The sequence below is a fragment of the Mustela nivalis genome (assembly GCF_964662115.1).
Source record: "Mustela nivalis genome assembly, chromosome: 8".
Lineage (NCBI taxonomy): Eukaryota > Metazoa > Chordata > Mammalia > Carnivora > Mustelidae > Mustela > Mustela nivalis.
Genome location: NC_139027.1, coordinates 116,144,919 through 116,250,641, shown reverse-complemented (window position 1 = coordinate 116,250,641; position 105,723 = coordinate 116,144,919). Strand labels below are relative to the sequence as shown.

The 105,723-nt window shown below is 48.3% G+C and overlaps 3 protein-coding genes, 1 long non-coding RNA gene and 1 pseudogene across 12 annotated transcripts; 2 read left to right on the top strand and 3 right to left on the bottom strand.

Annotated features, from left to right (window-relative positions):
- The first annotated feature begins 9,635 nt into the window (after window positions 1–9,635).
- On the top strand, window positions 9,636–15,292 carry NOP56 (NOP56 ribonucleoprotein). Of its 2 annotated transcripts, XR_014315676.1 has the most exons (13): window positions 9,636–9,729; window positions 9,891–9,984; window positions 10,350–10,460; window positions 11,366–11,527; window positions 11,693–11,891; window positions 12,251–12,438; window positions 12,517–12,668; window positions 12,843–12,943; window positions 13,302–13,450; window positions 13,683–13,804; window positions 13,999–14,136; window positions 14,297–14,412; window positions 14,828–15,292. XR_014315676.1 is itself a non-coding variant. In XM_082745777.1 (12 exons), exons 1-12 carry the CDS (start codon window positions 9,727–9,729, stop codon window positions 15,200–15,202), a joined length of 1,794 nt encoding a protein of 597 aa, XP_082601903.1. In that variant the 5' UTR covers window positions 9,636–9,726; the 3' UTR covers window positions 15,203–15,292. The 2 variants fall into 2 exon arrangements, 1 of the variants encoding a protein (XP_082601903.1); XM_082745777.1 differs by lacking the exon at window positions 14,297–14,412.
- IDH3B (isocitrate dehydrogenase (NAD(+)) 3 non-catalytic subunit beta) lies at window positions 15,283–20,516 on the bottom strand. 2 transcript variants are annotated; one of them, XM_082745779.1, is made up of 12 exons: window positions 20,413–20,516; window positions 20,200–20,280; window positions 19,992–20,090; window positions 19,769–19,889; window positions 17,797–17,857; window positions 17,588–17,720; window positions 17,352–17,485; window positions 17,158–17,260; window positions 16,915–17,061; window positions 16,594–16,688; window positions 16,407–16,467; window positions 15,283–15,734 (listed from the first exon to the last, which is right to left on the bottom strand). In XM_082745779.1, the coding sequence occupies exons 1-12, from the start codon at window positions 20,446–20,448 to the stop codon at window positions 15,648–15,650; spliced, it is 1,158 nt and encodes a 385-aa protein (XP_082601905.1). In that variant the 5' UTR covers window positions 20,449–20,516; the 3' UTR covers window positions 15,283–15,647. The 2 variants fall into 2 exon arrangements, with proteins under 2 accessions (XP_082601905.1, XP_082601904.1); XM_082745778.1 differs by having other exon boundaries at window positions 15,283–15,416.
- Window positions 20,517–26,604: 6,088 nt separating this feature from the next.
- Window positions 26,605–33,941, bottom strand: LOC309870647 (isoleucine--tRNA ligase, cytoplasmic pseudogene; annotated as a pseudogene). The gene is made up of 2 exons: window positions 33,838–33,941; window positions 26,605–29,432 (listed from the first exon to the last, which is right to left on the bottom strand). The product of its transcript is annotated as an isoleucine--tRNA ligase, cytoplasmic pseudogene (transcript).
- Window positions 33,942–42,633: 8,692 nt separating this feature from the next.
- On the top strand, window positions 42,634–100,451 carry EBF4 (EBF family member 4). 6 transcript variants are annotated; one of them, XM_082744566.1, is made up of 18 exons: window positions 42,643–43,025; window positions 43,537–43,658; window positions 53,764–53,920; window positions 54,144–54,207; window positions 54,312–54,367; window positions 55,940–56,013; window positions 56,986–57,054; window positions 91,189–91,270; window positions 92,082–92,199; window positions 92,287–92,420; window positions 92,516–92,642; window positions 94,241–94,329; window positions 94,486–94,551; window positions 94,653–94,830; window positions 94,909–95,097; window positions 97,648–97,845; window positions 99,325–99,400; window positions 99,661–100,451. In XM_082744566.1, exons 1-17 carry the CDS (start codon window positions 42,717–42,719, stop codon window positions 99,393–99,395), a joined length of 2,103 nt encoding a protein of 700 aa, XP_082600692.1. In that variant the 5' UTR covers window positions 42,643–42,716; the 3' UTR covers window positions 99,396–99,400; window positions 99,661–100,451. The 6 variants fall into 6 exon arrangements, 5 of the variants coding, with proteins under 5 accessions (XP_082600691.1, XP_082600688.1, XP_082600690.1 ...); XR_014315311.1 differs by having other exon boundaries at window positions 42,635–43,025; window positions 92,082–92,420; window positions 97,764–97,845; XM_082744564.1 differs by having other exon boundaries at window positions 42,640–43,025; window positions 92,082–92,420.
- LOC309871504 lies at window positions 84,500–88,546 on the bottom strand. Its single transcript, XR_014315312.1, has 3 exons — window positions 88,413–88,546; window positions 86,006–86,220; window positions 84,500–85,236 (listed from the first exon to the last, which is right to left on the bottom strand). It is a non-coding gene; the product is annotated as an uncharacterized lncRNA (long non-coding RNA).
- Window positions 100,452–105,723: the final 5,272 nt, after the last annotated feature.

The following is a 105,723-nucleotide window of genomic DNA, read 5'->3' as shown; positions in this document are numbered from 1 at the left end:
TTGAAAAAAAAATGCATGGGAGCCTTCTAGCAATAAGGCAAGGAGCAAGTGTTTCTTCCAACTAGAGACGACGTAGATTGCTCAGGGCAGAAAAGTCCTTCTCAAGCACCAAATCTGAAAAGGAATTTGATAGTCTGCTTACTGTGTAAGGAATGTTGAAGATGGTTTCTCTGAGGAGTTTGGCAAATGGTGCAATGCAGAGCCTTGTCTCCGGGGATTCTCTGTTGAATTAGTGTCATGGTGTGGTTCTAGGCAGAATGTCTCCTTGGGGGCACAAGCCAGGGAGATCAGACCATTGAGAGGGCCTTGGCAACAAGGACAAAGGCTCAGCAGCATGCGAGTCACAGTGTAAGACTCTGAAGTTGCGGGAGTCCTGTGGGTGGTTTCCTCTTCTCCTCGGCCCCATGTTCCCATACCCCACGGATGCCATATAACTTCAAGATCGTCTCATGCCATGTCTCTGAGTGTTCTTTTTTTTTTTTTTAAAGATTTTATTTATTTATTTGACAGACAGAGATCACAAGTAGGCAGAGAGGCAGGCAGAGAGAGGAGGGGAAGCAGGCTCCCCGCCGAGCAGAGAGCCTGATGTGGGGCTCGATCCCAGGACCCTGGGATCATGACCTGAGCTGAAGGCAGAGGCTTTAACCCACTGAGCCACCCAGGCGCCCCGTCTCTGAGTGTTCTAAAGGGAGTCCTCTCCCCTGCCCACTTCACAACCATGGCCCCAGGGGTTCTCAGGAGAATCTCCCACACCCTGGAAGTCAGCCAAAGTCCTGGTGGGGAGATAGATATTTTACAGAGACTTCATAAGCTATGAATTAAAGTATTTCCCAGGTTCCCTCCCAATTCCTTCCCCTTCCCAACCCAGCACCACCACTTCACACATGACCTAGAATGGAATGGGAATGGGGACGCATGACCAAGAGAAAGAGATCAGTCCTTTTGCCCCCATGCATCTCCAGGTTAAGATGTTTCATGGGCCTCCTATCCGTGAAATTCAGGTCCAACCTCCAATCCCAAATTATGCTGTGTCTTATGCCTCTTCTGAGAGGACACACGTTGGCCTTGAGCTTATATGCCTGACACTCTGACATCAGGATCCAGGCAATCTAACCCAACCAAGCAGGACTGGGAGGCCCCAAAATGGCCACCACATGACCCCTGGCCTTCAAGACTACCTGCCTGGGTAACGCCAGCCCCCATGGAGGGACAGTGATTATATGCCTGACACTCTGACATCAGGATCCAGGCAATCTAACCCAACCAAGCAGGACTGGGAGGCCCCAAAATGGCCACCACATGACCCCATGGAGGGACAGTGATTACTGTCAGGCTTCCGATGGCTACCAACATGCCTGAATACCCACCATAAACACAAAACATGATCCTGTCCTGTTGATGCACAATTTTATGTGAGGGAATGTCTTCATTGTCTATTTCTGCACATCAGATTATCCCCCAAACTTAATGGCTTAAAGAAAGAAACACTGATCATCTCACACAGTTTCTGTGGGTCAACAATTTGGGAGTGGCTTTGCCGAGCAGTTCTGGTTCTGGGTACAGCTCAAGATCTCAGGTGGGGCTACCAGCCCTGTAAGAGTTGACTGGGACTGGAAGATCTGTTCTCAAGCTGGTTCATACACATGGCTGTGGACAGGAGGAGTCCCTCCTTGCTGGCTGTTAACAGGAGACTTTGATTACTGCCCACGTGGACCTCTCTGCAGGGCTGCTGGGGTGTCCTCGCAACTCAGCAGCTGGTGTCCCCCAGAGCTAGTGACAAGAGAAAGAACCAAGAGGAAGCCATGTGCCTTTTATAACCAGTCTCAGAAGTTACACCATCAATCCTACCACTTTCTATCCATTAGAACTCAGTCACTGAGTATAGCTTCCACTCAAGGAAAGGAGATTAGGCTCCATCTCTTGAAGGGGCTTATCCAAGAATTTATGAAAATAGTTTAACAGGAGTTTTCCTAATTCAAATAGTTGCAAGACCACTCTCAAGACAACTCAAAGATTTTTTCAAGAGATGTCCTTCAGAGAATTGGCTCATGGTGGCTCCCAGGACCCTCAAGCAGCAGGAAACTTCCAGTGAGCTGGGAAACAGGCAGAAGAAGAAGGCATAGGTAAGAGAGGAACAGTGCTGCTCTGGCTTTAGAGCAGGGACGTGTTATTAGAAAGCAGTCCCATCATCTCTGCATTCTTGGGTTTGACCTGCCAGCTCATTCTATCTTAACACTTAGCTTCAGCCTATCTAGGAGCCATCAGGCATGAACATCACTCTTTCTTCTTTCCTCCCTCCCTCCTTCCTTCTCTTCTCCCCCAACCTCTCTTTCTTTCCTCCGCTCTCCTAAGAATGATTTAACAATAAATTGAACGATTTATCCAGAGAACTTCAACCGTTGTCTTACTGATATCACCGGAGTTTATACATTTTGTATTGGGGGGAAAATGAAAGAGACCCTGGGTTTTCTCTGTCAGAATGCCCATAAAGAACAACAATTCCACTCTACACAGACTCACATAGGTAGAAACACACCTTGGGTGAAGGTCAAAGGAGACACCTGACTGTCATACTCACAGAAACTGGAGAGTGAGACACCAGCCAGCAGGGGGAGCTGGGCCAGGTACCAGCACGGCCGGCTAGGCTGGTGACCCTCCGTTTAGTAAACTCCCTTCAGATATGCTTCAGATATGCTCTATAGAGCTCCACCCAATAATATATATATTATTATATGTTATATTATATATAATAATGTAATTCCTGTAAGGGATTATAAGAAACAAACGTGCATTGCAGAAAGGGACACTTGTCTCCTTTGACCTTGGCAGCAAGTGGGGAGAAAAAGTCTCCCTTGAGAATTTATAGCCACAAGGCAACCCTCACACAGAGGATCTAAATTCCCACACCACCTGTGTGCTTCAAAAACCTCAAATGGAAGATTTTAATTTAAAGTACTCTTAGAGGGGCACCTGGGTGGCTCAGTGGGTTAAAGCCTCTGCCTTCGGCTCAGATCATGATCCCAGAGTCCTGGGATTGAGCCCGCATCGCATCGGGCTCTCTGCTCAGCAGGGAGCCTGCTTCCTCCTCTCTCTCTCTCTGCCTGCCTCTCTGCCTACTTGTGATCTCTGTCCGTCAAATAAATAAATAAAACCTTAAAAAAAAAAATAAAGTACTCTTAGATTAACAGTCCCTCCCAGAAGGAGGGGGAGAAAAGCAAAGCAACAAAAAAAAACAACACAGCAAAGAGAAAGTGTGTAAAACGATAGAAAAAGAATATATCAGGAATCAAAATAAATGGAAACAGACTAAGTTCGGCAGATTGAAGACCGAGAGGATCAGATGAATATTTTATAATCCCATGCACTGTTTTCAAGAGATACGATTAAAACCTACAGACAGAGTCACTAGGGATTTTATCCCTTTTTGTTCCTAGGGAACAAAGCTAAAACACAATCTTCAAGGGCAAAATCCCCAGGTGTGTGAGTGCTGTCCAATTTTGTAAGTTAGGCTCCTTTTTGAGTGTTGAGGATTGCTAATTAAAGACAGCTCTCTGCAGCATTGTGCCAGATAATTCTTTGATGCAATATTAGTTTGGAAAATGCAAAGAAAGGCCCAAGATCGTGGTTGGGGTTGGTGAGGGATACAGAGCATACAGACATCTTTATCACTGAACCACGTCTGGTTACATGGTGATCAGCCATGTAAACCTCACCCCTCAAATCCTCCTGTGAAGATTCTACGAGTGGACACAGGTAAGACTGTGTCAAGCCCCACGCTCTGTGCTCATAAGTAAAAGATATGATCACAGGCATGGGTAAGATCAAACATTCCTCAGGCTCAGATTCTGAATGCCAACAGCACTGGCTGAATGAAACGTTTACCCTACAATCCTGATAACACTGGACTTCACAAGCTCTACCCAAAAAGACAAGGAATACTGAGCTCGTGGACCGTCCTTGGATGCTTTTCATTCTTCTGTGTCTATGGGAATAATTATTGTATATATGTGTAACTCATTACTGTTGCAGAGGGTTTTTCCATGATTGAGAAATGGGCCAAGGAATTCCTAGAAGTCTTTCAAATTCTATGGGAGGATTTTCCATTCTAGAAATGAGTGTAGAGAGTCGCCATCTTGTGGTTCTTTCACACAATTTCCTTTCCTGAAGCTCTCTTTACAGCCTGGAATTTAAACAGCCCATTCCATTTCCATAGGTGCCCATTAGTGTTGCCACGAGTAAAAACTCTGGGTTAATTTACACCAGGATGACACAGTGAGCCACAGTCTGATCTAAATGAAAGAGGACTAGATGCTATAGAGTATGATCCTTCCCTGTGAGTGGACAGTTCCACCTACACAGAGAAAGAAAAGGCCCCAGGTGCCACATGACTTTCAAGCTTGAAGCCGGAACACGCCTGGGAAACCCTCAAGCCTTCAGACCTTCTGCCCATGCAGGACACTTTTTCAGCTGGAACTTTCTGGGAAATCTGTCTTGCATCTCACCTCCAAACTAGTCTCCAATCAAACTTTGTGCGATGGAAAATAGGAGTCTCATCTGATCCAAGCCACCCATCCTGGCTTTCCTTCAAGTCTTCTTAGGTTCTGGGTCTTACATACTAGATCCTCCAGTCTTTTGTCCAACTATTAACCAGGATGAATCTTACATTTCTAGCAATTCCTTCTTCACTGCTGGCTTTTGCTTCCACTCTCATTCCATCCTAGATCTCTAGATGACCTACACATTCTTCCATGACTACCTAGAACTACCCTTACAGCTGTGAAGTCTTCCCCAGGAACACTGTCCCAAGTGGTCTTCCGGTCAGCCTCTCACACTACTGCACCTCAGTACTTGCTCATGTCCAGTGTCCCAGGATCAGAAAGTCCCTGGAGTCAGAAGTCACAGGTTAGTATTATCATTGTGTATATTACTCTCCCAGAGCTCTGCATTGCTGACTCCCTTGCTTAAGATCTTGGCTCAGTGTTGCCTCTTTGCTGAGCACCTGGGTAACACCACACCACCTTCCGGAACACATCAGTGCCTGATGCACTATATATTTACTTGATGGTTTTATCTTCAAGAATGTGAACTCCGTGATGGCAGTGACTTACTTGGTGTTTGACTACTGTATCCCCAGCACCTAGCTTTCTAGATGGCATGCATATGTACCTGGATGTTACAGGCTCGCAAAAAACCTTTTTTTTTTTTTAAGATTTTATTTATTTATTTGACACAGAGACAGAGAGAGAGAGACAGCACGGGCGGGAGCGTGTGTGCACAAGGAGAAGGACTGGTAGGCAGAAAGAGAGGGAAAGCAGGAAGCTGAATGCAGGACTTGATCCCAGGACCCCGGGATCATGACCTGAGCCAAAGGCGGATGCTCAGCAACTGAACCACCCAGGTACCCCAAAAACTTTTTTTTTAACAAATGGTAGAATTAACCGATTTTGTAGCTTCATGAATACCCAGATCCCTTAACCTGACTCCTGAACATCCTGATTCCTCACCTGTAAAGGATCACACAATGTCCAAGGTGCTCACTAATTCAAAACTTACCTATGTTCCCAGAGGACCAAAAAAAGACTAGCTGGATTCAGTTGATTAGTTTGGATCTGAGATGAGTGGAGGCAGCTCTGGGCTCATTTCTCTGCTCCCTCCTCCCAGCCGCTGTCACCATTCCATCTTCATGTCTGTGAGGTGTCTGCAGACTGAAAGGAGGGCCCTGGGCCTCAGGCACATATAATGATGCCAGTTGTTGGGACTACACAGGAACCTGTAAGACTGAGCTGGAACGATACAATCTGGGTAGTAAATCTGAGGTTAGGAAGCTCACCAGCTTAGGGCACCCCAAACATTTTCATCAACAGCATCTTGATTCCTTACCCAAAAGGTAAGCAATGTCCTTCACAAGGAAAAATCAGATGCTACCAAGCAATGATGGGTGGCCGAGGTTTTTCAAAGAGAAGGAGAAGGAAATAATGCTTAGAAAGCAGCAACGAGAAGCAAGGAGGACAACAGCCTTTATCACCAGCCCAAACAACATGTGGGTCATAACAGCATGCATAGCAGATACCAGAATTCCTGTGGAAGCGAATTAGAAGGAAAATATTGCACAGGAAAATTTTCAGACTATCACTACAGCAGTATTTTGAGGTCAATGTATATGTAAGAAGAAAAGTTTAAATTAATGAGCCAAAGGAGGTACAAATAATCGGCAAGCTTACGTATTTTCCAGGTTCCAGCAACGTTTCATCAGGGGGACAGATGATGAACTGTCCATCTACTACCACTGGCAGTAGAAAAATGGTATGCATCCCTGTTGTATCATGTAAAACTAAACCGTGCTACAGGTGATCTGTCTACATGGGTGAGTTAGTGGCTGAAGTGGTAGGATTAAATTATGGCAGTGGAATGTATTAAAAAATTCAGTTACAGTAGATTCTATGGGAGGCAATGGGAGAAGTGGGGCTCACCTGAGAACAGAGACAAGGAAATGTCATCAGGCTATTTATCACGAAGGTACAAAAGAAGAAGATGAAAGACCACTAACTTTTGTTATCTGCCCATTACCACCCCTGTGTCATACCCGGCTCCTAGGAGATGGCCAGTAAAATGTTTGTTGAAGGGATAAATGAATCCTCAGTGTTCATTCTGCATAAGAAATGAAAGCTCAGGAAAGTGATTCACTTAGGTCACATCACAAGTAGTAGGACTGGGGTCTGAACCCAGGTTTATGGTCAGATTCATATTTATTACAGCTTAACCAATCATCCCAAAATTTAGTGGCTGAAAACCACAATGTATTATTTCTCACAATTCTGTGCATAGGTGGAGCTCAACTAGGTGGTTCTTCTGCTGGTTCTGTTTCTGGTTGCTCACATGGCTGCAGTCAGATGTTGGCAAGGGCTGGGAACACACAAAATGGCTTTATACATGTCTCCTTTCTTGGGACAGCTGCAAGGCTGGGCTTAGTTGAGCTGCTGGGAAAGCTGGACCTGTCCGTGAAACATCAGGGCCTTTCCTCCTCTATGTGGTCTTTCCAGCAGAGTAGCCGAATTTCTCATAAGGTAACTCAAGGCCCCCAGGAATGCAAAAGGCTGAGGCTTGGAAAGGGCACAGAATCACTCCTGCCACGTTCTATTGCCAAGAATGAATCACAGACCCAGCCCATGAGTTCACTGGATCACTTGGGGTTATTTTTGGACACTAGCTCCCACAGGTGATTCTGAGATACCAAGCCCTTAATCTTCCCATGACTTCATTCCATGATGAGCACCTGCAAACGAACATGATTGGGTTTAAGAAGAGCATCCCGGCAATGAAGATGAAGGTGGCTTGGAGAAGGGGAAACCAAAAGTTTTGCAAAAGTCTGCTTTGGGGCGCCTGGGTGGCTCAGTGGGTTAAGCCGCTGCCTTCAGCTCAGGTCATGATCTCAGGGTCCTGGGATCGAGTCCCGCATCGGGCTCTCTGCTCAGCAGGGAGCCTGCTTCCCTCTCTCTCTCTCTGCCTGCCTCTCCATCTACTTGTGATTTCTCTCTGTCAAATAAATAAATAAAATCTTAAGGGGCGCCTGGGTGGCTCAGTGGATTAAGCCGTTGCCTTCGGCTCAGGTCATGATCTCAGAGTCCTGGGATCGAGTCCCGCATTGGGCTCTCTGCTCAGCAGAGAGCCTGCTTTCCTCTCTCTCTCTGCCTGCCTCTCCATCTACTTGTGATTTCTCTCTGTCAAATAAATAAATAAAATCTTTAAAAAAAAAAATCTTAAAAAAAAAAAAAGTCTGCTTTGGTGCTGAAGAACAGAACCTCGGTAGTTATGAACCCAGCCCAAAGGGAAGGAAGGTATGGTTTCTAATATCGCACGCTGTAGAAATGCCCATTGCAGATAGATCATGAAGTATTGGGGAGATAGCTTAGTACAAGAGGTGGAAGTGAGGAACCCAAAAGAATATTTTGTGTTTACCCCACAACCCATCTAATAATCATGCGTTTGTATCTCACCAGTGGAAGTGCAGTTTTCTTCCATCATTACTGAGTTAGCATCTGTCCCAGTACAACTCCTATGTAACCAGAGGACTCAACTCTTTCCCAAGCATGACTGTGGCTAACTTCCAGCTCCATGACTCTCCTTGTATTGAATCCACAGAACTGAATGTTTATGTAACATATATATACTATTAAATTTGTATGCGTACACACGTGTTTTACATACATGTGTTTAGCTAAAGCAAAAAGTTTTACAGATCAATATGGTATGTAACATACTCTTATTTCTATTCTCTTTCATCCTATTTTTCTTAATGCTGGCAAAGAATGTCTAAATTAATTCTGCAATCCATTAATGGATTCTGACTTGTTCTTTGAAAACTTCTACTTTAGTAGATAAGCACCTAAAACCCCAGGAATATTTAGCATTAAATATAGAAATAATGAAAAAAAATCAGTCATAGAATTAATATTTCCCATTACATTTTGGGATCATCTGCTTAATTTGGTTTATAATTTAAGAGAATTTAACATACTGATTATGTAACAGATTAATTTTGCAATTCTACTTTTAAGTGTGAGAGAATAATTGATTCATACCCGTAACTGTATTTAAATATATGTAACAGAATTCCATCACGTTTTAAGCGATATTGAGATTATGAGACTTTAAGATTCACTGTACTGTTTTAAGACTGAGCTTGCTACTTGGATTTTGTTTACCAAGTAACGGAATGTTAAATGTATAAATGCACTTCAGTTATAAGACTATACAGAATAAAAATCCTCTTAATGATTTTATAAGGGGCTCCTGGATGGCTCAGTCATTTAAGTGGTTGCCTTCAGCTCATTGACGACCCTAGGGTCCTGGGATAGTGACCTGCCTTGGGCTTCCCGTTCAGCAGGGAGTCTGCTTCTCCCTGTTACTTTCCCTCTGGCTTGTGCTCTTTACCAGTACGTACACCACTTTAGGATAAACAAGTTTGGGGTTTATCATTCTAGTATTAATTATTAAAGCAAAGGTAATTTCAAAATAATCGCCAAAATGCACAGAACCCGCCCTCGAGGACATGAAAGGAGCTCCAGTTCATTTGGAGCTAACTGAGGGTTCTACAGGGCGAGCAACACGTGGTCCTTCAAAAGGAGCTGGTTCTTCTTATAGAGGAACCAGAAACCGACTTGGGAAGCGGTGAGATCATTATTCTTTACTACTTTGTCGCCTGTGATAAAAATATAAAAAATAAAATACAACCGAAAAGCTCGAAGCCGGACACAAGAAGCGGCTTCTCCCGGTCTGCGCCAACGCGCCCCAGGCCCCGCTTCGGTCGGCGGGAGCAGGGTGGGTCCCGAGTGGGAATCGGGAATGCAGGCGTCCCGGGGCCTGTCGCCCGGCGACTGCCGAGCTTCGCCATCCAGAATTTCTACGATTGAACACCCGAGGGGTTGTAATATCTGGGAAAGCACTCCCCAAGCCCCCCATGAGGCCTGCAGGGCCAGGCACCAGCCCGCCCGTCCCCGGCAACCACGCCGGCCGGCGCCGCAGCAGAAGCCGGAAGGCCACCCGCGCGCCCGCGCTCCCCCTCCCGCGCTCCGGACGATACCACCGCGGCGGACCCCTCCGAAGGCCCGCAAAGGTATCGTCCCCAGCCTGTGATTGGCCGGCGGCTCGGGGGCGTGGCCTCCGGAGCCCCTTTCCGCGCGCCAGAGCCCGCTCGCCGCATTGCGAGCCGGGTCGGGAGCGGGCGCCATGGTGAGGAGTGGTTGTGCGTGCGGTTGTGATGAAGGCCGAGCTTTGGGCCTGGGTGCGGGCGGGAGCCCGGCCCGGAGTCGGGGCCGGGGCCGGAGCCTGCCTTGGGAAACGACGGGCGAACATGGGACCGCGCTGATGCTCGCGCCGCGGCTCTCTTGCAGGTGCTGCTGCACGTGCTGTTCGAGCACGCGGTCGGCTACGCGCTGCTGGCGCTGAAGGAGGTGGAGGAGATCAGCTTGCTGCTGCCGCAGGTGGGTAAAGCGGCGGGTTCACCGACCTCGTCGCAGCCCCTCGGGCCCCCGTGCCCCAGCATGCACCGCGCCCTCCCACGTGGCAGGCGCACATCAAGGGTTGCACTGGGCCAGAAAGCCCCAGAGCCGGGGGTCCATACCCGCTTTCGCGACTAGGGTCACGTTAGGAGTATTTAGAAGTAAGCCCCCCGGACTCCACCCCGTACGGTGAAGCGGACCGGGATTTAGGGCCTGCCTGTAATCGGCTCATTTACGAAGCGTGCGGTTGCTTGGTACCTGTGACCGGGGCTGGAAACCGCTGCTTTACTGCGCCCTAGAGGCAAGAGCGAGGGAAGAAAACCGCTTATGCTCTCTTCTCCCCCAAGGTAGAGGAGTGCGTGCTCAACCTGGGCAAGTTCCATAACATCGTTCGTCTCGTGGCCTTTTGTCCCTTTGCCTCGTCCCAGGTTGCCTTGGAAAATGCCAACGCTGTGTCCGAAGGTGAGTCGGCCACAACCAAGTGTTTTAGGAAGATGAGCGGAGGTTCAGTTGCTGCTGCTTTTATCCTCATGGGAGTTTGTGATAGCATTTTCATCTCCTTGGCTCATTTGTTCTAAATCTGATGCATGTTGGGCAGTATTTGGCGGGTACAGGATGTGGCTTAAAACAGCCCAAGGTGGGCACCTGGGTGGCTCAGTTGTAAAGCATCTGCCTTCCCGGGGGTTCTGGAATTGAGCCCCACATCCGGATCCCTGCTGGGGGGAAGCCTGCTTCTCCCTCTCCCACTCCTGCTTGTGTTCCCTGTCTCGTGTCTCTTTCTGTCAAATAAATAAATAAAATCTTTAAAAACAAACAAAAAACAGAGCCCAAGGTCTGGAGAGTATGGTATAAATATTTGAGGTGCATAATCCAGGCCTAGGCTTTGTGAGTGATAATTGATTAAGTGAAATCTGGTAGGGAGGCGTAGTTTAATGCTGAAGGTGGTTCTTTGGTCATTGTTGAAGTAATTGGAAAAGGCAATTCTGGTACAGAAGAGCCAAGAAAAAGGTTTGGGCCCAGAAGGCAAATCAAATACTAAATACTTGTCTCCGTAGTGCCCCTGGGGATGTTTAAGGTTTCCGTTCTATATTAAACACACGTGCTGTTAGCCCTGTACATCCTGTGGTTGATGCAGGCTTTGCAGTGATGACTTGAGTCTGTCAATCCCCTGAGTGCAGTCACTGATGTCTCCATGTCTCTGAGCAAAGCCTGAAGCAAGGAAGAATATAGGCATGCCATCTCCGCATGCTCTGTGGGACCAACGTAGGATCCGTTTATCACTTAATCAGCGCTTAAGGGGCAAGGATTCCTTATATGATGTAAGCATTGTTCAGCATGTTAGTGGGAGCTCTGTTCTTTGCCTTGAGGTGTTGTTCATGAGGACCTCCGCCTGCTCTTGGAGACTCACCTGCCATCCAAAAAGAAGAAAGTGCTCCTGGGGGTTGGAGACCCCAAGATTGGTGCTGCTATACAAGAGGAGTTAGGGTACAACTGCCAGACTGGAGGCGTGATAGCTGAGATCCTGCGAGGTGAGACCACCTGTTAGCATTCTTGACATCTTGGAGGAGGGGGATCTGCAAACTTAATCAGTGTGCTTAAGGTTGCTTTTGGGAAGCCTCTCTGCTTGGCTGGCACCCGTGGGTGCCAGAGGTGGCTTAGAGCCATCTCTAGCTCATGGTCTTGCCTTCCTCCAGGGGTTCGTCTGCATTTCCACAACCTGGTGAAGGGTCTAACAGATCTGTCTGCTTGTAAAGCCCAGTTGGGGCTGGGACACAGCTATTCTCGTGCCAAAGTTAAGTTTAATGTGAACCGGGTGGATAATATGATTATCCAGTCCATCAGCCTCCTGGACCAGCTGGATAAGGACATCAATACTTTCTCCATGCGCGTCAGGTAAAGTGCCCAAGCAAGCCCTGAGAAATGGGGTCTTTGCCCTGTGGTTTAGCGAATTTGGAATGCTAAAATCAGGACTGGCTCCTGTGGGTAGAACAACATGGGGTGGGGCGAGCCTCCCGGTGCTTACCACAGGCTGTGTTCTTACACTGACTGTACAGAAAGAGGAGGCAGAGTAAATCCACCCATATACACCCCAGCCCAGGCTCTTTGCCTGGACTGTATTGTGAATGGGGGGACATGGCGTTGAGGTTTTGTACTGGTCTTGATCCCTTTTCTGTGGGTAAAGAATTGCTATGGAGAGGGCTGAGGCTTTGAGACCTACCCTCTCGGCTGGGAGTGATTGTGGCCCTTTGCAGGGAGTGGTATGGGTATCACTTTCCTGAGCTGGTGAAGATCATCAACGACAACGCTACATACTGCCGCCTTGCTCAGTTCATTGGCAACCGGAGGGAGCTGAATGAAGAGAAGCTAGAGAAGCTGGAAGAGCTGACAATGGACGGGGCCAAGGCTAAGGCTATTCTGGATGCTTCGCGATCCTCCATGGGTCAGTACAGCCCTGGTGGCCAAGATAAGTTTGGGGCTATGAATATCTGGTCCCGCGTTCACACTGGGTGTCCCTTAGGCATGGACATATCGGCCATCGATTTGATAAACATCGAGAGCTTCTCCAGCCGTGTGGTGTCTTTGTCAGAGTACCGCCAGAGCCTGCATACTTACCTGCGGTCCAAGATGAGCCAAGTGGCCCCCAGCCTCTCGGCCCTGATTGGGGAAGCGGTGCGTCACAGGGAGCAGAAAACAGGGCCAAGGAATGTTACCACATAGGTCCATACTGCTGTGTTTCCTGACCCTCTGTTATGTTCCCCAGTTGTATTTGATGGGGTGAAGCAGAATTAGGCAGTTGGTAGATAGGCAGTTCCAGCTTCTCTAATTCCTTGAATCCTTTTCCAGGTAGGTGCACGTCTCATTGCTCATGCTGGCAGCCTCACCAACCTGGCCAAGTATCCAGCGTCCACAGTGCAGATCCTTGGGGCTGAAAAGGCCCTGTTCAGGTACCAGTGAGGGCACCTGCCCGCACTCAGGTGCCACTTCTGGTGCCCACTGCTTGTTTGGGGATCACAGTGATGGCTGACCAGGGCTCCCTGACCTGTACAGACCTCTGCTATGGGGGTGATGGCCAGTCCTGGTGTCTGAGTGATTCCCAGGGCCCAGCAAAGGGACCAGATTTCCAGGTCAGCGACATTGGATGCCTTCCCTCTGCTTCTGGGAGCTGTGGGTTGGCGTAAGGTGGGGTCACTGGCCTACGGCTCGCTCTGGACACCGAGGGTACAGGGGAGGGGAGGAGCTACCTTGGCTAGCAGGGTTGGAATTTCTGATCTTAAAACTCCCCACTAAATATTCTTCTCCCAGAGCCCTGAAGACAAGGGGTAACACCCCAAAATATGGACTCATTTTCCACTCCACCTTCATTGGCCGAGCAGCTGCCAAGAACAAAGGCCGCATCTCCCGATACCTGGCAAACAAATGCAGTATTGCCTCACGAATTGATTGCTTCTCTGGTATGGGTGGGGGGGGCTTGGAGGAGAAGGGGCTGGGAGGGAGGGAAGGCTGACTACCTAGCAGCTTCTACAATGATGGCAGTATTTTTCGTCAACAGCAGTTCACCTAGTGAGTGTTGATACCTTGGGTCTGAGTGAAGCTGAGGGTAGAGGGGAAACCGGGCGGGGAGCAGCTGGCCCTTTAGGGGCTGACAAGCTTTGTTTATCCACACATACACACACACACATCTAGAGGTGCCCACAAGTGTATTTGGGGAGAAGCTTCGAGAGCAAGTTGAGGAGCGGCTGTCATTCTATGAGACAGGAGAGATTCCACGAAAGAATCTGGATGTCATGAAGGAAGCAATGGTTCAGGTCAGTTTGGACTTTGCTGCGGGGGGCTCGGGGGAGGACAAGAGCTGGCCGTTGGAAGTGATGAGCTGGCTCAGCCTGACCTCATAGAGTGGAGGCAAAAAACTGATTTAATGAGCCTGATCCAGGGAGGCCAGAAGGGAGGCCTGGAAAGCCTGAAGTCTTCGGGGCCTCTTCAGCACCTTTCTTTGGGCTAGGCAGAGGAAGCGGCTGCTGAGATGGCTAGGAAGCTGGAGAAGCAAGAGAAGAAACGGCTGAAGAAGGAGAAGAAACGGCTGGCCGCCCTGGCGCTCGCATCTTCGGAAAACAACAGCAGTACCCCAGAGGAGTGTGAGGTCAGTAGGCAGCCTGGCCCTCAGCCCAAGGCGAACACCCTGGATGTAGGGTTCTTAACAGCAGAACAAAGGATGTACTACCTCAAGCCATGGTCTTGGGTCCAGGCTTTTGGACTGAAAGAAGGACCTGAAACATCTCAACTACCTCTTGATTCTATAGGAAGGAGATAGGTGCTGAGAGAACTGGCTCAGGAGCCCAGAGAGCTGGTTGTAGCACACCGGGTCCCTGGGCAAGTGTTCTGTCCTCGGCTGCCTCCCAGGAGTCCTCAACCGGGGGTAGTGTAAATCCCTGCTCTGCGCGTTCTCAGCCGTGTGTCCGGAGGCGGTGCCATTTCCTAGTGGGGCTTGGGGCAGGGGTCTCCACAGTCCAATGTCGTGGTCCCTCCACCCCTGGGATTTTTCATGGAGTACCCAGTTTGTCAAGTTTGTCAGGGTCCCCTTTGCAACATAGCATGATGGTTCTGTTGTGGGTTTCTCTAGAAGCTATTTCACGGGCTTAGGTGACCATTCTCCCTTTCTAAGTGGGAGTCCCCTTTGGGGTGGATTTCCAATGTCTGTTAAACCATCCCAGAAACAGATTTTCACATCATTTCCGCATCTTTATGCCCCAACTACTTAGTTGCAGCAGTTTTAATAGGCATGTGTGCATTCATACGATGAATGATGGTTTCATACCCATTTCATTCTTTAGGAGACAAATGAAAGACCCAAAAAGAAGAAAAAGCAAAAGCCCCAGGAGATTCCACAGGAGAATGGAATGGAAGACCCACCTCTCCCTGTCTCCAAACCCAAGAAAAAGAAATCTTTTTCCAAGGAGGAGCTGGTTAGTAGTGATCTTGAAGAGACAGCTGGCAGTGTAAGTCTTCCCAAGAGGAAGAAATCTGCCCCCAAAGAGGAACCAGTTAATGATGCTGAAGAGGCAGGAACCAGAATCATCCCCAAGAAAAAGAGGAAATTCTCGTCCAAGGAGGAGCCACTCAGCAGTGGGCCTGAGGAAGCTGCTGGCAGCAAGAGCAGCAGCTCCAAGAAAAAGAAAAAGCTCCGGAAGCTAGCCCAGGATGACTAGGTCGGACATTTCCTGGTGGGAGGCACAGCCTCCATACCCTTTCCCAACCCACCATTATATCCCAATAAAAAACAACTTCACAAGAGTCAATAATGTGTTTTTATTGAACACCTTACATGGTTATGGGTGGGACCTATGGTTGAGGCAGAGCACCAATGACCGCCTCAGTGAAGTCCTGGCAGGTGGCATAGCCACCCATGTCAGAAGTTCGAACCTGTAGGGGAGAATTGGCATCATCCCTGTGGCCTAGGCCCCATCCCTAACCTCTCCCCCGCCCCCCACCCCCACCAAATAACCCCCTTCCCTAAGGAAGCCAGCCCCAGGACAACCTAGGCTCCGCCCAGATGATTATAGTCTAAAGGTTTAAGAACTCTTCTCTGGTCCACTGTACTGAAGGGAGGTGTAGGTAGTATGGTCCTTGTGAGGTTGGAGGGAATAAAGGGGTCTAGCCCCCATGGGGGTGCAGGTGGCCGATGACAGACTTGATGAAGTCGGTTGTGGTGCTGTAGCCGCCCATGTCTCGAGTCCGCACCTACAGCCACCACCGGCAACAGCCGTGGGGAAGAAGAGAAGAGAGCCCATGAAGGGGGGATAGGGCAATGTGATGGAAATGGAATCCAAGAAAGGATGGCAAGGCCAGGAAGAAGATGCAGTGCGGCAGTCGCAAGGAGGCGGCCAGATGTGCGGAGGGCCAGAGCCCCTCTCGGAGCTGTGCTGCAGCCGGGGCAGGATGGGAGGGAGGCTGAGCATGAAGTGAGATGGAGAATGCGAATCAGAGACAGGACAAGGATGCCTTGGAGAAAATCAGACCAGGTGCAGGGAAAGGCGGCCAAGGATGCAGACAAGGACAGGCTTCCAGGTGTGAAGGTGCCACCTGGGCCTCATTCTGCCTGCTATGTCCCTCTGCTCCTCCATCCCCTGGGCTCTCTCCCCGGATAAAGAGCTGCAAGTGCCGCCTTCAATGGCCATAAAAGAGCCAATGGATGGAGCAGGAAAGAGGGAATAGCAGACGGTAACCAAGAGGCAAAGGAGAGCCAGAGGATGAAACAGCCAGGAGAAGGGAGGTGAAGAACAGCCCTGAGAGCAACAGGGGAAGATCAGAGAGCAGAAGATGTTCTGGGGACCTGGAGGGAAAGGCGGCCCCAATTCAGGTTCCCCAAAGAGGAGTGCCAAGACCCTGAAACCCACAGCCTCTCTAACTCACCTTGCCAACTTTGATCACCTTCTTCACCGCATCCGCAATCATGTTGGAGTGATACTCGAGACTGTCAATGTGGACAGGAAAGAACTGAGATTCTCCCCACGGCATTCCAAATCTTCTCCACTGTGCTCCCCCCCCTTAACACCCTGCCTCCTGCCCCAGACCTCCAGGACTTTCTTGAGATACCCACTTCAAATGCCGCAGCATGTTGGAAGCGGAGAGCAGCATGGCTGTGGGGTTGGCGATGTTCCTGCCCACTGCCTGGGCAAACGGGTGCCGGGCTCCCTGTGGACAGAGGGCAGACTAGAGTCACTGGGGGCAGACATTATGCAGAGTCTAAGGTCAGGGAGAGGCATAAGGGAAGAGAGAATGGGCCAGGGACACTGAGAAGAGGCACAATGGAGGGGACAGAGCACAGCAGTCACTTAGGAAGGGAGAAAGTTGGAAGGCAGCTATCAAGGGACCTCAAGTCAGAAGACAGGCATGCAGAGAAAGTTGGGATCTCACTCACCGTCTCAAAGACTGCGTACTCTGCACTGTAGCTCTCACCAGGGACCACACCAGCTCCCCCAACCAAGCCAGCAGCCAGATTGTCGATAATGTTCCCATAGAGATTGGGCATCACTAGCACATCAAACTGGTAAGGATTCTGCACCAGCTAGGGGGCAAAATGTGTAGCATGGACAAGAGAATTAAGTTCTGCCCCCGGCCCCTCCCCGGCACCATAAGAGCAGAGACATGGGGAGGACATTACCTGCATGCAGCAGTTGTCTATGATCATTGTCTCAAACTTGATTTTGGGGTACAATTCAGCAACTTCCTCACAGCATTGCAGGAACAATCCATCCCCAAGTTTCCTGTCCGTGAGGACAAAGGGAACAAAGTCAGTCAAGAGTGCAACGGGCTACCTTCCTGGGAGCCTATCCCATGTAAAGGCATGTCCCTCACATGATGTTGGCCTTGTGCACAGCCGTGACCTTGCCCCGCCCCTTCTTGGTGGCATAGTCAAAGGCAAACTTTGCAATCCGCTGAGATTTGGTTCGAGTGACAATCTTCAAGCACTCAATCACACCTCTTGCACTCTGTGTAAGAAGAGAGAAGCAGCCAGGTGACCCTGAAAAGAAGGGAAGGAGCTATGCCACTCTCCCACCTTCACCTGACCTCCCCAATTTCTAGGGCCTCACCTCATGTTCCAGGGAGCTGTATTCTCCTTCTGTCTGCTCCCGAATGATCACCAGATCCAGATTGTTGTGTCGAGTCTTGTACCCAGGAAGTGATTTCACATGGACTACATTGGCAAACAAGTCCAACTTACGCCTGGGGGTGGGGCAGAGCCATTAGCACCATGTCTGGTGCTCTAGGACTCCTCTGACCCATGGCCCCCACCACCTACCTTAGCCGCATATCGTAGGAGGCTAGCTCGCCCTTATATTCCATCGGGGTATGGATTTTTCCTGCATAAACAAAGGGGTCAGGGTTGGGCACAAACCAAGCCCAAGGGAAGCCAGATCAGTGTCTGATCCTCTCAGTGACAAGATGCAACCCAGACTCCTCTCCCACTCCCAAATCTGTGACTTTTAAGTGCCTCTGGAGGCAAAGAAAAATGCCGTTAAAACCAGTGTTTTATAAGACAAAACTAGAGAGGGAGACAAACCATAAGAGATTCTTAATCTCAGGAAACAAACAGAGTTGCTGGAGTGGAGGGGAGGGGAGTGATGGGGATGGACATGGGGGAGGGCATGTGCTATGGTGAGCGCTGTGAATTGTGTAAGACTCGAATCACAGACCTGTACCCCTGAAACAATACATTATATGTTAATTTAAAAACAAAACAAAACAGTGTTTTATTTTTAGTTACTCTATTTAATTTACGATGAAACTTCAAGGTGACCTAAAAGGAGGACAAAGAACATTTTCATGTGATCAAACAGCCTGGGTTTAATAGGCTAAGAAACAATGCTAAGGAACCTATGACCTTTCTTGATGTATGCCTGTCTACCTACTTGACATTTTTTCAACTGATACTTACTGAATACTGGCCATGCGTCAGGCACTAGGGATTTCAACCAAAAAACACAATACCCAATTCCTGTCTTCAAGGGGCAAACAATACATCGGGGAAGACAAATGCAAAACACATGATAAATACCATGGACGAGGTATTAACATCATGTACAGGAACCCCGAGTAGAAATTCCCTCTGGTAACATCTAGAAATGTCATAGAACACTTGGCATTTCAGCCAAGCCTTTAGTTAAGTGAGTACAGTAGGTTGAATAGTGACTCCAAAATGGTATGTCCATTACCATTTACCCTAATTCCTGAATCTTATCTGTGACCTTATTTGGGAATATAAAATGTGACCTTATTTGGGAAAATAGGGTTTGTAGACTAATTAAGTATCTTGAGATGAAATCAACTTGAATTAGAGTACTCTAAATCCATTAAGTCTTCCTACAGAAAAACAAAGAGAAACAGATACACAGATACAGAGAGGGAAAAGCCATAGGATGACTGAGGCAGAGATCGTAGTGATGTATCTCGAAGTCAAGAAAGAAACACCAGGAGCCACCAGGAGCTGGAAGAGGCAAAGAAGCATTCTCCCTGAAGCCTTCAGAGGAAGCCCTTCCAACAACTTAATTTTGGGATTCTGGCCTCCAGAACTGTCAGAACAAATCTGTTATTTTAGGCCCCTAGCTTTGAGGTTAATTTGTACAGTAGCCCTAGGAAACTGTAATACAGTAAGTGAGAACTAATCTAACAGGTAGCATCCGAGAAAGAACATTCTGGGCAGAAGTAATGACTAAGTCAAGATAGTCAAGATAGTACACGTATTTGGAAACTAAGGGTCCAGTGTGACCAAAGCACAGAACAAGTGTTATGGAAATAAAGGCAGAAGAAGTGAAAGTCAGCTTATGAAAAACTTACTTTCCTAAGCTAAGGCTGGGCCTGACAAAGTCATGTTGGTCTTTCCAAAAGAAGAGATGCAGATGGAGGATTGTAGGGGCGGGACCGGAAGCCCCCAAAACAAACAACAAACAAATGAGATTAAAGCAAAGAAGCAGAGGGGAAGACAGAAGAAAAGAGGCAGGTAGAAGAGGCATTCTAGAAACACAATGAACAAGATTTGATGACCCATGATGGAGCCCCTGACAGACTTCAAACCTTGATGCCTTCCTGCAAAGGCAGCTCACATGATGACTCTCAACTCCTGAGTTAACAGACAGAAGAAACAAACAGCCGCAAAATGGTGATGGGAGCTTGGGGGACTTAATGTGTTAGCATGTGCAGAAAGAAGCTTAAAGAATATTTGCTCACATGACTTTAAGGGACACGTGGGTGGCGTAGCAAGGGAGCACACATACCAATGATGGCCACCTTGTTTTCCTTCATGGAACTCAACACCTGCTCCAGCTTCTCCTCAGATGCCATATTCTGCACCTCGCTCAGGTGATGCTCCTGGAACTCCACTGGGACAGAGGCAGCCTTTGGGGACACGTACCAAAAATCTCTGGGTCAGGATCGAGTAAGCAGTCCTTTCCAACCCACGCCATAGTCCGTGCTGGCTGATTCCCCCAGGGCCCTCACCTTGAACACCTCCTTGACAGCGTGCATCAGTTCGGGCCCCACGCCGTCTCCTGGCAGCATAGTCACGGGAAAGGCTCCCTCCACTCTCATGTCCTCAGCCTGGAAGCAGTGCCGTCAGAGCTAGAGCTGCGGCGGGGGGCACAGACTCCCGGGGAGAGGGAATGAGGGGTCAGGGCAGTGGGCAGGCAGGAGTCGGACCTGCCCTTACCTGGCTCCGCGAGGCGGCCTGCGCCACGGCCGAGGTACACAGGCTCCTCCATGCCCCGGGGTTCGGGGCGGCGACCAGAGCCTGCGACACAGACGCACACGCCTGTGAGGTCGGGTATGGGAGTCCCAGCCCCCGAGTACCGCTGTGAACCCGGTACAATCCCGCCGCTCCCCCGCCCGCCCGGCCTCGGCCCGACCTGACCCCGGGCCTCACTCGGGTCAAACAGCGGACACCTATGCGAGCTGCCATGTTTTCAGCAGGAAGTCCAGGGGAAGTGACGCCGGAAGCGGCGTGGCCCGGCACCCCGACTTCCGGTCCGCGCAATATGGCGGTGAGGGGCCGCGGGCGATTCTCTTTTCCTTCCACCAGCGCCACCTGTCCTCTCCTGCGTCTCTGGCGTCTTCCTTGTCTTCTCCTTACTCCTTGCCCTGGAGCCTGACGGGAGACACAAGTGCTCTGTCTGTTGCTTGGTTTTCAGGCTCCATATTTATGCTGAAACTAACACCGAAGGACAATATGCGATTTCATGCGAGTACCTGAGTTCAACGGGTTGAGAAACAACAAGGAATCTGGCTTTTCTTCATGTTTTTGTGTCTATGTCTTTGTTTCTCTCTTAGCCAGTACTCGCTGAACATTCGTGTATGAGGCACTAAAAGAGTACATGAACACAATATAGCCCATGGGGGAAGGTGTCTGTCTGGTTTCTCCTGCAGTCTCCTAGCCGGCCCAGTGACTCCGTATTAATCAAGTTTCTTGGGTTTTTTTCTGTGTGGCCCTGTACGTGCTCTGATAGTGTGTCCCAGGCCTCAACTACCCTGGGCAGGACCATTAACTGGAGACAGAAATTACGTCAAGCATGTAAGTGTGGCCAAAGGGGAATTTTAAACTTTTTTTTTTTTTAAAGATTTAATTTTTTAAATTTTTTTAAATTATTTTTTAAAGATTTTTTTTTAATTTATTAGTCAGAGATCACAAGTAGGCAGAGAGAGAGAGGAGGAAGCAGGCTCCCCGCTGAGCAGAGAGCCTGATGTGGGGCTTGATCCCAGAACCCTGGGATTATGACCTGAGCCAAAGGCAGAGGCTTTAACCCACAGAGCCACCCAGGGGCCCCTTATGATTTTATTTTTAAACAACCTCTACAACCAACAGGGAGCTGGAACTCACAACCCTAAGATCAAGAGACAGATGCTCTTCTGAGCCAGCCGGGGCTCCCCGACTGATTTTAAAAATTCCACTCATTTGCCATTTACAGGTGACCTGCCTAAAACCAAAATGGCAAGGGAGGATTTGCCTAAACCAGTATTCTTTAGAAATGTGATTTTTGGATCTCCTGTCCAAGTGGACCAGGGGCATTTGTGTAGAAAGCAGACTTAGGGGGTGCCTGAGTGACTCAGTGGGTTAAAGCCTCTGCCTTCGGCTCAGGTCGTGATCCCAGGGTCCTGGGATCAAGCCCCACATCAGACTCTCTGCTCAGTGGGGAGCCTGCTTCTCCCGCGCTCTCTCTCTCTGCGTGTCTGCCTACTTGTGATCTCTATCTGTCCAATAAATAAATAAAAGTCTTTTTTTAAAAATCTTAAAAAAAAAAAAAAAAGCAGACTTAGGAATTCTACCCCAGACTTGCAGAATCTGAGTCTCAAGATTGGGGACCCCAGGAAATACATTTTTAACAAGCACCTCCAGATGACACACACTGAAAGCCACACACTAGTTAGGTTCTCTGTAATTTATATACCTCATCCAAGATTTATAGATTTAAAGATTAGATAATGGTTAAGAGTCTTGAACAAATGAAAAGTGCTGTGTAGATATAAGGCTGCCATAAATATTATAGTTAATATAATTTATTAAGGTATACTACTACTATTCCTCAATCTCCATTCATTTATCCCATGAAACAAATCAAAACTAGAGAGAATCAGGGGCACCTAGGTGGCTCAGTCGCTTGAGTGACCAACTCTTGATCTCTGCACATGTCTTAATCTCGGGGTCATGAGGTCAAGCCCCAAGTTGTACTCTAGGCTGGGCATGGAATCTACTTAAAAACAAACAAGCAAACAAACAAAAAACTAGAGAGTATCAGCACCTTGTTCCCATAGACTCCCTAGTCCCAAATTCCATGCTGCTATTGCCATTCACCACCATTTTACTCCTCCAAATATCACTCTGATAAAGAAAAAGTGAGAGATTTACTCTTCTTAAAAATCTATATTTTTTGTTACTTTAGGACATTTAGGGTGGGAAAAAAAGATGTGCAATCTTGGTCCAATCTCTGGTGATAATCTAGTTTTCTTTTTTTTAAATAGCTGAATGCTTTGTTTTTTAAGATTTTATTTATTTGAGAGAGAGAGAGAGCGCACAGAGGAAGAGTGAGGGGAAGAAGCAGACTCCCAACTGAGCAGGGAAACCTATGCGATGCTCGATCCCAAGACCCTGAGATCATGACCTGGTCTAAAGTCAGACACTTAAATAACTGAGCCATCCGGGTACCCCGATAATCTAATTTTCATCCTAGAAAACATTAATTTTCTTGAGGATAACTAGAACATTATTTTCATCCCTAAATTCTGCCCAGCCTGACATTCAAGCAATACCTAAGACATTCTGCTCTTAATTGAGCCCAGCCTTTCAAATATCTGCTACCTGATATGACACCATGTGGCTTTCCCCTGGGTGAAAAGGACGGATAAAGGGTACCAAGTGATTCAAGTTGAGAAGGTGAGACCACAGGGAAGGCCACGTGTCTTCCCTGTGAGTTTAGTGAGCTCTCCTGGCCTTCCCAGTCCCCAGAAAGGCATCTCTCACTGATACTGCCTGAGAATGGGGAATTTTAGTCAGGACCCTTGAAAAGTTCCTCAAACAGTCTCTTGGCAAGGGGTGGGACTGTTTAACTATTCAACTGTTAAGAACCATGTAGTGTGAGGCTGAGTGAATCGAATGCCGGTTTCCTAGGCCTACAAATCCTCTAGTATGGGGGTCTCAACCTGGGGTCCACAGAGCCTACAGCCATCCATGAATACAAGTGGAACTTGGATGGGGAAAATCCAAAAATCACATCTTTATTCTTACTCACCTCCAACTGAAATTTAGCATTTCCTTTCATTACGAAGGTAGAATGAAATTGTGCTACCTGTAGTACCCTTGACTTTGTCACAAACAGAAATTACATTTCATTCCTCATTTCACTAGGCCCTTCATGGCCTAACCTTCCCGGCCTGTGTGGCTCTCAGAGGCTCCATTGTCCACAGACAACCCACCAGAGAAGGGGGTAGCTGTGAGCAGTTAACAACTAACACCCAAAGCAGGAGAGAAACTGGATGCACCAGCTGGCGGAGGGTCTGAACAAGGCAGGTCCTGCCTGGTGGAGGTGAGAATGAACCTGGTTCTCTGGGGCACGATTAGGAGAGCAGGCATGTTTGAGGAGTTGATGTACAGTGAGGAGTGGTGAGTAAGGTTGGTGCAAGTCTCAGGACTGAGAGAGTGGAAAGGAGTTTATGAACAATACCAAGGACTCTATTGGGATGGTGATGTGAATTTATCATGTGTGTGATTTCATGGAGAAAGCTAACTCTTGGGTTCATCCAGAAATACTATTTTGTCAGGCTCCCTGCTCAGTGGGAAGCCTGCTTCTGCCTCTCTCTCTGCTGCTTCCCCCAACTCATGCGCTCTCTCTCTCTCTCTCTTTCACTCTGCTGTCTCTCTCTCTCTCTCTCAAATAAATAAATAAAATCTTTAAAAAAAGAAAAGAAGGGGCACCTGGGTGGCTCAGCTGTTGGGCGTCTGCCTTTGGCTCGGGTCATGGTCCTGGGGTCCTGGGATTGAGCCCTGCATTGGGCTCCCTGCTCGGTGGGAAGCCAGCTTCTCCCTCTCCCACTCCCCCTGCTTCTGTTCCCTCTGTCACTGTGTCTTTCTCTGTCAAACAAATAAATAAAAATCTTTAAAAAAAGAAAAAGAAAGAAAGAAAAGAAGAACAACTGTGTTTGGACCGAACTCTCAAAGCTTTAATGTAACAATCTGGGATGGGGCCCAGATACTGATGTTCTTCAAAAGCTCCCTGGATTATTCTAAAAGTGGACCAGAGTTGAGAACCAGTGGCTTACATTCCTCATGACCCTGCACTTGCGGCTGGCCAGGTGTCTCAGTTAGGATTAGATTCAGGTGCAGGGAACAATGCACAACATAATCATGGCCCAAATAAGGGAGGGGGTTACTTCTGGCTGATATAAAAATTCAGTGCTAGTGGTTCAGAGCAAGGTTGGCCCCCTGTGGTGTCAGAGGCTCAAATGCCTTATGTTGTTACCCTTCCTTGCAAGGCCTCCATTCCCAAGTTCATTCAAGAGCTAAGACTGTTATTCCAGCTCCAGCCATCATGTCTATATTCTGGCCAGCAAGAAAGACCTGGCAGAAGAGCAGAGGCCGCCATCCCGTTAATGACACTGAAATGTCCCACAGCATCCCTATATCCTCTGGGATAAAGAAACATTTCAATCTTTGTCTTCAAAGCTCTGGCTTTTGTTTTGGAAGGCCTCCTCTAAAGATGATAAAGATATTCTCTGATTTCTTTTTTTATCTGAGAGAAAGTTTATTGTTCTGATTTACTGAGACTTAAAATATTCCATTAAGAAAATCCAGGTAGCTGAAATATCTCAGGGCGCCTATGGCTGGCTCAGTCATTAGAGCAAGTGACTCTTGATGTCAGGGTTGTGAGTTGGAGCCCCACATTGGGTATAGAGATGACTTACAAATAAAATTTAAAGAAAGAAAGAAATTGGGGTGCCTGGGTGGCTCAGTCAGTTAAGCGTCTCCCTTCGGCTCAGGTCATGATCCCTGGGTCCTGGGATCGAGCCTGGCATTTGGCTCCCTGTTTGGTGGGGAGTCTGCTTCTCCCTTTCCCTCTCTCTGCTCATGCTCTCTCTCTCTCTCTCTCTCTCTCTCTCTCTCAAATAAAATCTTTTAAAAAATAATTATAAACAAAAATCTTAAAAAAGAAATATTTAACACTGCCCATTTCTTCAAAAGTTCTGAAATAAGTTTTAAAAAACCACAGATTGTATACGCACACACTATGCCACTTAAATCACTTCCGCCATCTACACTTGAAGACTTCAAGTATAGACATAAACCCTGAAGTTCTCAGGTAAAAGCCTTACCTGAGCATAGAAGCTCATCCTAAGGCTTTTTCTGGTGAGCCTCCCCACAACATGACTGGGTAGGTATTTGGGGTTAAGTGTGAATGTTACTAGGAGGTTCCAAGTCACATGATGGGTCAATCCCATTTCAGTTTTAGACCAAAAGCAGCTCATGATACATGCCCCTGAAGGGGTTGTGTTCAGTGTATGTGTGTAAGGGACAGGTATGTGCCAGGGGAGGTTGCCTGAAACGCATTAATAATGAAAGTCAGAAGTCTGCTGTTGTCAGGAATATAGAAACATACATCTTCAGGTTCAAAGTCTTCCTGGGGATTTCTTCATCATTTCATCTGTGAGTCTCATTCAGAAACAGTTTTAGCTTCCTGCTCAGAAGACTGAATGCCTTGGCAGCTTCGTACAGAAGACCTTGGGGGCCGCAAGTCAAGTCTACCCAAGTGGGGTTTCCAGTAGGAGAGTACCCACTGTTCCTATGAAACACTCTCCCATGCCTGTTCAGGAGCTGCAGTTTGAGCACTGGCAGAGATCAGTGCCTGGCTCTCCACCACGGCGCAGGCAGAACCTGCTGCCATCCTAAGGCTTTTTCCGGTGAGACTTGGTAAGTAGGGTTGGTTTCATATTTCTCTTTCATCATGGAGGACAGCCAGCTCTGTATGTTTTCCACCAAAATATTAGTGACAACACTTCAGCTTTAAAAGATGTAACCTACTATTGCTTTTTGGATTTTTCCAGAAGCATCCCTCCCATCTTGCTTGCTGCCATTTATACCAATGTTATGATGGATGTTACGAATGTGCAGGGCCAGGCAGGGATGATCTTCTGGTGAGTGTAATGTTCAAGTCAGACCCCTTTAACTGTGTTTGTTTGTTTAAACATTTTGTTTATTTACTTGAGAGAGAGAGAGAGAACAAGCAGGGGGAGGAACAGAGGGAGAGAGACAAGTAGACTCCATGCTTAGCGTGGAGCCTCATGTAGGGCTTGATCCCAGGACCCTGAGATCATGACCTGAGCCAAAATTAAGAGTTGGATGCCCAACAAACTGAGCCACCCAAGTGCCCCTAATTTTTTTTTTCTTGAATAAGGACTTTATCTGATGTTGGAACTGGATACGGTTTCAAGGGAGCCTTTATGGTGGCAAGTATGAACTCCATGTGGCTTTCAGTAACATTCAGATACTTCCCTGCAGACTCTGCTTCATAATAAACTATTATTTCATCAGTTACAACTAGACTGCACTTTCTGTGAAGTTTCTGGTTGTGAGCTACTCCTTCATCCATGTAAGAGAACCAAAGCCTGAGCATCCGAGGGTCATCCCTCCTGTTGTCTGATCAAAGGTGTACATGAGACAAACGTCCTCTTCGTGCAGTTCCTGCCTTCTGCAACAATGGTCCCTCTCCTGGAAGCCCTCCAGCAACTCATCCCTCGGCTGCTTGATGGACATATCACAGCCTTCAAGTTTCCCTTCAGAGACTTCCCCCAGGACCATGGGATCAGGATCTGCCCTTAGGGGAATGTCACATATGTATTTTGTCTAAAGATAGTATAGCTTTTCAAACATTCAATTCCTCAGCGATAGACTTCTCCAAAGACTTGGTCTCAGTAAGAGCTTCCGGATCCTGAGGGGATAACCGCAATTTCTTTCAAAGGATACTTTATCAGAATGGTTTTGGAGTTTCAAATCACTCACCCACATTCAATCAGACTACATCCAAGACAATGCACCCTCTGTTTTCTTGTCAATCAACTCCTCTCAAACATAGGGCAGCATGAGGTAGTGGACGCTGTTGTATGTCTGTCCTGGACAGAAATAGGGTAAGTCAGCATCTTTGAATTCCAGGACATCAGTTCAGTAGGAAAAGGTGTATAAGGGGCTGAAAGTCTGCACAGGGAAGACAGGACACTGAACAAAGTCTCCAGGGCCATAACATAGTCCTCTACCCTGTTTGCACCCTTTTGTCTTCTCCAGTTCCTCCTGACATACCAGTTGGTCAGGACATCCATGAACTTGATCAGGCAAAGCGTAACAGTATAGAGCCTGTAAGCTGTCATTTCGGTGTCAAAAAACCCAATAAGTACCTGTGTGAAGGGCAGGACCCTCTGGTCTGTGATGTTGGCACTTTCTTAAGCCATGTTTTGGTTGTAGGAGAATTCCATTTCTTCCTTATTCTGCAACTTCAGGATGTTATGGATGAAGAAGCAGTAGGCACTGTACCAAGGAAGCAGCACATCCTTCAAGATATCACACATACCCTCCTTCTTAAGGCTGAGGCTTCCTGCTCTCACCGCAGGGGAGTTAATAAGATACAATCTGAAGGCATCGACACCATATTTATGGATGACTGAAAGTGGATCCAGATAATTCTTATTTTGTTTGCTCATTTTTTGGCCAGCACTCTCCAGGATGAGCCTGTTCACAATCGCATTCCTAAAAGACACTGTCCTAAGAGAACAATGGCCAGCACCACCAGAGTGTAAACCAATCCTCTGGTCTGGTCAGCTTCTCAGCATCCTCAAACTCCCTCTTGCTTTCAAATGATAATGAAGTTGAGCATAGGGCATGCTGCCACTCTTGAACCAGCAGTCAAACTCTTTAGAGATGCGGTGCAACAATTTTCACAGCAGGCAGGGATGGTCAGATGGTCAATGCTCTCTCTGTGCAGATCAGAGATCTTTTTTTCCCAACAGTTCTTCAAGTTCTGCATTGACCCAATGTGTACTGCCTCCTCAAAGTCATCATTGACCCACGATGGGATTGGGGTGCCCCACTACCTGTTTCTGGAAATTGCCCAGTCACATGCATTCTTCAGCAAGTTTCCTAAACACTTTTCTCATACAAACTCTGGGACCCAGAAACACAGGTCACTAATTCCTCAGCAACCAGTCTAACCAACTTCTCCACCAGCTAGGCTCTGCTTTATAAATGAGGGGAGTGACCAACCTCCAGCAAGAAGGGTAGCTGTGAGTGAAGGTACTGGCAACAAGAAGTCGGCCTCCTTTTTTCAGGGTCCTGATGATGTTTTTATGTTTCTGTCAGCATCCCTCACAGGCTGTCCTGTGAAATCAGTCACTTCTGATGTCGAACAACCTCAAGCATCCATAGGGCGAAAAGGGGAAGTCTCTCCACATGATGCTGAAGTCCACACAGACCCATTAACCATCAGCACTAAAGTAAAGAGCCTGGTGGGCCACTTCAGGGCCCTTTGCCTCCTGCACATGGCCATCAGCAAGCCCAGTAAAAGCACCATTCTCCTTACCTGCACAAAATAGTCAAACAGGGGCCTATATCTCTTGCTCTTTGAGATAGGTGCCAGGAAGTCTTTCAAGGATCTCAGTCACTCTCCATCTTATGGAGGGCTCATAATCTGGCTTCTGTGAAAATCAGTAATTTTCCTCTGAAAAACATCTTTAATCTTCATATACTGCGTATCTGGATTAACACACAGGACAAGGTTACTAAGATGTCTAGGGAGTGGTTATCTAAGCAACCAAAGGTACAGTTTCATCTTCCTCCAAAAGGAACATTACAAATATTGAAGGATCTTGAACATCTTTGTATTTCTGGTGAGACTCAAAGTTGGAAAGTGGAATGTTACATGTGGTAGAGAAGGACATACCTCTATCCACAAGGCCTTTCTATCCATACCTCTATCCACAAACCCTTTGTTGTAGAGTTGTTTGAATACCCACTAGACTGATTCCATGAATTGTGGATACAGAGTGTTGCAGTCATTGTCAAATTCAATACACTGGCCAGCCCTTCTAATAGCGGACTTCCATGATATCACTTCACAGATTGATTGGCACTGATTGTTATGCTCTACAATCCCTATTTTGGCTACGTCCTCTGATCCTCTGGTTCCCAGTATCTTAACAATATCATGTTCTCCATGTAAGCCAAGAAAATCCCATCCAAATATTCTGTCAAAATGAGACCCACTCTGGTGAGCATATCTGGTAACTATATCTTTCATTGTCCCTGCAAACATATGTTCATAGTGAAGCAGTCCAGTTGCAAAAGGAGGTCCATAATAAAATGTAGATCTGGGCCCATGTTTTGACTGCTCTAACCATTCCTGAAAACAGGGGCACCTGGGTGGCTCAGTCAGGTAGGCCTCCGACTTTTGATTTCAGCTTGGGTCATGATCTCATACTGGTGGGATAGAGCCCCAAGCTGGGCTCCATGCTTGAAACGGAATCTGCTTGAGGTTCTCTCTGTCTCTCTCCCTATGCCCTTCCCACCCCCTGCTCTCTTTCTCAAATAAAGAAATCATTTTTAAAAATTAAAAAGAAACAGGCATGGCCTGGAAATGGACACAGGGTAGGAGCTATGGGGAGAGCTTGGAGTGTCCCTGCACATTCTTTATGGGTATCCAAGATTGTGAGGTCCCTAACTGTTCTTTATGCCATTTCTCAGGCTTGTGCTGACAGAGCAGCTTTGAGGAATGTGGTAATACCTTCCTCTAGGACAAAGAGCAGGCTTGATTATTTTTTGCTATAAAAGACCTGGGTTCCCCAGGCTCAGTGTTCTCAGATGCAGCACAAACCTACTGCATACACAGCATCCACTGAGGCCCTCCACATTGCCCCTGTAGGACTTGGGGGGAAAGGGAAGCGATGTAAACTCTGCTTATGCTGCTTGCTGTGCCCTGAGTAATAAAGTCCTTAGTCTCATCTTGGCCAGCATCCAGGAAACTGTAAGAGGCCAATTAATCACTGATCCACAGGAGAAATTCAGATGCCAGACTATGATGGTTTTGGCAGTGAGGATGTGTTGCTAAAGGAGACATGGCCTTTCTGGAAGAGGAAGGACCCTGTGGACCAGGCCAAGGGTTACAAAGAGACTCCCTGGCATATGTTAGGGAATTCTCTCCCCGCAGTGGTGGATGGCAAGGTGAGGGGGGCTCCAGTGAGGGCCTCCCAGTGGCCTACCTGTTAATGAGATGAAGCAGGGAGAGATAGGATTGAAACAAGCCCCCGGAACAGTGCTTTGGTTCCAGCTTACTCTCATCTGCGCAGGAGGTGGAAGGGAAGTCATGATGGTGGGGTGACAGTATGGCTCTGGCTGCTGAGTCAAAGGACTCAAAAGCTGAAATAAATGGTATCGGTTGGTATGTTTGACACAGAACCTAACGTGAACCAAAAGCATTACACATGTATTTGGGTGAGCCATTCAAACCCAAGTGACCAAAAAACTTTGCTTGCTGGCAAGGACCTGCTCTGTCCCTCTATGCACCCCGATCCCTCTCCTCCGTCAGCTGCTTTGATGAAAAAGTGGAGTATGCTAGGAACTTCATGGAGGGATGGGCTCAGACATTTGTAGCTCTGTAGGACCTGTCACCTTACCAAGCCTGTCACCCCCTTACCATGTACTGTGGATAGATGCAGCTGGGATGGCTGAAGGGACCAAGGAATGCAGTGTGGGACTGGGGCAAAATGACCCCGGGCTCAGGGGGTCTCTGGGCTGACACTAGAGGTACATGGCCAGTGGTATGTCAACTCTATAGCCAGAAGCCAAGATAAAATAAAAGCCTACCAGCTGTCCCCACTGCTGTCCCATGGGCTAGCCTCCCCCACACCCCCAGCACCCTCTGTGCTCCTCCATCCCTCCTCCACGCCCCCGCATCTCCTCAAAAGCCCCCAAACCTCCCCACCCCTCTGCCTTGGAATAGCATGATTTCCCAATGCCTGGGTGGTTCAATCAGTTAAGTGTCTGCCTTTGACTCAGGTCCTGATCCCAGAGCTCTGGGATCCAGTCCAGCATCCGGGTCCTTGCTGGGTGGGGAGTTCACTTCTCCCTTTACGTGCTGCTCTCCCTGCTTGTGTACTCTCTCTCTGACAAATAAATAAAATCTTTTTAAAAAGAAGGGAGGTGGGCGCCTGGGTGGCTCAGTGGTTTGAGCCGCTGCCTACGGCTCAGGTCGTGATCTCAGGGTGCTGGGATCGAGTCCCGCATGGGGCTCTCTGCTCAGCGGGGAGCCTGCATCCCTCTGTCTCTCTCTGTCTGCCTCTCCATCTACTTGTGATTTCTCTCTGTCAAATAAATAAAATCTTAAAAAAAAAAAAAAAAAGAAGGGAGGTGGATAGCATGATCTCCTATCTCCTGGCACTGTTGCTACAGCTCCTGATTAGCACACACTAAACTCCTTAGTCTGTTTTTCCATAAGGTTAAAAAAAAAAAAATCACCCAACTTCAACAGCTGGGCTCTGAGCAACATTTGCAGTAGGGAAGGGAAATTAAAGCTACCCTGTAGCTGGGATCTTCGGACCAATGATCTGCGTTGGGGATGCCACTGCTGAAAATATAATTGGTACTGGTGCTTGTTCAGGCTTGTGCTGTGAGTGCTCCTAGTGTCAGCGCATTTGCCCATTCAGAGGCTGCTGCTTGTCCACAAGTGATTCCTGAACACTCGAAATGGAACAAACTACAGGATTCCAAGAGGAGAAAGGTGAACGGGAAAATAGCCTCTATGGCTGCAATTACGTAAAGGCCATTTCCAGGTACAACAGCGCCACCAGCCGGACACAGTCGTGAAGTACATCGCTTTAAAGAAAAAAAAAAGAACAACAACGGAAAAAACCCTGCTACTACCTTGTTGCTGATCCTGTACTGGTCCTGTCACTTTACTCCTGACGTCCCCCATTCTGGCACAGGTCAGCTTGGATTTGGCGGCTATCGAGAGAAGAGCACAAAAGGCCTTAACGGTCAAATGGAAATGCTTTATTCAAGAGTACAGCTGGCCTGTCCCTATCATAACCCGAATTGTACGCGGAAGGGTGGTGGCAATCCCTTTGGGGAGAACTCCCTTCCTCACTTCATCACCTGAAGCATCACTTGCTAGCTCAGTGGGGCCCTCGATTCACAGAGGGTCCCCCAAGTGCCTGCCTGGTTCACTGTTGGTTTGGCTACGCTCACCCCTGATGATGTCCACACTCCACCCCAGCACCAGCACAGCAGAATCAAAAGAGCCATGTTCATTCTGCTCAATGTGCAGAACTCAAGGCAGTGCTGATAGCTCTCACCGATACTTCCCCTGATGAAACGTGGCCCACTTTTACTGCATTATGTCTTGTCATCAATGACCTAGCAGTCCCGTGGGGGAGACCAGCAGATCAAAGACATTTCTCACAGGAACTGTGAATTGGAAACAGATCTATCTGCCAATCACACACCCCAGGTCATTCATGGAGATGCCCATGGTAAGAACCCTTCTCTAGTATGACCTGCAGGATTCAGGCTACCAACCCAGCCTGCGTTGGCCATACACCTCCCACCATTGCCTAGACCCATCATTGCACCAGACATGGCAACACAGCCACAATTATGGACAGGGCACAAAATAGAGAACTGTCTGTTTCTGTTGTAGAGGCCACTATAAAACTTGTGATGCCTCCTAGAAATTAGACTGCTTGTCTCACTGTAAAGAAGCCATATCGCAGGGGGCACTGCTCCTGTCTGCTCCTAGATAACTGACTATCTCTGAATGGAGGTCCATTTTCAGGTCATCGTGTTCCTACCTTAATCTGACCAGGAGACTGGCCACATTTCTGTGGCCCTCGTAACTGAGCCATGTGAAGTTTTGGCTTTTCACACTGTCTACAGCCTGACAGTGATGTACCCGTTGTTGCAAAAGCCACACAACAAGGGGCCCATAGTTAAGGTATCTGACGGCCATGCCAAGCACCTTGCCATCTGCAGGCATTCCATATTATTAGGCATTGGAATGGATGCCTCAAAAATTACTCACAAGCCTCTGACTACCTCCCTCCTCTCCTTCTGGCCCACACACTTCAGTGAGACCGGGGGTCACTGAGCATAGTTGTCCCCAGACAAGAATCATCCCTCAGCCATTTCTCCAGTAATGATCAGAACAAAAGGGGGGGTTATATGGCCCTTTTCTGAAGATTTGGGATTCAGATTAGTCCTGGAAATAGTGCTTCCTTTTGTCCTCCAAGAACAACCCCTGGCCAGCTTAGCTGGTACAGCCTCTGGTTGTCAGCCTGGCAGAGGGGATCTAGGGAATTCAAACTTCACTCTGGTTTAGCCCCTGGACTCTCCAATGGCTTTACACAAGCCTAGGTCATAAAGGTAATGATGACGTAGTTGAGTACACGTAGTTGAGTACACTGCCCCCTACGTGGGCCCACAGAGGCCAAGGTTGGAGATAACAGGGGTCTCTGTGCATTTGGTTCCACTCACACCTGGCCCCGCCAGATAACAGGTCAGGGTGCAGTAGGGAAAGCCTGGAGAAAAGGCGAAGTGCTAGCTGCTCCTGGAATGGACACTGGTCCCACAGGTGCAGAGGCCCGGGGGCACCCCAGATGCCAGGAGGTGCAGGGAGGGAAGGGTGACTGACCTCCTCTGTGTTCCCCCAGTCCAGCCCTGCAACCTGGCAAAACCACCACCTGGTTTATACGAGTTACGTGTCAGCGGTCAGCCTGACCCCTTCTGGTTTTGGCGTCCTGTGTCCACGTGCTATGGAAACAGGAAACTCACATCCCCCATGACAGGTCCTGGACTATTCGGTTGTGCCCTTTGCCAATGATGGCAGCTCCGAAATGCCGAACCTCCCCTCCCCTGACCTTGGACAAACGCGCCATCCAGTACAACCTTGTGGCGGTCTGACGGGTACAGATGCACACGCTTTTCGTGTCGCCTGAGTGTTCTTGGGTCATCATATATGGCAACCGAGGCTGCACCAATTTGGTGACACTGCCCACAGGGCTTAACCAATCTGCACAATGGAGATACCAATCAGAATTCACCGCAAATCTTGAACGGGGGTGACATGTGTGGAGGCATATGTTTGTATGTGGGCCATGAAATGGCTCTCCTTTAGGGATGGGGATTACTTTTTGGCCCATCTACTGCCTCCCATCATTATTGGCAGTGACATCAAAAGTCGGTAGATTAATCTAAAAGTCACTTGTGAGAATTGTAATGGATTGTAACCTGGGTTTAGACTATCTCCCAACCATCTGAAATTAGACCTACTGTTCCCCTTGTGTCGCCCTTGGGACTCATTCACTAGTGACTGAGTCTGGGACACTAGGTGGCCAGGTTGAAGCCAATACTCAAAGTTGGCCTCATCTTGATGCTTCAAGTTCTATAGATAGTAGACTTAATTAAATTCTGTATGAGACAGATTGAGCAGCTTTGGTCCCAGGCTCTGTGATCAGATTAATCAGCGTGGCGGATGGCGTGGCATACTCATGTGAATATTCAAGTCAGCCAAGAATGTGCAGGGCCGATTGTTGGGAGAGGCAAACCACATCAGCCCTGTGCATCACTGTACATTTGTGCTGGGCATGCCAGGAATATAAGGCCCTGACCGCTGTGCCTGAAGTAGGTCTCGGGGTTGTGTGTGCAGCAAGCAACCTTGAGGTTGCTTCAAGGACAAAGAGCTTGCTTATTGATTCCTACAAAAGGGGCGGCTTCCCCATTCTCATGGCCACCACATGCACAGCGCCCAGAGGGCTCCCCTGTGTGGCCCCTGGAGGACTCGGAGGCCAAGGCAACTGATGCTGACAGGATGCTTTCATTACTTGCTGTGCTGTGAGTAATAAAGCTCATTGTCTCTGATCCAGGAATCGTATGTCTTCAGCCAGCATCCATTAACAGGTCAACATTCACATCCAGTAACAGGTTAACTTTTTAGCTTGAAAGTAAGGCAAGTTCAAATTCCAAACACTTACATGGTCAGTGCTAAAAAGGGCCTCAGGTGAAGGGCTGTCGTTGGGTGTTGGCTCTGTCTCCTTGTCATGCCAGGACAAAATACCACGGATGAGAGGCTTGCGTCACAGACAGTTATGATCTTATGTGCTGGAGGCTGGGAAGTCCAAGCTCAATGTGCTAGCCAATTCATTGCCTGATGAGGACGCTCTGCCTTGCTTGCAGCTGGCCACATTCTCACGGTGTCCTCCCATGGCACGGGGAGAGTTCTCCCTTCCACTCCTCACAAGGGCACCAACCCTATGCGATTAGTGCCCCGTCCTTGTGATGTCATTTAACCTTTACCACCACCTCCCAGGGCCTAGCTCCAAATACAGTCACATTGGGGGCTAGGGCCCAGAACAGGAATTTCAGGGGAACATAAATATTCAGTCCATAACCAGTGTCATGCAGGTGTCAGTTAAGACTAGAGAGGACAGAAGCATTGAAAGAAATGTTGAGAACAGGCGGAAGTGGACTAATTACGGAGAAGGGATTCTGAGGGGTATGGCCAATGTTTTGGGAGGTGAGGAAGTGGTGGATGCTGAGTCAGGGCCAAGGAGAAGCAGAGCATCATGGGACTAAGTATGAGACCAGGAGGGCCAACCTGTGGAATCCATGGTTTGATAGATGAGTGACAGAAACAGTCATGAGAAGCATGAAAACAAAAACTTTAATTAAAGTTAAAGTTATTAAAAATAAGCACTAGGAATACTACACAGAAGTGGGAAGACTCCTACGCATGACAACACGGATAAACTTTCACAGATCTAACAATGAATAAAAGCCAGATACAAAAAACTCCACAGTGCATGATACCATTTAGACGAACCCCAGAATGGAGAAAACTCATTTATGGGGCACGCACTGACAAGAAGGAGGAACCCGAAAGGCTGCTGTGATGTGGCAAAGGGCTTGTATCTTAATCCAGGCAGGGGCTATATTGGTATATATGTGCAAAAACTTTATCGAGGTATACATGTGGTATGACTGCATTATACCTTAATTTTTAAAAATCAGCATTTTTTGAACAATTTTTTTAAAAAATTGGGCTTTGGGCCAAATCGATTATCTACATACATTTCACCCAACCTGAAGCAATCTCACCAGTAAAAAGAAAGGCCCACATACAGCCTGACCCAGAATAGGGGGTCCCTTGGTCCACCACTCCTGTTCAAGTGGTAGGGAACTTCTATCACTGGGCCCACACCGGGGTGTGCTAGTTTCAGTTCGTATGGGCTCTGGAGAACCTGCTGTGTGTATCTCTTCCCCACATATCCAGTCACATCACGTTACTCGTTTGAAATGAGCCATAGCTGAAATATAGCTCATGAAAATCAGCGAATGCAGGGGTGCCTGGATGGCTCAGTCATTAAGCATCTGCCTTCAGCTCAGGTCGTGATCCCAAGGTCCTGGGACTGAGCCCCACAGCGGGCTCCCTGCTTAGCAGAACACCTGTTTTTCCCTCTCCCATGCCCCCTGCTTCTGTTCCCTCTCTGGCTGTGTCTCTCTCTCTGTCAAATAATAAATATATAAAAATCTTAAGGAAAAAAAGGAAAATCAGCCAATGTTTACAAATCAGGTTTATTTTTTTTGAGAGGTGGTTGTTAAACACTTAGCCATCACACCAATGGACCCTCGGCACCCCAGGCTTACCCAGGAAGAAATGAAGCTAAGGATAATTAGGCAAGAATATTTTATTATATTAACTATACCTACTTGAGTCCCTAGACCCCAAGTCCTTTTCACCTGTGGTGTTTTCCAAGGACCTGGCTTCAATGAGCCAAGTGGCCACTGAAGGTTAAAAAGCAGAGGCCTTGGGGCACCTGGGTGGCTCAGTGGGTTAAAGCCTCTGCCTTTGGCTCAGGTCATGATCTCAGGGTCCTGGAATCGAGCCCCGCATCGGGCTCTCTGCTCATCAGGGAGCCTGCTTCCCTCTCTCCCTCTGCCTGCTTCTCTGGCTACTTGTGATCTCTCTCTCTCTCTCTCCGTCAAATAATTAAATAAAATCTTAAAAAAAAAAAAAAAAAGGCAGAGGCCTTGATGCTTTCTACCCCAGGAGTGGGTATAGGTGACGCGGCAAAGCAGGGCTGGGAGACAGGGGGAAGGCATGCTAAGTTCATCTATTTGGGGCACCCTGTATGACCCCCCTCATACTTAATTAGTCATGAGTTCCTGACCTCTGTCCCCCAGACAAATAGTCATCATTCAAAGATTTGTGCACCAGGCACTGTTCTGAACACTATGGACACCAGAGAAGAGACAGAAATCCCCAGCAGCAAGAGCTACAGGTCGGTCAGTGACAGTCCTTTCTCATGAAAGCATCTCTCTCCTCTGTTCCTCTCATTCCCCCCTTGACCTGCCTTTGTTGAAGGTTTTCATTATCTCTTACCTGAATGGTTCCTACCCAACTCCAGGTCCTGTGGGAGGTTGGGGGTTCAGGGGAGCCTGAAGCTCATAAAACCAGAGAGGGTATGGCTCTTTCAGAAGAAAAAGACAAACTTTTGAATACATAATTATATATCACCATGAGAACACACTGCAAGGAGATATCAAAGGCCTTGGAAGGGGTCTGTGAGGATGAGGGTCCCTGAAGTTTAAGCCTCCTGGAGAACTGGCCTTTGCCAGGCCATCTCCATACTTCACCCAGAACAAGGTGAAAAATGGGACCCTCCCACCCTCCCACCCTCCTCTACTCCCCTCACCCCTTACCCTACTCTTACTTCCAACATGATAGCTTTCTTTCTGCGGACCATCCCACAACCATAAGAAAAGGAATTTGCTCTTGTCCCATGTGTAAATATAATGTATATATTATATTTACATGCTAAAATAGTTCCCTTTCTCTTCCTCAATGAGCATGAGACTGGTTGTCTTTGAGATGGTTTGTAATCAGTAGAAGTGTGGACAACCAGGAAAATGGAAGGGACATGCAGTCTTTTCTTTCTTCCAGCCTAGAAACTGGAGATGGGAGCTCTACTCTTTTGCCCAAGTGTTGACTCCCATTGTGTATTATTCAACACTGAGTAATTCAGCCTAGATTTGGGAGTGGGAGGGACCCCAGGGCAAGACTAACACATGTAGTGTGGGTCTTTCCCCTAACAACAGGGGAAGTCAACTGGGAGGAGGGCTGAAAGCTGGAGCATACCCACCCAGAAATCTTCTGAGATGGCCCCAAGCATTTTCCTTTTCCTCCTGTAACACGTGGACAACCGTATTTAGTGGATGCTTTAATATTTTTTTTCTGTCTTCACGTTCATGCCTCTCTAGAAAACTTGACCTTGAAGTGGATCCAAGTAACTGACGCTCTGGGACCTCCAGGGGGCGCAATGGCCCAACACACAGCCTGGCCGGGAGCCTTCCGCCTAATACACCACCTTAGATCTGTTTTCTGTCGCGTTGCGTCAGTGTTTGGAGAGAGAGTTCTGCTGGTTTTCTAAAGCACTGTTTGGGGTCTCCTGGGTGGCTCAGTCAGTTAAGCATCTGCCTTTGGCTCAGGTCATGATCCCAGGAGTCCTGGGATTGAGTCCCTCATTGAGTCCCTCATCAGGCTCCTTGCTTGGCGGGGAGTCTGTTTCTCCCTCTCCCTCTGCTGTCCCCCCTGCCTGTATGCGTGCTCTCTCTCTCTCTCTCTCAAATAAATAGATAAATAAAATCTTCAAAATACAGTTTTTAAAGATTTTATTTATTTATTTGTCAGAGAGAGAGTGAGTGAGAGCGAGCACAGGCAGACAGAGTGGCAGGCAGAGTCAGAGGGAGAAGCAGGCTCCCTGCGGAGCAAGGAGCCCGATGTGGGACTGGATCCCAGGACCCTGGGATCATGACCTGAGCCGAAGGCAGCTGCTTAACCAACTGAGCCACCCAGGCGTCCCACAAAATACAGTTTTAAGGCCCAGGTCTCCAGGAAAAATGCCATGCTCCTCCACATCACCTGTGATGTTGCAGGTGGAAGCCAAAGGCTTCCACCTTGAAGCAGGTACAGCAAACGCATTCAGCTCCCACTGACCTTTACATACACTATCTTGATCTCAGGCTCGGGCCCTTCTTCCAAGCTGCCCCAGTCCCTGCCCCTGCATCTCTAACGGCCCAGGTCACTCACTCTGGATAACACTGAGTGTTCATAAGTCTCTCACTGCCACAGTGTGATACCCAGAAAACACAAAACATAAAAATGCACGCAGAGCTCCAAGAACCAGCCTTGCTGAGTCTAAAGTAGAGATACTTACCTCCAACCACAGGGACTGATTCAGAATTGGCTCACCGGCCTTCTACCTGCTGGCCCGATTGATGTCCTCATCACTCAGCAGGCTTGCCCCTTGGTCCAGTGGCTCTAACCCAGAAAGCCTTTCTCTGGGGCTCCAGACCCTAGGAAGCCACCAACACCATCCTGGTTGATTTCTTTCTAGTCTGTGTAGTTAATAGAGAACAGAAAACTGTCCAAGTAAAGAGCCCTTCCAAGATGACTTTAGCTCAGTGCCACGAAGTCCTCTTTCTGCCCCAAGTCTACTTTGGGGAGAGTCTTCCAGAACCACGAAGATCTGCAACAGTAAAGCCCTTCCACCATCATGAAAAGGAATGTGGACTCTGCAGCCTCCCAGAGAAGAAAAGCAGGGCAATAGTGAGGACACTGCCTCCCCACCCCCCACCCCCACCACCCCCGCCCCCCGGAGAGAACAGCCAGGTGAAAGGGCTGGTATTTCCAACCCTGTGTCTGGGAAAGAGTAAGATCTTCAGCGTTGGGCAAGAAAGGGAATGGATGGAAGACTGGCAAGAGACAGGTGGATCAGGCATCAAAGGGCTTAGACCATCCCTAAACTGGCCCCTAAATGTCTACTTGGGGAGCCACTAGAGACATTTGTAAGTTTCTAAGCAAGTGAGGGCAGGAGGACAGAGGGTGATTGGGGTGGGCTGCTGGAGACAGGGGGCTAGTATCAGAGATGAGCTCCTGCTCCTAAGCCTGATGGATATCTGGAGAAGGTGCCATGGACAGACACAGGGAGGAGGACAGGAGGAAGAGCTAGGTTGCCAGACCAAGCGACCTCATTTCTGGCTATATAGAGCTATTGTGTTAGGGACCCTCTGTGGAGGCAGGTGCTTCCTCGAGAGTTGAGGCCAGCTCTGTGCTCACCAGGACTGGCAGAAGCAGGATGGAGGCCCACACCAGGAGATCGTGTCCCCAAGACGGCCTCTGAGGCTGCAGACCAGCATGAGTTCTCTGGCGGGAGAAGGGAGAAGGAAGCATGGCCCAGCAGCCTGGGGCACTCACAAGAGCAAGAGAGGCAGAGAGCTCTGGTCCTCAGGATGGCTTTCCCTGGGGTGTGTGTGGGAAGGAGGAGGGCTGGAGAGCCCAGGGCTGCAGGGAGTCAGAGGGCCTGAGGCCTGAGTGCAGTGCACACAGCGGCAGAGCTGGAAGGGAGCCAGACCATTAGGGCTCCGGGAGTGGCTTGATGGGGGCTGGCAGGGCATCCTTGGTGGAGTGCTCCTGGGGACTCTCAGAAATAGGAGGGGCACAAGTCGAAGGAGGAGGCGGGGACAAGGGGAGGGTTCTTTTAAGAATGGGGAGGTCTGAGCTGAGGAAAGGAAGACCAAGATACAAACAGATCAGATGGGGCAACGTCAGGAGATGCAGAAGCTGGGACTTAGTAAAGAGGTCCCTGAGCCTGCATGTTTAGTGGGGGTCCAAGGAAAGAATAGAATGGGCGATGAGACTGAGAATGGATGGAAACCACGCACGGCTGAGAGAGACAGCGGGATCTTGCCACCGTTCCCCGGACCCTCTCCATTAAGTAAGAGGTAGGCTGTCTGCTGGAAATTTCGAGAGCAAGAGGTATGTTTGAGGGTTGGAGAGAGGGGAGAATCAAGTATGGAACACTGGGGCAGGGGAAGGTCTCTCAAGCAACACTTCCCAAATGTAAGTGTACATGAATCCCCTGGGATCTTGTTAAAATTGGGTTCTGATTCAGCAGGCCTGGGTAGAACCTGGGACCCTGTATTTCTTTTCTTTTCTTTTTTTTTTTAAGATTTTATTTATTTATTTGACAGACAGAGAGCACAAACAGGCAGAGACACAGGCAGAGAAAGCGGGGTGGGGGAGGGAAGCAGACTCCACGCTGAGCAGAGAGCCTGATGTGGGGCTCGATCCCAGGACCCCGAGACCATGACCAGAGCTGAAGGCAGAGGCTTAACGCACTGAGCCATCTAGGTGCCCCGACCCTGCATTTCTAACAAGCTCCCAGGTAGATCTGTTGCTGGTGGTCCAGGACCCCACTGGGAGGAGCAAGGATCTAGAGTCAAATCAGGAGGTGGAGAAAGAGCCTGGCTGAAGAATTCACCTTAAGGAGAGACCTACCTTTGATAATCTCACCCAGGGTAAAAGCTGACACTTGGAGAAGTCTGGGTGGGAGTCACAGCCCCTGCAGTTAATGGGAAGGGGGACATGGAGAAGGAGGGATGGCAAAGAGGAAAGAAGTCAGGAGAGAAGGTAGGGGAGCCTCTGCGATGATAGGAGGCGTGGCAGTGCCCCCAGGGCTCCCTATCTAGGTCCGGGTGGACCACCAACTGCACACTTGGAGACCCTCCAACAGAGGATAGGAGTCAGCTTGGGCAAGAAAGTGTTATTCCAGGGTTATCTGAGAGAGCAAGCGACAGGCATGGCCGGCCACCCCTGTGCTGTTCTGCAGGAAAATACTGGACTCATTCTGGCTTTTTCAAAGCTTGGCCTGGACACATCAAGCCAGAATGTGAGGTGAGGGGCACACACCTAGGGGCTCTGCCCTAGGAACAAAGGTGAGATGATTTCTGTGCCAGAAACTTTAAAAAAAAAGGGGGGGGGGATGAAATCTGCAAGTCTGCGAAGGAGGGTGCTGGGGAGAAAGAGGAGGTGCGTTGGGCTCCCAGTCCTAACTCTGAGCCCTAAGTGTCTAACTTGCAATCAGAAATCAAGAGGTTTCAGAAAGGTACAGGCTGGAAACGAAAATGCTTTGGGTTTAGGCAACCGGGGGAAGGGGCTGAGGAAGGCCGCTCAGCGGTCTGGGGCCCAGGCTCCGAGAGAGGGAGCTTTGAGTCCTAGGCTGAGGTTAAGGCGAGGTCAGGTTCGCCAGGGGAAATGCAAGGTGGACAGTAAGGGCAAGCAAAGAACATCAAGAGTAAAAGCTTGAAGGCGTCAACATGAGCAGCAAGTGCAGACACAGGGTGTCAGCGTGGGGAATCTGGCGGGTACTTGGGAGAGCAAGGTGAGGCCAGAAGCCCGAGCTCTGTCCCACCGCGACCCGGAGGCGGCGGAGGTTTCTGAGCGCGGCGTGTCGCGCTCCTCCGGCTTTGGCGCGGCTCCCTCGTTGCGCAGCCCTGGCTGCCCCCTACTCGGGCCTCCCAGAGCCCGAGGGTCCCTCCAGCTTCTCCCCGCGGCCTCGGTCAGGCCGCAGCCCCCAGCCCCAGCGACCGACTCGCCAGGATCCGCCCCGCCGCGGCGGCCCGGGCCCCGCCGCTCCTCCCCCGATGATGTCACGTCCCCGGCCGCCCCTCGGCCGGCCGCGCCGCCCCGCCCCCGCCTCCCCCGGCCCCCAGTCCCCTGGGCCCGCCCGCTCCCGCCATCCCTCCTCCCGCCCGCGCTCCCTCCCTTCGACTCCCGCTCCCCCGGGAGCGGCGGCGGCGGCGGCGGCGGCGGGATGGCCCGGGCCCGCGGCCAGGCCCCGGGGAGCGGCGGCCGGCGGCGGCCGCGGCGGGGCGGCGCGGGAACCGGGCCCCGGGGGGAGTCGGCCGGGTTGCTGCTGCTGCTGCTCCAGGTGCTGCCGCCCGGGGCTGCGGCAGGGCCGGGGCGCCGGGGCACGCGGGGCTCCGCCGGCGGCGGCGTCTGCTGGCCCGGCGCTGCCCCTGCCTTTCCCCGGGACGCGCGGCTGCTGCTGCTCCTGCCGCCGCTGCCGCCGCTGTCGCCGCCGCCGCGGAGCTCCGCGCCCGCAGCCTCCGCCTCCCGGATGGTAATCAGCGCCCCGCGCCGGCGCCGCGGGCGGGCGGGAGGTTGGGGGGGGGCGAGGGGGAAAGGGCGGGCAGCCCCGCGCCCCCGCCTCGCCGGAGGCAGCTCCTGGGGCGCTCGGGCCCCCCCTCCGACGACCGCGGCCCTGGGCAGCCGCCAGAGCGCGCCTCTGGGGCGCCTCCGTGCGGACCGGGTGCCGGCTCCGCTCCCGCCCTCCCCGCCCCGCTCGCAGTCCGCCCGCCGGCGCTCAGGCCGCGGGGGAATCCCTCCATCTCCCCGCCCCGCGCCCCGGGAGGGGAGGGGACAGCGCCGGCGCTCGCGGACCCGCTTTCTCCGAGGGAGCGCCCGGGAGGCGAGCGCGCACTGAGACGCGGGGACCCGGCGCTGCGCTGCGCTCCTGGAGGCGCCCGCTGCCGTCGGGTCTGGCTGAGCCGAGACGTCCGCAGCCTCCGCGGGACCGCATTCCCGGCGGCGGGGGCGCCCACCGACCGCGCGCCCTTATGTTCCCCGCGCAGGACACTCTGCCCCGCGGCGGGCTGAACCTGAAGGAGGAGCCGCTGTTGCCCGCCGGCTTGGGCTCGGTGCGCTCCTGGATGCAGGGCGCGGGCATCCTGGACGCCAGCACCGCGGCGCAGAGGTAAGCGCACGGACGCGACCCGGCGCGCTCGGGTTGGACGACTCCGCAGCGCCTTCGCTCAGCCTGCTGAGCTGCTGGGGCGAGGGGTGGGGGAACCCTAACTCTGGACAGTCGCTGCAAGCTCTCCCGCCCACCCTGCCCGGAGCGCCTCTGCTTCCTCCTGAGGCTCTGGGGCGGGCCGGGGCGGGGCTTCTACCGCCTCTGCCGCTGTCCCAGCTCTGATTTCTGATTTCTAACTGTCGCTCAGGGGCCCGGCGGTCCATGACTCTAGAGTAAAAAGGTGTCCCCGCTGCCCGCAGTCCCTGAGCCATGACCCACAGCCACCGGCCGTCAAATAACAGGCAACCCCTCCTTCATGGGCAGTCCCAGTGCCTCTCCTGGTCCAATTCGAGGCTCTCTGCCAGGAAAGGCACAAAACCCAGCCCCCTTTCTGCTTTCCCACGCCCCTCAGAGTTGAAGGAGGGGTGCGTGTGGAGCCAGAGAAGAGGCTGGGGGCTGAAGAGTGGGGAACAGGCGAGCTGGACAGTCGCCTTGGCTGGAATGATTGGGGCTCAGGCCCGGCGCTCAGGCCCCGCCTCTCCTCAAAGAGGTTTCCTGGCGGGCCCTGGAGGAGGCAGAGGGTCCCTGGGAGCCCGGCATCTATGCCAAAGCCTTGCAGGAGTCTGGGCAGAGGGCCTGGATAGGGAATGGACTCCTGGGTTGGAGAGGAAGTTTAAATGGTTTGTTGGCCTGCCCCCACAGCACCTGACCACGGACTTTTTTGTGCCCCTACTTGTAAACGGTCGTGGGGCGCGGTTATTGGGGGCGGGGGGAGTCAGATATCCTACTGGAGTTCTCAGTGGTTAAGACTAAGGAGCTGCAGACTCTGCAGACCCCTGGGGACCTGGGAACTGGGCTTCCCCGAGGTCTGAGCCGCTGCTGGAGCAGGAGCCTGAAGGGATTCTGCAGGAGGGTCACCTGGGCACATGGGCCCAGCATTCCCATCCCTGGGCCTGTTCCTCAGTGGCAGCTTCTAGTCCAAGTCCAACCTCAGGCCTTAACAGACACACATTTTGTTCCCTGCGCCAGCCAAACCTGTTTCTGCACTCCTGTCCTTTGCTGACTGTCAGCAGGGAGTGCTGGGGGGGGGGGGGCTCTTCCTGGAGCTCATCTCTTCAAGAGGAGAGGGGCTTGCTATGAATTAATTTACATAGTTTTACTCATATAAGTATATTCCAGAAAAATTGGTAAGCAAGAAACAAAATTCTACCTTTCTGATACAACTACTGTCAACACTTTAGTGTATTTCCTTCCCATCCTTTTTCCCATTCACGTGGGTTTTTTACTGGGCTGTGCAAACAATTCTGTATCCTGCCAGATTTTCTGTTGGTTCTGTTTTTATATTTAATTTGAGATGGTCTGTTACTTAATGAAGGCTCCGTCATTTTGTCCACCACCAGCTGTTGTGAGAGCTCCTTGTAAGAGTGGGTGAAGAGTTCCAGGGGGACCCCTGAGGCTTAGGGTTCCTGTTTCTCTCTGACTGGACCCTCTGTCCCTGTGTCAAGCCAGCAGGTTTGATGAGGGAGGAGCAGATACGAAGGAGGTGGTGCTCTTGTAGCCTGTATGGGTTCAGAAGTGTGGGGATGGGGCCTTTTCCCAGAGGATCTGACCATCAGCAATGTTGTCTGCACGTGGAGGAGGGGGTTCTTGAATGGCATTGAGATGTCCCATCTGAGTCCTGGGGACCACATCGCTGGGACTCAGAAGCCCTCCCGTTGGAAGAGGGGCATTTCTTCAGGCCTGGGCTTCTTATTTGCAAGTCAAGAGACTTCTCTGCCTCAGAACACAGATTGGGAACACACCCCCGCCCCCTTTGGTTGACTCTGGACCACCTCCTTCCAGTGAAGAGCAGGCTAATCCTTTCTCCTCATTCTTCCCAAAGTGGTCCATTGTCTCTCCCATTAGTGTCTTGATCCCCCGGCAGGTCTTTCCATCCTGAAACAGCAGCAACAAACATTCCTTTCCCCATCCCTACCCCCGTCTCCAACCTCTACCTGACTTCTGTCCCTGTCACCTTTGGGAAATTTGCCCAGGAGAGCTCTTCCCCAAGCCTGCTTGGTATCTGACAGTCATCTTTGATGCCTTGCCCCACAGCCCCGTGATGGTCAAGGCTCCTAGATGTTTCTTCATGTCTGAGGTCAACTTTTTAACAATGGCTCACCCCTGTCCTTCACCTGTTTCCTCCCTGGCTTGAAGGTTAATCTATCCCTGTTTACCGCTGCAGCCTGCTATCCCCCTACCCCAGCCCCAGGCTCTCACCTCTCCCCCAAAACCATCTGCCATGTCCCAGGGGGACCAGAACAATATTTTTGAAGAACTCTTCTCTGATCATGTCCTTCTCTGATTAAAAACTTCAGTCACCCCTGCTTCCTCCCAAGTATTCAGCACTCAGGGCTTACCACTGTCTAATCCCAAACTCCCTTCCAGCCATTGGCACAACACTTGGCATCTAACAATGCCTCTTTTTGGCCCCAGCACCCACCTACCCACTGAATAAAGTCTTACAGTCTTGGGGACCCACTGCACCCCAGCACCTTCTGTATGTGTGCCCTCCCACCTGGACCTCAGGAACAGTTCTCAGCGCTGCCTAAAGATCCTAGCCACAGCCCAGAATCAGCAGTGCCCCACCAGCCCGTGCCTTTCTTTAGGGCAAGGATGAGGGCTTATTCGTCCTTGTGTCCCCAGCACCAGGACAGGCTGGAGCAGTCAGCAGAGAGGGGGGCAACGAGTATCTGCTGAAGGAAATGCGTGTTAAAAAGTTCCCAGATTCCTTTTTGTTGGGCTCCCCTCCCTATGCTGGTGGTCTCCAGCATCTACCTGACTCTAGGAACCAGATACTGGGTGGCGACTGCTTTTCAGCTTTATGACGCCAAGTTTTACAGAAGGTGGAGGTGGAGGAGACGGCCCCAAACCTGCCAAGATCAGTGAGGGAGGCTCTGCCAACAGGAAGGGAAGTTCTGAGCAAAAGAAGAGTAGGGGAAGAGAGGGGCTCCATGCCCTTGCCCTGGAGGCAAGAGGGGAGGGAAGGGAAGTCTGGCGCTTCGAGGGCTGGCAGGATCTTCCCAGTGGGGAGCTCTAAACAAGGACCCCATGCCAGCCCCAGCCCGTGTTCCTCTTGCTGGAGTGCTCAGCCCAGAAGCAACTCTCCTCTCCTGATGGGATTCCTGGCCCAGGGAGACTCCTGCAGGACCCCAACCGCCACTCCCCCTCTAGCAGGTCCCAGCACACAGGCAGGCCCTGAGAAAGCCAGCTGGGCTGCCTTTCCTGTAAGCAGCTGCACGCTAGCCTCCCTGCTAGGAAATGCTTTTGTTTGCTTTAATAATTAATAGCCGCTCCTCAGCCTGGGACCTGGCAGGCGGGCCTGTGGGTGGGTGGCGAGGGGGTGGGCAAAGAGAAGCAGAGTGGGCAAGCTTTAGGTGGAATGCAGGGCAAGAAGAAGAGCTGGCTGAGATCCTTTCCCTCCCCCCACCCCACTGGGGGGGGGCCTGGGTGGCTGAGATAACTTCCTGTGGCAGGTGAGCCTACCCACTGCCCAGCAGCGGAAGTAGGGAATATGAAGCAGCCCAAAGCCTCGTCTCCCGCAGACCCCTCCAGACACAGATTCAGAGCCTCCAGTTCCTCTCCCTGACCACATGGTCAACGTGGGTGTGCCCCAGTGGGCTGCTGCTTTTATCTTTCTGGTCTGTAGCACAGCTAGGGTCTGGGCCTGTCGGGTTGGGCAGGGTTAGGCCAACGGATCTTGGCTGGGGCCAGGAAGGCCAGACCCAGTTTGATGGCTCCCAGCCGTCCCAGGAGCCCAGGGGAGGCCTGCAGGGAGCAGGGCCAGTGGGACACTTGGAGGAATAGCGGACACAGAGATAAAAGAGACCTATGTAGTGGGCTGGGATAGGGCTGCAATTAGTAGCAGAAATTTTAGAGAAAGGTGAGACAAGGGATGAGATGCAGGAGACATAGGTTTTTTGTTCCTTCTACCTCTTGGGGGAGCCTCCCCCCACTGCGGATGACCTTAGGGCTTGTCCCCATTTCCCCAGCATTCCAGATTCCCAGGCAGATCAGGTCCAAGTCAAGGCACTGCTCAGAAACTTGGGCTATCAAGGCAGGCAAGAGTTAGGTCAGTGGGGGGCTAATGGGAAGGGAGAAGGTCCAAGGATGCCTTTGGGGGGAGGCAAAACTCCAGCCTGGGCCACTGGTCCTCTGAGGGACTTGGGATGCTTGTTTTAAATTACTTGTATTTTTTATAAGCATATAGTCAGGCATGTAAGGAGCCCCAAGTGACCTCGTGAGGACAGAGTTGAGTGGCGTAGTGCTCTCCGTACTAGAACCCCGGGGCAGGGTCCAGCAGCTGCTCTGCTGGGTCCTGCCCCGCCCTGGGAAGGAGTGTCTCCAGGGACCACTGGGACCCCCGCAATAGCAGCCAGACAACCCTGCAGCCCCCAGCATGTCCCCACCCATATCCCCCAGACACAGGCCACCTGACGGCCCTAGCCGGGAAGGACAGGTTTGTCCTTGTTGTCAACTTTAACCTGGATTCCCAGCACCGTACTCCAGAAGCCCGTGCACACCCACACTTGCTACAAAGCACGTGTCCTCAGACCATAAAGTAGCAGCGCACACCGACGCTCACCTGCCACTGTCACCTTTTAACTCACGGGCCATTCCAGAACAGAAGATGGGAACGCGGGTGAGCGGGCCACGGTAGAAATATGAAAACGAGCGCTGTCCCCTCCTGTGTCTGGGTTCTTTAGTACAAGAGCAAATGCCCCGCCCTTGGCACACTCCAGTATCTGTTTTGAGCATTTTGTTGAAAACGATCTTTTAAAGAAAGCCAAGAGATGTGTAATTCTTTTTGGAGCCTCACAAAAGTGATGAATGTGGTGGTTCTTGCCATTCAGCTGGCTTTATCTGAGAAAGGCGTCTGTGTGGCATGCTTCGTGCTCTAGTGATGCTAAGGGAACGAGATGTCTCTGAATTATAGGCTCCAGCAACTCATATACCTGGGGAAGCTGTTCTTATACCTGTTTGCCAATTTTTTAGTCAGTCCCTTGGGCTGTAGTCTTACCAGCTTCTAACACACTGCAGGCCTCTGGATGGCTGGTGGTTGGTACCCTGCCACCTTGGTGAAAGGTCTGCTTCTGCTGCCAGCACCTGGCTCTGGAGACTTCCTTAGGCTGCCGGAGCCTGCTCTGCCCACTTGCACACAGAGCCTGAGAAATGACTGCCCAGGACCTCCCCCTGCCACTACGCCTTCCACCAATGACTAACTGAAGTTGGTGGATAACTACCCCAGTTCCCTCCTCCAAAGCACCTGCTCTATTCTAGACTGTTTCTAGAGCTCCCAGTAGGACTGAGAAGCTGCAGTGGCCCACAGCGGTGACTTGCGGCACCCTTTTACGGAGTGCCTCTCCTCTTTCTCATTCCCCAATTCCAGCCCTGTGTTTGCTGGAATCACTTCCCACTTAAACTGTTTGCATTTGAACCCTTGCGCCTCCAGACTAAAGGGATTCTACTCCTGCTTCCCTTTTTCCTTTTAGATAAGGGATTCTTTATCCATAGACATCCTTGCACTTGCTCCCTACGGCCCGGCCTGTGGGAGACTGCAGAATCAGAGACACCGGCCTTCATCCACATCTCTCTGTCTCTAAGCTAGTGAGAGCAGCCACACCTCCCGCCTCCCACACGTTTGCACCCAGCAGGGGCTCTCTGACCTCTGGGCGTCCCCTGTGTCCATTTTCTGAGCTGTCTGCATGTATCTCTCTCTCTCTTTCTTTCTGTTCTTTAATCCTGGTTTGTTTTCTCATTACAAGAGCATCAGCTCTTCCCAAGGGGGAGAGGAGCTGAAGTCTCTCCCCTCCCCAACCCTCTCCCTCTGGGCCTTGTCCTTGTATCTAGGCATGCAGATTGGTCCCCTATTGCACGGTGGGGGTGGAGGCGCACGGGGGAACCAGGACAAGGAAGGGATAGTCCAGAGCTACCCCCACGTTCTTGCTGAGGTCCTGATCCTTCTGTCATTGTCCGTCTCTTGTTCGCAGGAAATACGATAATGACTTTCCAAAGCAAAACTTTTTCTATTTCACCTTGAGCTTCTCTCACTGGTCCAGCAGGAGTATGAACAGGGGAGACTGGAGACAGTCACAGACCAGCAGCCCTGGGTGTGCCCTGGGTCTTGCCCACTCTGCGGTCCTCTCCTGGTCTTGTGGTTTGGTGGGGGGAAGCTGGAGCTGTAATACTCATATTGTTCTGTCCTTGATCTTGATGGTAAACCTGTCTGTAAGCTGGATGCTAGCCACCTGTCCCGTTGTTTTGCCTCAGTGGGTGTGAGCCCCAGAGGATGAGGGTGCCTGAGACCCATTCAGCAAGGTGGGGAAGACAGGATGATGCCAATGCTGGGCTGCCTTAGAAGAAGCGGAATGAGCCCCCCACCCCCACCCCGACCCTCCGGCTTTGGGGTGGGACCGGCACGTGAGACAATGCAGCCCTCTCCCCATCCCCGGACCAGCAGCACTGGATACTGGTCCACAGGCCCCAGGCAGCAGGCAGCAGTACCTGCCCTCTATCCTCTCCCTGGGTTTCCTGACCTCTCCCCCCAGGAATCCCCTCTTGCATGGAGGGCAGCCCTGTGGAGGGAGTTCAGCTTGGGACCTGGGCCAGACTCCCCAGGTCTGGTCCTTAGAAGCCTGGCAGGAGCTGGCAGGCAGCCAGGACCCAGGACAGACTGATATTTGCCAAGAGGGATGGATGAGAGAGGGAACTCCTGCCAGCATCACTAATTTACTCTTGGCCTGGAAGTCCGGGGATGTCTGTGAAGGAAGGGTATATAGAATGGTGTAGGGGATTGGGTGGTTGCTCCGCATCGACCCCTCCCCTGTGAAGGCCCCTGTCTCTGTACCCTCCAGCTCGGCCATCTGAGAGCCTTCCAGGCACCTCTCCTGGTCTAGCTGATGGAATAAAGGGCAGAGTGGGAGATCTGGGAGGGCTCCATGAGCCCACCCCCTTCCGCCTTTTCTCCCCTCAGGTGGTCCTGGAACCTGACCAATCGAGCTTCTCTCCCCACTCCCCCCAAACTGGTCCTGGGGCCAGAAGGAGGAGTCAGGATTGCTGCCTCATTAGCATATTCATCAGCAGTAATCAGGGACCTGCTGTGATCAAAGCTCTTCCGGCTTCCCTGCCTCTTGGCAAAAGGGAAGCTGGAGGGTCAAGGCTTGGACTTGAAAGGACTTCTTGGCCTAAGGGGGAGGGGAGGAGAGGGCAGAGGAGGTGCGAAGCTGGAGGGAGAAAGGGGCACCTGTAGAAAGAACCTTTGGTGGGGGAAAGAGAAGGTGACCGTGGCTCCTCCAACTCCTCTTGATCAGAGACCGGCAAGACCCATCACCCAATCCTGAAATCAGCATTTCACCAGGACCAGCAAGGCTCCCAACCAGGCTTAAGGAGGTGGTACAATTGTTCTTTGAATATTTCTGTATTTACTGTAAGATGTATGAGTAAAAACACAAGCGTCTCAAGCCAGGATAGCCCAGTCATTATGGTTTTTGCATGAAGCAGAGTGAGAGTAAGTTGATTTAAAATTATAAGAACAGCATTAAGGAGTGATGCTTATGGCGGATGTTTCCACAATGGTGTGTCCCTGATGGGACCCTGGTCTGAATGGTTCAAGGCAGCCGTGCCATCCTCATGCTCTCCTCTGCATCCCTGCAGGGCCTTCTCGCTTCCCCACCCCACTGCACCTTCCCCATGGGTAGCATCTTCTAAGCCCTGCCGGGCCTCAGAACCTTCTGGTGGCCCTTCATTGTATTGCTCAAGACTTATCCCTCAGCAAAATTGGTGCAAAAAAAAAAAGAAAAAAAAGCTAAAAACTCAGCCGTGTCAAACAACAAACACCCCTTGCCTCACATAGTTTCTCAGAGTCAGAAGTGAGGGAGCAGCTCGTGCTTCTCCTGAGGCTGCAGTCATTTGAAGGTGTCACTGGGGCTGATCTTCTTCCAAGGTAGCTCATTCATACAGCTGGCAAGCTAAGTGCTGGCTGTGGGCAGGAGAGCTTGGTTCTTCTCCACATAGACCCTCCACAGGGCTGCTCGAGTGTCCTCACAACATGGCAGCCAGCTTTGCCCCCGGGGGCTGATCCAATAGAACAAGGCAGAAGCCACCATGTCTTTTATGACCTAACCTTGGAATCATCTGCCATCACTTGTGCCACATTCTATTGGCTGCACAGACCAACCCTGATACAGTCTGGGTGGGGACTACACAACAGCAGAAATACCAGGAAGTGGGGCTCATGGGTTGCCATCTTGGCTACCACACATGAGGAGAACCAACCTGAGTGAAGTCTTGGAGGGTGTCCCAGGGCCCCCTACACACACTTGCACATGCTGTGAAGCCTCATTTCTCAGCAACGGTGGTGGCCATAGTTGCCTTTTTTTTTTTTTTTTTTTTAAGATTTTATTTATTTATTTGACAGAGAGAAATCACAAGTAGATGGAGAGGCAGGCAGAGAGAGAGAGAGAGGGAAGCAGGCTCCCTGCTGAGCAGAGAGCCCGATGTGGGGCTCAATCCCAGGACCCTGGGACCATGACCTAAGCCGAAGGCAGCGGCTTAACCCACTGAGCCACCCAGGCGCCCCCATAGTTGCCTTTTGTAGAGGGAGGGTCTAAAGCCATGAGAAACCTGAGGAACCATCTTTTCAAGACCTTGGCCCAGAGGAGACAGTCTAAACTCAGAGCCTGGTTTTTGTGTCTCTCCAGACTTGGTACTTCCAATGCAACTTCTTCTTCTCTTCACTTAACTTTCTAGAATCCGTGGTCCAGCCACACCAACCTTCACGCGTACAGCCATTCCTCATGCTCTTTGTTCTGCTCCTTTCCCTGTTCTGTTGAGCTCCCATTCATTCCTCAAGTACCAGGGGGAAAGCTACCATCTCCACGAAGGCTTCTGAACCTCATTTCTCACAGAAAGAATTCACTTTTTTCTTCCTTTGCTTCTAGAGTTGTTTTGTTTGTTTGTTTTTGTTGTTGTTTGTTTGTTTCTCTTGTGTCCTAGCCTTCTGTATCTGTCTTCCCTCCCTTCCAGGCATTTAATTCTAGCCCCACTCAGTGCCATGGGTCCGGGACTTGGTACATGGCTGGGGCTGAGGAAGTATTTGGGGAATGGGGCCTTTGTTTTTCTCCTCCTGCTCTTGCCTGGCCCTGGCTTGTAGGAATCTTTTCTTTTTCTTTCCTTTTTTTTTTTTTCCTAAGATTTTATTTTTAGGTAATCTCTACACCCAACATGGGGCTCAAACCCACAACCCCGAGATCAAAAGTCCCATGCTCCACTGTCTGAGTCAGCAGGACACCCCTTCTAGGAGTCATTTCTGATGAGCCAGGAGACAGCTCTTGGCGAGGCTAGACCAAAGGGTCCCCCTGCCCAAGGGAGCCAGCGTATATCTTTCCCACCCTGTGAAGGCTGGTCCCTGTACTCCTGAGGGGTGCACCCTCTGCCTTCAAACATAGCCCGGGGTCCGGGCTGGGCAGAGCAATGGCCCTGAGCCAGTTTAATGTCTCTGAGAGCCTGAGGGACATCACCATCATCTCCCAGGTGATGCCATAGTCTCACAAACACAGTCGTGGGCTGGGGTACCATGTGAGACATTTGGTCCAGAACCTCCTAGCTGCCCCTTGATGCTCTAAAGGGCAGTCACAGGAGCCTCTGTCAGTTAGATGGGTGGTCCATACCTTTGATTTTAGAGATAGATCAGCCTTTCAAAATATGGGGCCCAGGAAAAAGCCTGGGAGGGGGCCTGGCAGGGGTGTCTCCGCGGCTGCCCTCTCTGCCCCTTGCTCCCAAGGGAGCAGGCAAGGGTGACGTCAGTCCAGGGAGCCGTGTCTGGAATTGATATCCCGGGCAAGGATGGAAGGGCCCCAGCCCACCTGATTTCTGGTCTAGACTCTTGTCGTGGCAGGACGGCACCCTGACCAGCCTCCCCCACAACCTGGTGGAGGTGCTGAGGTCTTTCTCCCCAGTCCCCCAACCCCACCCCCCCACCCGCCCCGGAGTGTGTCCCGTGGTTTGACAGCCCCTTTCTTCCTCACAGCGGCGTGGGCCTGGCGCGCGCACATTTTGAGAAGCAGCCACCCTCCAACCTCAGGAAATCCAACTTCTTCCACTTCGTGCTGGCCATGTATGACCGGCAGGGGCAGCCTGTGGAGGTGGAGCGCACGGCCTTCATCGATTTCGTGGAAAAGGACCGAGTGAGAGGCTCGTGGGCTCACGGCACCAGAGCAGGGGGGAGGAAGGGGGTGGGTTCAGGGAACCCCCTCCCATAGGGTAGACGGATGGACCATGGTGGAGGGGTGAAGTGGGGGGGGTGGGATGGATGGAAGGGAGTGAGGAAGGGTGGGATTAGGCAGGAGGTGCTGACGGGAGACTTGAGGAGCCAGGGGAAAGCTGAGCATCTCCATCTTGGCGCCGCAGGAACCTGGGGCTGAAAAGACCAACAATGGAATCCACTATCGCCTCCGGCTGGTGTATAACAATGGTGAGTAAGGCCCACTCCTTCCTGTGGCTCCTGGTGGGGAGGGTGTTGAGTGTGGTTCAATCACTAGAGGCCACAGCAAGCCCTCTCCACCTCCCCACCCTTAGGACTTCGGACGGAGCAGGATCTCTATGTGCGCCTCATTGACTCCATGTCCAAGCAGGTGAGCCAGTCCAGGGGATGTTCAGGCCCATCTTGCCCCCCTCTTGGACCCCATCTGAGTGAGCACCCTCACCCCTGGTCCCACCTCCTCCTTGCTCCTCATCCCCACTGGTCCAGCTCCTGTGGCAGGAGGCTGTGTGGCCTCGCCCTCCAATCTGTAAAAAGACAATGTTTGTACAGAGGCCCTGTCTTAGGTGACCTCCCCTAGAAGGCCAAACCAGATGGGCATGCAGGTGTGTGTGATTTATTGAGAAGCAGGAGTGAACCTTTCAGGAGAAGGCAAGGGAGGGAAGCAGGACAGAAAAGGCTGAGCAGGGCTCAGCAAGGATGTGGTTCCAGCTGGAGTCTAGTCTCAGCCTGATCCCCAGGGATCTCTAGAGAAACAGAGTCACGCCCCCTTGAGGCAAGGAGGCCAGGATTCTGTACACTGTATCAGTCAGTAGTTGTCTGGGAACCACTCCCATGGGGAGACATTTCCAAGCTAGGCAACTCCTATCTGCTGAGAGCAGTTCTCAAGAGAAAGCCCTCACCAGCCTCCACTAACCACAGCTGGGGGATGGTGCCCTGGTCCACTAAAGGGGGACTGGGTGAGGCCCCAGAATTTCTACTGCAGACCTTTAGCACTCGCTGGTCTAGAAGGTCACAGGAGGCTGAGAGGCCAGCATAAGGAGCTGGGGGAAATTGAAACCTGAGTAAATCCTGATGGATCCTGCCCAAGACAGGGCCCCAAGTGTCAGGGCTTTTCAGGGAAGTTGTGTGTGCCGGTAAGGAGCAGGGCTGGGTCACAAATGGGCCCATTAGTGGCCTGAAATGCAAGGTGGAGACGGGCTTTCCAACAGTCTTCTAGCAGCTTCCACCCAATCTCAGGGCAGGGGAAGAAATTGTTTCTTTCTAGAAAGCCTGTGGCCACTGTGGTCTGGGAGGCAATGAGGCAGCAGCCAGTGGGACTGTGTGGGGATAAGTGTGGAACGGGTGGGAGGAGGTCTGGAGAGAGGGAGGGACCCCACCAATGAGGAATGGCCTGGAGGCACAGGGGGACATAAAGTGGGAAGCTGGAGCTACAGTTTAGGGAGCTCCCTACTCTGCTGCGGGGCAGAGTAGAGACCAGGGAGCTGGTGGGAAGGCTGATCCAATAGCACAAGGGAGACATACTGGCCTGGGATGGGGAGTGAGACTGGTGGGGAGAACCCAGAGGAACAGTGCTTGCGAGCAGGAGACAGAGATCACCTAGAGCCATGGGAACAGTGGAGATAGGAGTGTGTCTACCCCACCAACAGCCCAACCTTGTGGACTAGGGACCTCCCCAGCCCCAAACAGAGCTGGCTCTGAAAAAAGCTGCCTGTGGACAAACAGAATCTATAGACCCACCTCATGCCACCCTTGCCCACCGCAGCCCCCGTTGGGGTTCCTGGTTTGGGGAGCCCGGTCCCAGCTCCTGCTCTGCCTTCTTGGGCGCCCCAGAGCAAGTTGGAGTGCAGGATCTTCCCTGGGAGTAGGGCCCATCTCTCCCCTGCACTTGGATTTGAGAATAACCTCCTTCCTCTTGAGCCTGTGCATTCCTCCTCTCCCCCAGGCAATCATCTATGAGGGGCAAGACAAGAACCCCGAAATGTGCCGCGTGCTGCTCACCCATGAGATCATGTGCAGGTGAGAAGGTTTGGGACACTTGCACCTTTGTCTCTGGGCCCGACCGGGCCCTGCCCTGACCACTGCCGACACAGCCCGGCTCCTCGAAGCTCCCTCGGGAAGCCAGATGGGAGGAGGCGATGCGGGAGGAGGGAAGCCCTTGAGCACAGTGCTGGCTGAAGAGAGGATCCTTGAGGCCCCATTAGCCTGGCCTGTTTATGTGGCTTCTCCAAGTGTTTTTGTAAGACAGGCCTCCTGCCACCACTGGAAAGCTTAACTAATAAAGCTCAGGGGAGGCTTGCTGAGGAGGGGGGCAGGGCTGGGCCTCCCGGATTAGCTTAGAAGCTAGAGAGAGGAAACTTTGCTGCCTCCTGGGTGAGCCTCAGGGTGCTCCTTAGGGGAGGTGGGGGTGGGGCGGACACAGCTCTTGGCTCCCCTTCCCCATTACCCCCAGAGCTTGGCATTTCTAGATAAGGTCTCCCTAGGAGATGCCCCTCACACCAGGTCCTGAAAAGCAGTTCCTTCTGAATGGAAAAGAGAACAGTGTTCAAAAATCTGGTTGGGACCCTGGCTGCCCTGGGGAAGAGTAGTGACAAGGAAGGGGTGTGGGGAGGCTTCTGTGGCACTGATTGTGCGCGGTCTTTCTTCGACTGGATGCTGGTTACATGGGTGGGTTCACTTTCTGGTAATTCCTGAGCTGCATGCTAAAATCCGAGCCCTTTGCTATGTGAGAAAGACCTTGGAGGGGGCCTGCAGCCTGCCTTTACTGAATCCTCCAGGAGTAGCATGCCTTTGGGACAAGGGTCTCCTGGCCAACCTGGCTCTCCAGGTCCCGGTGAAGGACCCTTCTCCCGAAGGCTCCTGGAAGTGAGGCCCCCAGAAAGGGATTCCACACTCAGAGACAGGACGCAGCACCTCCAACCGGAAGCACGTGTGCACGCTTGCGCACACGCATGCGCACACAGACACACCTTCTCGCTCCTCTTCCTCCAGCCGGTGCTGTGACCGGAAGAGCTGTGGCAATCGGAATGAGACGCCTTCTGACCCGGTCATTATTGACAGGTAGGTGCTGGGAAGGAGGCCCCCGGAAGACCAGGGCGGGCTGGTTTCAGCTGCAGAGCACGGGGGCACACGCGTCGCCCCCCCACCCCCCCCACCCCTCAACCCCCCCCCCCCGTTGGTGGCTGTAAGCAGAGAGAAACTACCAGACACGAGGAAGCTGCTACCTCTGGCCTCTACAGAAAGCCGCTGGTGGTAGACTTCTGGGGCTGGGCTTAGGAGTTCTGCTCCCTGGGGAAGAAAGCCGGAGGGCCAGGGCCTGGGGTGAGGGCGGGGAGGGAAGGAGATGAACCAGACGCCAGAGAGCGGTTGGGAGGACGGACAGGCTGGCATGGGAAAGGCAGGGGAAGCCCGGCTCTAGTCCCAGGTCCACCACCACCTCTCACTGCTTGCCTTGACTTCTCTGCACTTCCGTTTCTTTCCACTGAAAAGTGGGGACATACTTGGCGCATTTCAGTCACAGGACTGTCAAGGTGACGGGTGTAAAATGCATTCTCCCACCATGACTTCTTTAAAATTATTTTTTCTTTTTGAAGAGCAAATGCATAGGTAAGGTACAAAATTCAAAAGGTACAAAAGAGGACCCCACCCTTATGTACCAGGGACTTTTGTACCGTTACGTTTTTTTAAAAATTTGTAACAATATGTCTTAGAGATCAGGCCATATCGGAACATAAACCCTGCCTTATTCTCCTTCTAATAGAGAGCACATTCACAGGAGCAGAAATTCAAGTTTAAAAGAGTTTAAAGCAAAAAGGCCGCCACCTTGGCATCTCATCCATCCATTGCCCTCCAGATAAGCAGCCTTTGTTAGCAGTTTCTTAGCCATCTTTCTTGACATTGTCTGCTCATAGACAAGAAAATACAGATACATATTCTTTTCGTACCTTTCCTTTTATGTTTCTAAAAATGCTGGCGTCCAAAATGTACCTTTCAGCACCTTTCCTTTCTCTAAGAAACATGCCTATCTGGGAGGTTATATCAGGACACAGGAAGTCTTTTTCCTCTTTTTTGGTACTGCAAAATATTCCACCGTATGGATGAACTATAATTTCTTTCAATCGTCTGCCATTGCTGGATGCTTTGGCCGTTTTTGTTCCTTTTCGGAGATCAAATATACTGCAGTGACTTACTTTGTCCCTGTGTCACTTTGCACATAGGTGCGTTCATAAGAAGGATATTATAGCAGCAGAATTGCTGGGTCAGAGGAGATGTGCGTTTGTAATTTTAATAGTTACTGTCAGTTTGCCCTCTGTGGAAATTACACCAGTTGGTATTGGTACCAGCAGTTTTGAGAATGCCTGTTGTCCACACTCTGGGCAATTAGATATGTTATTCTTTCAACAAAATTTTTTTTTAATATTCACCCCATGCCAGGGTCTCTTCTATATTCTATGGATTAAACAGTGACCAAAACCAAGACAAAAGGCTTGTGTTTATGGGCTTAACAATCTAGTAGGGGTGATGGACCTGAATGGAATGAATGAAACGTAGATTCTGTTAGATGGTGGTAACAGCTAAGGAGAAAAGGCAAGCATCAGGAAGGATCTGAAGTGCCCAGGAAGGGGGGGCGGTGTGATTTTAGAATATTTACAGAGAGCTTCCCTAAAAAGATGACATTTGAGCCAAGACCTGAAGGAAGGAAGGGAGTGAGCCATGTTTGAACCCAGGAGAGGAATATTCTTGGCTGGAGCGGACCTGATGTGTTTAAGAACAGTAAGAAAGCTCAGGTGACTGGCGTGAAGGGCACTGTAGGAGGAGATGGTGTCAGGAAACCAACAGAAGGGTCAGAGGAAGGCAAGACATGCAGACAGGGCCATGTAAGTTGCATATAGACCATTATAGGGAGTTTGGCTTTTATTCTGAGTGGCATGGAAGCCAGGGGTGTCAGGGGTGTTTGAGAAGAATGAAATGACCTGATTTATATTTTAGCAAGATCACTCTAGCTCGTGTGATGCCGGTGACCTGTAGGAGGCAAGGATGGAAGCAGAGAGGTGAATTAGGAAGCCAGCACAGTTATTCAGGTGAGAGAAAGTAGAGGCTGTTAAAGAGGGGGTGTTAGGAGGTAGTGGCAGGAGGTGATTGAATGTATTTTGTGGACAGAACTGACAAGATTTGTTATGGAAGGAGAGACAAAGTGACAGAGAAGGAGGGGGAGTCAGAGATATCCCAGATGTCCAACCTAGAAGGACAGAGTTCCTATTTACTGAGGAGAAAGAGATTTCAGAACAAGCAGGTTTGGTAGCAAGGAAGATCAGGAGTTTGGTGTTGAAATGCTTAGCAAACATCCGGGGTGCGGGGGATTAAAAGCAGGTGAAAACATAAGTACAGATCTCTAGGGAAAGGTTCAGGCTGCAGATCTAAATCTGAATGAATGAAATCATCAAGGGAATGAATGCTGAATGAAAACAGATGAGGTCCAAGAACTGAGTCCTGGGCTGTTCAGTGTTTAGAGGCCATGGAGATGTGGAGCCAGTGAAGGAGAACAAGAAAGAGTGGCCAGGGAGGCAAAAGGGGAATCAGAGGATTGGAGTGTTCTAGAAGTCCAGGTAACAAACTATTCCAAAAAGGGGGAAACAGCCAACTTCAACAAATGGTTCTCATGGAGATGATAAAAGGACTAATTTGACCATCACATTAAGCAATGAGGGGGACAATGGTGACCTCAACAATAGCTATTTCAGTAGAGTGGAGGGGCAGAAGTCTGGTAGGAGGCTGTCTGAGAACAGAAGAGAGACTGGAGGCAACGAACAGAGGAACTCTTGAGAGTTTTGCTCTAAAGGGATCAGAGAAATAAGATGGGGACAAGAGCACAGTGTAAGCCCCCCCCCCCCAAATTACAACTTCTTCATATGCTGATGAGAAAAACCAGTGGGAAAGAGGGGAATGATGATGCAGGAGAGGAAAACTGCTGGAGCCATGTCCCGTAGCCAGCGAAGAGCTTGGGATCCAATGCACCAGTGGAGGACTGGTTTAGCTGGGAGTGTAGACAGCTACCTACGGACAGAACAAGGAAGTCAGGGAGCCTGGGCCCAGAAAGGGGACAAATCAGGATACCCAGTGTGGGAGCTTGCAGATGCCATTTCCTGATTGCTTTGTTTTCTCAGTGAAATGGGAAGCCAGGTCAGTAGTTGAGCATGGAAGTGGTGAAGGAGACACTAGGGCCAAAAACAGGTGTCCAGGAGACTTAGTGGACCATGGAAATGTGTGATTGCCAAGCAGCAGTAAGGGCCTGCCTGAGGTTTGGTGTCATGAATTTGAAGTGAGAAATTTCTTCAGCCATGCTGAGCAGTGGGAGAGTACAGGTGCGGGACAGGTGAGTGGTTGTGTGTATGCAGAGTTCAGGGTTTGCCAGGTGAGTACAAGGAGACATGAGAGGGCAGGAGAGTAAAAAGCATGTGCAAATGGTGTTTGCAAAAATGGAACAAGAAATTTAAGGGATAGGGAGAAGGATATGGGAGATTGAAGATAAGGCCGGATGAATGGAATTAGGTTCTGATGGGGCCAAACAATTTTTGAAGTTGTGGTACCAGAAAGGGGTTGAGCTGGAGGTTAGAAGATGGATGGTTAGACCATGGGTTGTCTGTAGGTAGACTTATTCGGGGAGATTGCATCAGTAAGATGTAGCCAAGGGAAGGTAGATACGAGATCAGTGGAGGAAAGATGCTTGCGGAATACAGAGGACAATGTTTTGGAAGAATTCTCTATGTTCATACTGAAATCCCCACGAATTATGACAGGATCATTGTTCAAGAGTATATATAGTGATGCAGCAGGAAAATCTTCAGAGTGAAGGCAAGTGACCTTGGGGTTCAGAAATGACTGCAACAAGCAGTGGTCGCCATACTTTTTTGTCTTTTTCCATCATCGAAGTGAACTGTGGTATCCTGGTGAATTTCATTTCTTTTACTGTAAGGTTGAGCATGCTTTTAGGTACCTAAATTCTATTTGTTTTTTCTTTTCTTGGAACTCTTTTGTCGTGTCCTTTGCTTCTTTTTCTGTGAAGCACTGGCTTTTGTTACTGATTTGTAGAAGTATGTATTAAGGAAATTCGCCCTTTACATGAGTTATAAAGATTTTTTTTTCTAGTTGATTGTTATCTTGTAACTTTTCTTAGAGTGAAACTTGCCCAACCTCTCAATCTTTTAAGTACTCTTGATTTTTGTCATATTTAGAAAGCCCTCTCTCACACCAAAATCATTTTTAGAACTTTATCCTGTGGTTTCTTCTGGTTCTTTTATGGTTTAATTGTTTACACTTAAATATTTGGTCCATTTGAAAAAATATATAAGTTGTTGTATCTCATATCATACATACAAAAGAAAAATACAATAAAATGGAAACTGAGAAGCATTAATAATTATTATACACCTGTGGACTGACCAACAAACTTAAAATTAGAACATTAAAAGTATTACTGAAGTTCTCTCTATATTCCTTCACCATCTCATACCACTGCCTACCCCTCTCCTAAAGGTAATAAGTAAATTGAGCTCTGTGTTCACACACAACTCTAAAAAATATTATGACATATTGTAAACACTATGTCTGGTCGTGCTTGTTTTTAACTTTATAAAAAAGATATTGTGTTGTAGTAGTCTTCTAAAATGTTCTTTTTCAATTCAGCATTATATTTTTAAGATTTTTCTGTGTTGCTATATTTATAGTTGGTTGTACTTTGTTTTTGCTATTATAAGCAAAACTTCCCTGAACATTCTTGTCTGTCTCTCATGATTTGAACAGGTACAAGTATTAGGTACAACCTAACACTGGAACTGCCAGGTCATAAGGTGTGCCCATGATTAATGTTAGGAGTCCATGTCAGACCATTTCCAAGATGGTTGTCCTGAGCAATGCTCCTACCTCGAGTGACTAAGTTCCTGTGGCTCCACCTCCTCCTCACCAGCCCTTCCTAATGTCGAACTTCTTAATGTTTGACAGTCTAGTGGCCACACAGGGACTTTTGTGGGCACCTTAATTTGCATTTTCTTGATTATTAATGTAGGTTGAGCATCTTTTTTTGTTTGTTTGTTAGTATTTGCCTTACTTCTCCTACTAAGTATATGCTAGTCTTTTTTTTTTTTTTTAAGATTTTATTTATTTATTTGACAGAGTTCACAAGTAGGCAGAGAGTCAGGCAGAGAGAGAGAGGAGGAAGCAGGCTCTCCACTGAGCAGAGAGCCCGATGTGGGTCTTGATCCCAGGACCCTGGGATCATGATGTGAGCCAAAAGCAGAGGCTTTAACCCACTGAGCCACCCAGGCGCCCCTAAGCATATGCTAGTCTTTTGCCCATTTTTCTTTTTGAATTGTTTGGAGGATTTATACTGATTTAAATGGATCTTCATAAATCCTAGGTACTGATCCTTGGTCAGGAAAGTATATTTCAAGTATCACAGTGTAGTTGAACTTACCAGTATTTTCCTCGTGGTTTTTACTCTGTGCTTTATTTAAGATTTATTTAAGAAATCTTTCCCTATTCTGAGTCATTAACATATTCTTCTATATTTTCTTCTAAAGGTTTTATAGTTTTTCATTTTACATTTAGGTTTATAATCCATGTGGAACGAATTCTGGGGCATGGTATAAATTAAGGAATCAATGTAATTATTTTTACTCATGAATCACTAATTATTGTAGTATCATTTATTAAGTAGCTCACACATTCCTACTGAACTGTAAGTACTATATTTATTCTAAATCAGATTTCCTTCTACTTGTGGGTCTGGTTCTAGACTATTTCTTATGTTCCTTTGATTTATTTGATAATCCCTGTGCCAAAATCACCTTTTTATAATCACTATAGCTTTTATTTTTCTCAAAGATTTCATCTATTTATTTGACAGAGATCACAAGTAGGCAGAGAGGCAGGTAGAGAGAGAGGAGAAAGCAGGCCCCCCGGTGAGCAGAGAGCCCGATGCAGGGCTCCATCCCAGGACCCTGAGATCATGACCTGAGCCGAAGGGAGAGGCTTTAACCCACTAAGCCACCCAGGCATCCCAATAGCTTTATAATAATGATATAGACAAGTGTATAGGGCAAGTCTCCTATCCTCTCTTGTTCTTGAGAGTATTGCATTTTTTTTATCTTTTGTGTTTCCATATAAGTTTTAGACTCCACTTATAAAATTACACACACACACACACACACATCTTTTGGGGGGCTTTGATTAATATTACAGTTAACTTATGCATTATTTTGGAAAAGAATTCACATCTTTATGCTACTGAGTCTTCCTTTCCATGAATATGGTTTATCTCTTTACTTATGTATATCTTCTCTAATGCTTTCAGTAAAGTTTATAATTTTCTCAATAAAGGCCACATGCACTTAACTTTTTTTCATTTAATTTTACTCATTAAATAAATATGTATTGAGCATCTACTATGTACAAGACACTGCTCTAGGCTCTAAGAATACTAGAGTAAATAAAGCAGACAAAAATATCTGTTCTCCTGGAGGGAGAAGACACAGGGGAGATAGGCAACAACAATAATTCTAAGTATGTCAGAATGTGATATGTGGAAAAACTGGAGAAAAATAAAATTGGTCAGGAATTTGGGGATTAGGCCAATGTAATTTTTAAGTAAAGTGATCACAGGAGGCCAAATTGAAGGTGGAATTTGAGGAAGGATCTGAAGAGAGAATGAGCCTCTCAGGTGTATGGATAGCTTATTTATATTTATATTTATATTTATATTTATATTTATATTTTGTTGCAATTGCAAATTATATCTTTTGTTATATTTTCTAACTTGATAGTGTACAGAAATGCAATTGATATTTGCATGTGAATCTTTGTCTTTATGTTTGTTTTGCTTTTTATGTATAGATGGCCATCTTATGCAAACCATAACTTTTTTTCCCGTCCAATCCTTTTTCTTCAATATTTTATTTATTTGAGAGAGAGAGAGTAATAAAGAGAGCATGAGCTGGCAGGAAAGGCAGAGGGAGAGGGAGAAGCAGGCTTCCCACTGAGCAGGGAGCCTAACATGGGCCTTAATCCCGGGACCCTGAGATCATGACCTGAGCTGAAGGTAGACCCTTAATGGACTGAGTCACACAGACACCCCCCCTTTTTTTCCCTTATTTTATTGCTCTGACTAGAACCTCAAGTACAGCATTGAATATAAGCAGTGGCAATGGCATTCTTGTCTTGTGTTTGATTTTAAAGAAAATGTTTCCCCATTTAAAACATGGTTAGCTGTAGCCATTTGGTAGCTATACTCTACCAGGTTAAAAAAGTTTGGTAACCAATTTTTGTTTTGGGGGTTTTAAAATCGTGAATGGATACTGAATGTTACATGCTGCTTTTCTCTGTATGTACTGAGTTGATGAGATAGCCTTTCTCCTTCAAACTATTAATGTAGTGAATTTCATTAACGGTTTTCCTAATCCTGAATTACTCCTGGTATAAACCTAACTTGATAATGGTTTACTGTCTTCTCTATAGGCTGCAGGATTTGCACTGTTAATAATATTTTTAGAGTTTTTGCATTTATGTTCAATGGTGTTTGGCTTGTGATTGTCTTATAATGTCCAGGTATGAGTTTGACAGTTAGTGATATATCAGCCTCAAATAATTAGAAGGGGAATGTTCTTTCTTTTACTCTTTGCTGGATGAATTTGTATGAGTTTGAATATATCTATTCCTTGTATGATCTGTTCCTTGAAAATTTGTTATAATTTGCCTTGAGTTTTCAGGGATGAAAAGGAGAGAATTTTTAAACAGTTGACTCTTTTTTTTCTTTTTTTTTTTATGGTCATGGACAATTCAGGCCTTCTGTTTCTTTTTTACTCTGTTTTGGTGAGTTATATTTTTTAAGGAATTTGTACATTGTACCAAAGTTTTCAAATTTATTTCCATAAAGTTGTTTGTAATGTTCTCTTATTTTTTGATCTCTGTTGTATTTTTAGTTATGAACTTTTTCCATTCCTGATATTGTTTGCAGCATATCTTTCTCCTTGGTAAGTTTTGCCAGAAATTTGTCACTTTTATTCGTCTTCTAAAAACAGTTTTTGGGGCACCACTCAGGTGGCATAGTTGGTTAAGTGTCTGCCTCTTGGTTTTGGCTCAGGTCATGATGTCAGGGTCATGAGATGGAGCCCCACATTAGGCTCCACACTCAATGTGGGATCTGCTTGAGGTTCTTTGCCCTTCTCCCTCTTCCCTTCCTACTCATGCTCTCTCTTTATCTCTCAAATGAATAAATAAATCTTTAATATATATATATAAACAGAGTTATAGTTTTTCAGTCTTTTTCTAATGTGTGTTTGCTTTGCATTACATTAATTCTGCATTTATCTTTATTTTCTCCCTTCGTCATTCATTGGATTTATTTTGTTCTTTCCTAATTTCTTGAGTTAGATACGTAGCTCCTGCTTACCTTCTTCCTTACTAATACAATCATTTAAGTCTGTCATATTTCCATAAAATACTACTTTTCCTGCACCTCACCTTTTTACATCTCACATTTTTATTACCACTCAGTTTCAAGGATTGTTAAATTTCTGTTATGACTTCTTTTTCAATGCACGGTATATTTAGTGTTGTGTTTCCTTATTCTTCATTTTTCAATTAACTTTATGAGGTGTAATCAGTATGCAATAAAATGCACATAAAGGGGGCACCTGGGTGGCTCAGTGGGTTAAGCCTCTGCCTTCGGCTCAGGTCATGATCTCAGGGTCCTGGGATGGAGCCCTGCATCGGGCTCTCTGCTCGGCGGGGAGCCTGCTTCCCCCTCTCGCACTCTGCTTGCCTCTCTGCCCACTTTTGATCTCTGTCAAATAAATAAATAAAATCTTTTAAAAAATGCACATAAAGTGTACAATTTTAAAAGCTTTGACATATGTATATACTGAAGAAACCATCACCACAATTATAATAGTGAACATATCCTTCATCCCTAAAAGTTTCCTCATGCCCCCCTTGGAATCTCTCCCTCTCTCCCCTTACCTCTATCCTCAGGCAACCATTTCTCTGCTTTCTGTCAATATAGGTTGGTTTTCCTTTTTTAAAATTTTATATAAATGAAATTATACAGTGTGTGCTTTTTTTTTTTGGTCTGGGTGTTTTCACTCAGCGTAATCTTTTTTTGTGTGTTTCATCCACGTTTTTGCCTGTATCAATAGCTCATTTATTTTTATTCCTGAGTGGTTTTCCATTGTATGAATATAACAGTTTTTGTGTGTGTGCCATCATCTCTTGATAGACATTTGGGTTGTTTCCAGTTTATAACTATTATTAATAAAAACTTTAAGAACACTTATGTACAAGTCTTTTTATGGACAAACACTTTCATTTTTCTTAAGTAAAATCCTTGGAGTAGAATGGATGGATTATATGGTAAAAGTATATTTAACTTTATCATAATTACCTAACTGATTTCCAAAGTGGTTGTGCTATTTTACATTCCCATCAGCAGTGTATAAGAGTTGTAGTTCTTCTGCATTCTCATCAGCATGAGAATAGTCTATCTTTTTAAATTTTAGCCATTCTAGTAAGTATGTGGTGGTATCTCATTGTGATTTTTAATTTGTACATCCCTAATGACTAACAATGTTGAATATCTTTTCATGTGCTTATTTGCCATCCATATATTTTCTTTGAAGAAATATCTACTCAAATATTCTACCATCATCCCCCTTTATATTGGGTTGCTTTTTATTACTGAGTTGTAGGAGTTCTTTATATATTATGGATACAAGTCCAATATCTATTTTACAAAAATTTTTTCCCAGTGACTTGCCTTTTCATTCCTAACAGTGTTATTTGAAGAATACAAGTTTTTTAATTTTCATGAAATCCAGTTTATAAATTTTTTCTTTTATGTATTATGCTTTTTATGTCATAGCTAAAAAATCTTAAATCAATTACCTCAGCTTTCATTCTAGGAAACCTGATAAAGGAGATGAAATTAAATCAAAAGTAAGCAGAAGAAAGGAACTAATAAATGTTAAAATAGGAAACAGATAAACAATAGAGAAAATCAATGAAACCAAAAGCTGCTCCTTTAAGATCAATAAAATGGTTAAACCTATAGCCAGACTGATCAGAAAAAAAAGAGAAAACATAGTTTGCCAATATCAGAACTGAGAATGGTGACATCCATACAGCTTCTATCTAGATTATTCAGTTTTTTTTTAATTATTTAATTTATTTCCTTTGTTGGCTTATTAGCCAAACTATTTTGTTACTTTAGTGATTGCTTTAGGGCTTAAAGTACACACCTTTAGGTTAGTGCAGTCTACTTTTAATTATATTACTGCATGTATAGTATGCTATTCTTGTCATGAATTCTATTTTTTTAAAGATTTTATATATTTGACAGAGAGAGACACAGCAAGAGAGCAAACACAAGCAGGGGCAGAGGGAGAGGGAAAAGCAGGCCTCCCGCTGACCAGCAAGCCCGATGCGGGGCACAATCCCAGGACCCCGGGATCATGATCTGAGCCAAAGGCAGATGTTCAATGACTGAGCCATCCAGGAATCCCAAGAATTCTATTTTTTTTTAAAGATTTTATTTATTTATTTGACAGAGAGAAATCACAAGTAGATGGAGAGGCAGGCAGAGAGAGAGAGAGGGAAGCAGGCTCCCTGCTGAGCAGAGAGCCCGATGCGGGACTCGATCCCAGGACCCTGAGATCATGACCCGAGCCAAAGGCAGTGGCTTAACCCACTGAGCCACCCAGGCGCCCCCCAAGAATTCTATTTTTATATGATATAAAAATCCATAATACATGGATTTTTTATTTAAACAGTCAATTAATTTTAGAAATTTTAAAAATATGAAAAGTATCTTATACATTTACCTATGTAGTTACCATTTCTACTGCTCTTCATTCTTTTCTGTAGACCCAAATTTCCATTTTTCTTATGTCTGAAGGGCATCCTTTAATATTTGTTTGTATTTTAACTGGGTATGGAATTCAAGGTTGACTTTTGTTGTTAAGGTGTTGTTCCACTGTCTTCTCTTTTCCATTACTCATGAAAAATCTGTTACCATCATTGTCTTTGTTTCTCTGTGCATAAACATGTCTTTTATCTCTGGCTGCTTTTAATATTTTTCTCTTTATTATTCATTTTTTTAAGATTGTATTTATTTGGGGCACCTGAGTGGCTTAGTGGGTTAAAGCCTCTGCATTTGGCTCAGGTCATGATCCCAGGGTCCTGGGATCAAGCCCCACATGGGGCTCTCTGCTCAGCCGGGAGCCTGCTTCCCCCCCTCTCTCTCTGCCTGCTTGTGATCTGTCTCTGTCAAATAAATAAATAAAATCTTTTTTTAAAAAGTTTTTTAAAAAAGATTGTATTTATTTACTTTAGAGATAGAGAGAGTGAGTGGGGGAGCAGAGGGAGAGGGACAAGCAGACTCTGTTCTGAGCTCAGAGACAAATACAGGGCCCAATCCCAAAACCCGGAGACCATGACCAGAGGCAAAATCAAGAGTTGGATGCCCAACCTACCAAGCTATCCAGGTGCCCCTCTTTATTATTCATTTTTAACAATTTAATTATGATATGCCTTGGTATAGTTTTTCTTCATATTTCATGTGTTTGGAGTTATTTATCCTTTTGGATCTATGAGGCTACAGTTTTCATTATACTTGGAAAGGCTTTTTAAAAAGATTTTTCTTTATTTATTTGAGAGACAGTGTGAGCAGGAGACAGGGCAAAGGAGAGGGAGCAGCAGACTTCCAGCTGAGCAGGAAGCCCAATGTGGGGCTTGATCCCAGGACCCTAGGATCATGACCTGAGCCAAAGGCAGATGGGTTAACCAACTGAAACACCCAGGTGCCCCGTTTTTGACAGTTTTTTGCCATTATTTTCTCAAGTATCTTTCTGTACACCATCCCCTTCTCTACTCCTTTGGGAACACTGATTACTCCAATTACAAATGCTAAACTGCTTGAGGTTGTCCTGCAGCTCACTTTACATTTCACTTTAGAGGATTTTGTTTTGTTTTGTTTTTCATTTTGGATAGTTTCTACTGCCATGCCTTAAGTTCACTAATCCTTTCTTCGGTCCTGTTTCATCCATTGTTAATCCCTTCCAATATATTTTTTATCTTAAATGTTGTAGTTTTCATCTCCACAAGTTTGATTTGTATATTTTTTTATATCTTCCACATCTCTGCTTAAATTTTTGAATTTACCAAATACTGTTGTAATTACTTTTAAAGACTTCTGCTAATTCTAATATCTGTGTCTATTCTATTTTAATTGATTGATTATTCTCATTATGGGCCTTATTTTTTTGCATCTTGGCATGCCTGGTATTCTGTAATTAGATGCCAGACATTATGAATTTTTCCTTCTTGGGCTTTGGATATTTTTGTATTCCCATAAATCTTCTTGAGCTTTGTTCTGGGATGCAGTTAAGTTACTTGTGAACAGTTTGATCTTTTTGAATCTTGATCTCATGATTTATTAGATGGTTCCACAGCAATACTCAATCTAGGACTAATTATTCCCCACTACTCGAGTAAGACCTTCTTGAGTACTCTACCCAATACCTCATGAACTCTGAGTTTTTCAAGTCTAGCTCGTAGAAACAGGCACTATTCCCATCTCTATGCAAGCACCAGGATTGCTCTCTGTATTCCTTTTGGGTAGTTCTTTCCTTGGTCTTGGGTAGTTTCTTCATATGCACAGACTGATTCGTACTCTACTAAATACTCAAGGGGGACCCTTCACAACTTTCTGGTTTTTCTTTCTATGTACTTCTCTCCTCTATGAGGCTCTGTCCTATGAAGTCTAGCACCTTGGGACTCTTCAGTGCATCTCCTCAATTCTGGGGTCTCCTAGCTCTACCTTAGTTTCCCCTCTTGTGCTGTGGTCTGGAAACTCTCAAAGCAATAGTGAGACATTTGCAATGTTCACCTCATTTATTTCCCATCTTTTGGAGATCACTGTCTTTTGTTATCTGATGTCTATTACCTTGAAAAATGTTTTGTACATTTTGTCTTGTTTGTTTTATTTTTAGGCCATAGGTAATTGTGGTCTCTATTACTCCATCCCGGTTAGAAGCAGAAGCAGAAGTATGGTTTTTAATTCCCAAACGCGGTATTTTAAAATTTATTTTTGTTATTAATTTCTAACATAATCATGTGTCTAATAAGTCTAACACTTTATATATATGTTCATTTAATCAATATTTTTAAAAGATCTTATTTATTTGTTTGAGAGAGAGAGTGAGTGAGAGAGAGCATGAATTTGGGGAGGGAGAGGGAGACACTGACTCCCCACTGGGCAGGGATCCCAACCCTGTGCTCCATCCCAGGACCCTGGGATCATGACCTGAGCTGAAGGCAGTCGCTTAACTGCCTGAGCCACAGGTCCCCCTAAATCAAGATTGAGTGGTGGATGGCTCAGTTGATTGGGTGTCTGCCTTTGGCTCAGGTCATGGTCCTGGGGTCCTGGGATCAAGCCACACGTTGGTCTCCCTGTTCGGTGGAGAGTCTGTGTCTCCCTTTCTCTCTGTGTCTTCCCCTGCTTGTGCTCCCTCTCTCTCTTTGCGTGTGTCAAACAAATAAATAAAATTTTTAAAAAATATATTGTTAACTATATTGTCTAGATCTGTCTTTATTTATCTTTTTCTGTTTGACCTATTAAAAATTGAGAGATGAAGTTATAATCTTCACTTGAATTTTCAGCTTATCTTTATCTTTTAATTTTATATATTTGTGTGTATATATATATCAATATTTATATATATATTAATATCAAAAATTGATGGAACCCACAAAGATAGGCCAAAAGTTCATGTGGAAGATTAATATATACAATATGTAATTAATAATATATATATTGGTGACTATTTTATTGAATGTGGAGAAGTTTTAGAATCTTATAACTTTTCTGGGTTGAACTTTTTATTGGCATTTATTGGTCCTTTATTTCTAATATATATTTTGCTTTAAAGTTCATTTTATCTAATACAGACTCTCTTAACTTACTTTTGGTTCTATTTGGATCATATACATTTATTCATCCTTTATTTTCAACCATTATGTGTCCTTATGGTTCAAGTATTTCTCTTTTAACAGCGTATTGCTGGATTTTTTTTTTTTTTTTTTTTTACTTGAAAGAGAGCAAGTGAGAGAGAGCATGAGAGGGGAGAAGGTCAGAAGGAGAAGCAGACTCCCCATGGAGCTGGGAACCAGATTCAGGACTCGATCCCTGGACTCCAGGATCATGACCTGAGCCAAAGGCAATCACCTAACCTAATTCTAATCATATTAGAATTAGCAGAAGAAGTCTTTAAAAGTAATTATTTTTAAAATCCAGTCTATTTTTTAACTGACAAATTTAGTCCATTTTCTTTATTGAGATTATTGATTTATTTCAACTATCTTACTTTGTGCTTTTTATTTGTTCCACCTCTTCTATGTTTCTTTGTTTTCCTTTCTTACTTTATACAAAAAATTGAGAATTTTTTTTGATGTAGTGTATGTGTTTCTTATGCATTTTTCCCTCTACTGATTTAGAACTTTATTCACTTAATTTCTGTTCTTTTAGTTATTACCCTTGAAATTTAGTATGTATTCTTAACAAAGTCTTAATTTCTTTCCTAATATTGGAATCTTGGATGGTGGTGTGCTGGAGCTGGCTCATATCAGTTCACAAGAGTTAATTATTAGTATCTCTTCTCAACTCCATATTCAATGACATCACACTAGTAGCTTGAAATCAGTCATGGAGGGAACATATACAGCCATGGAAATCAACAAATGTTATAAATCATGGGTTCCCCCACCCAAAAATTATTGTTAAATATTTACCAACTCACCACTGATCTTAGACAGTTCCATTACCCCTGCCCTATTTATAAGACATTTTAATTCTTTTAAAATTCCACATATTGTTATTATTTTTAATTATGCAGGGTTTTGTTTTTTGTGGGTTTTTTGTTTTGTTTTTGCTTATCTTTTTTTTTCCTTGTATCTTATAACTATCTCTGGGGTCCCTTTCTCTCCTTCTGAAGTATATCTTTTAGAGGTTCCTAACTTAATGAAGGTCTGTGGTGGTAAACACCATGCTCACTTTTGTTTTACTATCAGTGTCTTTATATCACTGTCTTTCTTGAAAGGTGGCCTTCCTGGGAACCTAATTCTATATTGATAGTTAGTTTTTTACTTAGCACTTTGAAAATGTTTCCACTATTGCTGTTGAAGAGTGCAGCATAAATGTCATTCTTTTGCCAGCAAATCTTTTCTGTCTGTATAGAAGAGCTTCTCTTTGTTTTTTTTTTTTTTTAAGATTTATGTATTTATTTTTTTTAATTTTTATTTATTTATTTGACAGACAGAGATCACAAGTAGGCAGACAGGCAGGCAGAGAGAAGGAGAGGAAAAAGCAGGCTCCCCACTGAGCAGAGAGCCTGATGTGGGACTTGAACCCAGGACCCTGGGATCATGACCTGAGCCGAAGGCAGAGGCTTTAACCCACTGAGCCAGCCCAGGCGCCCCTTTTCTTTGTCTTTGGAGCTCTTCAGTTTACTTTAATGTGCCTTGTTGTGAATTTTTTTTATCCTGCTTAGAGTTTGTTGATCTTCTTGTATCTGTGGATTTATATCTTTCATCACTTCTGGAAATTGCTCAGACTTTGCCTAATGTTACATCTTGGTTGTATTCTCTCTTTTCTCCTTATGGCACTTTTTAAAAATATCTAACAGTGGGGCGCCTGGGTGGCTCAGTGGGTTAAGCCGCTGCCTTCAGCTCAGGTCATGATCTCAGGGTCCTGGGATCGAGTCCCGCATCGGGCTCTCTGCTCAGCAGGGAGCCTGCTTCCCTTCCTCTCTCTCTGCCTGCCTCTCCGTCTACTTGTGATTTCTCTCTGTCAAATAAATAAATAAAATCTTTAAAAAAATATATCTAACAGTACTTTCATTTTTTTAAATTAACATATAATGAATTATTTGTTTCAGGGGTACAGATCTGTGATTCATCAGTCTTACACAATTCACAGCACTCACCATAGCACATACCCTCCCCAGTGTCCATCACCCAGCCACCCCATCCCTCTCACCCGCCTCCACTCCAGCAACCCTCAGTTTGTTTCCTGCAATTAAGAGTCTAATATGGCCCATCTCCCTCTTTGACTTTGTCCTATTTTCTCCTTATGGCACTTTAAATGAGACTCCAATTTAGACCTTTAATCCTATCCTCCACATATCCTAAACAATTGTGTATGTCTTATTTTTCTCTTTGTACTACATCCTGGGTAATTCTTTTTTATTCATCTCCTCACTCACTAATTCCCTTTAGCTGTATCTAAACTATTGTTTAATTTATTCAATGAGCTACTAATTTCAGTGATTTTATTTTCCATTTCTAAAAGTTTTATTTAGTTCTTTTTTTTTTTTTTTTAAAGATTTATTTATTTGACAGAGAGAAATCACAAGTAGAGAGAGAGGCAGCCAGAGAGAGAGAGAGAGGGAAGCAAGCTCCCTGCTGAGCAGAGAGCTCGATGCGGGACCCGATCCCAGGACCCTGAGATCATGACCTGAGCCGAAGGCAGCGGCTCAACCACTGAGCCACACAGGCGCCCTATTTAGTTCTTTTTCAAATATGACTGGTTACTAGGGTCGGTGTCTCTTGGTGCTTACTAATTTTTTTTTAATTAACTTTTTGTTTCTTTAAAATGTTTGTGGTTATTTTACATTGAGTACTTGATAATTCCAGTATCAGAAGTCCTTGGGTTCTATAGCTATTGTTCATTACTTCTGCTGACTCTTATTTGTGATGGCTTGTTTCTTTCTTTGATGTTTTTGTTGTTATTATTGTGGTAGTCATTATTTTATCTTATTTTAGCCCACATTTGGTTGAATCACATCAGGACCAGAATAGGCTGTGCTTTCCTCTGGAAGGATTTGTTTGATTCTACCAGGAGGAGGCAGTGCTACCAAACTGAGACCTTTTTAGGATCTTTAGAGGATTCAGGGCCCTCATCTGAAGTGGTCCCTATTCTCCATCCCAGTGTGTTCGTATTGCCATTTGACACCAGTACAACCCTAATATTTGTGCTAGCTCATAGTTCATAGCTCCCACTTAGATTTCAACTTCTTGTTTTTGGTTTCTTTTCTTTCTTTCTTTCTTTTCTTTCTTTCTTTTTTTTTTTTTTTTTCCTATTTTAATCCTTGGATTTTCCTTACTTTTGGCTAAAACTTCAGGATATGGTCATATTGGGAAGGCACTTTATTTATTCATTTACTTATTTAAGTAGACTCCATGCCCATTGTGGAGCCCAGTGCAGCACTTGAACTCATAACCTTGAAATCAAGACCAAAGCTGAGATCAAGAGTTAGACACCTAACTGACTGAGCCAGCCAGGTGTCCCAGGAAGGCACTTTAAAGATATTTAGTCTACCATAATACTGGCAGAGGAAATCATCCATTTGGAATTTACTCTGGTTAAAGTTAGGAAGTATGGGCTCACCTCAGACATCTGAGTGGCTCAGTCAGTTAAGCATCTTCCTTTGTGTCAGGTCCTGAGATCAAGCCCCACATGGGGCTCCCTGCTCAGTGGGAAGCCTGCTTCTCCCTCTCCCTCTGCCTTTCCTTCTAGCTTGTGCTCTCTCTCTTGCTCACACTCTCTCTCTCTCTCTCAAATAAATAAATAAAATTTAAAAAAAAAAGAAATATGCGTCCACCTATATTTTTTTCTGATAGCTCCTGTTGTCCCAACAACAATTATTGAATAATCCATCTTTCCCCTACCAATTGTAAATATCACCCATGTCGTATTCTAAATGCAATTATTTTCATCCTATATCATTATTCCTACTTATTTATGTGGGAGTACAATGCTGTTTTAATTTTTGAATATGCATAACACTTTTTAGTAACAGATCTAGTGCTTCTCTGCATTACTCTTATGTTTTAGAATTTTCTCAACTATTCTTTTGTTCTTTTTTTAAGATTTTATTTATGTATTTGAGAGAGAATGAGTGAGAGAGAGCATGAGAGAAGAGAAGGTCAGAGGGAGAAGCAGACTCCCCAAGGAGCTAGGAGCCCGATGCGGGACTCGATCCTGGAAGTCTGGGATCATGACCTGAGCCGAAGGCAGTTGCTCAACCAACTGAGCCACCCAGGCGCCGTTTGTTTTTTTTTTTGTTTGTTTTGTTTTTTCTTTTTGAGAGAGAGAGAGTACAAGTTGGGGGGAGAAGTAGTGGGGGCAGAGGTAAAAAATCAAGCAGACTCCGTGCGGAGCATGAACTTGACATGGGGCTTGATCTAACAACCCTGAGATCATGACCTGAGCTAAAATCAGAAGTTGAATACTTAACTGACTGAGCTGCCCAGGTGTCCCCCCAGCTTAATTATTTTTTATATTAACTTTATAGTTAGATTGTCTAGGTCATAAAAATTACTTACTTATATCATTTTTTAAGGTGTGTTAAAAAAAACACCTAATAAAATTTACTATCTTTATCATTTTAAAACAGTAGTGTTAAATATATTCTCATTGTTAGGCAACAAGTTTCCAGAACTTTTTCTTTCTGCAAAACTGAAACTCTGTATCCATCAAGCAGCAGCTCCCATTTTCTCCTCTCCCAGTCCTGGTAGCCACAATTCTACTTTCTGTTTCTCCAAATTTGGCTACTTTACATACCCCATATAAGTGGAATCATACAGTATGTCTTTTTGCAACTGGCCTGCTTTACTTAACATACTCTTCTCAAGCTTCATCCATGTTGTAGCATATAACAGGATTTCCTTCCTTTTTAAGGCTGGATAGTGTTCCGTTTTACATACATACCACATTCATCCATCAGTGAACATTTGGGTGCTTCTATCTTTCAGCTATCATAAATAATGCTGCTATAAATATGAGTGTGAAAATATCTCTTTGAGACCTTACTCTTTGGATATATAACCATAAATGCTATTGCTGGATCATATGACAGTTCTTTTTTAAATTTTTTAAGGATCCTCATACTGTTTTCCATAATAGGTGCACCATTCTACCATTTCACCAAGAGCAGACAAGTGTTCTAATTTCTCCACTTCCTCACGAACACTCTTGTTTTACAGTAGCCATCCTAATGGGTGTGAGATGATATCTCATTGTCTTTTCTTTAATATTTTTTATTTTAAATAATCTCTTCAACAACATGGGGTTCAAACTCACAATTCTAAGATCAAGAGTCACATGCTCTACTAACTGAGCTAGCCAGGTGCCCCAGTATCTCATTGTTTTGATTTGTATTTCTCTAACAATAAGTGATGTTAAGCATCTTTTCAGTTGCTTTTTGGCCATTTCTACACCATCTTTGAAGAAATCTCTATAAAGTCATTTATGTGTTTTTGTCACTGGGTTATTTGGTTTTTGTTGTTTTTGAGTTTTAGGAGATCTTTATATATTCTGGATATTAACTATTTTTCAGATATGTGATTTGCAGATATTTTCTCCCATTCTGTAAGTTGCCTTCCACTCTGTTGATTGTGTGTCATATTTACTGAGATTGTGTTTAATTCAGATTAACCTAGATGGAAATGAAATCTTCACGATGCTAAGTCTTGAAAGTATCATGTGAAATGTAGCTCATTTATTGTATAAGTGGGAATAAGGAGGGTTATTCAAGTCTCCTATTCCCCTGTTGATCTTCTGCCTAGTAGTTCTGTTACTGAAAGTAGGGCATAAGAGTCTTCAATTACTGTTGAATTATCTATGTCTTCCTCCAAATTCTGTCAATTTTTTATTTCTTATATTTTTGAGCTTTATTATCAGGTGCATATATGTTTATAATTATTTCTTTCTGACAGATTGACATTTTAACATAAAATGTCTTTATCTCTTATAATAATTTTGTCTTAAAGTCTATTTAGTATGGTATTAATAAAGTTGCTCCTGCTGTCTTCTGGTTGGTTTTCTTGATATCTTTTGCAATCCTTTTATTTTCTTCCTATTTCTATCATTGAATCTAAACCGTGCCTTGCATAGACATCATATAGTTAGATTATGGGTTTGTTTGTTTATTTATTTATTAAGATTTTATTTATTTGACAGAGAGAGGTATGGCAAGAGAGGGAACACAAGCAGGGGAGTGGGAGAGGGAGAAGTAGGCTTTCCACCAAGCAGGCAGCCCAAAGCAGGGCTTGATCCTAGAATCCCAGGATCGTGACCTGAGCCAAAGGCAGATGCCTACATGACTGAGCCACCTAGGTGCCCTTAGGTTATGTTTTTTAATCTATTCTGCCAATCTCTGCCTTTTAATTTGAGTACTTGATCCATCTGCATCTAATGTACTTACTGATAAAGTAGGATTTATGTCTGCCATTTTGCAGTGTGTTTCCTATCTGTTGTATTTCCCTATTCCTCTATTATTGCTCTTCTCTGTGTGTTAAATTGATATTTTCCAGTGTACTGTTTTAATTCTGTTATTGTTACTGTATTTTTAAGTAATATTCTTAGTGGTTGTTCTGGGAATTAACAATCTAATTTAGAGGTGCCTGGGTGGCTCAGTTGGTTAAGCATCTCATTTCAGCTCAGGTCATGATCTCAGGGTCCTGGAATCAAGCCTAGCATCAGACTCCACTCTCAGCAGGGAGTCTCTTTCTCCCTCTCCTTCTGCCCCTCCCCCTACTTGTGTGCACTGGACTCTCTCTCTCTCTCAAATAAATAGAATCTTTTTTTTAAAAGATTCTATTTATTTATTTGACAGACAGAGATCACAAGTAGGCAGAGAGGCAGGCAGAGAGAGGGAGGGGAAGTAGGCTCCTTGCTGAGCAAAGAGCCCGATGCGGGGCTCTATCCTAGGACCCTGAGATCATGAACCAAGCCAAAGGCAAAGGCTCAACCCACTGAACCACCCAGGTGCCCCTAAATAGAATCTTTTAAAAACCAATCTAATTTAGGGGCGTCTGGGTGGCTCAGTCGTTAAGCATCTGCCTTCGGCTCAGGTCATGATCCCAGGGTCCTGGGATCAAGCCCCACATCAGGCACCTTGCTCAGTGGGGAGTCTGCTTCTCCTTCTCTCTCTGCTGCTCCTGCTTGTGCTCTCTCACTTTCTCTGTCAAATAAATAAATAAAATCTTTAAGAAAAAAAAATCTAATTTAGACAGTATCAACTTAGTTTCAATACATGTAAAATAATGCTCTAATACAGCTCCATTGCCTTAATTTTCCTTTGTTAGAGCCTTGTCAGTCAATCACATTGTATTTTTACACATTATAAACACATCAGCACAGTTTTATAAATACTGTGTCTATTAATATTTCTTTTTTTTAAAGATTTTATTTATTTATGTGAGAGAGAGAGCGAGCCAGGGAGAAAGCATGAGCAGAGGGGAGGGGCAGAGGAAGAACCAGACTCCCAACTAAGCATGGAGCCTGATGTGAGCCTTAATCCTAGGACCCTGGGATCGTGAACTGAGCCGAAGGCAGATGCTTAACCATCTGAACCACCCAGGCACCCCATCCCCATTAATACTTCTTGCAAGAAAGATCTAACTTCAAGAAAGATCACTAACAAGTCAGGAATTCTCTCAATTTTTGTTTATCTGAAAATGTCACAATTCATCTTTCATATTTATTTAAATTTTCAAAAATGTATGCTTCATGTTTGAAGGATAGTTTTGCTGGATGTAGAATTTTTTTGTTGACAATCATTTTCTTTCACTGCTTTGAATGTCATCCCTCTATAATCTGACCTCCATAGTTTCTGATGAGAAGTCAGCTCTTAATCTCATGAGGCTCTCTTGTAGGTAATTGTTGCTTCCCAGATTCTGTCTTCAGCTTTTGACAGTTTGAGTATGATGTGTCTACATTGTGGATCTCTTTGAGTTCATATTACTTGGAGTCCATTAAGTTTCTTGGATGTGTAGAATAATGTTTTTCACCAATTTCAGGAAGTTTTTGTCAATTATTTCCTTTTTTTTTTTTTAATTTTTTTTTTAAAGATTTTATTTATTTATTTGACAGACAGAGATCACAAGTAGGCAGAGAGGCAGGCGGAGAGAGAGATGGGGAAGCAGGCTCCCCGCTGAGCAAAGAGCCTGATTTGGGGCTTGATCCCAGGACCCTGGGATCGAACTGAGCCGAAGGCAGAGGCTTTAACCCACTGAGCCACCCAGGCGCCCCTCAATTATTTCTTCAAACATTCTTTCTGCCCCTTTCCCTTTCTTCTTTCCTGTTGGGGCTTCCATTATGAATATGTTACTATGTTTGATGGTTTTCCACAACATCTTAGTTTCTTTTTACTCTTCTTTGTTCTTTTTCCTTTCTGCTCCAGAACTAGATAATCTCAACTGATCTATCATCAAATTCATTGATTTTTTTGTTTCTGTCAATTCAGATATGCTGTTAAGTTTATCTAGAAATTTTTCACTTCAGTTGTCCTTTTCAGCTTCTGAATTTATTTTTTTAAAAGACTTTATTTATTTATTTATTTATTTATTTGAGAGAGAGACAGAGGGAGCACAAGCAGGGGGAGGGGCACAGGGAGAGGGACACGGAGAGTCCCCACTGAGTGGGGAGCCCAGTTCTAGGCTCAGTTCCATGACCCTGAGATCATGACCTGAGCCAGAGTCAGACCCTTAACTGACTGAGTCACCCAGGTGTCCCACAGTTCCTGAATTTAAATGTGGGGGTTTTATATTTCTTTATAGGTGTTCTCTATATGGTAAGGTATTCTCGTACTTTTCTTCAATTCTTTTAAACATGGTTTTCTTTAATTCTTTAAACATGTTTAGAATGGCTGATTAAAGTCTTTGTCTAGTAAATCTAATATGTGGACATCTTCAGGGACCATTTATATTAATGCTTTATTTCTTGTGTATGGGCCATACTTTACTGTTACTTTGAATATCTCAAAATTATTCATCAAAAACTGGGCATTTTATTTTATTTTTTTTTTTTAAGTTTTTTTTTTTTATGTTGCCTTTTGGGTCAATTATTTATTTTTTTTTTAAAGATTTTATTTATTTATTTGACAGAGAGAAAGATCAAAGGTAGGCAGAGAGGCAGACAGAGAGAGAGAGGGGGAAGCAGGCTCCCTGCTGAGCAGAGAACCCGATGCGGGGCTCGATCCCAGGACCCTGAGATCATGACCTGAGCCGAAAGCAGAGGCTTAACCTACTGAGCCACCCAGGTGCCCCAAAAACTGGGCATTTTAATAATGTAATGTAATACATGGAAATCAGCTCCTCCTTCCCAATGTTTGTTGCTGTTAATCTTTGTTTACTTAATGACTTTTGTGGACTAATTCTATAAAGTCTTTTTGTGTGTGGCCGCTAAAGTTTTTGTTCGGTTAGCTTAGTGGTCAGCTTATGATTAGACAAGCATTCTAAATGCCTTAAACCAATTTGTATTAATCATTTGCTAGATCATTTGCTGCATATGTTTTGCATCAATTCCTGCATATGCATGTTCTCAGTGTTCTAGCAATATACAACCCTGACTTAACCTCTACTTCCTGTTTGTGCAGGTTTTAGGATCAGCCAGAGATGAGAGACTAGGGCATTCTAAGATCTTTCTTGAACATGTGCTCTTCCTTGCACATGCACATGACCTCCTAGATCTCCAGGAATATATGAAAGTTTCTCAGAATCCCCCTATGAACATGTCATTCCCACTTTTTTTCTTTACAGGTTTTGGCCAGACTCTTGTTTGCCCCAACTACTGTCATTGCCTCCAGCAACAGCAGTGTTAAACAATTGCCAATGGTTGTTTTCAACAAACACCCTCAGGATAGAGATTTTCCCACTAAGCAAGCTCTGGTGCAGCTCAAATGACTATTCCTGTGAATGGGGTTGTCAGGGAGCTGCCAGACAGATCAAATAGTGACAGTTGTCTGAGAATACATGTTGAGAAGCTCTAGTCTTTTTCTTATAGTAGCTACTAGGCACTAGTTTTCCCAGCAGCCATGGTTGCAGTGCTGCTGGTTTTCAAATCTACTACAAAGCTAGAAAGAAGGGGATGGTAGTAGGACAAATGAAAATACTGCAAAGCTCTCTGTTATTAAGATTCATTAATTTCTCTTGAGTAAATACTCCTTGGTTTGTGCAAAACTTTTGTTAATTTCAAGTTCTGAAAAAGTTTATTTTAATAGTTTTAAGATTTTATTTATTTGACAGAAAGAGATAACAAGTAGGCAGAGAGAGAGAGAGAGAAGCAGGCTCCCTGCTGAGCAGAGAGCCCAATGAGGGGCTTGATCCCAGGACCCTGAGTTCATGGCTTGAGCTGAAGACAGAGACTTAACCCACTGAGCCACCCAGTCACCCCTATTTCAACAGTTTTTGCCTGTTTTCCTCTTGGTGTTATCAAGGAATAGATTTTCACAGGTCTTTTCCCTACAGTTCTCAAAGTTCTGTCTCTGCAACTGACATTTTTTATCTAAGTACAGGATTTTACTTTCCTATTAAATGTGATTTGGGGGCTTTGGTCCAGTATTCATCCAGTCATATAGTTAATTTTGACTGTTGAATTCCATCATGAATCAGTGAGCACCAAGTGTGAGGCAGGTACTGTAATGGATGACTGGGGGAAAACAGGAAAGTTTAAACAATGATTCCTGCCCTCTGAGAGCTTACTGAGCAGTTGAAGACATGAAACATAATTGTTTAAGCCTTTACATATGATATAAGGAAATAGAGATCAACGTAAAGCTTAAAGACAACGCTATCAATAGAACTCTGTGCAAGGATAGAAATATTCTGCACTGATCAATGAGGTAGCCAACAGCCACATGTACCTTGGGCACTGGACACCTGAAATATAACTACAATGACTGAGGAACTGGATTTTTAATTTTATTTAATTTTAATTAATTCGAACTCAATCACACACAGCTACCGTGTTGGACATCACAGCTCTCAGACTAATGTGATCAGCCTAGTGTGAGAGTGGGTGGGAAGCCTACAGCTCTTCTCCTCTGGCTCCGAGGGATGGACTGGAGCTGTGGGCTATGATGCATTCTGGCATGTAACTGTGCCTGGTGCACAGTGGATTTTGTAGTGATACTGTTGAAACAGGCTGTGCCTGAGCCACCTAGAGGAGATAAGCTTTAGTTTCCCCTGTTGTGGGCAAACTTAAACCCCAGTCTCTAGATCAGGCACAACCTGACAAAGGCAATGATAGCAAGGGGTTGTGAAAGCTGCAAAAGAATCAGCCTTCCTTCTTAACCCAATGGTCAATGCAGGAATCACTGTTTTTCTCCACAGCCAAAAAACAAGCTCACAGTAGTGTGCATCTCCTTCCACTCTTTCCAGTAGGATCTCTTTGCACCCACGGTGATGCTGCAAGCACAGGCTTCTGTCTGGGCCCATTCTAGCAATTCTTCTTGGGGTCCTGGAACCTCACTGCTGGGTCAATGCTGAGGTGGGACTGAGGTTCCCCTCTTGCCTGCAGAGTGAACTGCACTTCCTTCCCCACCCCACTCCTTTCAGAGCTGGGAGCATTTGAGAGAGAAGCAGAGAGGGTTCATGTGAGATTCCCCCATGACCCCTAAGGCTCCCCAAACCACCCCTGGGGGGCCATCCAAGGACAAGGGTCTCCAAGCCACCCCCTAATTCAGAAGGAGATTTCCGGAAAAACCTCCCCCAGGCTAAGGCAGGAGGGGAGCTATGGACAGTGCCCCCAGAGGAGGAGAGAAGAAGTGCAGGCATGAGGAAGTGTGGAGGACCGCAATAGGTGGAGTGGGAGGTGGCTAGCAAATCACCTGTCTGCAATTTGAATAATAAACTCTCTCTGTAAATTTAAGGGTTATTCGGAATTGGGAGATTCAAGCCAATGTGGAATGTCTGGCCAGACGACTTGGAGCAAGGCCCCCACGTCCCTCAGCTTCAGTTTCCTCATTTCTAACAAGGAACTGACTCTTAACCCACCCCATAGGGATGCTGTGAAGTTAAGTCCGATGTACTTTTGCAGGGCCTGCCATAATATCATATCTTACCCCAGCCCACCTTCACCCTGATGCCCCATCTCAGAGAACTAGCCTCAATAGCACCAAGAAAATCACTTAGAGCTAACTGACCACAGTCACAGATGAGCAGGAAAGGAGTCTGAGCCTCTGACAGGGGTCCTGGGAGGTCTGGGGCTGGAATGGAATTGCCTCTGAATGGGAAGGGAGCAACACTCAGCATTCTGTCCTCTCTGTCCTGGGTCATTTGGCACATTAAGGAAAGTGTCCGGCTTTCCTGACCTCCAACCTCTGCCTCTCTCATGATTCATAAATAGGAGGCACCTGGCTCACCCACCCAAAAAAGCCAGAAGAACTCACAACTTCTTTTCTTCAGGCTATGAGACCCCTCCGTTCCCCTTCATATTCCCAAGTTACTTACAAGCACATCTCCCTCCTCTATGGATTCCGTCTATCTGTCCATCCCTCCCGTTCCCTATCCCTCCCACCTTTTCTCCATCCCTGCTCCTCTTCTGTTCTTCCCTTGGAGTCTAGCATCCTGCATTCTCAGAGGACTCCCAAGGCTAGAGGGGTGGGGGGGATGCAGGACATGTGTATGTATGTCTCTGTCCACATGGGCACAAAATGGGCTTCATGCTCAGGTGACCCACAGTAACTGTGCTCCTGCCTGGACCCGGTGCTTCACGTGGGGCACCCAGAGGCCTCCCTTTAGCAGCCCCTCTATCCCGCTATCCCTCTTTCAGGGAAGTGGAGTCACCACCTCACTTCATGGGCAGCTGGGGGCCCCATATCAGTCTCTTTACCACCTCTCCCCCTCTCCTCAGGCCCCATGCCCAGCCCTGCAGTTTGGAGAGCCTAGTAAGTGCCCTATCAACATGTTAATCAAATTACTTAGGAGCTAAAATTGACGCTGTTCATTAATTATACAAGATTATGCTAATTGCGCATGCAAATGCATGCAGGGGAACAGAAGGTGTTCAGGCGCATGGTGGGCCATTAGCATAGAGGATGGGGTGCGGGTGCATTGGCATGCTAATGTATGCGCCCCGGCTATTTATAGTCCCCCAGCCCATCTGCACTGCAGCCACCTCTGCCCCAAGTAGGGATCATGGTGGGGAGGCCAGGTCCAGGCCTGGCAGGTGGCTATGGCCCTGGGGACACTCGGCATTGGCTGCTGCCCCAGGCCAAGATCAGGAAGTAGCATACACCACCCCCATCTGGGCCACCCCAACCTGGGCCTGGATTATCACACCAACCTCCTTGCGTACCATCCCTAGGTGCCCACTTCCCTGGAGGCAAGACACTTCCCAATGACACAGGCAACAAGGCACACTGTGCTGACTCCCCATCACTCACAGTTTCCATAATCCCGCAGGATTTGATGCCAAACCCCCAGACCATGGTCCACACCCATTCTGCTGCACCTTGTCAGGTACCACAGGGAAAAGTGTGCCATGCATGCCCCCAGTCCTTGGGCTAGGCTGTTTATTCCCTTTGCAGGAAGGGCCCTTGCCTCTTCCTCCTCTTTCAGGGAAAATGCCCCTGGTCTTTCAAGACCCCAGATGTCCAAGATGAAATGCGACCTGTAGGAGCCCGCCCAGCTCTACCAGGCATAGTGGCTGGGGCACTTACACTGAGCAAATTGTGTCCACTACTCTGTGGTATTGACTGGGCTTCAGGTTTCTCTCTTTCCTGCTGGATTGTAGTTTTCCTTAAGACCTTGTTCACCTCTAGATTGCCCTGCCTGACTCATGTAAGGTGGTTAGTACATCTTTTTCAGTGGGCATGTTGAATGAATGAGGGAATGAATGGTCCAGCCCTCTAGAAATTCCTCTGCCCTTGAGCTGGGGTCAGGGAGCAGCAGACAGGGAGGAACAACAGGACACAGACCCTGCCTCGGGAAGACATTCTATTTCTTCGGAGGTTCATGGGCTCAAAGGCAAGCCCTTTGGAGTCAAAATGAGCAGAGGATTCCCCTGGCCCCCATTTCCCATCCCAGGCTGAAATGCCAGCTGTGGACTTAGAAATAAATATCCAGGTTTATTCTATGCTTTTCTCCCAATCTGCTTTCTCTCCCAAGGTATTTTCAGGACACTTGTTTGGAAGATGCTGCCCCAACCTGTTCATCTGTTCACACCAATTCCTCTTTCTTGATCCCTACTGTCCCATAGAGTCAGTAGCCCTGAGGCACATGTGACTCTCTCAGTTTAAATTTAAATAAAACAATGGGGCACGTGGCTGGCTCTCAGTGACACATGGTACTCTTGATCTCAGGGTTGTGAGTTCAAGTCCCGCGTTGGATGTAGAGGTAATGCAAAAACAAAATCTTAAAAAATAAATAAATAAATAAAGGCAAAGTAAATAAATTAAAATGAAACCAAACTGGAAAAAGTTTCTCAGTCACACTGGTCACATGTCAGGTGCTCAGTGGCTACATGTAGCCAGTGGATATCATTTTGGGAAAAGCTCCGTTGGACCGCGCTTGTGATCTACACGTTCCTTCCCCCACTCTGGACAGTCCTCCGGTTGTGAGCATCCTTGGGCTTCATCCTGCTCTTTCATTTACTAACAGCTTTGTCTCTGGAATTGGGAACGTGATTCCTGCTCTAAGGGAGTCTCCCGTGGGACATCAGGAGGGCAAACGTGGTGCAAAACTGTGACATGGTATCTTAGGATGAGATTCCAAGGAGCAGAGCTGGAGATGGGGGCATTCATGAAAGGGGTTTATTGGAGGAGAGCTCTGGGAGGAAAAAGAGGGAAACAGCAGCCACTGGAGCAGCTTAGCAAGGAGACAGTCTCCGCTGGAGTCTGGCACCAGCCTGAGCCCTTGGGGAGTTCTGGAATATGAAAAGCACAGGGAGTTGGTCCCCCATGTGATGTCAGTCTGTCTTTGGCTGGGGGCTGCTGGCGAGGAGCTTACGCTTCTGGCTGAGGATAACTTGAGGGGAGTTGGGGGAGCTGTGAGCCCTTTAACAGCCAAGGCTCACAGTGTTTGGGGGATGAGTAATCCAGCAGGCATCCCCCACCATGGTGCCTGGACACCGCTTTCCACCCCCTGAGAACCCAGAGTTTGCAAGTGGACTCCCATCACTCACCTCCACGTGTTGCTTCATGGAAAGCACAGTGCTGAAGGGCTTTCCTTATGAGGGGAGGGGTGACACCCCTGCGAAGTTACAATATACATCAGATGTTTGCACCAGAGTCACATTCAACCCAACATTTGCTTCCTTGGTAGGGATTATTCCATTGACAGGGAAGGTTCATTTCCATTTCATCTCGCGTTGTTTGTACAGGGAGGAATAAGAAGCATCTATAGGAACGACCAGGAAGGCGAAGCTTACGTTCAGGACGCGGTAAGGGCAGGTGTGCCAGCGAACTGCTCTTACCTTTCGCTGAAATCCTAGGCGCCTGAGGCATGATGCTTAACTACCACCCTTGAATTGCCTTATTAGCTGGATGACCACAGCTCTTCCTCTGGTCTTGTATTAAACTTTTAATAATGGAAATGTTGAACATCTAGGCCAGAAGAGAATAATGAGCCACCAGTACCCTTCACTGAATTTCAACTCGGCTTGTCTTATGCAACTGGTCTTTAATCTTGGACACCTGCTCAGACTGAGAGCAGCAGTCACAACAGCCAAAGGCCTCCAATTAGGAGCAAGGGGTCCTGAGTCTCTTTTGCAACCTTGCTGCATTTGTGACCTTGGGGAAATGGCCACGAAATGGCTAAACATGTCCCGGTACAGCCTGCCTCTCGGGGCTCCTTTTGAATGAGGCTTGCTTGCCAGCCCCCAATTAGAGGGAATTTTCCATGACTCTTGTCAGTATCCGGGGGTTCACGGAGTCCCGAGCTGGTGTCCAGACTTTGGCCTTTGTGTGACTTTGTAGTGATGCTTACCCTTGGTTTCCTTATCTGTAGAGTGGGGATGAACGCCAATCTCCACCACCTAAGGGTTATGAGAGGATTAGACAAGGTAATGCCAACGGTGAGCTCAGCAGAGTTCCAGGCTCTTACTAAGTGCTTGCGAGATTAGGCCTGGATCACTTTTTACTTCTGCATGTGTGTAGTTTTGTATTTTCTTTGTAACTCATGCTTGTATTTTTAGTATTTTTCTTATAGTAATTCTAATGACCTAATGGCAGGTCCCCGGACTTCACCTCTCTCTTGCTCCTCTTCCTGTGAGGCTCAGATGAGGAGTCATGCCCTCTTAGAGCTTCATGGTCACCATGGGTCTGGACCTGGGCACAAGTCCTTCACTGACGCAGAGAGCATCCTAAAATGCTCACTCTCCTTGGGGATACTTAGGTCAACCAGGGCTGTGCACTTGACCAGGGTCCTGGGGTCGACCCCCACATCAGGCTCCCTGCTCACAGGGAACGTGCTTCTCCCTCTCCCGCTGCCTGTGCTCTCACTATCTCTGTCTCTCTCTCAAATAAATAAATAAAACCTTAAAAGAAAAAGTTGCCAAGGTAGCTACAAAGCTAGTTAATGTCTATAGAATGATACAAACTTCAGGGCAAATTTTTCTACCAAATAGAAAGTATTTACTTCTCCCCATGAAAACCATTTGCATCATATCATTTTCCTGCAAATTAGCATCACCTTTACAGAATCTAGACCCAATCAATACCAAATACAAGTCAAAGTTACATCCCCCTAGAGAATTAGACAAGACTTAGGTGGCTTTGGGAACATAATACTCTCGAGCAGCACTGTCCAATATAAATACGCAAGCCACAAGTGTAATTTTAAATTTTCACTAGTAGCCACATTTTAAAAACAAGAAAAGGAATTGGTAGCATTAATTGTGACAATATATTTTATTTAACTCAGTATATCTTAAATATTATTTCAACATGTAACCAATACAACAATGTTCCTAGTCACTATTTTATAGTCTGTGGGTTTTTTTTTTTTTTTCTAAGTAAGTCATTGGAATTTGGTGTGTATTTTATACTCACATCTCAATTCAAACCACACTGCAAGGGCTCAATGCCACACGGGGCTAGTGGCTGACGTATTGGATAGTGTAGCTCTAGGAGGCATCAGAATCTCAAATTTAGGAGGCATCAGAATCACCTGGAAGCCTCATGAAAACACAGATGGCTGGGCCCCACTGGAAGCATTTCAGCTGGGTTAGGGGTAGGACCTGAAATTCTGCATTTCTAGCAAGTTCCCAGGTGCTACCATGGCTGCTGAGCCAGGAGGCACACTTTGAAAACCACTGTTCCAGGATGACTCGGAAAGGACTCCTGCTCATCTTTATGCCTTATTTTCCTCTTGTGGGTAATTTTTCTTAACACCCCTGAGGCTGGTGCAGATTCAGGGAGTACACCGCAGTAGCAGCGGGGGCCCTGGGGACTGTTGGCATTGGCTCATCCCCATCTGGCTGGGAGCAGCCTCACGGCCCATCAGTGGGCAGTGACTAAGACAGCTGCTCTACCATTGCTGGTGTTGACTGAGTGCAGCTCTGAGCTAAAAGTTCAGGGGGAAAGACTCACCTTCGACACCACCAGGGAGGGCCCAGGCCTCGTGTGGCTAATTCTTCTTCAGCACCGCTGTGCACCAGGCAGAGATGTCCTGGGGCAGGTCTGCAGAGATGGAGGCACAGGCTGGACCCTGGGGCTCTAAGTGGGGGCACTTCCTGAAGTCTAGAATGGCCAGAAAAGGCCGGTCAGACAGGGAGTGGAACTGATACAGACCCAGAATAAATACCACCTGTGACTTATTTCTGGAAGTGAATGATACTGGAAAGAGAAAGGATGGGAAGACCTGCTGAGGAAAGGTTGAGGGGGCTCCCTGGAGGCAGGTGGGGGGACAAGCTGCCGCAAGAAAACAGCAGTGAGGCCGTGGGAGGTCAGAAATAGAGGATGTCCCAGAGGCTGTCCCTGGAAGACGGCTCAGGAGATCAGCTGCTACTCTCCTGGTTCTCCTGGTGGCTGGAGATGGAGGTTAGAGATGTCACAAAGTGAGTCAGCACGCGGGCCAAAGTCCACATCTCGGGCCCTATCTCAGGAACCCTTCTTCTGGACCCTGGAGGTTTGGGAGTGGGATTGGGTGCGGTGGCCATGTGTGTGGATGTAAGGGAAGTGTATGTCACCTTTGGGACACTCATACGCTTGCATCATCTGTGATATCCAAGGGCTGGCATGAATGCCCCTGAGGACAGGGACTGTTCCTCTCCTGATGTTTGCCCTCCTCCTTCTAGCACCTTGTAAAGGACTGAGCCAATGAACATTTAAGCGAAGTGGTCTGCACCACGTGTGATGGGGGTGTCTATATTTTATGTCATGTAAATGCGGGGCACACATAAAACAGTTAATGTAGACACGGGTGACACCATGAGGTGTCTCGCATGGATATTGGAAACCAGTACTGTGGCAGATTATGAGAGATAAATGGGCTGTCTGTACTGAACAGGTGTGCTGTTGGGGAGCACTTGAGGTGACTGCACTTTGGGGTGACCTTATGAGTATGCAGGGCATCTACACTGGACTGGCTACTGTTTGGGGGCATGTAAGCTGTCTGCACTGCATTGTACCCAGTAGGGGTGAGTGTGGAGGGTCTGCATGGTGGGTGTGCCCTGTTTGGGGTCTTATAAGTTAACCGCATCTCACAATCCTTCTCTGTAGGGGTGTATAGAAGGTCTACACTTCGTACGAGTATTTTGGGGGACTGTGGATGTAAATGTGTGCAGATGTAGCATCCCTATAAAAAGGAAAACAAAGTGGGTTCCCAGAAGCGTATTCACTCCGTGGGGGGATATGACAGGCGGTCAGGTGTCAGCATTGTGGAGGACAAGAGGCCGGGCCTGGGCGGAGGCACATCTCAAGGAAAATGACTGGTTCTGACTCCCAGGAGGGACGGTCCTTTTGGACACCCCAGCCAGCCCTTGGGGACCTCCTCTTTGGGAATTTGCTTTTAAAACCAGTGACAAATCTTCCTCTGAATGTGAAGTTCATGCTTGTGGGCTTTGGAGGCCACTTTAGGGATTTAAGCTGGATATTCAGATTTGGGGTTCAATACTAGGGGGTGGTTGTAAAATGAGGACATGCACTGGCAGAGCTCATGGAATGGCCCAGGAGGCAGGCCACGTGCCGGGCCCCCAGCACCTGCAGATGTTTGCCCTGCATGCCGCAGTTTGTAAAGGGCATCTCCCCGGATGCATGTGGGGTCCCAGGGGCGCAGAGGCAGAGAGTGATAGTATTTTGAGCTCACTAAGAGCACAGATCCGAAGTATTACGCTTGGTTGCCTCCCTGGTGGCTGGCAAGGCCGAGCCCCGCCCCCCTACCCCCAGCCAACTGCAAGGACCAGAGGACCAACTGCTCATGTGCTTGTCTAAAAACCAGTCTCATCACTGCACATTCTGTGCTTTTTTCCAATTACCATATGTGAAAAGAAGGTATTCCTTGTGCATCTGTCCAGTGTGTCTGACGGGTACACCGCGTGTGTGTGATGGGCATAGGCTCTGTCTGATGAGGTTGTCACTGTGTGTATATTGGGGTGTACAGTACATGCATGGGAGATCTGTTTGGGCAGGATGTGCCGTGGCAGGGAGCCTGCTATGTGTGAGCAAGATTTGTGCACAAGAGGGCTGTGTTGGGGTGTGGGGTGGGGGACGGGTGGAATCTGCTGAGAAGGAGGAAAGGCTATCTACTTGCTATTTGTGATGACTGGACGGCATTTGCCATGACTGTATTTTGGGTAATCATATACAACATAAAGTGGTATATTAATAGATATACTCTTTCTGTGCATATACTGTATGAGATGGGCATACGCTGCACATATGGGTATAGACTCTGTGTGGGGGTAGTATACCATATGGGTACAATGACTATAGCCTCTATGTGGACTATGTATTGTGTATGCTCTGTGAAGGGTATACACAGTGCGTGATGGCTATATTTTGTGAGTGATCATATATAAGGCATATACGGTATATAGGATGGATGTATTATTACGAGTATACACTGTGTGGGAGATAGTATACTCGGGAGGAGGGGTATGCTGTGTGATGTGGGTGAACAGCACATATGATGCACACATAGTATGCCACATGGTGTGGGATAGTTGTTGGGAAGGGCCTCCCTGGTGTGTATCAGGCATCCTGTGCAGAGACGGCGGGTTGTGGGAATAGGGGGCGTGCGACTGGTGTGAGCAGGCAGAGGGGAGTCGCCATTGCTGGGGAGGGGCATGGAGGCAAGCCATTAGATCTTCATCCGTTTCCAGACCCCGTACCCCAGCCCTTGAACTCTCCTACCACACTGTTTCAGGTTCTTCCTCAAGTTCTTCCTCAAGTGCAACCAGAACTGCCTAAAGAATGCAGGGAATCCCCGAGACATGCGCCGCTTCCAGGTGGGCCTGGGAGAGGGGTCCCCTTGCAAACCCAGCCCTTCCTGATGGGGTGAGTGGGGAAGGCTGTGGTCCTGCCACCCCGGGGAAAGCCCCAGGGCAGCTCTCTGCCCAGCCCTGTGCTTTAGGGCCCAGTGCCTGCTGGGGGTGGGGCAGTTCCATCTCAGCTTATGCTGGCTGCCAAGGGAGGCTTCATTAGAGTCCCACTTAAGGAGATGCTAATTGTGACATTTTTACATGATTAACGACCCAGCTAATTTGCATAGCGTGAAGCAGAGAGCAGCTGCCCTTAGTACATCCCCAACCTGCACACCCCTCTCAGGGAAGGGTGGGAGGGAGAGAAGGAGGCAGCCCCAGTTTCCTCCCAAGGGCGGGGGCTCCCGCTGATGGTTTCTCAGGCTGAGGCTGCCTCCCCCACTCTCACTCCCACTTGCCTAAGACACATTCCTGCCTTGGAGCCTTGAGGATACAGTGCAGGATGCAGGTATGTCCCCAAAACAGTAGCCATTCTGCCCAAGGAGCCAGCAATTTTTTCAGAACTCTGGATTTTTCTAGTTCCTGGCGATCACTTCCCCTGGGCAGCCCTAGACAGTGCATCTGGGCTGTCACTTGACCTAGCTGCCTGTCCCCCCCCACCTCCCCTTCTATGAGTTCAGCCCTTGGGGGAATCTCTTTCCCACACCCATGATTCTGAGCTCCAACAGCCAGCCACCATGGCCAAGTTCTTCAGAATTGCCCAGAATTCTGCCGGCCTTGGCAGCCTGCAGGGGGCCCCTGAGAGCCTAAGCCAGGCGGGCTTCCGCTCTCCTTGCAGGTGGTGGTATCCACGACAGTGAGTGTGGACGGACACGTGCTGGCCGTGTCCGACAACATGTTTGTGCACAACAACTCCAAGCATGGTCGCAGGGCGCGCCGGCTGGACCCCTCTGAAGGTCAGGACCCCCGGCCCTTGGGCCCAGCCAGCCCCCAGTCCCATCCTTGGTACAGGCCCCTGACCTGTCTCTTCTCCTGCCTGGCAGCTGCCACCCCCTGTATCAAGGCCATCAGCCCCGGGGAGGGCTGGACCACAGGAGGCGCCACCGTCATTGTCATCGGTGACAATTTCTTCGACGGATTGCAGGTCGTGTTCGGGAACGTGCTCGTGTGGAGCGAGGTGGGCCACCCCCGCCAGTCTCCCTTGGGGCCTCGCGGCTGGGCCCTCCCCTCGCCCCGGGCTGGAACCCGCAGGCCTCCCCTCTCCCCTCGCAGCTCATCACGCCCCACGCCATACGGGTTCAGACGCCCCCGCGGCACATTCCCGGGGTGGTGGAGGTGACCCTGTCCTACAAGTCCAAGCAATTTTGCAAGGGAGCCCCCGGCCGTTTTGTCTACACAGGTAAGGAGTCAGGCGGGGGACAGGGGTTGGGGGCAGAGAGGCCTAGGGTTGCTGGAAGGAGCCCCACCCGGTGCCCCAGAGCCTGGGTCTCTGAGTTAGCCAGTATCTCAAGTTGGCCGCTGGATCCCTTGACCTCTCCTCCTTCGCTGAGCTTCTCCGTTTCTCTCTTTTCGGCCTGACTCCTCAGTCCCCTCCCAGGCTCGAGTCTCCACCCTGCCGGACTTCCTCCTTGCCTATGGTCCTCCTCGCTAGGGCACTCTTCACTCTTCACCCTCACAAATCCCCCCCACCGCACACACACACACTCCCCAGGGTCTAGAATATCTCCCAGCGGCGGCACATCTGTTTCAAAGATTCTCCAAAATGGGCTCGATGCTCCCTAATCTACCCTCGGTCTCTTGGTTTCCCAAGCCACCCCAGTCTTCCCTCTGTATGGGCATAAACAGGTGAGCGGGCACTTGCGCGGGCACGCACACGTGTGTACACATACACACACATGCGCGCGCGCACACACACAGCCCCTACAGAAAGCCAGGGCGAGAAGTTAACAGAGACTGGAGTATAGCATACCCCATCCCCTCTCTGACCACTGGCCAGGACCCTCTCCACCTTCCTTCTCCTGCCCTGCCCCAGCCACCCACTTGTCTCCATCCTACTCTCCACAGATAATCTCCTAGCCCTTCCCTGCACCGCACCAGACAATCGGTAGCGATCCTAACTTACTGGTAGGGAGTTGCAGTCTAAGGGGGTGTGGGTGGGGTGGCTGGAGCTGGGAACAAAGCGTGAGGTGGGTGAAGTTACAGGTGGAGGGGAGGGAAGGACCTCTAGGAGGCAGTGTGGGCTTAACAGAGCTAAGCTGAGACTGCAGTGATGAATACGGAGGTAGAGCTGGGAAAGGAAAGGCAGTCCTGGAGAAGGAATGGCAAATGCAAAGACCTGGGAATGAGTGCTTTCCCTGTCCCGGGAAACAGAAGGAAATTCACTAAATCTGGAGTTGGTTGTGAAGAAAATGGGTAGGGCTTTGAGGCTTGGTGAGTTGGTCCAGACCCGCCTGGAGAAGGAGGTCATGGGGATGCCTAGTCAGGAGTCTGCCCCCTGGCCCGCAGAGCCCTGGATGTGGGCCACAGTCCCTTCCCCGGGGCCCACACACACTTCTAACGGCCAGATACTGCTGGGAGCCCACCTGATTGGTGATAAATGGAGACTGTTGGAGTTTTTAACTTTTGTAATTAATATGTTACTCCTGATCATGCAGACAGAAAGCTCTCCCTCCAGTCCTACCCCTAGGAGTATAGAAACTAATACGTCTATATGGTTGCCCTTTTTTCAAACCACAGATGGGATGGTATAGTACTTGTGTGTTAATGCCAAGCACCTGGCACAGGGCCCGGCTCAGTAAATATCTGTTGAATCAATGAGCAAAGAAAGGAACAGAGAACACTCAGCGAACCGAATCTCACTGACCCGTGTGTGCCGAGAGTTTGGGGCTGGGCTGGTTGAAGGGGGTCTGTAGCGAGGCTCCCAGATTGGTTGCTGGTGGGCTTGGCCCTGCAGCAGGCGCTGGGAGGGGGTCCTCCAAACGCCGCCCTTTCCCCCAGCCCTGAATGAGCCCACCATTGACTATGGATTCCAGAGGCTACAGAAAGCCATCCCCAGACACCCCGGAGATCCCGAGAGGCTGCCCAAGGTACTCAGAGGGGCGTGGGGACGGGGATGAGGGTGACCTGTGGTCCCCGGGGGGGTGCAGGGGTTGGCGGGGGTGAAGAGGCAGAGGGGACCCCGGGCCCCTCGGCCGCCCCGCGGGGCTGGCCCTCCGTCCTGCTGTCTCCTCCCCCGCCCCCAGGAAGTGCTGTTGAAGCGGGCGGCCGACTTGGCGGAGGCCCTGTACGGAGTGCCCAGCAGCAACCAGGTATGGCGCCTCCGCCTGCCTCCTCGCGCCGCCAGGCCGGGGACTGTCCCCCTCCCGGCGCCTGCGGCTGCCCCGGCCGTGCCCCGCTCTTGTCTTCGCAGGAGCTCCTCCTGAAGCGCGCGGCCGACGTGGCCGAGGCTCTGTACAGCGCCCCACGCGCGCCTGCGCCGCTCGGACCCCTGGCCCCGAGCCACCCGCACCCCGCCGTCGTGGGCATCAACGCCTTTAGCAGCCCGCTGGCCATCGCCGTCGGGGACGCCACGCCGGGCCCGGAGCCGGGTGCGTCCCGCTGCCCCAGCGCGCGGCTCCCCACCCCGCGCCCGCCCTTGCTGCGCGCCTGACCACCCTCTCCCGCAGGCTACGCGCGCAGCTGTGGCAGCGCGTCCCCGCGCGGGTTCGCGCCCAGCCCCGGCTCTCAGCAGAGCAGCTACGGCAGCGGCCTCGGTGCGGGCCTCGGCGGCTACGGGACACCGGGCGTGGCCGGCCTAGGCGTGCCCGGGTCCCCTAGCTTCCTCAATGGCTCCACGGCCACCTCGCCCTTCGCCAGTGAGTGTCCCCGGCCCGGAGAGCTGCATGGGGCTCGGTCCTGCCCCCTCCCAGCCCAGGGCGGGTGGGGGGCTTCCGGTGACTTTCTCACCACAGTCCTGTGACCCGTCTCTGCTGTTGGAGGCCTGTCCCTCAAGCCCACCCTTCGGCAGGATCCCGGACCCTGGGGCCGGGGCAGTTCTCGCACCTTTAGTCTCTTTGCCGATTTCAGCTGCATACCTAGTTTCTAGCCCTCCTCTCCTTCTGAAAGGGGCCTTAACCGGGCGCCGGGGTATCCAGATGAAACCTGGTGGATCGCCACCTTTCCGTCTTACGCCAGGACTTTGGGGGGAGGCTGGCGCCCCCTGCCGGAGGCCCTAGGGAACTAATGGCTCAGACCAAATGGGTTTCTACCTGTCTGGGGGGCGGGTGGGGAAACAGGACTGGTGGGAAGATGTGGCTCCCTGCAGTCAGCTAGGGAAGAGCAAAGGAAGTCCCTGTGGTTGGACAGCTGGATTCAGGATTTGAAAGCCCAAGTCAGGAGCTGTCATTTAGCAAGTTACTTTATTTCTTTCAGCTTCAGTTTCTTGTCTGTAAAATTAGATCAGTGTCCCCCTGCCTAGGGTGTTCTCAGATCTGAATGCGCCACTGTGCGTGAAATGCCCAGACTTAGAAAGGGTGCATGATTTCACATCCTGGGTACTGCTCTTCCTGGCTGTGGGCTTGAGCCTGACTCTCTCCTGGTGGTCTGGGCTCAGCTTCTGGGACCCAAAACCCCATATTCCCGTGTTTACACAGGCCATGAACCTCTGCTGTCTCTACCTAAACCCCTGTGTCTCCTGGCTCTCTGCTCAGGCCAGACTCCTCTTCTTCCACTTCCATCAGATTGGAACAGCATTCTTAAAGATTCTGGGTGCCCCTTGAATTCTAAACTGGTGGGGTCTAGACTACCAACCCCTCTCTTCCATCACACACACAGTGCAGTCAGAAGTGGGGAACCTACTGCCCCGGGGGGCAGAAGCCACCCCATCTGGGATCTCCCTGTTCAGCCAGAGAATCAAGAATTCTAAAGTGGCTTGAGCCCTGCTTCCAGCATCAGTTGCACTTACCTAAGTGTCAGTCCCATCTCATAACCAGGTCTTACCCACATCCCCATCCATTCCCTGTGTTCTTCTCATTGAGTTGGCCGGGAGATGCCTGAAATGACATCTGTCTGCTTGGGCCTCCTTTTGGTTTTCTGCTTTGGCCACCAGCAACTCCCAGTTGGACCCACAAATCCCAGTACTACCCAAGCTACAATATGTGGCTGTGAGCTCCCAGCTTTGAAAGATACAGTACACTTTCTGACATTCGTCTTCAGCCCTCCTCAGAGCTCCATGATCCTCATCCATTAGCTGTGAGCACTGTCTTTGGGAGTGGGTGCTCCATGAGGCTGAGAACATTAATTTGGAAAAGGGGTAGCTGTTGAAGGCATCACTTTATCCAAGGGGAATTGGAGGTGGTGTGCTCTGATGCCAAAGGCAGCCTTCTCGAGCCATTGGTTTCTTTCAGAAATCGCCCACCTCATGCCAGCTGCTTGGACAGCACTCAAATCACAGCCTTATTTGTATTCAGAAGAGAGAGACAGGGAAAAGGGTTTCGATGAGAATGTAGAAAGGAGGATCCAGAAGGGCCCAAAGCCCTAGAAGAGGAGGCCGCAGGAAGGAAGGGCAGCCAGAGCCTGGTTGCAGGAGGCTCCCTGGCTATTCTCAGAGGAGCGGTGAACAGCCCTAGGTGCCCAGGAGGTCTCAAATAGGAAGATGCAAGGATGTGGATTTCTGTGTTTTTGCTTAAACTTGACTGGCTGGAGGAGGGAGATACAGGAGGCCTCCAGGCCCTGGCTAGGGGTGACAAGGACCTGTGTTAAGCTGGCAGAGAACAGAGTGCCCAGTGCAGGTGTGTGGGGAAGGTTGGTAAGGGAAACATATGTGTGGAGGAAGTTAGGGTACTTGTGTGAGTTAAGATCCTGGGCAACAACGCCATATAACAGGAAGCTGTGCGTATCCCCCCAAACATCCCTGATCCCTTGCCCCAGCTCTGCTATGAACACTGATCTTTGACTCTAACATTGTTACCCCAAGGCCCAGAATGTTCCTTAGCATCTTGGAATCCCAGCTGCTTTCAGCAGGAACCCTGACCTGTTCTATTCCATCTATTCCACGTCGTTCACTTTTCAGGGCACCTCCCAATATTTGGTTTTGTTGCGTGTTCTGCTATTGCTTTGATTTTGACCTAGTCTGGCCCTGGTGTTTGCAGCCCCAAGAAAGGGTCTGCCCCCAGGAGGCAGTTACCGGCCCAGGACCCCAGGGCCTCCTAGTCTGCCTCTATACCCTGCCCAATACTGGTCTCTCCAGGACCCTCACTGCAGCCCCCTAGTGAGGTCTGAGCCTGGTGCCTGGGTCAGCAGCGCCCCCCTGGGGCCCAGTGCCCAAGCCAGGGCTCCAACCGAGCTGCTCACTCTGGTGCTGTCTCCCTGTTGTGTCTCCCATCACCTTCCCTGCTGCGCCTGCCCCTCCCTGCCCCGCCCCGGAGTCATGCCCTCTAGCCCCCCGCTGGCCGCTGCCTCCTCCATGTCCCTCCCGGCCGCTGCCCCCACCACCAGCGTCTTCTCCTTCTCGCCTGTCAACATGATCTCCGCTGTCAAACAGAGGAGCGCCTTCGCCCCCGTGCTGCGCCCACCCAGCTCCCCACCCCAGGCCTGCCCGAGAGCCCACGGAGAGGGACTTCCAGGTGGGTGACCTGTGCTGCCCTGCTATGGTCCGGTGGAGCAGCTAGGCTTCAGGGGCTCACTCCATTCACATGTCCCCAGAGCCTCAGGCTGGTTGGCCAGGTGTCTCTGGAGGATGTAGAGCAGGGAGCTCTGCGGGAGTCCCGGGGTGTCCATCTGGCTCCTACCTCCCTGGTCCCCATCGCTTTGGGTGGTCACCACTCCAGAGACTGTCCATTGGCCCCTTGACCAAGGAGAAGACTGGAATCCTGTTGGAGAAGGGCTGGAAAGCACTCCAAGGCCCCATCCCCACCTGGTTGAGCCCAGAGCAAAGATCCTCCACTCAGAGCTGGAGAAACCCCACACAGGCTGCAGGCCTTTGACCTGGGCCTCCCAGCATGTGTGGGAAGGTAGTAGGCACCCTTGTGGGGGTCTGGATCACTGAAAGGGTGGAAGGGGACTGACTTTAGATGAGGTGTAGCCCAGCTCCCACTTCCCCACTTACGGGTGTAGAACTGAGACGATGTTACCCCAGCCACGTGCCATTAGTGAAATGGTGGTCATGTGTCAGTTATTGATCTCCTTCAGGTCCACATCCAACTTAGCAAAGCCTGGGCCCTATACCAGGGGTATAGAGTGAGTCAGGGAGTCACCTGCCCTCGAATAAGATGACTCTTAGGGTGGGTTCATTAGGTGATTTCAAAGGACGCACAGTGTTTTGGTCTTTGGATTTGTTTGTTTTTTTGTTTTTTTGTTTTTTTTTTTGCCTTGATTCCAAGTTTTGGATAATTATTCTTTTTTTTTTTTTTAAGATTTTTTATTTTTTTTATTTGACAGAGAGACATCACAAGTAGGCAGAGAGGCAGGCAGAGAGAGAGAGAGGAGGAAGCAGGCTCTCCGCTGAGCAGAGAGCCCCATGCAGGACTCGATCCCAGGACCCTGAGATCATGACCTGAACCGAAGGCAGCGGCTTAACCCACTGAGCCACCCAGGCGCCCTGGATAATTATTCTTAACCTGAGTGTGTCTGGAGCTTCAAATATGATTTTTGGGGAGCAGGGGGCCACTGATGTCTCCCACCAGCAGAGAAAACCGGTGCAGGGCAGAGGTTTTGGCAGGGGAGGGGAGGATGGAAGTGATGAATTTTGTGGATATCTGGGAGGGAGACACGCCCCTGCTGCATGAGGGGGGTCCATTTTCCAAGATGCTGACCTTTTTTCTGACTTGGTACTCTGTTTCCTCTCCCTGCGGAGGAAGCAGGGCTGGAAAGTGGAGCCCAGAGTCACCTCTTTTCAGTGAGGGAGTTAGGCAGGCAAGGGCCTGGGGCTGCACCTAAGAGGTCCGAGAGGTTCGCCTCACCTAACTGTCTGCCAGGAACAGGAACAGCCCAGCACCTGCCAGGCTCCCTGTAGCTTTGCGTGCTGTCTCCCGCCCAGAGGCACACAGGCAGAGAAGGTCCCCAGGCTGCACGGAGCTTATGGTTCCTGTCTTTGCTTACCACAGACCAGCCTTTTGAGGATTCCGACAAGTTCCACTCTTCAGCCCGGGGGCTTCAGGGCCTGGCATACTCCTAATCATGGTAGGTCTCCATCTGGGCCTTGCTTCCTCCCCTGGCCCTGCGGAGACTCTGCAGGAGACTCTGCAGAAGACGTTACCCAGGGTGGGGCCCTGGGGTCCAATTCTCTCTCTCCAGGGCTTGTCTAGACAGCTGTAAGGGCCACACAGCCAGCTCCCCCTCCCCACCCTAGTGGCCCAAGCTGAACAGGCAGAGAGAAGGGGTTTCCTGTCCCCTTACAGCCAGCTTTTTCCAGAACTTTCTTGTCTCCCTCTCCCCACCAGGTCTGCCAGTGTTGCCCCCACTGAACCCGGACTGGAGGTCCCTCTGGGATACACACTCACGTCCTGGATGGCAGCACAGACAGACGCTGAGCCAGGGCTTCGGGCGGACATCCACCCAAAGGCCTGAACAGGCCACCCTGTGCTTGAGGCCTCCAGTCCCACAGGCTTCTCTCACCTCCCTTCCTCGGGGCTGGTCGGAAGCCTTAGCACTGTGCTGATGCTCTCAGCAGGAGAGCATCCCAGGGGGGTCCCGGGATGCTGGGTTTTCCTCACTGGGTCAGTTCCTCTGGAAGAGATGGACCTTGTGCAGACCGGACCATCAGGCGACAGGAGCAGGGGATGGGGACCATGGGGAAGAGGACAGCTCAGGGAGAAGTGGCCTGGGGAGGTCCTGTTTGTATCTGACCCATCTCAGCTGGCCCAGCATCCCGACCTTGCTCCAGGGCAAGAGGTGGTGCCCAGCAGCCTCCCAAGGCCTGCCCAGGCTCCCATGGAGCTTCCAATGGCTGCTCAATCCCTGTGGCTGCCCCCTCCGAGGCCCGCACACTCATGCTTGCCACATATGAATCCCACCAGGGGCTTTGGGCATGGAGTGTGCAGAAGAGGGAGTGCCAAGCCCCCTAAATGGTGGGTCTTCCTCCCAATGGCTATCTCATGGACTCTGGCCCCACTCACATATGACTCTGGCTGGCCCCATAGTACCATGGAATTGGCCTAGCTGCCACTGGCCTCACATTCTGCTCTGCTGAGGTTGGAGAAAACAGAACAATAAACACAGCTGCAGGTGGCCACCTGGCCTCTCTGGCCTGCTTCCTTGGCGTGGGTCTTCTTTTCTCAGTGGTTCTGCTGTTCTCCTGGGGCCCCTCCCAGTCATGCCCCTGGGTGGCCTTCTCACACATCAGGCTTTTTCAACAGCCCCAGAGTTCAGCTGAGCAAGGATTACTTGCCCCACATCTGCTCGCAAGGACCATTGCGGGTGGTGGGCAGGCTAGCAGGCCTGGGGTCCCAGGACGTGGGCTCCACCCCAGGAGCTTAGACTGGGAGCATAGTCTGGCCACAGAGGACTCCATCCCCCAGCTGCTGTCTGGCCAGGCCAAGGCAGGGGTTGTCAGAGGACTGCCCAGGAACAAGAACGGCACAAACAAAGCGCCACTCGGTTACACAGAGGCTCAGAAAAGAGATCCACTCTGAACAAAGGTCATGGGGCCAAGGTAGGTCAGGGTAGGCTTTTGGCCCTAAGGTTGCCTGTTTGAGCAGATCTCCACCACCTCTGCCCCCAGGCCTAGGCACCTTTGTCTCTCCTGTCTCAGAGTTTGGGAGGAAAGGTAGTAAAGAGGTAGTAAAGTAAATAGGCTCATTTACCCCATCCCCCTTCTGGAATGAATTCCTGCCGTCCCCTGAGATGTATCTCCAAGATCTCAAAGGTCTGCTGGCTGACTCTGGAAGCCACTCTTTTGACCCACTGTCCAGGGAGCCTAGCATCCAGCTCCAGGCCTCAGGCTTTACTCTCTTCCTGGTGGTCCTCTTTGGCTCTGGCCTCCAGAAGCTCCACAGCCCATGACCATATGCCCTGGGGTCCTCTGGACAAAATACACTTGCCAAGGCAGATGGGCTGCTCATGCCCTTCAGAGGCCTCCACTTCCTTCTTTTGTGTTCTTGGTCAATACCTGGGGATTCAGCTCACTGGGGGCCCATGACCAGGAGAGGCTTCCATTCATCTCCGTGCTCCCCTAGCCTCCCCCTCTGTTCTTGCTTCTAATCCATGTTGCAGAGTCCCAGAGCCCGCCAGCCCACGCCCTGCTCCACACAGGCTCCAAGTGATTCCTATAGCCCAGGTCCCACCCAGGCTAAACACCCAAAGAGCTATAATGTGTCCTGGATGCAGGGGGTAGCTGGGTTGTGGTCACACTCTGATCCCTGGGGTGGGTCAGGTGCACAGTTGATAGAAATAGGATGTGAGATCTGTTTCAAAGATCTCAAAACTGTCCTCAGACCACCATCTAACTCAACACTGCCCACCCCCTAGTGCGCAGAAGGCAGGACTAAATCAGTGACTAAATGCTGGCTTTGGATGAAACAATTCATACACTAAGCCCTAACCCCTCCCTCCATGTGGTGTTTTTGGACCTAGGACCTCTAAGGAGACGATTAAGGTTAAATAAGTTTAGTTTAGTCTGACAGAACTAGTGTCCTTGTATGAAGAGGAAGAGACTCCAGAACCTTCTCTCCACTATGAGGGTACAGTGAGGAGTCCATCTATGGGCCAGAGAGAGCATCACCACCTGGAACTGAATCACTGACCCCTTGATCTGAGACTTCTAACTTCCAGAACAATGAGAAGATATGTTTCTGTTGTTCAAGCCATTCAGTCTCTGGTATTTTGTTATGGCGGCCCAGGCTGACAAAGACAGTGTTCTTTCCCACGTGTCTCAGTTTGGATTCCCCTAGAAGCAGAACCTGAGACAAGTTCCCTGCTGGAGAACTCTGGGAGACAGTATAGGGCACACTTCAGAGCTTCCCCACCGAGTGGCAGAGAATCTGGGGTACTGATCTTCCAGCCCTCTGAAGTTGCCTGAGGACTAATCCCAGGAGCTGCTGACCTCTCTGGCACTTCTGGCCTGCCCTCCCACCTGCAGAGAAAAGCCACCAATTAGGGTTTTGTTCTAGAATGTTGTGAGCAAGTACCAGAACCGAACTGTAAGTCCAAAGGGATATGGGCAAGGTGCCAAGAGCCTCTACTTAAAGCCCTTTAGAGAGAGCATCTTTCCAGAAAGTCCTCTGCCTTCCTCCCTCATATATTTTCCAGAAGAAACAGGCTGTTGTGTTCTGCATCCTCCCCTGGAGACCTGGTAGCCCTGGACCTGGCAGCCGTTGGGGCTGCATTTAACTCAGACAGGACCCGCTGTGGACAGGCTCCACTGACTCAAGCAAAGGTAGACACCAGCTTGGACAAGCCATCCAGCTGAGTATTCTGCAGAATGCTCTTGTCCCCCACCCCCCACCCATATGAGTGGGGTCCCTCTTCTTGCCCCCAAAAAAACTCCCAGAAAAATGGGAAGGGCCATGCATCAGGGGAAAGATGGTCTTTTCAATAAATGATATTGAGTCTATCGCATATTTATATGAAAAATTAAACTGGACCTCTACCTCACACCATATACAAAAATTAATTATAATGGGTTGTGGATCCCAATGTGAAAGCTAAAACAATAAATTTCATGCCTTTCAAGATGGACTAGAAGGCTTTTTGCCAAAACCTCCAAGGTTTGTTTTCCCACTGCATGATCAATTTTACTTTTTTTTTTTTAGATTTTATTTATTTATTTATTTCATAGACAGAGATCACAAGTAGGCAGAGAGGCAGGCTTGGGGGGTGGGGGAAGCAGGCTCCCTGCTGAGCAGAGAGCCCGATGCGATGCAGGGATCCATTCCAGGACCCTGGGATCATGACCTGAGTCGAAGGCACCCCTGCATGATCAATTTTAGAATGAGGCAAGTATTAAACATGTTTGAGGTGGCTTGAATGGACCGTCGGAATATCCTTTCTCTTTCCTAGGATGACTTCTCTAAATGGGAAAAAGTTCATGCATCATAGGGTCTTTCCCCCCTAGAAGAGACAGGCTCTTCACAATGATTCGCCAAAGCTCCTAGCTCCTGAGCCTAGGGTGGCCACCTCCTGCCTTCCTACCCATACCTATACCCTTGAGCTTCCTTCCTATGCCACTGCTCAGTGGCAGAAACAAGACCCATCGGAGGATGGAAGGAAATGAGCCACCTTTTTGAAGCTTGAAGTCTGATGTTCACAAGAAGACCCCCAACATGAGGGTCCTAATGAGTGTGCAGCAATGACCATCCCTGTGGACTTATCTTCCTGTTACTTCCTGAACCTTCTTCTCTTCACACTCATTGTGAGATTTAAAGAAAATTGTTTTTATTTAACTAATCTCTACACCCAATGTGGAGCTTGAACTCATGACCCCATGATCAAGGGTCGCATGCCTTTCTGGCTGAGTCAGCCAGGTGCCCCTCATTAGGAAATTTTTACAAGAACTTCTTAACTGAATGTAGTGTAAGTTGTCAAACTTTTCTTTATGGTTATTGCTTCCTGTATCATTTTAAGAAATCTTTACCCACCTACAAATTAAGAAGATATTTTTGAGTATGGTATGAGCTAGGAGTCAAGTGTATTTTTGTCTGGATAGTCACTTGGCTCAAGTCCGTTTATTGAAATGACTAACTTTTACCTCCTGCTCTGCAATTGGCACCTTTATCATGAATCAAGCCACCATTTGTATATGGGTGTGTTCTGGATTCTCTGTTCTCATCCATTGGTCTTTTTTTTTTTTTTTTTAACTTTACACCAATACCACACTATCTTAAGTACTTAACTACTTGAGATTTGTAGTAAGTTTTGAAATCTAGTATGGCAAGTTGTCCTATTTAGTTTTTCATGATTATCTTGGCTACACTTGGTCCTTTGTATTTCCATATAAAAGTGATAATCAGTTTACTAATTTCTATTTTTCAAAACCTATTGAATTTTCCTTGGCATTGTATCTGTAAATTTATAGGTCAGTTAATGGAGAATTGACACCTTTAATATACTATTTCAATCTATGGATATGGTATATCCATTTATTTCTATCTTTTAAAACTTCTCTAAGTAGTACCTTATAGACCTCTGTCTTATACATCTTTCATTTATTCTTCAGTATTTGATTACTTTATGCTATTATAAATAACATTTTCTTGATTTCGCTATTTCTCATGTGCATACAATTGATTTTTGAACAATAACCTTATACCCAGCAAACATTCTTAACTCATGTATAGTAATACTTTATCCATAGATTATCTTGGATTTTCTTAACTACAAAGGACAATTTTTTTTTTAAAGATTTTATTTATTTATTTGACAGACAGAGATCACAAGTAGGCAGAGAGGCAGGCAGAGAGAGAGAGAAAAGCAGATTCCCTGCTGAGGAGAGAGCCTGATATGGGGCTCAATTCCAGGACCCTGGGATCATGACCTGAGCTGAAGGCAGAGGCTATAACCCACTGAGCCACCCTCTCTCCCTCCCTCTCTCCCCTCCCCTACAAAGGACAATTTTATCTCTTCATTTCCAGTCCTTGTTTCTTTTTCTTGCCTAAATGCACTGGCTAGACAAATTCATTGGTTATAGTTCATTGTTGAATAAAAGGAGTAATAGCGGACATCTTTGTTTTGTTCCTGATCCCAAAGGCAAACTTTGGCTTTTCACCATTAAGTATCACATTTGGTTTTATAGATATCTTTTTATTTCTAATTTTCTTTAAAATTTGTAAAATTTGGGGGCGCCTGGGTGACTCAGTGGGTTAAAGCCTCTGCCTTTGGCTCAGGTCATGATCCCAGTGTCCTGGGATCGAGCCCCTGCATCGGGCTCTCTGTTCAGCACCGGGAGCCTGCTTCCTCCTCTCTCTCTGCCTGCTTGTGATCTCTGTCAAATAAATAAATAAAATCTTTTAAAAAAAAATAAAATTTTTAAAAGTTTGAATAGATGTTCAAATTTTATAAAATGCTTTTCTGCAAATATTTGAGATAATCACATGACTTTCTCCATTATTTTGTTGACGTGCTGAATTACAGTCATTGTATGTCTAGTGACAAACCATTGCATTAACTGTGCAATTACTTGTTTCATGGTAAACTCCCATCCTTTACCCAGGAGATACCATTTGTCATCAGGGAGTCCATTCCCTCTCTCCCTCCCTCTCTCCCTCTCCCCTCAACCCCTCTCTCTCTCCTACTCTCCCAGAAGGCACTCATTGGCCCTCACCTTCCCCACTTCTCAGGAAGTTAGGCTTCTGGGAAACAAAATGCAGAGACCAGCAGACCGCCCTGGTATTTCAGCCTGCTGTGCTGTCTTCTGGGACCCGGCCTGCAAACTCAACAAGAACAAATGTAAATTCAAGTCTCTACCTAAGTCATTCTACCTCCACTCTAACCTGCCTCTCCCCAGCTGGACTCTTGGCTCTGGGTCCCCTGTACTGGATTTCTATAAGGGCAATCTTGGGCCATCCATT

What these genes read in the sequence shown, in the direction of transcription:
- IDH3B (XM_082745779.1), bottom strand. Translation starts at nt 20,448, where the DNA reads ATGGCAGCTCGCATAGGTGTCCGCTGTTTGACCCGA. An exon ending in GTGCACAAGGCCAACATCAT is followed by an intron (nt 17,261 to 17,351) that starts GTGAGGGACATG and finishes CCTCACGGACAG; the next exon opens with GAAACTTGGGGATGGATTGT. An exon ending in AGGTGATCAAAGTTGGCAAG is followed by an intron (nt 15,735 to 16,406) that starts GTGAGTTAGAGA and finishes TGGTGGCTGTAG; the next exon opens with GTGCGGACTCGAGACATGGG.
- EBF4 (XM_082744562.1), top strand. Translation starts at nt 42,717, where the DNA reads ATGGCCCGGGCCCGCGGCCAGGCCCCGGGGAGCGGCGGCCGGCGGCGG. An exon ending in CCGGCTGGTGTATAACAATG is followed by an intron (nt 54,208 to 54,311) that starts GTGAGTAAGGCC and finishes CCCCACCCTTAG; the next exon opens with GACTTCGGACGGAGCAGGAT. An exon ending in ACCCATGAGATCATGTGCAG is followed by an intron (nt 56,014 to 56,985) that starts GTGAGAAGGTTT and finishes CTCTTCCTCCAG; the next exon opens with CCGGTGCTGTGACCGGAAGA.
- NOP56 (XM_082745777.1), top strand. An exon ending in GATAGCTGAGATCCTGCGAG is followed by an intron (nt 11,528 to 11,692) that starts GTGAGACCACCT and finishes GCCTTCCTCCAG; the next exon opens with GGGTTCGTCTGCATTTCCAC. An exon ending in ACGAATTGATTGCTTCTCTG is followed by an intron (nt 13,451 to 13,682) that starts GTATGGGTGGGG and finishes ACACACATCTAG; the next exon opens with AGGTGCCCACAAGTGTATTT.